At 33.4% G+C, this 101,915-nt stretch overlaps 5 protein-coding genes across 6 annotated transcripts; 2 read left to right on the forward strand and 3 right to left on the reverse strand.

The window, feature by feature from the left end:
• The first annotated feature begins 14,696 nt into the window (after positions 1–14,696).
• On the forward strand, positions 14,697–15,686 carry LOC139489820 (lysophosphatidic acid receptor 3-like). Its single transcript, XM_071276665.1, has one exon. It carries the CDS (start codon positions 14,697–14,699, stop codon positions 15,684–15,686), a length of 990 nt encoding a protein of 329 aa, XP_071132766.1.
• Positions 15,687–46,132: 30,446 nt separating this feature from the next.
• LOC139489821 (cannabinoid receptor type 1A-like) lies at positions 46,133–46,834 on the forward strand. The gene has a single exon (XM_071276666.1). It carries the CDS (start codon positions 46,133–46,135, stop codon positions 46,832–46,834), a length of 702 nt encoding a protein of 233 aa, XP_071132767.1.
• A 4,421-nt stretch (positions 46,835–51,255) lies between these two features.
• On the reverse strand, positions 51,256–53,422 carry LOC139489823 (adenosine receptor A3-like). The gene is made up of 2 exons (XM_071276667.1): positions 52,875–53,422; positions 51,256–52,421 (listed from the first exon to the last, which is right to left on the reverse strand). Exons 1-2 carry the CDS (start codon positions 53,204–53,206, stop codon positions 51,737–51,739), a joined length of 1,017 nt encoding a protein of 338 aa, XP_071132768.1. The 5' UTR covers positions 53,207–53,422; the 3' UTR covers positions 51,256–51,736.
• Positions 53,423–54,629: 1,207 nt separating this feature from the next.
• On the reverse strand, positions 54,630–73,734 carry LOC139487655 (suppressor of tumorigenicity 14 protein homolog). Its single transcript, XM_071272606.1, has 17 exons — positions 73,599–73,734; positions 71,677–71,769; positions 71,131–71,322; positions 70,431–70,559; positions 67,297–67,544; positions 66,501–66,603; positions 66,018–66,143; positions 65,006–65,389; positions 64,253–64,651; positions 62,917–63,098; positions 61,936–62,152; positions 61,449–61,559; positions 60,963–61,155; positions 59,317–59,576; positions 56,350–56,489; positions 55,039–55,126; positions 54,630–54,779 (listed from the first exon to the last, which is right to left on the reverse strand). The coding sequence occupies exons 1-17, from the start codon at positions 73,657–73,659 to the stop codon at positions 54,700–54,702; spliced, it is 3,006 nt and encodes a 1,001-aa protein (XP_071128707.1). The 5' UTR covers positions 73,660–73,734; the 3' UTR covers positions 54,630–54,699.
• Positions 73,735–79,529: 5,795 nt separating this feature from the next.
• Positions 79,530–94,335, reverse strand: LOC139487654 (transmembrane protease serine 7-like). Of its 2 annotated transcripts, XM_071272604.1 has the most exons (17): positions 94,185–94,335; positions 93,512–93,613; positions 92,882–93,079; positions 92,210–92,356; positions 90,866–91,113; positions 90,457–90,556; positions 89,921–90,046; positions 88,720–89,103; positions 87,869–88,249; positions 87,180–87,361; positions 85,088–85,310; positions 84,517–84,627; positions 82,925–83,126; positions 82,238–82,497; positions 81,474–81,613; positions 80,691–80,778; positions 79,530–79,822 (listed from the first exon to the last, which is right to left on the reverse strand). In XM_071272604.1, the coding sequence occupies exons 1-17, from the start codon at positions 94,252–94,254 to the stop codon at positions 79,743–79,745; spliced, it is 3,042 nt and encodes a 1,013-aa protein (XP_071128705.1). In that variant the 5' UTR covers positions 94,255–94,335; the 3' UTR covers positions 79,530–79,742. The 2 variants fall into 2 exon arrangements, with proteins under 2 accessions (XP_071128705.1, XP_071128706.1); XM_071272605.1 differs by lacking the exon at positions 92,882–93,079.
• Positions 94,336–101,915: the final 7,580 nt, after the last annotated feature.

Below are 101,915 nucleotides of genomic sequence, written 5' to 3' on the forward strand. Positions count from 1 at the left end.
CTCCCTTTCAAATTTTATAAATTTTAGATTTTACGTTTCCGAGTTATGGAATGTTATTAAACAATATAGAGTATCTAAAGAGCCTGTGTCACTCACCTTGGTCTATTTGCTGCAGTGCATTTTAAACAAAGGACACTCTTCAACATTAAAGACAAGAATAGAATTCATGACACAATGTGATGGGTTTGTAGATTTTTACTTTACTGAATATTCTTACTGTTCACAGTTATCTCTATCTATAATGAACTTGGTCAAGTAGTTTCAGAAGAAAAGATTTTTGTAAAAGTTAATGAACGACGACAAAAAACGACGAACATCAAGTGATGAGAAAATCTCTCTTGACCCTTTTGGGTCAGTTGAGCTAAATGTATATTTCAATATGATAATAAACTCGCCTTTTCATTATAACTATTTGAATTTAATAACGAGAATTGATATCAAGCGATATCCCATTCTTAAACCTAGTTGGCAACACTCTCCCGCAAATCGTTTGTTCTGGTATTTTGCACACGCAATGTACATCGTCGTAACCTAACGAATAGCCAGTGGAATACCGTAATATCGTCTTATGATGATGTATAAGCAGATCCAATTAACGCAAATTTTCGTATCACTTTTTCATATCACACTCCTTGTAGTGTGATATAAGAAATTTCTATTCATGCAAGAAAATAGATAAGACACAACCATGCATAAGAGAAAGGAACTTTGAAAACGTGGCAGGTGTATCATGCGTCCATGGTGCAGCTGTTTATTATTAAAAAACTTCAGTACTGGGCAGCAAACAAGACATTTAAAAATGCTATGTGGTTAAACACATTCTACTAAAGGAGGCCTGCAATCTATGAATAAAAAATGAAGGAAAAAAACCAAACACAGACACACTTAATCCACCACGTCTCTATTCTAATTGACAAAAACATTTGAATTATATTTTAAACATAATTAATAATGAAATGAATAGCTCATTATTTAGGAATACACAATATTTGTATGTAAGTCTCAATCCAATTTATCTGTGCTTACTTGTATTGTTGACATCACGAGTATATACTGCATATGTAAGTTATAAGATATGACAAACAACAATATATATATATATACAAATGGACGAATGTTCATAACATGTAAGTGTTAGAACTCCATTATCAAACTGAAGAATGCATTGGTTTATGCCTGGAAAAAGTACTTAATTTGAACGTAAATACATTGACACAAATCATTTTAAGCTCTATAGGAAATTTGTATAATCACTCGGAAAAAATGGACACACTCGAAAAAGCCCGGACCGCTTTCGAAAAAAAACCGAACATAAAGAAATGAATTTAGTCTCAAAATGACGTTTTCAATGCAATAACAAAAATATTTGTAAAGTGTCTTTCTAAGGATATATAGATTCCATGTATGCGTTTCCTTCAACATTATCAGTGTTATGTGTACAAAAATGACTTTACACTGTATTTTTGAATGAAAGCATTTTAAAGACTTATTTTTACCTATTTTAACGAAAAATAATGTCGGATTAGTAATATCATTCTATATCAAATACAATCATAGATAATATAACTATGTATATTAAATTCAAGCGTCTATATCCCGTCTTGTTAGAAAGAAAATATGTTTGTTTACATTTCTGTTCATATTCACTCGAAAAAAAAAGTGGACACACTCGAAAAAGCCAATCACTCGAAAAACCACGATCCTAGCCAGACACTTTACCTACCGTGATCACATAGCGTCACAATACGGGAAGCAATGTTAACACTGTACTGTATAATCACGGACATGCAGACAAAGTCATAATCACACCAGCATTATTACAATATGAAAAAAAATACTGAATCTACTGCGTGTTAACCAGGTATGAGAAGGGATTGTTTCAAGAACTTTTTAAAAGCCTTATATGTTATGTAATTAATTAATTTCTCTAGAATACATGTATTGGCACCAACCAACTAATTTAACCCCGCCTTATTCAGTATTTGCCTGTCTCAAGGCAAGTGCCTGTAATTCAGTGGTTGTGTGTTGCTGTATATCACATTTGTTTTTCGTCTATTATTTTGTATATAGATCGGGCTGCTAGTTTTCTTGTTTGAATTGTTTAACATTTGTCATTTCAGGGCTTTTTTAAATGACTCTAGAGTATGGGTTTAGTCATTTATGAATGCTGTACGATGACATATAGTTCCTTTCTTGTGTAATCGTACACCTGCCGGGTTGTTTCATATTTCCTTTCTTGCTTAGTCGTACTTCTGTAGTCGTGCTTCCCATGTATTTAAATAAACACAAACACGTTGATAGGTCTTAGGTTCTTTATTTCATCAGAATTGATGTTAATATTCTAACAAAAAATGACCCTGAAATAATAACAATATAATTCTTATACAATTCAATCAGTAGTAATTATCAATTACTATAAAATCAATATATCTATATGCATAGAAGAAAACTGTAGATTTCCTTTGCCCTTAAAATAATAGTTTTACAAGCTACACAAAACGATATTAGAAGAGGGGATGTAGAACTTCAGACCACATCTTTAAGCTTAAAACTATTATAGATAAATATTTAAATAAGTCAAAAAAACTTTATACTTGTTTTATAGACCTTAAAAAGGCATTTGACTCTGTGATCCACCCTGCCCTTTTATTAAAGCTTGCAAAAGCTGGTATTGGTGGGAAATATCTATCTATTCTACAATCAAGGTATACAAATATTGGATTAAGGGTAAAACTTAACAATGAAAGTATAACCGAAGCCTTTCCTTCAAATATTGGTGTTTTTCAGGGAGACAACCTTAGTCCTAACCTGTTCAATGTATTTATCAATGATATCACCAAGATATTTGATTGCTCCTGTTCACCAGTTTCTATGGGAACTAAATCTATTAACTGTTTGCTATATGCCGATGATTTATTGTTGATGTCAGAAACTAAAGAGGGTCTTCAAAATAGCATGAATAAAGTGTTTGAATATTGTAATGAGTGGGGACTTGGCATCAACTATCGGAAATCAAAAGTACTTATATTCAATAAGGGAAGTAGAATTCCTAAAGTTAATTTCTACATTGGTGAAACAGAAATAGAAATTGTAAAACAATACAAGTATCTTGGTGTTATATTTACTGCAAATGGTAGTTTTAATAATGCGCTAAAGGACCTATACACCCGAGGCCAAAAAGCTTTTTTCAAAATAACTAATGTATTTAAAAATATGTCTTGTGATGCAGAAAATTTTTTGTATGTATTTGACCATACTGTCAAACCTGTACTTGTATATGCATCCGAGATAGTGGGGATGTTTAAACCCTCTTTAGATGATAACTTATTTGAAAAAGTTTATAAATATCTCCCATTGGAGAAACTTAATTTGACTTTATGTAGATATATTTTATCAGTTAATAAAAAGACAAGCAAACTGGCCTTGTATGGTGAATTAGGTCGATATCCAATTTATATTGATATTGTGTCGTCTATGTTAAAATATTGGACTAGACTTGAAAATGATAACACAGGTGATAAACTTTTATCTCATGCACTTGCAGAGAATCTACTCATGATTGAAAATAATCAAAATTGCTGGTTAAGCTCAATAAAAAATATTCTCAAGAAATTTAATATGTTCAACTCTAATGAGTCAGAATTAACTCAATTACATGTTTCTATGAAAAATGGTGATATCCAAAGGATAATAAAATCTACTAAAAGTAAGTTTGAATCTAGATGGTTTCAACAACTTCAAACCAGTGAGAAACTGAGAACATATAGAACTTTCAAAAACATTTTCAAATTTGAAAATTATCTTGTTAATATTTGTAACGAAAATGATAAATATAACATGAGTAGATATAGAACCAGCAATCATAGACTGCAAATTGAATTGGGTAGATATACAATACCAAAAACACCTGTTAATGACAGAACATGTAAGAACTGTTCCTCTTGTGAAGTAGAAGATGAAAAACACATTTTATTAGATTGCCAAAAATATTTTACTATTAGGCAAACCTATATAGACATTTGCTATAATAAGAATAGTTCAAAACTGAACACAGATAACAAATTTATTTGGCTTATGAGTAATGAACATGCCAATGTATGTAGAAATATATCTAGATTTCTAAGTTTGAGTATATTTTACAAAACTGATAGCAAAGCAACAGAAAAATTATCATCTTAGTGTTCTGTCATATATATATATATATATTTATTTGTTGTATGGATATGGTAACTTAATAGAGTATTTACATAAGAACAGGGTTGTCTCCCTTGATATTTATCATACCATATAATATAATATTTCCTTTTTTATGTGTGTATTAGATCTCTTTGTCAGCTATAACTCTTTCTCAATATTTATGTACATATGCATTTATATTGTTCATTTTATGCTCTTTGTGAGTTTTCTTGAATAAATAATTTGAATTTAATGTTACTAGAAATTAAAGTATAAATCATACTTTTACCAGTTTTATGTAGAATTTATATAGTTTATTAAATCTTACAAATAAAACTATATTATCAAGTTTATCTTTATTACTCTATGAGTTATGAATAGTTTACACATAACTTTACTATTTAATCAATCGCACACACCTTTCATAATACGGTCACCTATTCATACAATTATACACTTGTATATCACTCACTCTTGAACATCAAAACTTGAATATTATTGTAATGAATATATTAGTAATAAACTGACTTTATAAAAGAATATGAAAGTCCTAGACTATTTCAATATCAAATTAAAGATATAACAACTTCCAATAGAGCTGAAGAAAATGGCTACCACTTCATATAAATATTTTAGCCAAGTGACCAGAACAAAGAATAGTTATACAAAAGATTCCCGCCTAAATCATACTGACCAATAGAAAAGATATAAACAACAAGAAATGTTCTACCTGAGTAAACTAGCATATTGCAAATTATAATAACTGTAAATAGAATATATCCAGTATATATTTTGATAACATAAAATCTTAAATAACGTTAAACATAAAAATATAGCTCTACCACACTTCTGCCTTATCTTTCTTATTTTTTTTTATCGGAACCAATTTTTTCTCATGTTTTTCTTGTTTGAATTGTTTTACATTTGTCATATCGGGGCCTTTTATAACTGACTATGTGGTATGTGTTAAGACCGTCCTGGGACCTATAGTTCCCTTCATGTTTGGTCGTTCACCTGCCTAGTTGTTACACATCTCCCTTCTTATTTTGTTGTACTCCTGCCTTGTTATTTCTTATATTCTTTTCTTATTTCGGACTCCGCTCTTGTATTCTCATACATCTGCCTGCTTATTTCTACTCTCTATTTTGGTTTATCCATACGGCTCTCAAGTTTTTTCTTATCTTAAACTACGTATTCTTTTATTTTCGTACACCTGCATGGTTGTTTCACATTCTTGTTGATCCGTACAACTGATTAATTGTTTCTTATCACCCTTTATGTTTGTCCATACACATTCCAAATTGTTTATTTTGTCCCTTTGTGTTTGTTCGTATATCTGCCAAATGGTTCCATGTCTGTACAATTGCTTTAGGTTTTGATTCTTTTGTTCCCTCCTTGTTTGTCCATAGTGTTTTCAGTTTTATTTTATCTGCATTCCTTGTTTGTCAGTTCATCTACCATCTTTCTGTCTGTCCGTAAACTTGGCTATTTGTTTCTTATCACCCTTCTTATTGGTCCCTTTTGTTCCTTCCTTGTTTGTCCATAGTGTTTTCAGTTTTATTTTATCTGCATTCCTTGTTTGTCAGTTCATCTACCATCTTTCTGTTTGTCCGTAAACTTGGCTATTTGTTTCTTATCACCCTTCTTATTGGTCCCTTTTGTTCCTTCCTTGTTTGTCCATAGTGTTTTCAGTTTTATTTTATCTGCATTCCTTGTTTGTCAGTTCATCTACCATCTTTCTGTTTGTCCGTAAACTTGGCCTTTTATTTCTGATCACCCTTCTTATTGGTCACACCATTACATAGTGATAATTATATTCCTTATTGTTTGTCTGAGAACCTGTCTTGGTGTTTTTTTTATTTTCTTTATATTGATAGTCTGAAAACTTGCCTTCCTGTTTCTTATCTACATAAGTGATTGTCCGTGAAACTGCCTTTTTGTTACTTATATACCTTCGTGATTATCTCTTCACCAGCCTTGTTATTACTAGTGCATATATCTGTAATCTCTATATACATTTCTTGTTATTTCTAATCTGCCTTATGGTTTGTCTGAACACATGCCTTGTTTTTTTTATAGTTTGTCTGTTCACCTGCATTGTTTCTTATTTCTCTTATTGTTGGTATATATGTACACCTGCATTATATTTTCTTATCTTCCTACTGGTCTGTCTGTACACCTGAATTGTTGTCTCTAATCTTCCTTATGATTTGTCTATACACCTGCATTGTTTCTTATCTCCCTTATGGTTTGTCTGTATACTTGAGTTGTTGAGACTCTAATCACCCTTATGATTTGTCTGTACACATGCATTGTTTCTTATCTCCCTTATGATTTGTCTGTACACATGCATTGTTTCTTATCTCCCTTATGATTTGTCTGTTCATCTGCCATGTTTCCTATCTCCTTTATGATTTGTCTGTACATCTGCATTGTTTATGGTTTGTGTGTGCATTAGCAGTGTTTATTGTCTCCTCCATGGTTTGTCTGTACACCTGCATTTTTTATTATATTTCTTATGGTTTGTCTGTACACCTGCATTGTTTATTATCTTTCTTATGGTTTGTCTGTACACCTGCATTGTTTATTATCTCCTTAATGGTTTGTCTGTACATCTGCATTGCTTCTTATCTTTCTTATGGTTTGTCTGTAAATCTGCATTGTTTCTTATCTTTCTTATGGTTTGTCTGTACACCTGCATTGTTTATTATCTTTCTTATGGTTTGTGTGTGCACCTGTATTGTTTATTATCTCCTTCGTGGGTTGTCTGTACACCTGCATTGTTTATTATCTTTCTTATGGTTTGTCTGTACATCTGCATTGTTTCTTATCTACCTTATGGTTTGTCTGTACATCTGCCTTGTTTCTTATCTACCTTATGGTTTGTCTGTACACCTGCCTTGTTTATTATCTCCTTCATGGTTTGTCTGTACACCTGCCTTGTTTATTATCTCCTTCATGGTTTGTCTGTACACCTGCATTGTTTATTATCTTTCTTACGATTTGTCTGTACATCTGCATTGTTTATTATCTTCTTTATGGTTGGTTTGTACACCAGCATTGTTTATTATCTTCTTTATGATTGGTCTGTACACCTGCATTGTTTATTATCTTTCTTATGGTTTGTCTGTACATCTGCATTGTTTCTTATCTACCTTATGGTTTGTCTGAACACTTGCCTTGTTTATTATCTCCTTCATGGTTTGTCTGTACACCTGCATTGTTTATTATCTTTCTCATGGTTTGTCTGTACATCAGCATTGTTTATTATCTTCTTTATGGTTGGTTTGTACACCTGCATTGTTTATTATCTTTCTTAGGGTTTGTCTGTACATCAGCATTGTTGATTATCTTCTTTATGGTTGGTTTGTACACCAGCATTGTTTATTATCTTCTTTATGATTGGTCTGTACACCTGCATTGTTTATTATCTTTCTTATGGTTTGTCTGTGCATCTGCATTGTTTCTTATCTACCTTATGGTTTGTCTGTACATCAGCATTGTTTATTATCTTCTTTATGATTGGTCTATACACCTGCATTGTTTATTATCTTTCTCATGGTTTGTCTGTACATCTGCATTGTTTCTTATCTTCCTTATGATTTGTCTGTACACCTGCCTTGTTTCTTATCTTCCTTATGATATGTCTGTACACCAGCATTGTTTCTTATCTTCCTTATGGTTTGTCTGTACATCCGCATTGTTTCTTATCTTCCTTATGGTTTTTATATATACCTGCATTGTTAATTATCTCCCTTATGGTTGGTCTGTACATCTGCATTGTTTATTATCCTTCTCATGATTTGTCTTTACACCAGCATTGTTTCTTATCTTCCTAATGGTTTGTCTGTACATCTGCATTGTTTCTTATCTTCTTTATGGTTTGTCTGTACATCTGCATTGTTTATTATCTCCCTTATGGTTTGTCTGTACATCCGCATTGTTTATTATCTTTCTCATGGTTGGTCTGTACATCTGCATTGTTTCTTATCTTCCTTATGGTTTGTCTGTACATCTGCATTGTTTATTATCTTCCTTATGGTTTGTCTATACATGTGCATTGTTTCTTATCTTCCTTATAGTTTGTCTGTACATCTGCATTGTTTATTATCTTTCTCATGGTTTGTCTGTACACCTGCATTGTTTCTTATCTTCTTTGTGGTTTGTCTGTTCATCTGCATTGTTTATTATCTTCCTTATGGTTTGTCTATACATGTGCATTGTTTCTTATCTTTCTTATGGTTTGTCTGTACATCTGCATTGTTTCTTATCTTCTTTATGGTTTGTCTGTACATCTGCATTGTTTATTATCTCCCTTATGGTTTGTCTGTACATCCGCATTGTTTATTATCTTTCTCATGGTTTGTCTGTACACCTGCATTGTTTCTTATCTTCTTTGTGGTTTGTCTGTACATATGCATTGTTTAATATCTTCCTTATGGTTTGTCTATACATGTGCATTGTTTCTTATCTTCCTTATGGTTTGTCTGTACATCTGCATTGTTTATTATCTTTCTCATGGTTTGTCTGTACACCTGCATTGTTTCTTATCTTCTTTGTGGTTTGTCTGTTCATCTGCATTGTTTATTATCTTCCTTATGGTTTGTCTATACATGTGCATTGTTTCTTATCTTCCTTATGGTTTGTCTGTACACCTGCATTGTTTATTATCTTCTTTGTGTTTTGTCTGTACATCTGCATTGTTTATTATCTTCCTTATGGTTTGTCTATACATGTGCATTGTTTCTTATCTTCCTTATGGTTTGTCTGTACATCTGCATTGTTTATTATCTTTCTCATGGTTTGTCTGTACACCTGCATTGTTTCTTATCTTCTTTGTGGTTTGTCTGTTCATCTGCATTGTTTATTATCTTCCTTATGGTTTGTCTATACATGTGCATTGTTTCTTATCTTCTTTGTGGTTTGTCTGTACATCTGCATTGTTTATTATCTTCCTTATTGTTTGTCTATACATGTGCATTGTTTCTTATCTACCTTATGGTTTGTCTGTACACCTGTTTGTTTATTATCTCCTTATGGTTTGTCTGTACACCTGCATTGTTTATTATCTCCCTTATGGTTGGTCTGTACATCTGCATTGTTTGTTATCTTTCTTATGGTTTGTCTGTACATCTGCATTGTTTATTATCTTCCTTATGGTTTGTCTATACATGTGCATTGTTTATTGTCTCATTCATGGTTTGTCTGTACATCTGCATTGTTTATTATCTTTCTCATGGTTTGTCTGTACACCTGCATTGTTTCTTATCTTCTTTGTGGCTTGTCTGTTCATCTGCATTGTTTATTATCTTCCTTATGGTTTGTCTATACATGTGCATTGTTTCTTATCTTCCTTATGGTTTGTCTGTACACCTGCATTGTTTATTATCTCCCTAATGGTTGGTCTGTACATCTGCATTGTTTATTATCTTTCTTATGGTTTGTCTGTACATCTGCATTGTTTATTATCTTTCTCATGGTTTGTCTGTACACCTGCATTGTTTCTTATCTTCTTTGTGCTTTGTCTGTACATCTGCATTGTTTATTATCTTTCTCATGGTTTGTCTGTACACCTGCATTGTTTATTATCTCCCTTATGGTTGGTCTGTACATTTGCATTGTTTCTTATCTTCCTTATGGTTTGTCTGTACATCTGCAGTTTCTTATCTCCTTTATGGTTTGTCTGTACACCTGCCTTGTTTATTATCTTCCTTATGGTTTGTCTGTACATCTGCCTTGTTTATTATCTTCCTTATGGTTTGTCTGTTCATCTGCCTTGTTTATCATCTCCCGTATGGTTTGTCTGTACACCTGCCTTTTTTATTATCTCCCTTCTGGTTTGTCTGTACATCTGCCTTGTTTATTATCTCCCTTATGGTTTGTCTGTACATCAGCATTGTTTATAATCTTCCTTATGATTTGTCTGTATACCTGCATTGTTTATTATCTTTCTAATGATTTGTCTGTACATCCGCATTGTTTATTATCGGTCTTATGGTTTGTCTGTACATCTGCCTTGTTTATTATCTTCCTTATGGTTTGTCTGTATACCTGCATTGTTTATTATCTTACTTATGATTTGTCTGTACACCTGCATTGTTTATTATCTTTCTAATGATTTGTCTGTACACCTGCATTGTTTGTTATCTTTCTAATGATTTGTCTGTACATTTGCATTGTTTATTATCTTTCTTATGGTTTGTCTGTACATCTGCATTATTTCTTGTCTTCCTTATTTTTTTGTTTGTACACCTGTCTTGTGTGTGTGGTTTTTTTTTTTTGCTCGCTCATTACTTGTCTAAACACACGTGAGTGGTACGTGTGTTCGATTCTGGAGTTTGATTTTAAAAAATATTGTATTATAACTTTTGTCTGTTCACGATGTTTTTTATATTGTGTACGGAAGCTTAAAATTTACAAAAGAAAATATTATTCAAAATTGCTGCGCAAAACATTTAGTTTGACCATAGTTTCAATATGAAACACTAACAACTGGTTCTAAAAAATATTTATAATTGAACTATTGACTTTACGTGCTATGATTAATATTACATGACCATAAAGTCTTTATCCTTATATTGTATAATTCTGACGGTATACCGTAAGCATTTATTGTTAAGATTGACGTTAATCTTTTTCATAATTGATTCTAATTATTCTCACGATTATAATGTCTTTACTCTCAAATTTATAGTTATGACGGGATATTTAAAAAATGTATTGTCACACCTCGGCACCAAATATCTTATATTTGATCATTCACCATTTTATAACAACAATTTAGAGTAACTTTAATTAGTGACATGGGTACAATATTATATTAAATGTCAATATTAAAAATGTAGGAGACCCAGTATAAATACAGTTTTGATATAGAAGCAAATGATAATGTGAACTTTATTTTACATAAACTGCTCAGATCGTTTTTGGTGAAATTTAAAGCACAGCCTAATTTCAAGTCGTGTGCTGTATCTACCATGGATAACACCACTATGAATAACACCACCTATTCAGGATTTGACAGGAAATATTTCTTCTCGTTATTTGCATATGAAGGAATCGTGATGATTCCTACCATTTTTGGGAACATACTTTTGATTTATTGCATAAAACGGTTCAAATCACTTCACAGACGTTCCTACATTTTGATTGCCAATCTATCTCTTTCGGATTTACTGTTCGGATTGTTATTTTTACCATACGACATGATTAGCTTTTTTCTGCCAGAGATTCGAGAAAACAAAACAACATGTTTAATACGTATGTTGCTTTTATACGGGATAGGAGGGGCCTCAATTTTTAATTTGCTTGTTATGTCATTGGAACGTTATGTTGCTCTTACATATCCAATTTGGCATTTGACGATGTCTAAGAAATGGTTGATGTCTTCAGTAGTAGCGTCATGGGTGGTAGCCATGCTTTTGTCAGCTTTACCACTTTTCGGCTGGAATTCATGGGACGAAAAAGTTCAGTGTGTATCCAGATGGTATGATCCTATTCCAATAAATTTCCTAACTTTTATGTCTTCAATAAACGCTTTATCGCTCATCGTTTCTAGTATTCTTTTTTTGAAAGTTGTCGTAACAACATACGCAGCACTAAACCAACGATTCGGTAAGGATGATAAATTGGGAACTCAGCCACATTCCTCAATTACTTCAAAAACATCCATCGAGAAAACTAAATTATACGTGCTTATACTAGGACTATTTGTAGTATTCTGGGGGCCTTACTGTATTGTTGTCGTTCTTAAACCTGTTTTGCCATCACATCGTAAACATTTGGACGAAGCTGAAAAGTACAGTAGTTTATTGGCTTTATCCAATTCTGCATTTAACTGGATCATCTACGGACTAAAAAATACACATATAAGAAATGCATTCAAAGTTGCGCTTTGTGGATGTAAAAATGGAAATGATACTGAATCGAGAGGTTCTGAGACCAACCAATATACCCACGAAGAATCAATGTCTAGAAGCAACACCACCATTGAAATAAACTGTGTCGATGTTTCACCATATTTGAAGTGAATTATGTAAAAACAATCTCTAATGTATTTATTTAACTTTGTGTAATGAAGAAAGCCCGTGAATAACACATTATGATAACTAGTTTTCAACTTTAGAAATTTACAAAAACATGCATTGTATTCCATATCAGTACAGGGGTTGTCGTTGGTTCATACCGTCATATTTGTTTTTCGTATATTGTATTGTTATAAATTTGGCTGTTAGTTTTATCGTTTGAAATCTTTCACAATTTATATGTACTGGCTATACGGTATAGTTTTTTTTCTCATTGCCGAAGGCCGTACATTGGTCTTTAAGTGCTTATTATCACTTATTTGTTACTATGGTAGATAGTTGTCCCTTTAGCAGTCATATTACAACACCTCATTTTTATATGTAAAGTTGTAACTTAAAGAATGCTTTCTAATTCTTTTCCTTTTTTAGAATTTCTAGGGATATTAAACATCAGTAGCACACATATAACGGTAACAAAAAGAGGTAGCATTATACAATAACTGTCTTTTGATGAGTTGAATTAGTGATTTTACATTGCTGCTTCTCTCAGTGATATTTTACACCGTCATTATACACGTAAAAGCACACGACATTTCAGCGGTGAATATACTTTTTGAGCAGGTGAATATGCCTTATTTTTTATTTCAAAATCGATTCATTTAGAAAACAAAGTATTATCAATATATAATACATCAATATATAATACAAAATTCTATTTAATGATGATTTTCAAGGAATTATACATGATAACCAACATGTTAAAAACAATTCTATGGACACGGTATAATTTTGATCAGTTTAATAACTATTTCCATAAAAAGACATGTCATATGTTTGTGGTTTAGGTGCTGTTAAAAAAATACTTGAAATATTGTATTTCTTCTCTATTGACAGTTACCTGACCTAGGTCATCTCCCTCTCACCCAGTTAAAGTTTCAGTCTTAATATTTATGTCAGTAAGTTCATGATCTGATTTTGAAATCTAAATAATATTTTTCAAAAGTTCGCGCATTATATCACAGATACATTAAAAATGTTATTTGAGATAATGAATCAACTTTATTGTGCGTCAGTAAAAGGCATAACCAATATGCTTACATTGTAAATATTCAATAAATTCAGACTTTGGAACTTACTTGTCTCAATGGCCATCATATTTACGTATCTTTATCTTTATGTTGTAATGTTTCTAATTAAAAAAAAATAAAAAATTATATTTTATTATTTATTTATTTTTTGAAACTTCATTTTTGTAAAAAATGTTTTTCTTCATTGTTTTTTTTTGTGTGCAAAATTTCATTTATCCCGAAATGAACAAGGATGGGTGTTATTAACACAGGACTAATTAACCAATCAGATTGCATTATGTTTGCTGCATAAGAAAAATGTTGTATACCGGAGAATATATGTACTTAACTTTCAGTTTCATTTAACGTATGTTTATGTTTATAAGCAAATACCCAAGATTTGTTGTCAAATTTGTCAAAATTTCAGTTTTGAGCCATTTTTAACTTTCAATATCAATGACAGTATGTATTCATATCGTTCATTTGTCTGTTCGCAATGAATACTTGTTTTTATGTTTAAGTTGTCATTACAACGTTTTGGCTGTCCAGGTTTTGCCGTTCTCCTTATTGTATTTGAGTTCTCGAAAAGCGTTTCATTCATGAGTATCAAATCAAGGTGATTTTAGACACACGTGTAATTGTAAAGACAAAATGTGCTATGACACATTGTTTCCTAAGATAATATTTCAAGATTTTTTATGATGATACCTTATCATCATCTCTGAAAAAAATGTCCATTGAAAGACATGCTTCATCCTGGTATACTATAGATACAAATTATATAATGTATCATTTCATTGTTACACACATGCTTTTCAAGAACAATATTCCAAGGATTTCATGGCAAACTTAGATTAAGAAATAGAGATTAAGAAATATAACCATGAACAGAACTTCACAGTGAAATAATAAGGGACACTATTTCGCAGTGAAATATTAAAATATACATGTATAGATGCGAATGCATAAGTTCGATGTCTATCCGTCGCAGCTTATTTGTTTTGAATATGTGTCCGGAAGATTATATTTCATTGGGACATATTTCATGTTGGATAATTAGTACTGAAATGTGTATCATATATTTATTTGAACCCCAGCTGTTTGAATCAAACGACCCTTTCTGCTTTTCCAGCTGTTTAAATTATATTGTTCACAACTTGTTCACAAACAATATTATAATTTATAGAATAAATTCAATTAGAAACAAAAGTAAATTAACTTTGAGTGAGGACAAACGATTTTGTTTTGCTCGAGGCATTAAATGTAAATATTACTTTATAATATAGAACAAGAATGCTATTGTGCTTTATCAAGATTAAACAGAATAACAGGCAGCATGTATACATTCAATATTTTGCCTGTGGGTGGGGACTTCACATATGTCCGTCATCATTCGATCCGACTAATTACCAGTTTGTTTACTGTCATCATGAATAATACTGACCAAGCTACATCAGCACAAACATTTGACCTGGCATTATTCATAATTGAAAGCATTATATTGCTACCAACTATATTAGGGAATATTCTACTTATATATTGTGTCAGCAGATACAAAAAACTGCACACTCGAAGTTACATTCTAATTGCAAACTTGGCAGCGTCAGATCTGTTGTTTGGGTTAATATTTCTTCCGTATGATATGTCGGCTTTCGGATTTCCTGAAATTCGCAAAAATAAGCTGACATGCTTATTACGTAATGTGCTATTGTTAACTTTTGTCGGTGCATCAGTTTTCAACTTGCTTGTCATATCATTTGAACGATATTTGGCCATTGCATATCCGTTATGGCATCTAAAGTTATCACGGAGGTGGCTTATTGTAGCGATGGTGTCTTCGTGGTCTCTGTCGACGTTTATTTCTGTGTTGCCACTTTTTGGGTGGAGTTCATGGAATTCATCAAGACGATGCATACATTCTTGGTTCACTATTCTTACTGGAGAGTATAAAACAATATTGTTTTTTACTTATACAACATCTATTTTCATATCGTTCGTTCTCTTTGTTAAAGTTGTGACTAAAGCGCTGAGATTTCTTAACGAAAGCAGTACTACCACAGGGGACATTAACATACGGCGTTTATCAGCTAGAAGATTACGGAGGTCGGTTGAGAAGACTAAACTGTTATTATTAGTACTAGGTTTATTTGTTTTATGTTGGGGACCTTATTGTATGATTGATGTTTTAGACAGTTATATATTCAAAGGAAATCATCAAATTGATTCGGTAAAGCGTTATTCTGGTTTACTGGCGTTATGTAATTCGGGCATTAATTGGATCGTATACGGACTGAAAAACGATAACATCAGACATGCGTTTAAATTGACGTTATGCAAATGGAAAAAGAACTCCACTGGACTACCCATAAACGAGTCATCGATTCAGCAGTTAAGTCAAGTCAGCAGTTTAAGTTTATAGGCCACGATTGAGGTCTTGATTTTATGATTACTAAAACCATTGTATATAAGATAACGCATATTGTTTTGTGGAGAATAAATTTGTAGTACTGGATGATGAATTAACATAACAGACATGAAGAACTGTTTACCTACTAACAACAACGAAATATAATAATTAAATTAAATAAAAACTAGTCTATTATTTTTAAAAACAAACTTTTGTTTATTTCTAAGAAAATCATTATTTAAAAAAATAATATGACAAACATGATATTTATAGTTGTTTTTTTTATGACTTTCACCTATTTAAAGATAAAAGTACGATATTTGATGTGATTAACTACCAGGGTCATTTTAATCTGAGTTGAAGTTGCATCATTCTTAGCAAAAGCTAAATGAAATATTTTGAAATCACTCAATTATAAATAGGAAATTCAGGTATAATAATTTAATTAAAAAAAACAATAATGTAAAATATATATCTATTGCAATACAATGAAGTCTTCCTTTGATATCAGGTTAGTTTTCTTTTATATTTTCATTGTTCGACCGATGAATATATTCTAGCTTGCCTTAAGTTATGAGAACAACATACATTATAATTTTATCTCAATAAAAAATCTATGCTTAGTGGACAATAATTAGTGTCCATTAACAGTTGTCGACATAAATGTAATTAGGCTTTAAAAAGCTGTATGAATTTTATATGAAATATGATTAAATTACTAGTATCAAAAATAAATTAGTCCTAAACCACAAAATACATCAAGTATAAATTTACTAGTATCAAAAATAAATTAGTCCTAAACCATGAAATACTGTTACAGGACGGGGGTGTCCCATAAGTAAAAGTTATTATTATGAGGTTAACCCTGGTTAATATATTCTTGGTAAATTCTAATATAGATCTGTCAACTCTGGTGTCGAGCTACAAACTAAGTAATACTGGTAGCGTAGCTGGCAAAATGGTTAATACTATGGTAGCGTAGCAGGCAAAACAGTTAAGGCACTGGTCTAAATATAGTAGCACAGAAACTCATTAACAATGACTTACTAATTACATGTACAACAGATAACAAGATTAATAAAGCTTCACAATTTATTATATACAAAACATTCAATACTATTCCAAGTATAAATCACATGAAAACCCAACAGAACACTTAATAAAATATACAGAGACCCCCCTTTTCGGTACGTTAATCGTTTGTCAACATCGTAGTAAACGTAGTAAAACATCTAGGTCAATTAAAAACCAATTGTTCAAAGAACAATTGAAGGTCTTTCCACCAATAAGGATCTATTTTGATATGAAAATATTAAAATTCAGTTGAAAATGTCAGTTCCTATGGCTAAATGATATATAAATATGAATTTCAAGCAAAGGTCAAAATCTAGAACGTCCAATTAACCTATGACTTTGACCTCAATTTCAAGGTCATAAACCAAGGATCCCAAATTAAAACACCCTAGGTCTGTATTATGTATGGTTCATGAGTAATATCACTTTACGCATAATTCTAAATATAACAGGGGCAAAAATCCCATTTATTCTCTTCGCACCCTTCCAATCAAAATTTATAAGTTACGACATGTCGCAACTAACAATTTAGTAAAAATAATTTGTTGAAATATTATAAGGTTAATGAAAAAGAGTGAAAATAAGCCAAAATCAAAATTTAGAATTTGACCTTGACCTTTGACCTTGACCTAATTTTCATTTTTTTGGACGAAGGATCTTAAATCAAAAGACCCTAAGCCTTTACTTTATAATGATAATGAGTTATATTACCATACAACTAATATAAGATATAAAAGGGGGAAAAGTCACATCAAATGTTTACGTACCCTTTTAACTAAAATTTACGTGTTACGCCATGTCGTAACACACATTTTGTGAAAATATTTTGTCGATATCTTATAGGATTTCTGAAAAGAAGAGATAACAAGTCAAAATCATATTTTTGAACATGACCTTGACCTTTAACCTTGACCTCATTTTAATTTTTTTGGACCAATGACCTCAAATCGAAAGACTCTAGGCCTCTATCACTAATGGTTTTCCAGTAACAAATTTATTTCATTTATTTCATTACAAAAGGGGAAATAACTCTCATATGGAGTCTTCGTAAAGCTTCGGTGAAAATAAAACGTAACATCCTGAGGATATAACGAGCAATTTGGAAAACCAAATTTGTCGCTTTCTTTTACGGTTGCGGAGGAGATCTGATAACAAGAAAAACAGTGTTTGGGGAGACAACTCTTACAAAGAAAAGTGTTCGGTTAAACAGGGTCAGTTTCAAAAGCGTATAGACTGAATAATATCATATACAAAAAAACTAAGCGACATCTTTTGAAACATTTTTACACCGCAAGAAAAAAATTAGGCGGAAGAAAAAAAAAATAATCAGAACGAATTCAATAGGTCTTTCCACAAGAAAGGTGGAAAGACCTAATTATGGTTTGGTCCATTTATTCAACGGGGATGCATACAATAGCAAGGTACATGCATTGCATCGACTGCGGCACTTTTGGTTTGCCTTGGTAAGTTCCTTGGTATCAGGAGTGACTGCCCTGGTAGCGGGACGCAGTCTCCCTGAAGACTGTTGTGCACTTGCTTTTATATCTCTCTCCCACCAACGTCTCGTGCCCCTATGGAGATGGTGGGCAAATTACGTTATGCTGATTGGATGCTGATCTCAGGTCATTAGGTCACTGACGTCAATAAACATAGTGATGCAAATGGCGGCGATCGGAATGTTGACATTCTGTCGAGTCGGGAAATGGACAAACGGGACTTATCTAAGCTTACTCTTAGCATGTGTGGGCCCCGGTTACAATATATATGCCTAACGCTAATAAAATAACAAGGTAATAAAGCGGGAACGTGTGAAATAAGGGTAAACAAAAGGTGGGAACATCGTTCAGTCAGGGGACCCCCATGGTCAAACAATGAAGACGAACTCTATACTATTACTCCAAGAGACCTTACTAATAATATTTACATACAATAACAATAAAAGTATATACAATGTTCATCAAATGTCTTTGTATACGCGTTGGCTAACAGTAAACGACGAACGCGAGAATAGAGTGTTTACTGAGTAGCCTGAAATAGTCGTACGTACAAACCTACAGCTTATACCCTAAACCGTAACACTACCCCCAACCCAGGATAAGAGTTCGTCCTCGAACTTAAAAATAGGACACCTACCTAATAAATACCTACTTATCAACCTACTAAAAAAAATAAACCGGATCTTCTCTGTGTGGTTGCTGGTAAATTAGTCACAGTAATCATCATTAGTTCTATAGTATCGATCTCTGGTACTGAGATCAAACATTTGTACCATAATTCTGGTATCAATAATATGGTCTTAAACATGGTATAATGTATCTCTGAAATTGAGATACTCTGTATACAAGTATATTTCTGGTTTCAATGTAAAGTGCTTGCTCTACTTGGTGTAAACTTCATGGTATAGTTGGTTCAAATAAATAAGTGGCTAAATAAATGGTACTTTAAATTGTGCATGTCACCCGTCACAAAGACACGTCAGTGAATCACAACAATACCATATAAAAATATTCCACAGGACTTCCATCCGTCACACAGACACGTCGATGAGTCACCGTGAACACTGGTAAACTAAAATTGGTAACATAAATACTGCTTGGTATTCCACAGACATTCCACCCGTCACTTAGACACGTCGGTGAGTCACCGGGACAATACCAAATAAAAATATTCCACAGACCTTCCATCCGTCACACAGACACGTCGATGAGTCACCGTGAACACTGGTAAACTAATATAGGTAAAACAAATACTGTATGATATTCCACAGACATTCCACCCGTCACATAGACACGTCGGTGAGTCACCGGGACAATACCAAATAAAAATATTCCACAGACCTTCCATCCGTCACACAGACACGTCGATGAGTCACCGGGAACACTGGTAAAACAAAATATATAACAAAATACTGCATGGTATTCCACAGACATTCCACCCGTCACTTAGACACGTCGATGAGTCACCAGGACAATACCAAATAAATACATTCCATTGACATCTCATCCGTCACTCAGACACGTCGATGAGTCAATCAGAATATTTCTGTATACTAGTAAATAATACTGTAGTCAATAAAAGGTCCAACCATACAACTCTGTTTATCATACAATGGTCTATAAAAAGGTTATTCATTGGTAACATGAATGCATACATAACACCACCTCAGCAGTTTCAACTGATAGAACAATAAATATTTAACGAGGTGCAACTCTTTATAAAAATACTGAAATATTTAACGAACTCATTTTCCGGTATCAAAAATTACTACTAGTATTACTGGTACAAAACTCACTTTCAGGTATCGAAAATGACTATTACTGGTAAAAATCTCATTTTCATAACAAATATATATATATATAAAAAACATGTTCACATGCTAACATTCATGGTATCTGAATGTAATAAACATTAACGATTAAGTTCTCTTAGGACAGTCTCTAATGGCGTGTCCTTTCTCATTACAGAAATAACAGGTCTGGTTTGCCTTGGTATTTATACAAACAGACGTTTCAAATTTTGGTTGCTGTCTAAACTTTTTCTCTCTAGCCCTAAAAGTTTCACATTTCAGAGCACAGTACAACGCTCCGTCAATTGTTTCTACATTGCTTTGTACAATAGCCAATTCTAAATCATGATCATTTAGTGCTTTTCTAAATGCCCTATAAGTTAAATAGTCTCTGGTATCGAGACTCGCGGATGGGTAAGCCATTCTGACTAGCCTTTTTATATTATCCGCCAGTTCCTGCAATTGTTGACCTGGTTTTCTAACACAAGCATCAATTTGTGACATATATACATCTGTCAGGTTTTCAGGAGCAAACCTTTTGGTTAACAGTTTAACTAAATAACAATATGTTGGGATATTATCTATCTCAATATCAGCTAAAGTCGACAAAGCAGCACCATTCATACATGTAATAAGCTTTAAAACTTTTATATCTTCAGACCAATTATTTAATTTTGCAACAGCCTCAAAATGTAACTTGTACTCAAGCCAGTTAGTGGTCCCATCATATTTTGATGGTTTTGTATACCCAATAGTCTCGATGCATACTGATTCTCGGTTAGACAACTGGTTTGATTCACTACTCCCGCATACTTTATTAGTAACATTAGAACTTGTATTCTCACATGAACAATCATTGGTAACTTTTGGTATTTTATCTAAAACACTCATACACAAATTTGCCACCTGGTCTTCTATTTTCGATATACTGCTTAAAAGTGATTCATAAAGATTTTCAAGCTTTTCTACTTTTTCATTATTCATCTTTAACTGTGTTTCAAATCTATTAAAACGGTCCCCTAGGGTATTCAAATTTCTACTGAACTGGTTCACTATATTTGTATAGACCTCAACCTTCTTATTCATGGTATTTACTACATCATCTGGCCTTGATACACAAGATTTATCACTAACTGGGGTAGATGCACGACTGTAAGGAACAAAATTTTTTCTGAAGGGCTAACGCAACTACTCATGTTAATTGTTTAAATTAAATCTGTTGTACAAGTAAGTCAAAACAGTTCATCAATAAAAAATACTGGTTCAAGTCTCTACTGTCGAGGTGTGGTTTTATACGTATCCCACCGCCGGACACCAAATGTTACAGGACGGGGGTGTCCAATAAGTAAAAGTTATTATTATGAGGTTAACCCTGGTTAATATATTCTTGGTAAATTCTAATATAGATCTGTCAACTCTGGTGTCGAGCTACAAACTAAGTAATACTGGTAGCGTAGCTGGCAAAATGGTTAATACTATGGTAGCGTAGCAGGCAAAACAGTTAAGGCACTGGTCTAAATATAGTAGCACAGAAACTCATTAACAATGACTTACTAATTACATGTACAACAGATAACAAGATTAATAAAGCTTCACAATTTATTATATACAAAACATTCAATACTATTCCAAGTATAAATCACATGAAAACCCAACAGAACACTTAATAAAATATACAGAGACCCCCCTTTTCGGTACGTTAATCGTTTGTCAACATCGTAGTAAACGTAGTAAAACATCTAGGTCAATTATGGTTTGGTCCATTTATTCAACGGGGATGCATACAATAGCAAGGTACATGCATTGCATCGACTGCGGCACTTTTGGTTTGCCTTGGTAAGTTCCTTGGTATCAGGAGTGACTGCCCTGGTAGCGGGACGCAGTCTCCCTGAAGACTGTTGTGCACTTGCTTTTATATCTCTCTCCCACCAACGTCTCGTGCCCCTATGGAGATGGTGGGTAAATTACGTTATGCTGATTTGATGCTGATCTCAGGTCACTGACGTCAATAAACATAGTGATGCAAATGGCGGTGATCGGAATGTTGACATTCTGTCGAGTCGGGAAATGGACAAACGGGACTTATCTAAGCTTACTCTTAGCATGTATGGGCCCCGGTTACAATATATATGCCTAACGCTAATAAAATAACAAGGTAATAAAGCGGGAACGTGTGAAATAAGGGTAAACAAAAGGTGGGAACATCGTTCAGTCAGGGGACCCCCATGGTCAAACAATGAAGACGAACTCTATACTATTACTCCAAGAGACCTTACTAATAATATTTACATACAATAACAATAAAAGTATATACATGTTCATCAAATGTCTTTGTATACGCGTTGGCTAACAGTAAACGACGAACGCGAGAATAGAGTGTTTACTGAGTAGCCTGAAATAGTCGTACGTACAAACCTACAGCTTATACCCTAAACCGTAACACTTCATCAAGTATAACTTCAGACAATAACCATAAAAACCAAGGAGTAAACAAAGACTCACAAAACCAAAGAACATCTTAAGTTTGATTTGTTTCACGTTTTTTTTTTGGTTTTTTTTTTTGGCTTGTTGCTACTCAACTTGTGATCCTTCTTCCTCTCCAACATCTCATGACGAGCACGATTACGATAATCACTATTTCCAAATGTTTTTCTGTTTTGAACTAAAATAATCCCTACTTTCTGTAAATGGGAATAATCTAAAAAAAAATCCTCATTTCAGTTCCAGACACAAACATCCAATGAGGAGGCTATTCTCATAATTTAAACTGCCAGGAAAAATCCTGAAGTAGTCACAAATTTATTACAGCAGGAGGTTGATAAATATCTTTTAAAGGGTCCATTTTCTCAACCCCCTTTTAAAATTATTAAGTAAATATAAGAAGAAGATCTGGTATGTTTGCTAATGAGACAACTCTCCACAAGAGACCAAATGACGAAATAATAAACAACTATAGGTCATCGAACGGTATTCAACAATAAGTACAACTCATTAGTTTGTATTAGCAGATCACATATGAAACTAAAATGACATTAAGATGATATCTGAAATTTTATGATGGAAATGATTGTCCTCATCTCCAACTCAGTTCTCTGACATAATTGTTGAAATTGTTATTATTTTTTGATGTGTAAAAGTCAATGAACGTGAAAAAAGTAGTTGCGTATCTCATAAAACCAGCACACCTGTTGAAATGGGTAGTATCGAATTCATAACAGTGTGGCTATGGACATTGATTGGCGCACTTTAATATCCCATTGACTGGGACAGATTAGGTGAACGTTCGTCTATAACGCCCATTGCTCACGACGTCCTTAATATAAACATTTAAACCGTGGGGTCACCAAAGGTTCTCAACGCCTATATAAAATAATTCGAAATACTAATCAGGAATTTGTGTTTTGATTTATATTGATTAATTAAACGTCCTTTAATTGTGTTTTTGTTATGTTTCGACAATCAATTTTCATAATAAGATATCGCAAAGCCATGTTCTTTCAGAAAAAAGATTGACTTACTGAATGCATGTATTGATTGATTATCTTTTTCGGATTTAACAATTGCGATTGTCGAGTTATGTAATCTTTCAACTTTTATCTGGTCTAATTTTATTTTAGAACGAATGCATAATCCACTTTCAAAAGTTGTGCAAATACGAAACATAAAGACAAAATATACTTCTGCCCTGTCTTTTTCGTACTTGAAAGTTATTGGATAGTAAGAAAGCTATTTGGATTAAACCTTGTGAAATTTGCATGCATTTACGTTATTGTATTGGCAAAATGTATCATTTGGTGTATATAGGAAACTTAAACCGTTCTGCTATACTGCTACTATACTTGTGAAAAACACTTGGCAACAGAAACGCATTCATCTTATCTATATAAAAAAATCGACCCAATTTACATAGAAATGGACGTCTTCGTGCATTTGTGATCGCAAATAAAATATGTTCCGGACCTTATGAGTATTTGGACCATACGTGTATGGTTGGACCATATTAGTATACCCTTATGGTCATGATATATGCGTATGGTCCAAATACTCATATGGTCCGGAACACATACATGATATTCTGTGCGTTGTCGGTCGTCTATTAATTTTTTTCTTTTGTTGATGGATTTGACGTCTTTCTGTGAGTGATTATTTGTTCATGACTTAAAACTTACTTGCAAATAATTTAAAAACAAGACTTGATTTATAAAAATGTCCTAACAAACCATGATTTTTTTTTAAACATACATCACATCCATTGCAAAAGGCTAAAATTCGCCAGGTCTTTAATTTCAACTAAGTGAGTTGACTAAATTAATGTTGCGGACCATTTTCCAATTTCCATGCGGTATCCCTATTTTTTTTTCTCGCTCACCTTTTATGTTTGCTTTTTTCATCCCAAGACCTCTTGGAGCTTTCATTCTATAAAGTGTGTATTTTGCTAATGGTCGAAGGCCATAGGGGACCTATAGCTTGATAACGCCTGTTGGTCCCTGGAAAGAATGTGTCTGATTGTCTATCACACTTCATATTCTTATTTAAACATGCAGTTATATCTATGATAATAATGAAAATTGAATTGTCATTGAGACGAAAAACCCAACCAAAGAGCAAAAAAAAAAGAAAAAAAAAAGCCCAAGGCAACATGTAGATCTTTCGTATCAATGGAATTGCTATAAATATATTTATTTCAGGTTAATAGTATTAGGCCATACTCAAGTTATAAAATAGATCTTGTCGTCAACTTTTGCAACCAGCTTCTATGTTTCTATAATGCACTGTTCATCTTTTTTGGGCTTCTACTTTTCCATTGGACAGACAATTTTGTTTTCGACTGTTTTAAAAAGATGCATTTTTTTTTTACAAAATCATACAAGTAAGGAGTCTCTGGCCTTTGGTAGTGTTGTATGTTAATTAATTAATGTTTGTTTATTTATTTGTTTAGGAAATAAGTATGACGTACATTTTCACTGAACTAGGACACTTTTTATAATAGTTTTTCGATATCGCTCGGGCAAAAATAATCACGAATATAATGCCTACCCATGTTAAAACTACAATAAAGTATAGTTTGCATCAATTATTTCTTGAACCTACCATTTTTTTTTGTCTGTGTTGGATTTGTGTGGCATTGAAAAAAACGGGTATCATCATCATACTTTATTTCCTCCTATAGGAGATTGACATAAGACAAAATACAAATATTATGTACAATTAGAAAAGTTTTGAAATCACATAATTAGAAATGTCAATAACTTAATATTTTGAATGGAAAAGTATTTACAGTCTACAGTATTTTAGGAAGGAAAATCCCTCGTTAAGGACTTCCAAACGATGTTCCGGTATTAAAATGTCACAGAGATCTTCATGGTTGCCAAGCAAAAGATCTGAGAAGCTCTCATCCGATTTTGAAACCGTTGTGTACATGAAATTGAAACTAGTTAATTCAGTTAATCTGTTATAAAGTGAAAGTCTCTGTGATTGAAGTTCTGTGCACATGCATATTTGGTGGTTCAGTATATCTAGAACAAGGTGTCCACACAGTTTGCAATTTCCGCTAGTAGGAGGAGTAGTCCAGAGTTTAGCTATGTGTTTCGCGGTTAAAAGTCTGCCACTAATTTTTGCATATTGCCACAGGAAATCATAGTTATTGTTTTCAGATAATCTTAAGAATTTGACGAAATCGTTGTCCCTGCGCATTCGCTCTTCCTTTTGAAGTCTTTCAATTGGGTTAACAGCACTACTGACAATGTTTTTCCACTGAAACTTGGTTGGAAATGTGCCTGTGAACATATAGTTTGTCAAATATTTCAAAAGGGAAAACTTAGTTAAAATGCTAATCACATCTGGGATGAATCCATATTGTTTTCTACATGTATCTCCGAAAAACTGGTATAGTCTGTAGATGAAAATTTGTTTTGTAAGAGATTCCGCCTTCATTTCACATAGTTTACATAGGAACATCAGTTTCCGTTTTTCAACTAGTACTGGTAGTCTCTCGAGGTTGATCATCGATTCGCACATATCTGACCGTGTTCGTCTAGGAAGGCCTTGAATATGTTTCACAATGAAATGTTGGAAAGTTTCAAGAGACGTTATGTCTTTCATTTTTAACCCATTCCAAAGCTCACATCCGTACAGTACCGTAGGTATTACGATTTTATTGTAGAGGCTACACACAGTTAAGGGATTTAGCAAACAAGTTCCAGTACCGGCTATAGCAAAATACGCATTTCGGCCCTTCCTACATGAAAGCTGAATATCTGAGCTTGGCGATAAGTCAACCGTTCTTAATATTCCAAGGTGCCTTGTCTCGGTTAAAATGTTAACATCATTATCTCCAAGATTAAATACGTGTTTTAATTCATTTTTGTAGCATAAAATGACAGATTTTAGCGGATTAAACTCAAATCTCCATCTAAGTGAGTAATCGTAAGCACAATTTAACAAAATTTGGAGTCTTTGTGGTGATGTACCGATGCACACTACGTCGTCAGCAAATGATGGATTACTTGTATGAATATTTGAAATATTTGCAGTTCCAACTAATTCTAATTCATTTAATAGATCATTAATGTACACCAAGTAAAGGAAGGTCGATAGTACACCACCTTGTCTGACGCCTTGTTGGACTTTGAAGGGAACTGATACGTGTTCATTGACGTAAACGGCACTGGTTATATCGCTATAACAATCGGAAATAACTTGTAGATCTTTACTATTTATACCAAGACGGAATAGTTTGTATATTAGGCCACTATGCCACACTGTATCAAATGCGCGGGAACTGTCCAAAAACGCTACGAACAATTTGCAGCCTAATTCTAAGAGGTAATAAATAGTTTCTTGGAAGTTGAAGGAGGCAGTTATACAGCTTAGTCCATTTAGAAAACCTTGTTGTTGTAAATTTGGGAATAAATCTTTCTCCAAAGAGGTTACTAGTCGCTTCTTTAATACAGTTTTGAACAGCTTGTAAAGTATTGGCAATAGCGATATTGGACGATAGTTTTCGGGCGCTAGTTTGCACTTTCCATTACCTTTATACAATGGGATTAATAAACCATGCTTCCAACACAAGGGAATACGACCCAAACGAATCACTGCATTAAAAATACGGAGGATAACTGTTTGTAGTTTACTTCCACTGTATCTAACATGTTCGTTTTGTAGCTTGTCATAGCCTGGTGCCTTTTGTAGCTTGAGGTTTCTAATCGCTGTTTCGATTTCAACTATGTTTATTTCCCCTCCTGGGAGGAGGCCATTATATTTTGCACATGACTCGAGTGTGCGATCTACAAATTCAGTCACATAGGCCTTGAAATCACTATCAAATTTAGCGTTTTCGCTTGGAGTATACACGCCTGCATAAAAGTCAGCAAATGCATTGGAAATATCTTCAGGAGATTTACACTGTCGGTTATCATGTAGTATTTCTGAAATTTGGTTGGTTTTACGGCATTTCCGACGGGATATTAAGCGCCAAAAGAGTCTAACATCACACTCGGCTGCTTCGTCGATTTCACGGTAAGTATTATCCATATAGGCGTTATATGCAAAACGTTGACGATTACGAAATTCGTTTTTCGCAGATTTGTATTCAACATAGGAAGGAAAGGACTTCCCTCGGGGTCTACCATGATTAATCCATGTCCTGCGAGCTAAGCGTTCAGCTTTGTGTGCTTGTTTTACTTGATCTGACCAGTACGGCTTAGTGTTGGGATTAAAGCTACCTGACGGTATTGTTATGTTTGCACATTCTTTCAGTTTATCTGTAAGTTTGCTAGCTAGTGTATCTAAATCTAGAAATGTGCTTAATGGCATATCCAAAAGATCAACTGCTATTTCATTTGTAAGTTCGTTGTAGGCATGCAAACTACTATCAGATGCTTTGCGCCACGACGGCCAAACAGTATTACCTCCATTTGACGAATTAGCAACACACGGTATACTCAGTTGTAAGAAAACAGGTAGGTGGTCTGAAGTAAGACTCAATGTTCCTTCAGGAATATTTTCGCAAAAAGTTACGTCATTAGCCAATTCCTCGCTGACGAGGAAATAATCCAGTACAGTACGAGTCGGAATGAACGTGAATGATGAAGGATCACAAAGACTGCTAGCATTAATCGGAACTATGTTATTCCTTAATATGAAATCTGAAAATATGATGGATTTGTTCACATTAGTTCGATCAAGGTCGGTTACTCTGCAACTAGTATTGAAATCACCAGCTACAATTACGGGACCAAATTTTGCATAGTTGTTGACATAATCTTCAACAATGTTCAGTTCATATTTGTAATTTTGCATGTTACTGTCTGCTGGTAAGTAGACCGAGAAAACAAATATAGAGTAGTTTTCGTTACACTGTATTTCAATTCCTAATAATCTTTCAGAGACCGGACAGTTAATTGGTTTTATGTTGAATTTCAATGTTTTCTTGTACATAATTGCAACGCCACCCTTTCCACATTTACAGGTTTCAATGTTTATATTTGTATCTGCTATACCTATACTGTGGTAATTAGTGTCTAATGTGTTGAGGAATTTTAGCGAGTGGTTAAATAACTTGTGTTCTGATAATACGGCAATGTCACAATTTGTATACCTAAAAAGTTCTGTTAGACAAACTGTTGATGACATGATACCGCGTACATTCCAAGTCACTAGAGAAAGCATGATTGTAGTTATTAAATATCCAAAATGTACATGAATGTAGCTAAGAGCCATCTTGATAGTGATGTGTTTCAGTTGATTGCTCATTGTTAAGCCGATCGTTCCATGCACGATTATTATACCAAGGTCGACAGATTATGTTGTTGGGCCAAAACTCACTGTTTTGAAGTAACGGTTTAGATTCCATCGTAACGTTTATTCTACCAGAAATTCTGCCTTTACGTGGTTTGAATAGTATGACGTGCGTAATACTAACTCCACGTTGTTTCGCATAGCTCAATAGGCCCTCCTTACTTGAGGAAGGATCAATGTTTGTGATGTAAAATCTGGACGTTCGTTTTCGGCTTACACCTGTAAAGTTATCATTTTCTGGTTTGGGATCATTTTGGACCCCGTTAATCCGTACCAGGATTTGAAAGGCAGGTTTTATTGCTTTGGCAAAATTGGTAACTACGTTGTCAGCGTTTTTGTTTATGCCTCCTAGAAGTTTGTCTCTATATGAATCGCATTTTAGGTTCGAGTCAGTTGCAATTTCCTTTGCACAAATTGGCGTAATTGAACCGGCATTATTATCCGTTTCAACCATTTTCGTTGGGCGTTTTCCACAATGTTCTAGAAAATCTACAGAGTCGTAGGCGCCAGGTATTATAGGATCGGATTGCTGCGGGTCGATCTGATACATCATACGATCTTTTTCGGTTGTAATCATTGAATCGATTGACATATTTGACACAGTGGATTTATTCGTATTAACGGGACGCATAGGTGTAGACATGTGCTCACTCGTACCTATTGTTGACGGTTGTTTGTTTACTAATATTTTGGGGTTCAATACGGGTTGACCTTTTCTGAGTGTTTTTTGTAACTTATTGTGTATTTCACTAATGTTTATATAATCATTGTATTATGATGTTTTTGTGTCTTGCCTGACAAGGGCCCATGATTGGAAAAATAAAATAATGTCTAATGTCTAATGTAACGATGTAATTGCGATACGATTTTGTTTTATTTCCGATTGTATTTCTTTCATTTTACTACTGTGTGCCATAAAATTGAACTCGCCCACGTCAGATGCTAACCAGCTCATGGTCTTGATTTCCGATTCAAATTTCACAACTTTTGGGGTAATTTCAGCTTTTAATAACTCAAATTGACGTTTGTTGTCGTCAATAACATTTTCAAGTTCATCAATTTTTGCTCTTAATTTCTTTTCTATCCCGTCTTTACTTTTTAATATATTGTCTAACCCATTTACTCTTTCAATTAGCAACTGCAATGTACTGTTAATATCAACCTGATTAACGGGGTTATTCTCACAAATGGTATCATTTTGCAAATTATCACTTGTCGAATTAACCGATCTACTGAAAACAGAGTCAATCTCTGAGGCGTCACCTTCCGTAAACATTTGCAGAATATAACAATCCTTGGCGTATTTTTGTATGCTATTAGATTTATTCGTAGTTTTTCTATTGCAAAGTTTCCCTTTTGGACACCCATCTATCTCACCCGCCCGGGATAGCAGAATATTTCGGTACCAAGTTACTAGTGATTCGTTGCCTTTTAAAGTATGCACAATCATGTCAATGTATTTTTCTTTGGGAAGGCCATCTAAAACCTTATCTAAGTACATTATAGTTTGCTGCGATGGAATGTATGAGTCTTGACTGAATGGAATACACTCTTGCGAATTTGACAGGCTAATGTTGTAGTGAATCTCAGAGGTGCTCCTACTCTCAGGAGAAATATATATACTTAGCCGGAAGTGAGATCGTGCAATTCGGGGCTTCCTGTTCTAACCCATGGTCTATGTCTGAGGTGTGTTACACAGCTCCTACAAGAAGTCTAGATATTATAGAAGCTACGCTAATCTGACAGTTATTGTTGGTAAGTTATTAGCAAGCCCACACAAACACTTCACTGGTGTCAGATGTAAAAGTCATTGACACAGGTGGAAAATAGTCTTTTCAACGCGAAACGCGTCGTGTTGAAATTTTGATTTTCGCGGGTCAAATTTGTCAATTGAACCGTGTTATCCCTGTGAATTAAACATTCACGCATTATTTCCACACCATTACCAATAAAACTTTGAACCATTGAATTGAATATACTCACTTCACTTGAATAAAGGTGAAAACAAACAAAATATAAACCGTATGAACTGAATTTCAGTTTGTACACGAAAAGGGAGACAATTATAAAAACAAAACCAGTTGTTACACGAAAAGGGAGACAATTATCAAAACAAAAACAAAAACCAGTTGTTACACGAAAAGGGAGACAATTATAAAAACAAAACATCAAAAGATTGAAATTCTTTTGGCAAATTTTTATTTAATCTGAGTCAGTAGTACTGGCCAATTATCAAAATTCAAAAATATGATTATTGAGACAGTAGTGCTGTCCTAATGTATGTTATTTGTTTAATTTAAACTAATAAAAGTATTAGAAATAGACATAATTGAGCAATTGGCAGATACTATTACAGTGTGTATATTTTTCTTTGGGGCATATAATAAAAGTATACCGCATTATATATTCAGTTTGTGTGATATACATGTTAGTAATTGAATATATATAAATTATTATTACAAAGCAAGAAAGATATTGGTTTGATGCTATAGATATTCAGAATAGTTATATTAGTCTAATTGTTGTACATTGAAATAAAGACTTACTATTTTTTCTACACATATAATTGAAATAAAGATTTATTATTTTTTTTATACACATATACTTGGTTATTATATTTATATTTGCTGTGTTTTTTGGTGTTATTTTTGTTGTAATTTTTTCAAACTATAGATATATATATATATATTTATGGATAATCATATTGATTAAAGTAAATTTTTTGATTGAGCATACTTGAGATAAAACATTAGAATATAAACTGAAATCTAGAAAAATACATACATAAATTTACATGATCGTGTCAGCAGTGCTGGCCGTGTTAAAATTAATTTAGGGGTATTGAGTGAGTCAGCGGTGCTGGCCGTATTTAAAACGTATCATTGAGTGAGTCAGCTGTGCTGGCCGTATTTAAAACGTATCTTAAAATTTATTTGATATAGAAGTAATTATTGTGTATTAAATAAAAGTGAAGATGTCGACAATTAACATCAATACTGCGACAAAAGAAGAGTTAATGGGAATTAGAGACATAGGGGAGGCCAGAGCCAATTTAATTATAAAAGCAAGAAAAATTAAAGGCGCCTTGACATTAGAAGATCTAAAGATGATAGAAGGTGTACCAAACACGATTTGGGACCCATTGATAAGGAATGGCACAGTTGAAGTTAGTCCAGAGGAAGAAACTCCAGAAAAGCAACCAACAGCACAAGGTGACACTTCTGCATTAATAGAACAGTATAAGACAAAGTTGTTAATTGCAGAACAAGACAAAGTTCATTCAAAAAGGGAATATACGAAAGAACTTGAAGATTTAAAAGTAACTTTTGAGAAGCAACTATGGCGTAAGTCAGCAGAGATAGAGGAATGCCTTGCTGAACTCCAACAAACAAAAGATAATTTTCAAAGAGAAGTGGAGAAGGATCAACTGGAAAGGGAAAAAAGTCAAAAAGAGTTGAGTTTTGAAAATACACAAATTAAACAAGAAATGAGTGAGTTACAACATCAGTATGAGAGTACTATGGCAGAAAAAGAAGGTGGTTTTTCAGAACAAATGGAGAGCATGCAACGGGAACGTCAAACATTAATGGATAAAGTCATGGAACAGGCTCAAGAGATGGATAAAGAAAGAGAAAGGAGCAAGGAGCAATATAAGCAGATGAAACAAAGGGATGCAGAATATGGCAGGAAATTAACTGCATTAGAAGAGCAATTACAGCATTTTAAAACATCACGACTTATTTCTGAAAAGCTAGCTCCAGGAGATATATTTAGGGGTAAAGTAACTGAGATGTCAGCTAGTTCCTGGTATAGTGATTCTGCAAAGCTTAAATCCAGACAAACATTTAGCCCAGATAAACTTGGAGACTCAAAAGAAGAGGTTAATAACAATGGGAAAACTCCAACATCAGGGAAGGGAAAAGATGACTCGAGCTGTAAGGATGTTAAATCCAATCAACGTTCTGGACCAACACCACCAAAGCTAGCCATTTTTGATGGGAAATCAGAATGGAAGCCGTATTTCATGCAATTTAACCATATAGCCAGGAAGTATGAATGGTCTAATGAACAAAAATTAGATCGTCTAATTGAATGCCTCAGAGATAAGGCTCTGAAATTTGTGAGTACTCGCCAAGAGACCGTTCAAAAGGACTATGACGTGTTAGTTCAAAAGTTGAGTCAAAGATTTGGGAATAAAGATTTACCTCACACCATTAGGCGTCAATTGCAAGAGGTAAGGCAGTTTGTGGATGAGTCGATAGAGGAGTTTGCCGAAAGGATACAGGAACTAGCAACAGATGGTTATCTAAATACACCAGAGAATGTAGTTGATACTATAGCCGTTGACGCTTTTTTGAAGGGGTGTACGGACAAAAAAGCAGCGCTATTTGCCATGGAGAAAGACCCAAATACAATGGACCAAGCGTTACAATATGTTAAGAGCTCCATTCACAACCAAAAGATTTTATTAGGGTATAGAAAGCCAGAGGTAAAAAGGGTTCAGTTTTATGATGACTCAGATGAAGAAAGTACAGAATGTTTAGTACGTCAAGTCAAAACGGCAAATAATTCTAGTATGCAAGACTTACAGAAAAAGTATGAGACTATGGAAACAAGAATGGCAACTACAGAACAACATATCTGGACCATTAAATCAGACATCAAGAAGATTATCAACTCAATCAGTCCCAAAACCACTGCTGATCGCCAAAGGTCGCCTTCACCAAGAGGACGAAGTCCAACCAGAGATATACGGGATATACAATGCTATACGTGTAGGGAAATGGGCCATTACAGTACACAGTGTCCAAAGAAAAGTTGGTCGCCAATGAGACGCAACAGATCACCATCTCCAAATAATAATCTTAGAGAGGGGACTTTAAACGAGCAAGGACTGAAGATGTAGGTCGCTCATCAGTCCAAAAACCTCAAATAGGCCAATTATCTCCCTTTAGAGAATTGAAACCAGAGGTATTCGGGAAAAAAACAGGTTACAATTAGTGACAGCAGTGCTGTTCATTGTAACTTGACAGACTTTAATAGTGGCCTTAGAGAATTAAAACCAGAGGTATTGGGAAAAAACAGGTTACAATTAGTGACAGCAGTGCTGTTCATTGTAACTTGACAGACTTCAATAGTGGCCAAAAAGAAGATACAAAGAATGGTATTGATAATCCTCAATTACGTGAGGTTCAACTGTATCCAAGTGATCGAAATCCAGAATCCAATACTCTTGTGTTAGGTATTTCAATTAATGAGGTAACTGTAAACGCAGTAATTGATACAGCTGCCCAGGTCACACTTATGAGTGAAGAATTTGCAAAGAAACTTAAGCCTCCGGTAATTTTTAAAGGCTCGCTAATGTTGAAAGGTGCTGGAAAAGACAATAGCATTACAGCAAGGTACACAGAATGTGTTACAGTTAAGGTAGGGAAGACTGATACCAAGTGGAAAATTATAGTAGCTAAAATCAATGATCAAGTGATACTAGGATTAGACTTTCTTAAACATCTTGATGCCGTGATAGATTTGACTGACTTGTCAATAACAATTAGAGGTGAAAAACATTTTATTAATGAAGTTAAATCAGAAAACAGTAGTTTTAAAATTTGCCGCATAACGTTGGAAGAGACTCTTATTGTTCCACCTAATTCAACTGTCAGACTACCAGTAAGATTGGCAGAGGAATTTAAAAATGAAGTGGCTATTCAACCAAGTAAGTCTTTGAATGGGCTGATTATGCCAAATATTTTGACCAAAGCTGATTCAAGAGTACCTATTATCCTAAACAATTTGACAGATAAGTCCATAAGTCTGAAGAAAAATCGCTTCATTGGTACAGCAATGGAAATTTGTGGGGTGATAGATGAGGAAAGGTGTGATTATGAGGACAGAGCATCAGTAAGGTCAGTTAACACAGTGGAGAGGGAACTTAGAGACTTAAGAAATGAATGGGATGAAATGTATTCCAATTTTCCTGTACAATTAAAACCTTTATTAGATTCGTCAAAGGAAAATTTAGATTTAAGCGAAAATCTGAGATTGGCGTCACTATTGCTGGACTTTAAAGATACCTTCTCAAAACATGATCTCGACATTGGACATTATACCAAGGTTAAGCATAGGATCGACACTGGAAACTCAGCTCCTGTAAGAGAAAGAATGAGACGAACACCACTAGGGTTAGAAGAAGAAGAAGAAAAGCATCTCAAAGATTTATTAAATAGAGGAGTCATACAGCCATCATCATCAGAATGGAGTGCAGCCCCAGTACTAGTTCGCAAGAAGGATGGGAAGATCAGGTACTGTATTGATTACAGGAAATTAAACTCTATTACTCGAAAAGACGCATTTCCGATTCCAAGAATAGAGACCTGTATCGACACTTTGAGAGGTAGTAAATTTATGTCCTGTCTAGACATGGCATCAGGATATTATCAGGCTGAGATACACGAGGACGATAGACACAAGACAGCATTCATAACTAAATATGGACTTTTCGAACACATAAGACTCAGTTTTGGATTATGTAACAGTCCTGCATTCTTTCAGCGGATGATAGAGTTAATTTTGACAGGTTTGACATGGAAAATATGTCTAGCATACATTGATGATGTTATTGTTCTGGGTGAAGATTTTGAAGATCATCTTGTAAATTTAAGAACTGTACTAGAAAGATTCAGGGAAAATAATTTGAAATTAAAGCCACAAAAATGCAAATTTTTCCAAAAAGAAGTTATTTTCTTGGGTAAACTGGTAAATGAGAAAGGAATAGCTGTTAATCCCTCTAGTAGAGAAGTTATATTGAATTGGCCGGTTCCTCTGACGAAGAAAGCTGTTGAATCTTTCCTTGGATTTACCAACTATCATAGGGAGCATATTAAAAGATTTGCCACCCTTGCTGAGCCTTTGTATGCTCTGACAAAGAAGAAAGTAATTTTTCAATGGGAAAAGCAACACCAGATAGCTTTTGAATCATTACAACAGGCACTTGTCAACTCAGTTACATTAGCATATCCAGATCCAAAGGAAAAGTTCATTCTAGATACCGATGCCTCCCACACCACCATTGGAGCAGAATTATTACAAGTAATTGGTGGAAAAGAGTATGTAATATGTTATGCAAGTAGGGTATTGGCACCAGCCCAAAGGAAATATTGTACCACTAGGAAAGAACTGTTAGCGATTGTAGTATTTACCAGACAATTCAGGAATTATTTATTAGGCCAACAATTCATCATAAGGACAGATCATAACAGTTTGACATGGCTACTAAGGTTTATAATGATCGAAGGACAACTAGCCAGATGGTTAGAGGAATTGTCTCAATATGACATGGTAATACAACATAGAGCAGGGAAACTACACACCAATGCAGATGGACTATCAAGGAGACCAGATGATTTAGATTCTTGTAATTGTTATTATGCTGGTGCAGATATAGAATTGCTACCTTGCGGTGGTTGCTCATATTGTACTCGAGCACAAAAAGTCTGGAGTTCGTTTGAAGATGATGTCGATTATGTAGTTCCATTGTCTGTAAGGAGTGTTTCAGAGCAAGGAAAAGATTTGGACGAAACCAATTTAGATAGTTTAGTGAATTGTAATTGGATAAGCGAGTCTGAAATTACCAATATGGGAGCTGAACAAAGGAAAGATCAGGAACTTAACAGATTGATAGTATGGTTAGAGGATAAAAAAGAACCAGAGGAGCATGAATTATATTTATGTAGCCCTTCTATTAAACATTTATGGAATTGTAAACATCAATTAGTACTTAAGGATGGTATATTATGCTATAAATGGTTAGATCCAGTTCATTCAAGATTGTTATTAGTTGTTCCAAGATCTTTAAGACACAAAATCTTAGAGAATTGTCATGATGCTAAACTATCAGGGCATTTTGGACAGGCAAAAACTATTGAAAGATTAAAACAGAATTACATTTGGTATGGGTTAAGGGAAGACGCGAGAAATTATGTGAAGTCTTGCCATACTTGTAATGTCAACAAAAAAGCCAACGTCAAACCAAAGGGACCTCTAGGTCAATTTCACGCAGGAATTCCTATGGAAAAATTGCATATGGACATTCTAGGACCACTACACGAGAGTTCTTCTGCTAACAAATATGTATTAGTGTTAGTAGATCAATTCACAAAATGGATGGAAATGTTTCCATTACCTAATCAAAACACAATTACTGTGGCTAAAACATTACTAGACGGTTTCATTTCAAGATTGGGATGTCCAGTCCAAATTCACACCGATCAAGGGAAAAATTTTGACGGTCATTTGTTTCATGATATTTGCAGACTGTTACAAATCGTCAAAACTAGGACCACTCCATATAGACCATGTTCTAACGGACAAGTTGAGCGATTTAATCGAACCATTTTACAAGCCATCAGATGTTATTTGAAGGGAAAACAGAAATATTGGGACCTTCATTTACAAACCATTTCTGGTGCTATACGATCAACTGTGAATAGACAGACAGGGTTTACACCTAACATGATGATGTTAGGTCGGGAAGTACTACATCCAATCAATTTACTAACAGGAACTTGTTCTGTCAATTTTGAAGCCAAGGAAACCGTTCATCATGTAATTGACCTAAAAAATACTCTCCAGGAAGCTCATAAGTTTGCGCGCGAAAAATTACAGGCAGCTCAGCTTCGTCAGAAAAGAACTTACGATATAAAATTGTATCATAAAACTTACGAAGTAGGTGATATTGTTTTCAAGTTGGATTCAACATCAAAAGTAGGTCAGAGCAAGAAACTCAGGGCTCCCTGGCAGGGACCCTATGTAGTAACCAGAGTATTGTCCCCTGTGTTGTATGAAATTACAGGTAGAAAGAAAGAGATGGTAATACATCATGATAGGATAAAACAATGTGACGACGAAATTGTCCCATTTTGGATAAAGAGACTTCGAAACCGTTTGTTTGGTCAGTGTGTTCCAGAGGGGAATATGGATTCAAGAAAAGAAGAAAACGAGTTGCCTGATGGTCGGTCAGATGTTTTATTTTCACTTCCATATTCAAACTGTGACAGCAGTGCTGTCCAATTGAATAGGAATGATGAAAGTAGTGGCAATAGTGACAGCAGTGCTGTTCTCTTGTCTCCTGATAAGAATACTTTAAAAGTACCTGGATTGGAGTTAGACAGTGAGAATGATATTAATCATGGTAGTTGTGCTGATCCATTGGATTTGGCTAACATGAGTAATGGCAATAGTGACAGCAGTGCTGTTCTCTTGTCTCCTGATAAGAATACTTTAAAAGTACCTGATAAAACTGAAATATCAGATAGAGTAAAAAGAAAGAGGTTTCTGCCAAGCTATTTGTCAGATTATGTGGTGGATGTAGTTAGCGAGGAGTTTTGAGTGATGATGTTCGTCACAAATGTTTTTAAATATTTTTGTATAGTATGTTAAAGTATGTAATGTTTTTCCTATTTTTTTTTTTATTTTTATTTTTATGAATACACATAAAGGTAATAGTATTTGCTCATTTTCAAAGCCATATAAAAAAAAAAATAATTAAGTAACAATAAATAATTAGTAGGTTCATTCAGTATTTTCTAGACTGGTATAATGAGTGAGGAAGAATTGGATTATGAGGAGGAGGCGAACCAGGACCACTTAACAGAACCTAAAAGGCAGATAGCTATCAGAGGTGAGGCTACAAATGTCCGCTTGAGACACAGGGAGTGTGATATTTGCTTTCACACATTTACCAACCCAAGAAGACACACCATTCAAACTCATCTACCATGGTATGTGGCGCCAGAGACTGCCTGTTGGATTTGTGGTACTCAGGAACAGACAGCCAATTTCCTGAACAAGCACATAACTCGCTGTCATCCCACAAATGCCATTGATGCTACCTTTAAGAACAGAGAAGTGATGTACGCTGAGCTAATGAACGGTCTTCTACGAGAGTTAGCACGTTCATTAGGCACTTCCTACCCAGTAGGCCTTGAAGAGAAACTGAATGCCATAATGAGAATTAGGACACAATTGCCGCCTACAGAATTCCATATTTCTGAAGTTAAACTCGTGGATTCTTTCTTGAAATTGAATTGTATGGAACCTGCTGCTGATTACAAAATTCCTGCCACTCCACTAATGGAAATCTATCATATTCTTCACTGGAAAATTCTCAAAAATCTCATTGGTTATTTGAATTCAGACGAACAACTTTGGCTTTTAAAATTTGAGGAAAGAAAGAACAAAGACGGACTTCAAATTGGACAGTTGAGCACAAAGTTATCCGGACCACTACCCATCATAGACTCTCACTTCCATCTAGACCAACTATGTAGGCAGATGGGTAGTGGAGCTTTCCAGGATCTGGATGACCTTGGCTCCCAAAGCATTTATAAGACAGAACTAAAATATGCCATTGCTAACTTTGTTTTTCCGTCAGCTTGGCCAAACTCAGCACAGCGCAGCGAATTCAGGAAAGATAACCGTTTAAGATTCACCTTTGGCATTCATCCTAAAATTATAAGCTCATCATCAACTTCATCTCTGGAACATAATTGGACTGATCTTCAAAATTTATTAAAATCAACAAAAACAGTGGCAGTAGGAGAGATTGGTTTAGATGATTCTACCAACCCTTCAAGGAGAGATTTCAACCGACAAATTACATATTTTAGAAAGCAACTGTATTTGGCAGCAGCATTGAATTTAACTATCGTTATACACTCAAGAGGAAAACCATCACTGCATGAACATGTTTTGGCCATTTTAAGTGAAATATGCAAACCGGACCAATTAATTCATTGGCATTGTTTCACATGTTCCACTCAACTGTACTCAGCAGCCGTCAGTCAATTCTCTAACATTGTTTTTGGCATTACCCCATTTATTTTGAAGGACCGATACTCCAATATTGTAGAAATTGTGAAAACTTTTGGCATTACACGTTTAGTTTTGGAATCAGATGCTCCATATATCCCACTACATTCTCACACCATTGGAAATCCTTACTCCGTTCATGCAGTTGCACTTAAAATATCTGAACTTTTACAACAACCCATTGAAGATGTTTTCAAAATTACTACCGAAAATTCAAAGAAAATCTATAAATTACAGTGAGATATAAATACTTGTGACTTCTTATATATATGTACATATTTTTTATGTGGACCTATAGTAATATTACTTCTTTAAAAGGATTTAAAGAATGTTTAAATGATGGACATTTATATGTATATATGTAATTAAATTCCTTGGTGGAAGGAATGAGATAGGAGGATGAAGAATCAGGAGTAATTTATGTTATGCGGAATTCTAGTGTGTGACAGCTGTGCTGTCCATCTAGGATTTTGTGTAAGGATAGGAGGATAAAGAATCAGGAGTAATTTATGTTATGCGGAATTCTAGTGTGTGACAGCTGTGCTGTCCATCTAGGATTTTGTGTAAGAATAGGATCATCAAGAATCGGAGTAATTTATGTAATGCAGAATTCTAGTGTGCGACAGCTGTGCTGTTCACCTAAAGTTTTGTGTAAGGAAGGAGATCGGAATGGTGAAGGAACGTTCACAACCACACCTGTCATTCCGACAAGTCATTAACATTTAATAACATTGAATTATATTTTTAATATTTGGAAATTCGCAATAACGTGTTATGTATATCAAGACATGGATAAAAATGAAAATTCTGCGGATAGGAACATTACTGCAATTGCCTTCACAATCCCGAGAATGATCAACAAAAAGAAGATGACAGGGAGGAGTGTAGTGAATCTCAGAGGTGCTCCTACTCTCAGGAGAAATATATATACTTAGCCGGAAGTGAGATCGTGCAATTCGGGGCTTCCTGTTCTAACCCATGGTCTATGTCTGAGGTGTGTTACACAGCTCCTACAAGAAGTCTAGATATTATAGAAGCTACGCTAATCTGACAGTTATTGTTGGTAAGTTATTAGCAAGCCCACACAAACACTTCAATGTCATTGTTTACATTTTGGGACTCGAACCATTGGTCACATTGAGATGAGTTTAATACATCAATTGCATCAGTTTTTTGTAATGTTCCGTTTGTTTTACCATCATAACTACTATTGAGCCTTACTGACACTAATTCTGTAAATGTTGGACTTATTGAATCGTCATTAGAATTGTTATTCTGACCACTGTCCGGAGGACGACCACAACACGTCGCCATCTTGTTTGATTGTCATTTAAAGGACAGACAATTTTGTTTTCGACTGTTTTAAAAAGATGCATTTTTTTTTTACAAAATCATACAAGTAAGGAGTCTCTGGCCTTTGGTAGTGTTGTATGTTAATTAATTAATGTTTGTTTATTTATTTGTTTAGGAAATAAGTATGACGTACATTTTCACTGAACTAGGACACTTTTTATAATAGTTTTTCGATATCGCTCGGGCAAAAATAATCACGAATATAATGCCTACCCATGTTAAAACTACAATAAAGTATAGTTTGCATCAATTATTTCTTGAACCTACCATTTTTTTTTGTCTGTGTTGGATTTGTGTGGCATTGAAAAAAACGGGTATAAACTACACAGTGCAGCTTCCAACAAGAATACAAGATTTATTGATTTTCAAAATGCGACCAAAATTAAAAATTTGCTCGCAGCGGAAAAAATTCAACAGTTTGATTTTTATTGAAATAAAATAATTGTTATGATTTACACACCGTTACTTTTTCCAATATAAATATTCGAACTATTTTGTTTGTTGTTTCATTTATAAATTTACATCATTTTTAAAAAGACCACGCGTCTTCGATATTTAGAAGACTATAAAAGCGATGTTCATTATCTTTCTTCTGCTGTAAGTTTAATTTAGTTATTTTGTGTCATAATTGCCATCTCGTATGTTTTAAATTTGAATAAAAAAGATTCAGGTTGTCTTATACGTCAATGATACACACAAAAAAAAACGATAACAAATAAAATAAGGTGCCACATTCATTCTCCATGAAAAGAATACATCACATGGATGTAATTTTTGTAAGAAAAATACCAATTTCGTAAGAAGTTGTGTGTTGGACTTGAAGAGCCAAGGCAAACTGACAAATATCTGAATGAACGAATCGATTTATGGTATATATATATAAAAAAAAGCCCACATGGTTAGCATTGAATAAATAGAAGGCCACTCTTAAATGATCACAACGTAGAAGTTTTTGTTCTCTTAATCAATAAGATATTTTCTGAAATAACGCGGGTCCCTATTAACTTAAAAGTTTTTTTTTTTTTTTTTTACCATGAATAAACTTTTTTTTTTTTTATTATTATTTATTGATATCAGCTCTGGACATTAATATTCTTAAAAGTGAAACTGTTGTAAGTGATGGTATAACAATTATTTAAAATAAATTCCTTAAATGATTTGTAAAAAGAAAGTTTCATTTTATGTATCAAAATTTGTAACAAATGATTATTTAAATCCCCACTTGAAGGCCTCCGATAGACTGAGTGAGCATAAAATCATCGCCCACGACAAACAAGTTAAAGGTAAACTTTTCAGTACAATTACTAATAAACGTTTTACTGTCGACCACACTGTTATGAATTTCGTTCTATTACTTTTTAAGACTGAAACTAAAACCAGCACTATGTTGACACAGGGAACATAAATATACAAGAAAGTAACACTAGATGCGAACTTAACCTGCACTAGGATGACACAGGGAACTTAAACTTTCAAAACATTAACACTGTGAACTAAAACCTGCACTTTGATGACACAGGGAACATAAACTTTCAAGACATTAACACAGCGAAATAAAACCTGCACTATGATGACACAGGGAACTTAAACTTTCAAGACATTAACACTGCGAACTAAAACCTGCAATATGGTGACACAGGGAACTAAAAGTTTTAAGATATTAATACTTCAATATCATAATACTTTAAGTCATATGAAACGAGTGACTGGTGAAAATAATGTTTATCCAATTCTTGAACCAATTTATAATAAACTTAGTCTTCTGTGCACAATTTTATCATTTTTTACGCAAACATATCGTGTAATCGTCATTTTTTCTCATGTCTGTTATGATGTGAAAATATGGCAGCTCATTAATTGTCGTGTTTTGAAGCCGTAGTTTACCGATTGTACCTTATAGTATACAATCAAAAGAGAAGCATGAACATTGAGCACGTGTATAACACGAACAATCAGATAATAGTTTTTTTTAATGCCAGATCCATGTGTATTGCGATCATTGGATTTTCAAGAGAAGAGTCACGCTAATGTCACTGGCATACAGAAAATATGTCGGCGAACTGCTTCCTGTAAGGCAGCAATTAAAAATAGTAAACTTCTTCTAAATGTGGACAAACTAAAGAATTTTCTTCAGACAAAAGTATATGTACATGAGTTTATTAATGAAAACTATCCATTTTGTTATAAATAACATATGCATCATTTCTTTTAATTTGAGGTTTCATATGACTTTAATGACAGTTTTGGCATGTTGGTGTTTTATGGGACAATTCTGGAGTAGTTGATGTTATATGAAACAATTCTGGAGTATTTAATGTTCTTTGTGACAGTTCGGGAGTAGTAGGTGTTTTATGGGAAAGTTTCGGCATGTTGGTGTATTATGGGAAAGTTTCGGCATGTTAGTGTTTTATTGGACAATTCTGGAGTAGTTGCAGTTTTATGATATAGTTCTGGAGAAGTTGGTGTTAAATGAGACAATTCTGGAGAAGTTGGTGTTTACTGAGACAATTCTGAAATATTCGGTGTTTTGTGAGACAGTTCTGATGTAGTTGGTGTTTTATCAGACAGTTCTAGAGTAGTTCGTATTTTATGAGACAGGTCTGGGGTATATATGTGTTTAACATTCGCAAGGCGGATAAAGAACTAAATATTATTTTAACACTACTAATACAGGAGTGTGCTTCTAACGCAGAAACTGCTCCAACAAAGTTATGAGGAGGACAGATAAAAAATTACACTCCGTAAATTTTACGGGCACCATTACGATGTATCTTTGTCCAAACTAGCTAGGGACATTTTTACCACGTGTTAGATTGTGGTTTGTCATTACGTCGTCTGATATTTTTATTACCGAACGTGACTTATTCCCGAGTGTGACAGTTTTGCTGAGTGTGAATTCGCAGTCACGGTACTTTTCCATCCCAAATTCATGTATTAAGTCTTGATGTTATATTTGTTATTGTCATCGGATTTTGTCAAATGTCTTAACGTTTGTAGTTGTAAATATTATTTTTTTCTGTTGAATTCGTGTGTTATGGTAAAGATAATTAAGCATTTAGTTTATTTATTAGACTTTGGTTGGGATCAACGAAATTTACACGATATATTTGGTTTACAGTTTGATTCAGAAGAAACACCGACATAGCTAGATAATATAATTAATTATCGAACTACTGCCACAATTTGACATTAATTAGTCATTTTCACTGTTCTTAATTAATGTTATATAAAGCATACAAATCTAATCTTGAATTCCATCCGAATTCTTTCTTAATTTTGGGAACTCGTTTTAGAAATTCAAATGTGACGTCAGTTTGTGCATTGCACTGGCTGGGCTGTGGTTAACACGGTTGTGTATTTTTGTAATGTATCCGTTTTTATTCCGTAGCTAGTCACCACTTCAGTTTTATCATGTATATCTATTATATAGTTATTTTATAAGATTTACTGTTTGCAAAAGTATGAATTATTCTAAATAATAAGGATGTTCTTGTCCCAGGTGGATACCCCTGTCCGTTTTGGTCACCTTTTTTTTTGGAACTTTTTGTCCTCCATGCTCTTCAACTTTGTACTTGTTTTGGCTTTCAAACTTTTTTCATCTGAGCGTCACTGTTTAGTCTTGTGTGGACGAAACCCACGTCTGGCGTATAATTTTTTTAACCTGGTACCTTTTGTTCGTGTGTTTCTATATCCTATTTTTTCTACCATTTATTTTTATTGTAGTCCTGTCATGTAATGTTGTCATTCTAATGTTGTAATTAACATTGCCATTAAAGCAGGAGGTTTGGCATGCCACAAGACCAGGTTCAACCCACCATTTTTTTTCTTAAAATACCCCGTACCAAGTCGGGAAATTGGCCATTGTTATATTATAGTTCGTTTCTTGTGTGTTACATTTTAATGTTATGTTTCTTGTGTCGTAGTTCTCTTATATTTGATGCGTTTCCCTCAGTTTTAGTTTGTAACACGAATTTGTTTTTCTCTATCGATTTATGGATTTCGAACAGCGGTATACATGGTATACTACTGTAGCCTTTATCTACTACATGTGTGCAACATTGGAAAAGCGGATAGAAAAACAATTATTACTCTAACACTGTTACTATGTGTGTCCTACATTGGCAAAACGATATAGACCTAAATATTACTCTATTACTATAACTATATGTGTTCAACATTGGAAAAGCGGATAAAGAATTAAATATTACATTAGCACTTTACTATATTTGTTCAACATTGGCCTGTATGTGTGGAATCTACATGTATGTCTTGTCACCTTTATCTAATATATGGCAATATGCTTCCTCCATAAATGTAATTCATAAAAAGGAAATCAATAGGGTGCTAGCTTACATTATCCCCACTGTTTTAGTAACGGATTTTACATCAACTAATGAAAACATGGTCACATTGTATAAGCCAGTTACATGTATAAAAAAATGTGGAAATGTAGTATGTCAAATGAAACAAATATTCACCACACACTACTGAGATGTCGCATACCGTTAAATTAACTATTATATGCCCTGGCGTGACAAAATGTAAAATAGTTCAAATGAGGAACCCAACGGCCTTACTTATGCTAAAACAATAAGAATATCATTAGTTTTTACTATTTTAACTTTGTGCGCAATATTCAAAAACACCCCGAGAAATAGCTTGTGATGTTTATATAATGAAATATATTTGCAGCTGTTTCCACTGACAGTGATTATAAGTTATAATTGGAATTATCAAAATAAAATGAATATCAAAAAGGAACTGTCAATTGATGCCTTGATATAAACACCTAGGAACTATGAACGAAACAGACAGGGACAGTTTTGACAAAACTTACTTATCCACAGCGTTTATAACGGAGTGTATAATAATATTACCAACGGTGTTTGGAAATCTTCTTCTCATTTATTGTATTAAAAGGTACCGTGCTCTTCATACACGGAGTTACATTTTAATTGCTAACTTGGCAGTGTCCGATCTTTTGTTTGGGTTAGTATTTCTCCCATTGGATATGTTATCTGTAGCTTTTGGAGAAATCCGGGAGAATAAAATTGCATGTTTATTTCGAAACGCGCTAATGTTGGATTTTATCGGAGCATCAACTTTCATTTTGCTCATTATTTCGATAGAACGCTTTATTGCTGTAACTTATCCCTTGTGGCATCTTAAACTATCGAGGACATTAGTTTTTGGAGCAATCGGAATGGCATGGACTCTTTCGACGGTAATTTCGATTTTACCACTACTTGGTTGGAATTCTTGGAATAATTCTAAAAAATGTAAAGATAAGTGGCAGGATAGCTTAACTAAAAGTTATAAAACTTTGATAGTAGTTATTTACGTAACGACGATTTGTATATGCATTTGCCTCTTTATCAAAGTCGTTGTTACTACATTTGCCTTTCTTAACAATCAAATGAATAACTCTGGAAACATTCTAAGATATTCTACTCGAACTGTGAGAACGTCAGTTGAAAAAACCAAACTTTTGATATTAGTGTTAGGAGTGTTTGTGCTATGCTGGGGACCGTACTGCATAATAGTTATATTGAATACGTTCATAATAAGTGAAAATCAACAAACTCTATTGGCAGAGATGTATTGTGGTTTGTTGGCATTCTGTAATTCAGCTCTCAATTGGATTATATACGGACTGAAAAATAGGAACATCAGACATGCTTTTAAAAGGACATTATGTAAAAGGAGAAACCGTCCAACTGAATGTTCTATGGACCAATCATCAAGTCAATTTAGACACGTTAGCAGCATAAGTTTGTAAATTTATTTATATTCAATTGTATACCACATATGCATGATGTTTATTCAACATACGCTAGTATAGCATTGACAAAATGTTAGACAAAATTGAATAAAATTTTGTGACATAAACTTTCTGCACGATTGTTGGAAAATATACAATGCATATTCTAAATGAGAAGAGACAACATGTTTCATCATTTATTGGGTGATCATTTACAAAATACGCATTTTAGACTGGCATGATCAGGATGCAAGAAATAGTATAAGTAAGATATTACTACGTTCTTCAACTTTTTTAATTTAATGGCAAATAACTGAATATCACCTGTCAGTGAACAAATAGTGTTTAACAATGCATAAATAGCAATTTCAATAGTTCAATATTATTATCATAATGGTCTTCCAGGATCCACAAAATTTTCGGTTCTGTCATTTAATTTTTTTTTATCCCCCCTCTCTATGTAGGAATCCAATTGTAGCTTTTCTACGACATCACACACAGTTTCTTTGCAATGGATGCTAAGATATTTTGGATGTCATTGCTCCGGACAATTTGATGCATCACCTTAATTAGTTCCCGATTCCATAAAAACACTCAAACATACACACAACACTTGCAAAGATCGGAAAGGTTAATGTACCAAACTAATGTTTATTCAAAACAAAATGTTACTAATTAACACTATAATTGTCATAGTGTGAAATATTATCATTTGATTTATCACCAAACATTTGCCGTTAGACTTTTAATATGATATGGACTCCGCTTGCCCGCGGCAATAAACACTATGGTCAATAGCAGATATATAGGGAAAACTATTTGGCTTTAATTTTTTTTTAAACAGAATAATAAAGTACTAACACAACATATAACTTTTTTATCCAGGTTTGTATCTTAAAAAGTGTTAAATTTAGAAAATGTTAATATTGTCGCCTATGGCAGAATAAATAGTACCGTTTTCCCTATAATTGTATATATAATTTTATGTATACAATATAGAAGAGAAACACAATATTTAAAGTAAATAATGGTCGCATTGTTTATGGAGGATTTTTTTCTCTAACGAGAAATTGTCAGAAATGTGTTGTTTTAGTTGTTGGTAATGGCCGATATTAAAAGTGTTATTGAGCGTTTTGTGTACTTGATGTGCATTACGGAATGGATTATACTCTTGCCAGCAGTACTTGGTAATAGTGTTCTTATTTACAGTATTCTAAAATACAAAAATTTTCATACAAGAATTTATTTTTTAATTGCCAATTTAGCCGTTTCTGACCTACTACTATGATATAGCATTCTGGAACTATAAACCAATGCGCACCGATAAATTAACACGCTTCTTGAGAAATGTGTTGAAGCAGGAATTTGTAGGCGCGCCGATCTTCTACTTGTTTATTCTCTCACTTGAACGATATGCTGCTATTGTTTATCCCTTATGGCATATGCAGCTGTCTAACAAATGGCTGTTAAAATCTATTGCTGTTTCGTGGGTTTTATCTACCATTTTGGCTACATTACCTATAGTTTGGTGGAATACATCTGCACAATGTTCTCTGTGACGGGCAGACATTTTACCACCTATACTTAACAAAATATGTATTATTATCTACATGGTATCCATTATTATGTCAGCTATTTTATTTATAAAAGTAGTAATCACGACATTTAGAATTCTAGATGAAAGAAAGCGAGGAGAAAATAATAACGATAGCCTACATTTCTCCATACAGAGACTTACGAGATCAGTTTAAAAGACTAAAATCCTAATCTTGATCTTAGGTCTTTTTGTTCTTTGTTGGACTCCATATGGAATAATTATCATTTTAGAGGATCTCAATCCCAATATAAACAACGATCTATTACAGGCAAAAATGTATTGTGGACTACTTGCACTTCTTAGTTCTGCATTTAACTGGATTATTTACGGACTTAAAAATAGAAATATACGGAGAACATTCCAACTGATATTATGTCGTCAGGGTTGTAAATCTAAAACCATAGAGATACGTTATCGATAACAATGGTATATATAAGACAGTAAGGTCAAGAACAAATATTCCTAAAGGGAAATGTAGTCAACTTGTCAAAAATAAAAGGAGATGTGGTATATATAGATTACTGCATTTGCAAGAGCCCAATTGATGAAGAAGAGATGTGACTATTTACAATGTAAATCTATGTATATATATATATGTGTTTAAATTATATGTATAATTGTGACGTGGTGCTTTGCAGTGTATGTGCTTTAAATTTCTATTTTTTATATATATTTACAAGTCGGTCTGTAGTGTTGCACAATTAGTGTCTGGTGAAATATCTATCCAACAAACTCAACAAATATGTTATCGATAAAAAAAAAGTACAGTATTTTGGTGATATCATATTCGGTGTATTTATTGTGGGAATCAGTGTGGTTCTTCACAAAGTAAGATTTTTCATCAAGTTACCAAAAACAATGAATTTTTATCTAAAATTCCATTTTTTGTAGAAAAAGATATGTTAAACGAAACGATGCAGGCTACCTTGTCGCTTTAGTCGATGTAGTTGATCTTGATCATAAAACGGATGGTACTAAATGTACATTTAGTTGTGGTCTGTATATACCGTGTTTATTCATGACCTAGACATGCATATTTTATTTACGGTCTATGTATACACTTTTCTGTATGCTCTAGATTTAGTTTAGAATATGGCAGTTGTTATCAAACAGTCCGTTCCTATGTATGTTGGCGTTTGTTTTTGTTGCGGTTCAGTGTTTCTGTTATTCCGTTGTTTTCCTCTTATAGTTGATGTGTTTCCCTGGGGTTTGGTTTGTGACCCGGTTTTGTTTTCGCTTAATCGATTTACGACTATTTTACAGCGGTATACTACTGTTGCCTTTATTTACAAACAAATCGGGATAACGTAAACAATAACCGGGATAACAAACAAACAAATCTAAATACTAAATCAAGAAACAGAACAAATAAATCGTGATAACAGAAATATATAAGATTGAAGTGTGTTCCTTTATGGCTTCCGTCAGATTTTTATTCTAATTCATTAATCAAGTTATAATATGTTTGATTTTCAACACTCTGTGTATTCGCCGAGTTAATTGTAATCAAATAATCATATCCCCTATACTTTGGTTTGGCTTAATTAAGGGGGCTCGCGGGTCTAAATAAATATTTTTTATTTAATATAGGATTTCGCTATATTTTTCTGTAAATGAACTTCATCTTATACTTAATAGAATTATATATGTACTTGATTAAATGGTTATTGTACTCGTAACAGTTACTTGCAAACACATTTATTCCTTCAAATATTTATTCCTTTCAAACAAACAAAAACCAAAAATACAAAATATTGCAAACAAACAGAAAAATTGTAATATCATTGATTTTAACCAAAAGACTGAGCGGACATGCACAAATAATAATTACTATTTGTTTTTACAACACGTAATTTTAATCAGACACTTGTGCGTTTGTTTTTTCTACAATGGCTAGAGGTATAGGGGAGGGTTGCGATCTCCAAAAACATGTTTAACCCCGCGGCATTTTTGCGCCTATCCCAAGTCAGGAGTATCTGGCCTATGTTAGTCTTGTATGATTTTTAGTTTTAGTTTCTTGTGTATAATTCGGAGTTTAGTATGACGTCCATTATCACTGAACTTGTATACATATTTGTTATAGGGCCAGCTGAAGGACGCCTCCGAGTGCAGGAGTTTCTCGCTGCATTGAAGACCCATTGGTGGCCTTCGGCTGTTGTCTGCTCTATGGTCGGGTTGTTATCTCTTTGACACATTCCCAATTTCCATTCTCAATTTTACTATACCTTGAAAGGCATCATGTCTTTACTTGTATTTTGTCGGCATATTAGATATAATTATAATGAAGACATTCAAGGAATAAAACAATCAGGACAAAGCAGAGTTCATATCCATACCGTAAATAATTATATTTTCGCTACATCATGATCAAGATTGACAATTAATTTGTTAATTCTGAGTAGTTTATGAAAAAAAAACATAAAAATTTACACACACACACGTTTGATATCTGACACATCGAATGTTAGATAGTTATGAGTATGTATACTTATATCGATATGTCATAGGTTTTTCTGATTTCTTTTCTTAAAACTGAATGAAATTAACATCATTGTAAATTCAAGTTGACACATATTATAAATTGCCGAACTTATATTCGAAAAAGTGGGCTTACTTTGTTATAAAATTAAGAATGGAAATGGGGGATGTGTCAGAGACAACAAACCGACCGAAGGGTAGAAAACAGCCAACTGCCATCAATGGGTATTCAACACAGCGAGAAAACCTCGCACCCGAAAGCTTGCATCCGCTGGCCCTTAAACAAAACAATTTATATACAACCAAATATCATTATGTTACATATATTGTACATAAATGTATAACTGTTTGTGAGACATTGTTCCTATCAATTATTCAATAATCGTAGTATGTCTGATGTACAGTAGTTTTCGTCTGTTATGTAGTTCATACGTGTTTCTCGTTTGTCGTTTTTATATAGATTAGACCGTTGGTTTTCCCGTTTGAATGGTTTTACACTAGTAATGTTGAAGCCCTTTAAAGCTTGCTGCTCGGTGTGAGCCAAGGCTCCAAGCATATATGTTGAAGGCCGTACCTTGACCTATAATGGCTTACTTTTATAAATTGTCACTTGGATGGAGAGTTGTCTCATTTGCACTCATACCACATCTTCCAATATCTATTGAGAAAAAAATTGAATGTTTAATTTGAATCATTTTTACTACAGATAAATAATCATATTTACCTACTTACAAACAAGCATATATACATACATGATATCAATAATAACTTAGCTATTCAGTTTAACACTTCTTAAACCTAAAGTGGCAGCAAAACAACTAGCTTTGAGTTTACTGTTTAAAAACTTATATGTAAGACGATTCCTGATTCGATGATGCATTGGTGGACGTAGATTCATAACTTCTACTCATAGACAATTGTCCAGGAAATCGACGACAAAGCGTACGTCTGAATGCGTTTCTCATTGTTTTATTCTTTATTCCGTAAATAATCCAATTTAAACCACAGTTCGCTTTGCCGAGAAGCAATAAATATTTTTCAACTCTTTCTAAGTTATCATTAGGAGCTATGAAATACGTTTGTAAAATTACTAAGACACAATACGGACTCCAACACAATGCAAACACTCCAAGAACCACGATCATAATCTTGGTCTTCACAATGTTTTTGGTAAACTTAGATGTTGACCTCAAATAATTAACATCATTAGATTTGAAACCAACCTCTGAATGTAAATGCTTGAACACTTTTTTGGCTACTAATATATACAATGCAATAGCAATTAGTATAAGTAGTATGTAAAAAGTTAGAATCAAGGTGGTATATCCTGGAGAATGGACAAACTTTGACGTGCAAGGTGTGTCCAATTCCCACGTATTCCAACCGAAAAACGGCAATATTCCTAAAATAATTGTTATTGACCAACCAATGGCACAGTAGCGCTTAAGTCTTCCGGTTGTAAAGGAAGTATGGTATTTCAGCGGGCGTAAAACTGAGAAATATCTATCCATTGATATTGTGACGGGATTGCTTCCCTTAGAACATTTGGTAGATACTTAGTCAGCCGTAAGCGGTTGAGCTAAGGAAGTACTTCTTTAGCTCAGTCGGTTAGCGCGCTGCCTTGTAACACAGAGGTCCCGGGTTCGAGTCCCGGTGGAGACAAGCAATTTTGTAATGAAATTCGTGCTCTCCGGTTACATTGGCGCCCAACTAAAAAACCCACGATAGTTAGAGAGGAATTCTAGCTAGGGTATGTTTGTGTGAGAGTCATAATGGTATGATGACTCTTGAGGTGGGGGAAGTGTGACGGGATTGCTTCCCTTAGAACATTTGGTAGATACTTAGTCAGCCGTAAGCGGTTGAGCTAAGGAAGTACTTCTTTAGCTCAGTCGGTTAGCGCGCTGCCTTGTAACACAGAGGTCCCGGGTTCGAGTCCCGGTGGAGACAAGCAATTTTGTAATGAAATTCGTGCTCTCCGGTTACAATATCATAAAGAGGTTCATCTCGGACGCACCGATAAAGGTTGTAAAAAGAGAATGTTTGAAAATGCACAAATACTTTCGACGATCTAAGCTTGGAATAAATATGGCTGCCATTTCATATGGAAATAAAATTGATCCAATCAGTAAGTCTGCTAAAGCCAAATTTGCTATTAAGCCATAAATCTTTCTTTTTAGGTTCGGATATGTCAAAACACAGTATAGAATTAAGCTGTTTCCAAATATGGTTGGAAGCATAAGAAGAGCGTCGAGAATAAATACAACATGTTTGTAATGACTGTCCGAGAAATACGCATTTACCGTGGTGTTGTTCATTACGGCTAATAAAATAAGTATGCCACAAAAAGCCGGACAAAGCCAATAAAAATGACCTTTTCAAAAATTAAGCATTATGTCCCCCGGTCATCAGATATATTGTTCATATATTCCATCTGTTGTTTATGCATGTAAACATTTGGATAAGCCCGCTCACGGTTGGTAAATTTGAAATTTAAAACAAAATCAAAATTAATTTATGTGGTAAAACGAGAGACAAACGAATTACTTATACTAATCAATATCCAGAACATTGCAGCAGAGTGTTTCGACTTCATAATTTGTAATACACATGTTTGTAAAAACTAGTTTGCTTATAAGCTATATAAATTTTTGATTTTTTTTTTTTATCTTTAATCGGTTTTCATATACGGAACCTGATATCATCTTTCTTAGGCATATACAACCTGAAACCCACTTAGCAGGTGGTTACCTCGGTACCAAAAATTCCCTTAGCAGTGGCATTGACCTAGTGGATGTTAAAACGCATCAATCGATGTTCAAGTCTGGTAAATCCATGAAGAATCGAAAATAATTCGTTCTGGGTTTGCCTTCATCAGAAATGCTCATACTCAAAAATATAAATTAACACCCCTTGTATATATCTAGCGGGAATACCAACTGTTTGTTAAAATACCAATCCACCAAAGCAACAAATATGTTTTCTATCAAAAATCCAGCGTTATTATAATTATTATCTCCAGTTCTGATCAAATTCAGATTTTTCACGACCAATTAATATGACGATTTATGTTTTTATATCCGGAGGGACGAACGGACGGACAGGGATACATAACTATCTTACCTCCTATACATTTCTAGACATAAAAGCGTCTACGTTGAGACCGTGTATATTCCATATTAGGTTAGTAGGGAGGCGGGGCTTATTTCAATACACGGTTAATAGTGGAGTTACGACTTTGGCACTGTTTAATTATTTAAAAGTACTGAAAGTTCTGTTTAATATTGTTATATCAAGGTTGTTGACAAAAAATAGTTATTGTTTACATTAGTTTTTTTTAGAGCAGACCAATTGAAGAAGGTTCTTAAAATTGAACACTTAAACACTTTAAATATAGAAATGAGAAGATGTGTTATAATAGCAAATGAGACAACTCTAGTCTAAGTTCAACAAACGAAGATAGTCGGTAAGATAAATTCGTTACATAGTGTGCTAGTGACCCAATTATAGGATATATACGGGGTTAGTAAATTCCATTTTGGGTTCGAGCTTCGCTTTCATCTCATATGGAATTTACTGACCCCGTATATATCATATTAGGTCACTAACACACTATGTAACTAATAAAATGCCACCCTGACATTTTATCGCGGGGGCATAATAAGATTTAAAACAATTTAAACATATTCCTTTATAAAATGCCGATCGTGATTTCGTATTTTGACCGCAAAGATTCATCTGTGAAGTATAATAATTCTTTATTCAACAACTATAATAATTTACAAAACTGAATAATAGTGTAAAAGTATTTTTATGAATATTCTGCAATTTTCTGGTGTATCCACGAGATATAGTTGCTAACTTTTGTATATACTCCTGGAGAATTGGGATCTGAAATTGATACAAAAATAGGTCTTACAAGAAAAATACAAGATACACTTGAAATATGATATATTACTCAAAACAAAACTAAGCATTATTTAATTTCATAATAAGGAAAATACTAATTTAAAAAAAAAATCCTTGTGGGCTTGGTTTTTGATTTTAATGTAAAATATTGTTTAATGCAAATGAATTGTTGAGAATACGTCTCCAGGAACGATATTAGTACATGGCTTTGGATTTAAATGTATGTAAAATAGATACTTACCACCACAACCAATACCAAAAGATGTAACACCAGAAAGTTCCCATTTACCATCACTGTCTTTGCATACCAATGGTCCGCCGCTGTCACCCTGAAAGCAGTGACCTTGTTTTAAATTGTTATTTTTTTCAGAAAGAATTTCTGTATTTGTGTGGTATATAATTTCTGAAACATGATAACGTCGAAGAGCATCGTTGTCCGAATGGTTTTCGTATTTAAACTATTTTCATTGACCACTTGCCTGTCAATATTGAAGTTATGAGTTTTAATTAGTTTAAACATATTTTATTTGCTCAAAGCGAAAAAGGATCAGACACAAGTAAAACATACTTATAAAGTCTTCTCCACAATACAATATATATAACAATACAAATTGAACGTGAGCATACATCATATAATATAAGCAACATAAATATAACTTATCTATACTGAAAAAAGTAGAGGGAATGAGGAAAGAACGACAGAGATTAGGTTGATGATGATAATGATGATGATGTGTGTTTTACCTATGTTGATACTATACTACGAGGAATCGTTTTGATCTCTTTATAAAATTGAATACTTGTTTAACAATTTGCACATTTTGATCATAGGAAAGAGTGTCTCTTCCAAAAACCAGTAGTGTTAAGTCCAAATCGCAGCCTTCGGGAAGCCAGCTGAGACCATTAAACAGAATAGCCCTTTCATTTAGATAGAAAGGACAATCAAAGAAAAAATGGTGCATGTCCTCAATATCTAAACCACATTTACATGTTGGATCAGATATAATGTTAGCTCTAAACAAGTCACAATTCAAGAACGATGCCGAACATCTAAATTGGGTTAATATTATGTTCAATTTTCTTGGAGTTATGAGTTCAAGTACTGTTCGTGACGAGGCGTGTCCGACGCAGAGCAGATCTTTAGTTTTTTTGACAAGCAATAACCTGCCGACTGCTTCTACTAATAAAGAGTGGCTGTCATGATTAGCAATGACAGTAGAAAGTGGCGTTGAACACAAACAAACCAACACTTTTGCTACTGTGAACAATTCATTAAAAATTTGACGTCCATTTCAACATTGTCGAATACTATGAATGACAGTAAAACAGTCCTAAAAGGAAGAATGGAAATGGGGAATATGTCAAAGAGACAACAACTCGACCAAAGAGCAGACAACAGCCTTAAACTGCATGTAGAATATCGACATGTTAGTATCTATGCAAAAATTTAGGCTAAGAAAAAAAGTCACAGTGTCAGAAGAAAAAAAACGTTACGCGGCAAGATTTGTAATACTGAATTTGATTCTTAAAAAGGCAGACGACAAAATCTTACATTACAGGCATCATTCCCGCCTATTCCAGCACAAAACATATTTTCTGTAATTTGTCCATGTAAATTTGATGTTTCATTGCAACTGTATAGATCGTCAATTGGCACGGCTGCTTGCTTCAATACAAAAGGACAACACGTGCCTGAAATAAACATAGATAAAGGCAGATGTGGTGTGAGTGCCAATGAGACAACTCTCCATCCAAATAACAATTTAAATCAAAGTACTGAAGTACTGAACATCGGATGACCGCAGGTTCTTGTGGATGGTCAAAAGCACATGTCACAGAAACAGATCACATCTCTATACCTGAAACTTGAGATAATTTACAGAGATATTTTTTTCTGATACAAGTTCGTGCTTGGATAATGAATAAATGACAGGAAATTCAACCTCACCGTAATAACTATTATATATTGTAGTGCAAGAAATCAGTATACCTTGGACTATTATACTTGTATAATAATAGTCGTAGAGAATACACTTGTTGTTGTTATATATATTATTAATATTACGATTGCATGTATGTACCGATTATCAGGTTGTCTGCATGTTGATATCGTAAAATATCAGCTGCGAGACATAATATTAAGCTTTTTGTCGAGTAAGCGCAGCGAACGAGATCAAAAAGCCTTCATATTATGTCGAGCAGCTGATATTTTACAATATTAATATGCCGATAACCTGATAATCGATTTATCGGGCTGCATTTGCGTCTTTTGGAAGTATTGTCTAGGTTTCACCAGCAACAGGAAGTTGACTTGATAAGTTCGGGTCAAACTTATCAACGTCGGTTCAAACATTATGGCGTCGCTGATATGTCCGGGTCAAAGTTATAAAAGGCCAGGTCAACGTATTTGACGTCACAAAGCCGTGATATGGAGTTTTATTAAGAGCTGAGCAGATTGATATAGACAGTTGGACGACCGATAAATATCATTTTCATCTATTTGTATATATGATAATTCTATTCTACTATTATTATAGTGCAGTGCAAGTGCATGGTGGACACTCTTCTGTAAAAAAAATCAAAGCCTTAAAGCCGGCTGTAAAAGCAATTGCTGCCATGTTAATGGTTTGGGACACTTTTATTTTTCATCTACATATATAAGAATTAAACCTGACAGGACATGGTTGTCTATTGAAAAGCAAGAAGGTTTTGACTTTATATCAATAAAAGACTTAAGCAGGAAATCATTTTTAATATGTTTTATATTTCACAAGGAGACAACAAGTTTACCAGGCTAAAGTTGGGGGTAATTATTGATTATCCCCTGGTAGTGTTTGTAACTGGTCAATAATTACTTTTATTTATTTAATTTTAACAATTTTCATTATTAATTTAAATTAACCATTCAGTTAAAACATTTCACCTTTTGAGACACTAAAGTTGAAAAATGGGACAGAAATAAAATAACTTACAAGACATAAACATGTAAAAAATAAATATATATTTCAGCTTACTAAAAATATTTTCATAGTGTTACTTTGACATCATTTCTTAAAACTAAGTCCCACACATAATTGTTCATTTGATATGTGTCATCCTCATGCGGTACGAGAAGTTTTCATGTCGCTAAATAGTCTTCTTGTCGCTTAATTTATTCTTCTTGTCCGTTCTTGACGCTTCTTGTCGCTAAAAGTTCTTCTTGTCGTTATTAGTGAGACCGCTATTTTTAGATTACAGGTGGTCATTTACACTACACGTATAACCTGTGTAGTGATTTTTATTTTACGATAAATTTATGAATGAACGATAATTTTATGAATGAACAAGAGCACCTGACCTCTTTCTGAAACACCAATTAAACATATAAAATCGTATTTATTAAGATATAATTCAGTCAAATTTTCACCACTAAATCAACAACTGAAATGATTCCATATTTTGTTGAAACATCGTACAACCGGAGAAACAGAAATCGCAGGTATGAAAATGCACTTTTTTCACTGGTGTTGAAAACCCAAAACTAATTTGACTAGAATTTATGAATGACGGAAATTTCAGCGATAACAATACATCGGAGTGACCTCAAGGTCATCCTCTGTAAAAAGTAAACCATTATAGGTTAAAGTACGGCCTTCAACACGGAGCCTTGGCTCACACCGAACAACAAGCTATAAAGGGCCCCAAAATTACTAGTATAAACACTTTGTTACAACAACCCATAACAGCAAAGTTTGGTCACTTGTATATTATTAATATAGTGTGTAACATTTAAAAAATACTTCATACACAAACAGCTAGTAACAATGAGTGTATGTCATCCTCCCATTTCACAATATTACTTAGAGAACACTCCTTTTACAGATAAGCAATTGACAGATAAGAACAAATATTTTGCAAAATTTTATCACAAACATCAACATATGATCTAAGTAAAAGGAATTTACTTGTCAATGTCATTTCACCATTACCGTTGTATTGTAATGTCATTGACAAACCCATTTTGGCTTTTTATGTTGTTGGCTACTGCCGTCTTGGTGAATACTCTATATGTTCTTGTGTTCATATATATTCATTTTATAAGAGTTTCCCTCCTTCTAGACACGAGTAATTGAAAGCTTAAATTGCCGATTTAGTATCGTTTAACTTGGATGTGTGTGATTTTTTCTGAACGGATCTTTATGCCATGTCCTATTATTCGTCCGATCGAGATAAGAACATAGATATGATTGCCTTTAAAAGTTAAAACCTTAGTGTTTCTGTTAGTTAAAAGTTACTTCTTAAAGGAATAAACATATAATGTAAGAAAGGTATGTCCAAGGGCGGATCAAGTCATTTTCAAAAGGATGAGGGTTTCCTAACCCAGGATAACAAGGAGGTGGGTTCCAACCATATGTCTCCATTCAAATACATTGGTCGGCCAAAAAGGGGGGTCCAACCTGTGGAACCCTCCCCTGGATTCGCTGCTGATTTAATTAATTATTTATGAAGAATTTTGATATGACAAGAATAATCTATATACCTAAAACTTCTCCAAATCCTGTCACATAACAGAGAGTTCCTGGTTTGAACATAACTTGTGGAAGACATACAGTATCTATCTTATCATTCAGGGTTAGTGGTTTCTGCAGCTGAACTAAAGCTATGTCATTGTTAGTACTAACAGTCTCAAAATGTTCATGTACAATAATGGTCTTAACTGCCGCTTGTACCGCACCAGGGTCGTCTTTGTACATGTGATGCTCTCCAAGATTTGCCGTCCAGTGTTTTGTTGATCGATAACTAGACAAAATCAAACGGAACAATTAGATATTTTGTTCGTACAATGACAATGTACATGTATATACTTTTGCAATACATTCTATTCAAAATCAAATGAGAAAATTAAAAGACAGCATTTATGTTGGTTTGACGTATATTCTATATTTCCTAGTAGAATAACGACCTCTATATTTCCAAGATGAATAATAGCCTCTATATTTCTTATTGGAATAACGACCTGAAATTGTTGTTCAATGATGCTTTTCGAAATAGTATAAGATATAACTGGGGGAAGCCTATGATATAAATCAAACAAAACGACGATAAGAAATAAAATATGATGGCGCATAAAAAGTTGATTTTACATTTTTATTTGCATTTGAAAGAAGCATTACGTCCTACAAAAAGCGATCGGTCCTGTTGTACGAACTCATCAAAAACATTGATAATGCTAACATTCGACATACATTTTCCTTTAACTTAACTTCCGGTAACGAGCGTGTCCGATGGTTACCGGTATTAATCATCTCTTTATATACTCACGGTAAGCGATATCTGTTGTTTAATATTTATCAAAACTGGTGTATGCATATGCAAAACATGCCCGGTGTTTATCATTAACGCAACTCATATTTCACACACCGTAATCATATTCGATATCAATTATTTACCAAAACTCACTGTAATGTACGCATGGAATTTATATCCCAATTACACCTTATGTAAGAATCCGGAGTTTTGATTGGTTAATAGCCTGTGTATTTTTCACCAATTTACTGTTATCAAATGAATATCGTTCATTTTTAACGCCGCCGGGGTATTTGCTAAAAGGATATGCCTTTTTTACCCTCTTTGCCGAAGCTCTTGTTTAACGCACCATAACCGCTTGTTATTATTTTTCGAAGCTCTTGTTGTTCGCACAGAAATCATATAAGATTGTTATTATTATCGAAGCTCTTATTGTACACATGGAAGTCATATCTGATGGTTATTATTTATCGAAACTTTTGTTGTTTGCACCGAAATCATATTTCTTTTAACGTTCTTCATTATTATTCTTACATGGCCTTTGTTAGTCTTGTATGATTTTTAATTAAAGTTTCTTGTGTATAATTCGGAGTTTAGTATGACGTCCAATATCACTGATCTAGTATACGTTTAGGGGCCACCTGAAGGACTCCTCCTGGTGCGGGAGTTTCTTGCTGCATTGAAGACCTATTCGTGGCCTTCGGCTGTTGTCTGCTCTGTGGTCGGATTGTTGTTTCTTTGACACATTCCCCATTTCCAATCTCAATTTTAACTTTACAAAATAAATTTTATCAATGTGCTTGTTTTCGTGTGGTTTTCCATTGACTAAAATACAACAAAGTAAGAATTTAAACTTAGAAGTATAAAAAAATCACCAACTGTTCAAAACAGTGTGACGCTGTAACTATCCATTCGGGGTGAATCAAAGTTCCACCACATAAATGATCACCGTCATGTTTTAAAGAAACCTGCCACGGCCAGCTTCCTGGCTTGGCTTCTTGTCCTCCAAATATTCTGTGATCTACATTTGCTGCTTGAATAGATGGCTTTCCACAATTTTTATCATACAAACCTGTTAAAAGAAACATGGCGAACTACAATTGCAATGTTGCGGAATAAATGTCACATACAACAGATAATCAGACTTCTAAACAACATTGCGGACAATACAAGCATCGTCAACACCACAATAAAGAGATCCAATTTTGAAAAATGTTTACTTTCAGAGGGTGGGATATTGCAACTAAAGTAGTTCAAAAGACAAATCATTCAGTGTCGCAGTTTATGTCAGCACCTAACTTTAAACTATTAAAGTAATTAAAATTTGGGGAAAAAAAACAACTTTAAACAATTTTGCGTACTTACTGCAAACTATTTCATCTGTTCCGTCGCTACATTCAGATACGTTATTACAAACCAATGAAGAATCGATGCAGCTACCATTTCCACATCTGAACTCTGATGGTAGGCAAGATGCTGTGAATAATTAAAATCACAAATAACAGATAACCCTACAATGTTTTACCAGTAATCAGACAAAATTTTGTATTAAATATTCTTGTTCATTTTTCCTTCTTTTGTGCTATCTTTTTTTTAATTGAAGAAAGTTAACATTTTTTTTTCTTTCAATCATTCTCAATAACCTTTCTTTTGCAGTATGTTATTCCTTCTCGAGGTCTTTCCGTAAAATTAAATTGCAGTAACTTTGAAGAATATTTTTCTCGATCGCAACACAGAATTTAATCTTGAATGAAACTGAATGCAATTAGCGTATTGTCATCAAATGAAGCAGTAAGTTTACCCATTGAGTAAAAAATATAAAAGACACAATATGTTTTGTTTGTAAACTTACGAACAGGATCACGAAAATCATATGTTATATTAAATCCTAATCTAGTATCACTTTCGTCGCTATAGAACACCATCAACAGTAGGTTACTGGAAGAGGTCAATCTGTTTGGATATGCCGGTCCGCATAATGTCTGAATCAAGGTGTCAACGTCATTTTTCCTGTCATAAATTGACAGTGAATCAAACTGACAATCCCGTTCACTTTCTACGTCAAAATCCTGTAAAAAATATAACCGAACAGATAAGTCAGGTCAAATGTGTGTATTCAAATATCAAACTATTTTACATCCAAAACACTATAGGGAATGTTACTTACGATACATGATCCTACACCATTTTTATATATAACGCCGCTGTTGATTGAATGACGTCTGCCGTCAATCCTGTGATTGACGATCATTGTCTTTTGCAAAAATGCCGCGTAATCGAATCGAGATTCCAGTATATAACAAATGTTGATATTTTAAGTATTTTTGGTATTGCTATGAATAAATAATGGCAAAAGTTGTATACCGCTGTTCGAAATTCCAAAAGTCGAATAAGAAAAAACAAACAAATTTGGGTTACAAACTAAAGCTGAAGGAAACACATCAAATATAAGAGGTTGAACCCAATATTTTGGCATGCCAAACCTACTGGTAGATGTAATGTGTTTGTAAAGTTGGTCGCTGGTGGAGAGTTGTATAATTGGCAATCATATCACATTTATCATTTTTAATATTGATAGATTTTTATAATATTTACAAATTGAAGTTTGAAATATGACAATTAGTAGTACCACTTTACTTTGACCAGAGTAAATGATTCATGATAAATAAGAAACAAAATACAAATATAGTTTGATTGCATCATTCTCGCCCCCATCTATGTATCAAAACTATTTTACGGTTCTTTTTACTTTGTTGACTTCTTGTTACCTTCAAATCACATTAATTCGTATAATAACTTGTATATAATTAGACGAAGTAAAATCATCACTCACATTAAAAATAAGTGAAATAACTTTTCCCACTGGCGCCTCAATGAACCATGAACAGTTAATGTTTGTCGGATATTTCCTTCCGAGTTCATAACCAGGCGATAATATTTCTCCCTGAGAATCATTTTTTGATATAACAGTACCATTTCGACATAGCTTTTCCACTATATTACCGTTATCAACTTCTGTAAAATAAAAACTTCTTCTGTAAAATAAAAACAATGTACAATGTCCATTTGAAATTTGTTATTAAAATCAGCAAAACCGCACAGATTAGTTTTTTTCATTCATATTTTTATAAACATTTGTTAACGTGTTTATCGAAATTTCCTCTCTCATATAATATCCATGAACAACATGGGAAATTAAACGTAGATAGGCCGGTTTCAGTTGTGCATTCTCTTTAGACGAGGCATCGGATTTAACGTCCCGATTCTGATCGGACGCGGCTGAGTACTTATACATCATGCACATCCAAACGGACACCGTACTTCGACTAGGTGTTAACTGTCAGTTGGGAGAAGACAAAAGTTAAAGTATTCCCATTTCCCAGTCACCCTTTTGAATACTACTTATTTTAAGAGATTTTAACTTTAAACCATACGAATTGGTACGGATATTTCGTTGTATATATTATCAAGTAAATTTCCTATCAGTAAAGAAATAAGGAGATTAAGTACACAAGTACATTCGATGTTTGATGTGATCGGATTGATAATTTAGTCTTAAATGCATGCTTTTTTATTGGTTGTTAGTGGCTTTGAACTAACTGTTATTTAACTGCAAGTACTCTCAAATATGTACCTAGTGTCTTTTTGTTGTTGGGATGTACAAGTACCCGGCCACGTCCACTTGTATTTTTGTCATCTGATGAGTTCAGCCTTTTTCAACTGATTTTTATAGTTCGTTCTTATGTTGTATTGTTATACCACTGTCCCAGGTTGGGGGAGGGTTGGGATACCTCTAACATCTTTAACCCCGCCACATTATGTATGTATGTGCCAGTCCCAAGTCAGGGGCCTGTAATTCAGTGGTTGTCGTTTGTTTATGTGTTACCGTTTTGTTTTTCGTTCCTTTCTTTGTATACATAAAAAAGTCCGTTGGTTTTCTCGTTTGAATTGTTTTACATTGTCATTTCGGGGCCTTTTATAGCTGACTATGCGGTATGGGCTTTGCTCATTGTTGAAGGCCGTACGATGACCTATAGTTGTTAATTTGTGTGTCATTTTGGTCTCTTGTGGAGAGTTGTCTCATTTGCAATCATACCACATCTTCTTTTTTATATATGTATATACAAAAATAATCCTGTTCATTAATGAAAGAAAGCAATTATATGTACCTGTTTTGTTTTCAATGGTATAAGTAATATTGAATCCCGATCCCGATTTGTTATCGTCGCTCACAAATGATAGCACAACCGAGTTAGTCTTTGATAAAACATCATCAGGGAACATCTGTCCACAAAGAGTAGTGAGAACATCCCCGGATGGAGAAGTTCCATCTGTTATTGTCAAAGCATCATACAAACAATTCTGACTAAATTCTACGTCAAAATATGTAAAATGAAGCCTTATTAAGTATCCACTTGGGGCAAATATTCTCCATAAGCAAAGAAGTCTAGGATAGTAGTTGCCGAAACCATAGTTTGGTGATGTAATAAAATCAGGTTCTGTATAATATATATCATGGTCACACAGGATCTTTGGAGCAGGTAGCGTGGGTATAGGCGTAGGCATTTCTGTAGGAAGAAAATAATAAATCTTATGTATTACGTTTTGCATACATATTTTAATTCCCTTTTTTAATCAACATGTGATGATTCAATCATCTCCAGAAAAAAAGTTCACCACCAATTTAAATATTTGGAATACTTTCAGTAGTTTCTGCTTCATACATTTGTACATTTATTTGAATGCCACCTTGGATTCTCTTTTCCCAAAGTAATTGAAATAATAGATACATGAATATTTTCGCCATTAGAGATATAAAGAAATATTTTCAGTTATTTCACAGAGTACACAATTACCACAAATGAGAGGGGTTTAATACAACAAATAACTATTTATTTAAGTAGGTGAGGGCTATTACTTACCAACTGCAGAAAACTGCAAAGAAAGTCCACTGGTTCCATTGACAGGGTCTAACTGGTAAATAACCTTAGCTATATGATATGAAGTTACTATATCCAATGGAATTGTCTGTCCACAGTATGGTCCGTACGGAATCCTTAAATTTGGTCCGTCCATTATAACGATAGAGTCATGTGAACAATATCTGTCTTCATTTAGATTGAAATCAGTAAACCGGAAGCGGATACTATAACCTTTTGGTGCCTCTATAAACCATACACATTGGGAGTCAAAGGTTTGATTAAGTTCTGACGTATCAATGTAATGTGTAGTTTCGTTGTCGATGGTAAACACTTGATTACAAACAAGTTTTTCCAATTGATTTGATCCGCTATTGTTTTTAGTTGCTGGAAAAATTGAAATGAGCATTCAATTATACCCATAAAACAAATTCTTTATCACAGTCACATTGCAAAATCTAATGTATTGCGAAATCCAATGTATTGCAATGGCAATTGAAAACGTAGACACAATTCTGCTGTACCCGACAAGAAAAACTTATTGTGTTTAATGGAATCCTTTTGTCTCTTTTGCATCTCCCATCCAGTTTACCGGTTATAATACGTGATTATATATATAGACAAAACACTTTAAATACCTAAACTAACAAACTTAAACAAGGTCTTTTTTCTTCTTTCTTATTAAAAACACTTGTGTTTCCTTTACTTTAATCGTCCTTTCATTCTGTGCGATCCTCTTTCTGATATTTCTAGAATGTGTATGCTGGTTGTTGATGGATTGGATTGCGGTCTCATTGGTGTATCACCCTTAAATCGGTTTGTTGATCTGTTCTTCTGTTAATTGTTAATAATAAGTTTTTGTTTTTTTTTGTTTACTCAAATTCCCATTCTCATTTTTATCTCATCAATATATAGTTATAGGAAGATGTGGTATGAGTCCAATTAGACAACTCTCCATCCAAGTCACAATTTATAAATTTATAATTTACAATTAAAGATTATCGTCTGTACATACCATTCACTGCTGACCAGTGCATTGAAAATCCCTCGGACCTGGTCATATTAATGGTCTTAAAAACAATCTGTATATGGTTTCTTTCTATTGTCATATCAACTGGAGGCTGTCTACCACAATATTTACCTACAATTGTACACAACACAATACACAGCTAACTAAATAAACATTACATTTAATGATAGGCAGTATTTTTATATGGAGAGATCACATCAGAATATATTTGCATCTAAAACGATGCAGAATATACTAAGGGGATAATAAAACTCAGAATTTGGTGAAAACCAGACAATACCTTGGCTAAAAGAAAAAAGACGAAAAACAATAACAGTCTGGCACACCATATAGAAAAAAAATCCGCAATAAGAACCACAACAAAAGAGCCGACGAGGTTCTCATATATTTCGGAAGGATACGCAAATTCTGCTGTACTAATGGTACTCGTTGTGTTACTGTAATTACAACAAAACATATTAAACCTACCTAGAGCTTCTCCATTATCCTGATATACTGCAACAAATTTATCTGTGCAGTTGTCCAGAAATGCTTTAATGCGGAATCGTTGTAGGAAATGAATTTTGATAAACTGCAATGAAAAGATAAAAAAAAAGTATTGTTCATGTATAGTTTACTTCAAATTAAATTTTGTTTTTATATTTTTAAAAAGAATAAGTAGGGACTTAAACTGAATAATATTGTGCATCATTTTCATCATTAGAAATCATTGAAGTTATTAAAACATACAGATACTCATAGGGTTCAATTCGAATGAGATTTATAATTTCTTCCTGAACATGCATGAAATATTTGCTACTGGACGCTAAGCAACCAGCAATTAATCAATCATTCATAAAGAGTGAGATTTGAAGATCACCTGATATCAACTCCAGGTTTTTTTTATTCCAAAGTGGCATTATATACGACTTTTAAGATAATTACATGCACTATCTTATCATATTAAATTGATACGATTAAGATTTGCGATAAACCCAAGAACACAAATTAAGCAAAATACCAATCATCACAACGAACAACACATTTTAGATTTTAAGTAGTTCCATTTTTAGTGAAAACTAACTTGGTTTCCAAAAAACTATAGCTGCCATATATTGACCGACATTGGCTGAAGACGTAATATTGAGACAGAAAAAAATATGTCCATGCACTTGCTTTTTAAATATAACTGTCATCATTCTATTAAACTGTATTGTATTCTATCCCATGCAGTCTTTTTGTTTCGTATAGTGAGTATATAAACGTTTGTGAATGATATACCCACCATGTCATCTGGAACACTAATGTCCCATATACAGGTCCTGTTATTAGGGAAGTCGAATGGATTATATCTTCCTCTGATATCACCCTTAGTTCCCGTCCTATATTTTAACCCTCCACAACCGGACAAAGTATTTTCACAGCCTTTCTCGTCACTGTTGTCACCACAGTCATCGTTATAATCACAGCGCCACTTAGCGGGAATACAACCTCCATTGCCACATCTGAACTCTGAACTGCTACATTCTACCTCTACAAAAATGATTTGATACATTTAACCTATTGTCAAACACATTCAAAGTAAGTAGATATAAGAAGATGTGTTATGAGTGCCAACGAGAAAACTATCCACGCAAGTCACAATTGTAAAAGTAAACCATTATAGGTCAAAGTATGGTTTTCAAATCGGAGCCTTAGGTTTCATCGCACAGCAAGCTATAAAGGGTACGTACATTTACGTTGCTGTCTGACATGCTACTCTGAATAGGATATGAAGTCTAGTTAAGAAAATCATTCTAGTTTGTGTGTAAAAACCAAATTAAAAGTCTAGAAAGTTTGACCAATAATGCAGACAACATTCTTTCGCTTACAATTCAAATTTAGAAGCAGTCTTACATAAAATAAACACATACTTCAAGTCTAAACCTCCTGATTGCACTTGTGCTAGTTCCCAATTCACATATAATCCTGCTGGCCACGTTATTACCGGTGACCTCAACATTGTTAATAACACTTCTCTACGAAATGTGTTATCGAAAGGTCCGAAATATCGTGAGCCTAAATTCATCAATTGGAAATACAACTTTAAAATTTTGATGGATTCAGTTGGGGATTATGCCAGGCAATGGGCTAAGCGCGAGAAGGAAGACGTAGACACTCTTTCCGAATGGATAAAGGCAGTGAGGTCGTTGATACAAATCAGAATTAAGAAACTGAATGGGTCTATCAATGCCCATGCTAAGTCAATCTTTAAAGACCCAAATGTTGCAAAACACCTATCCTACCTCCATGAAAAATATGTTGTTGTTACCGCAGATAAAGCCCCAAACAACATCGTTTTTGTGTGTAAAACTCATTACATTAACTGCTTGATAAACGAATTAGGTATTGGCAATTCACTTGGAAACTCAACATATACCCTCACGACACTTACCAAAGAGGAAATCCTGGATAATCATAGGTCTGTTCTGTGTTCCTTTGGAATTTCAACCAAAGATGAAGAACTAGATCTGCCATCACTGTATTGGATACCCAAACTACATAAGTGTCCTTACAAACAACGGTATATTACTGGGTCTTCCAAGTGCTCCACGAAATCTCTTTCTAAGTTATTAACATCTATTTTATCAGCAATCAAAGACGGGCTTCAAAGTTATTGTGAAACTGCCTATTCTAAAGGAGGCGTGAATCAGATGTGGATACTGAAAAATTCCAAAGATCTTTTAGAGTACATACAATCTAACTTTCTTTCATCTTGTAACAGTATTAAAACATTTGACTTTTCTACTCTTTACACCAGTATTCCACATTCCAAACTAAAAGACAAATTGAAAGAGTTGGTATTGCTTTGCTTTGTAAAAAAGAATGGCCAACGTAGATACAAGTATCTTGTCTTAGGGAGGGATAAATCTACTTTGTAAAGGATCACTCTGATTCGAACAAAAAATTCTCTGAAACTGATATTATCAAGATGCTTGATTTGTTGATCGACAACATATTTGTTACGTTCGGAGGACGTGTTTTTCAACAGACTGTCGACATTCCAATGGGAACAAACTGTGCCCCTCTACTTGCCGACTTGTTTCTTTATTGTTATGAGGCTGACTTCATGCAGGAACTTCTTAGGAAGAAAGATAAGAAGTTAGCAATATCCTTTAACTCTACTTTTCGCTATATAGATGATGTTCTTTCACTAAATAATTCAAAATTTGGTGACTATGTGGAACGCATATATCAAATCGAGCTAGAGATAAAGGATACTACAGATACAGTTAAGTCGGCTTCATATCTTGACTTACATCTAGAAATTGACAATAAGGGTCGGTTGAAAACAAAACTTTACGACAAAAGAGATGATTTCAGCTTTCCAATTGTGAACTTTCCATTTCTAAGTAGCAACATTCCAGCAGCACCTGCATACGGGGTATATATCTCCCAATTGATGCGATATTCCCGTGCTTGCATTTCCTATCATGATTTTCTTGATAGAAGGTTGCTGCTCACAAGAAAGCTATTAAACCAAGAGATCCAAATGGTGAAGTTGAAATCATCCCTTCGTAAATTTTACGGACGCCATCACGAGTTGGTTGACCGTTATGGAATAACCGTTTCACAAATGATATCGGATATGTTCCTTACGTCGTAACTACAATCCCCTTCCCTTTCATGAATGTGACCTACCGAATTAGACTATTTACCGAATTTGATATCACATAAGCAACACGACGGGTGCCACATGTGGAGCAGGATCTGCTAACCCTTCCGGAGCACCTGAGATCACCCCTAGTTTTTTGGTGGGGTTCGTGTTGTTTATTCTTTAGTTTTCTATGTTGTGTCGTGTGTGCTGTTGTTTGTTTGTCTTTTTAATTTTTAGCCATGGCGTTGTCAGTTTGTTTTAGATTTACGAGTTTGACTGTCCGTTTGGTATCTTTCGTCCCTCTTCTATGCACATTCTTGGTAAATGTTAAAGGTTAAACACTTTCATTTAATTTCCATAGCTTTCAAATAACCTGGTGGATCTCTTGGTAGTTCAATTAAGGTCAAAGGATCGATGACCGGTCGAGCCAACCTTAAGATATGGATATTCAAAGCTAATCCACTATTTACACAGTGTCTTAAGAATGAGTAAAGGTTAGTCGTAACATGGTCAAAATATTATTTTCAGCTAGCACATTAGAATGCTACTACATCATATAACAAGGGAGTGTTCATATACTTGTATATATCATATTTACACTTTTACACCCTAAAATCGCACCGAGACATTGCGCGTTCGTCATTCATAGACTGGCTACAGTATCAGATTGAAAATTTTTGACTTTAATGGACTACATTTATGAATAGAGGGCGAATTCCCATCCAACTGGACTTCTATTCCTCGACTTTTCTCAAATATTTTATCATGAATTTTTTACTTACTTTGCATTATACAGTTCTGTTCGTCTTTCAAGTTTCCACAGTCGTTCTCTCCATCACAAACCCATTGAGGTGAAATACATCTACCATTTAAACAATCAAATAGTTTGCCATCACATGTCGTTGTAACAGCTGAAATCATGTCAACTTTGATTTTTGAAATAACTAGATTTGATTTAACAAAAATTGAATCAATTTTTATCCAAAAGACAATACATCTTAAATATTTTTTTTTTGTCTTGGATTATCATGTCTCACTTGTACATTTTTGAAAAAAATGCTATAAATTTGAAAAAAAATCTCAAGACTTTATTTTAGGCATTCTCCAAGAGTTTTTAATTTTGATGTCTTGCAAAGAAAAAGCCATTATAATATTAGAACCATACAAAAACACGTTTGGCTGTCATATTAAAATTTAAGTAAGGATTGACATATAAATTTTTTAGATAAATTCAGGCGGCAAATTACCCTACTCCTGTCCCTTTTCTTTTTTTATTTACTATCTAATGGTCTTGTGGAATAAAGAATATTTAATCATTTTTAATGCCATTTATCCTATTTATGGAATTAATGTAATGTCTTTTTTTTAAAAACAGAAACAACACTTTTTTTTTAAGTTGTTTAAAGTTCGGTTAATGCATCAATTGTTCTTAAATCAGGATAATTTCCCTCATAAGGTCAAATGCTGATCCTTAAGACTAACCAATAGTATCTTTTGTTTTGAAAGTCATTGATGATATACGCATACGACCCATAGTAGTTGAGGCAAACAACGACACTGTATAATTGGTAGATGGACTCAGAGCAGCAACCGTATAATTTAAATTTGAGACCAATACAGAAATACCAAACGCTGTTTTAGGATGACCTGTTTCTTCAAATCGTATGCGGTAACCTGAAAATTAAATTATACGTGTAATAATATGTTAATTCCTACCTGTAAATCAATAAAATACCGAAACAGTACTACAACTTTTGCGTTTTGATATTTTGCTGTATTTAAAGACCAATATCACACACCTTCCTTTATTCATATTAATGTATATTTGGATTGGTTATTTGAAACAAAAAAACATATAATTTTAATACTTAAAGGTATTTAGGTATTTGTATCCTTCGTCTCTGTTCTCTGATTTAAAGATGTCCCACAGGCAATCATACCCTGTCTTGTATTCAATAACTTGCAAATCAAAAACAATGATAACATTTGATAAGAATTTAGATTCCTTATAATTTTAAGAAACTTTACCGTTCAGGGTTCCATTGACTATATTGGGTGGAGTCCATTCTATTGTTGCTGAAGTGTCTTTAATATTTGTTACCACTAAATCTTTTAATAAACCTGAAAAAGCAATATAAAACATTTTAGTAAAGTGTTTCAAAAATCGGAAACTGTCATATTCAGAAAAGGAATGAAGGTGTTTTACAATCGTTTAAACGAGCTTGTATACCTTTGACTGTATACCCCTTTTTTAAACAACTGAATGTTTTCATGTTCTCATGCATGAAGCGCTCATGTCCTATTTTCGTGAACAGTATTTCAATGCATTTGACCTTTGACTTTGTGTTACAAAGTAACAAACACTGATTTTATTATTATCTGGTACCCTGTGTTTGGGAGTGACACGACCTCCTCTGCATTTTTAAATTTCTAACAATTCATACCAGATTGTAAGATTGTAAACAATACCGGATTCATTTCTTAATTTGAATGAAATATTGGACGTTTGAGAGGGAAAAAAATCGACTAATCATGCATGATAACTTCAGTATGTCTGACTATGCATGTGACGGGTGTTGTGAGCCAAGTCTCATCCGGTTCTATGGACGACAATTATAAGAATTTTGTTTAACATACATGTATACTAGTATACAACAACATTCAATGTATCCCTCTTGAGGTGCTAAAAGATTTTGATTCAAAAAGCGAAGGGTGCTGCTAATGTAGGATTTAATAATGTCCCCAATGGAAAAGTGTCCACCGGACACATTTTCATAGTAAATACTGTCCAAGGGCAATATTTACTTATTTAGATGTGTCCTGGACACAATTTTCTATGAAAATATGTCATCAGGTATGAAAAAGTGTCCATGAACATGGACATTATTCACTACCATAATATTGTCCAGGTGGACATTTTTTCACAGGACATTGTGTACGCAAAGGCATTTTTTTATATGATTAAAGTTTTAAATGATATCAATTACCTTGTTATTACTGAATATATTTTACATGTTTTAACTCTAATTGCAAATTTTTATTAATTGTTACTTTGACATATAGAGCTGTCTCATTGGCCCTAATACCATCCTTATCTTCATATTTATATCTTTTATAATATAATTATATACATGCATAATTCAAACTTAAATAAGTTACAGATGCTGTTCAGTTTTATTTTCCTTGGAGGACACAATTTAATAACATTTACTACAAAAGTTGCTGTAAAATGCTGCCCACTTAGGAGACAGTATTTCATGGCAGTGGACATTATTTATTTTCTATTGCCTTCTTCTCTGACATAATAGATATAGTAAAGTTCTTTAGATTTGATTTTACACTTCCTTCTTATTGTTATTCTTTCATTGTCATTACCATTTGCTGGGAATTTCTAAGAACTTAAATTTCTCTATATTATTCACTTCCATCCATTATTTGTTTGTTTACATTTGTATATTAATCAATTTCTCATCAATCCTTCATATTTTAATTAGAATTCAAGTATAATAAAACTTTTTGATGACCTTTGTATTACTTCCCTTGGAGGACACAATCTAATAGCAACTTCTATGAAAATTTGTCCTGTGGGTGGACACTATTTCATATCTTTTACAGTAAAAATCTGTCCATTTGAGGGACACTATTCCATGGCAATGGACATTATTAAATACCAAAATTCTATGAAAAACTGTCCATGTGGACACTTTTTCACAGGACACTATTATGTCTTACACTTACGTATAAAGAACTATATAATTGTCGTAAGCGTTATTTAACCCTGCTTGCCATCACAATAACACACAAGCACATACATTATTTATTATAAAATATTATCAGAGTTTAGTGTATTACGGACAAAGACTAGTTCATCAAATTACATTTGCAAAGATTTAATTAATAGATTTAAATTGTAAAAGGAAACTGAAATGAGTGCAACCGATTCCAAATACCTGCGTAGACTGTTTGAAACACTAAAACAAGAAGGTTAATGTGTACACCATATCCAACCATTCTTTAATGTATGTGTGTTAGGAATATTGATAAGTAATAATCTACACTGTGTAATATAAGATAAACGCTTCAACTAGGAAGACAAAGTTCTTAAATGACCTGTCGATATTACGTCACCACAATCAGACTTATGTTGTTATATATGAAGTTTTGAAGTAGTGCCTTCAAAGAATGTCGTCATCTTAAACGTCACCATACGTCTATTGTGATCTTTTTTTTTTTGTATCAATTCTATAATTTTGGGTAAGAAACCTATAAAATATTCTTATTTTTTTTAATTCTTTAATTTGTGATATCTTTGTTATAACGTACGAAGACTGGGAACGATTTGGTTTGAGCACTGTCCTTTTGTTGGACCGTTTAGTTACATTTATATGTGTTTAGAATATTGAAAAAAAAACAAATAAAAGGAAACCACTGTCTGAGTATCTAAAAGCAAGATGGAAAATATCATTGCTAAAAAAACCTTATGTTATTTGGTTACCATGTTTTATTTTGACCATATTACCTTATAATCATACTTTCCTACGAATGGTTGTGTGTTTGTAATGGCGCAAAACATTAAGATAATTCTTAATATGTGTATAACGAATCGTTGTGTTATTGTAATTGTAATGGTGCAAAACATTAAGATAATTTTAAACATTTGTATATATATAAAGCCTGGTTGTTGACGTTTACAATCAGTTTATATTGGTACGTAGATAACAAAGAGACGGCCCGTACTGATTGACCTTTTATTTGTACTAGTTGAGACTAAAGGTTACACAGTTAACACAGTTCCGTTTTCCTTTACATGTGCACCTTCTTTCGACTAAAATCACATGAACATTTTAATCGGATGTCGTTGGGTTCTACATTTTTTTCTGCTGTTGAAACTGAGATAAATAAAAAAAAGTGCACAGTACTAAATTGACATTGACTTTTTTCTATTAGTGATGCAATAGAACTTTTAGAATGCAAATGAGAGAAAAAAGAAGGCCATAAAAAAATGGAAAAGAAACTAACCCAGAAATGACAGTTAATGGATACTTATCACAATGATTAAATTTGCTTGAACGTGTGGTCATACCAACACATATAATGAATCAAACTGTTGAAATTCACAAATATTTTAGACATCACCATATATCTGGAACATTACTTAGAGATATGATTGTGTCTGTATGTTAATGAATATGCAATTGAACTAACTTTACATTAAAAATTCTTTACAAACCATTGGTTAAGTAAACGAATCAAGGAACCTTCTAAATAGTCAACAATTTTCATGCATTAGACAACCTGCAGATAAATTATGTTGCCATTGCATATGCCTTTGAGGTATCGAAAGACTTACTTTAAGAAGAAGACATTGCTCCTTAAATGAAAGCTGTATGGCGGAACGATTCGACCAAGTAATGACATCCAGCCACTCCCTAGAGAACATTATGCACTTGGACAGTAACAGAACTTCAACTAAAATAAGATAGCTTCTGCACAAAACATAACTCAAGCGGAGAACAAAGAACTTATGCTAGATTTAATGAAATGAATGTGTGAAAAGAAAATCCTTTCTTAGTCGACTTAACACCGGGTTTGAGCAACACGACGTGTGTCCCACGTTGAGTAAGATCTACTTACCCTTCCGAAGCACTTAAAATCATGGGAAATGGTGTTTGTATTATTGATTTTTTAGTTTTCTATGTTGTGTTATGTATACTGTATTGTATTGGTTTTTTTGTGTTTTGTCAGAGAGTTATTTTCAAATTGTGAGTTTGAATGTCTTTGCCTCTCCCTTTAAGGGAGGGATATGTTGTTATTCTGTGGTTTAAATGTTGTAATGTTCTTTTATATTATTTATTTATGTTTTCCCCCTTCTGGGTGTTCTTATGTTTATTTGAACTGTATTTCAGTTTCGTAATGTTGTCAATTTAGTGGTATTTTTACATGTTTACATCAAAACATTTACTAAATTTTATCATCGGTATAAGGACATCATTGGTAAATATAGCTCAACATGCAGACTTCTTATACGTTCAGGTATTTCACATCCTATTTTTTTTATGGAAATATTCTTTATAAAGCACAAAAATGTCAGTATTCACCTCAGACGCTAACAAAACCTTTATATAGACTTATTAAGAAGGGATATAGTTACGATACTGTTGTCTGGTGATTTAAGATTGCATATTTTGGCGTTAATAGTGGTTCACTTATAGGGTCTTTGCATCGGAACTAAACACATTAATTTAAAAACCAGATGTTGGCATGACACAGGTTATGTTCTTCTCATATATGTTATGATGGTATGATACTAAACCCCTAACGGGAAGAATTGTGCCTGATATTCATATGATGAAGACATAATCTTTCAATCAGTTTAATTGAAGCCTTGAGCTGGCATGTCCGTTAACTGCTAGTAGTCTGTTGTTATTTATGTATTATTGTCATTTTGTTTATTTTCTTTGGTTATATCTTCTGACATCAGACTCGGACTTCTCTTGAACTGAATTTTAATGTGCGTATTGTTATGCGTTTACTTTTCTACATTGGCTAGAGGTATAGGAGGAGGGTAAGATCTCATAAACATGTTTATCCCCGCCGCATTTTTCGCCTGTCCCAAGTCGGGAGCCTCTGGCCTTTGTTACTCTTGTATTATTTTTAATTTTAGTTTCTTGTATACAATTTGGAGTTTAGTATGGCGTTCATTATCACTGAACTAGTATATATATTTGTTAAGGGGCCAGCTGAAGGACGCTTCCGGGTGCGGGAATTTCTCGTTGCATTGAAGACCTGTTGATGACCTTCTGTTGTTGTCTGTTCTATGGTCTGGTTGTTTTCTCTTTGACACATTCCCCATTTCCATTCTCAATTTTATTGCAATATAAGTGGGAGGTTTGGTTAGCATTTCTTTTAATGTCCTGTACCAAGTCAGGAATATGGCAGTTATTAAATAGATGCTCGGTGGCGTTTGTAATGGTATAGTTCAGTGTTTATGTTGTTCCGGTGTTTTTCTCTTATAATTTTTGTATTTCACTAGGTGTTAGTTTGTAATCCAGATTTGTTTTTTTTAGGCTTCATCGATTTATGACAATTGAAAGCGGTATACTACTGTTGACTGTTAAACAGATGAATCCACAACAATGGTTATTTCTCCAACTGTTATGTGAAAAATTTTGACCATGTAGGCAAATTTTGCTTTTATTGAACGTATTCCAACATTGGATTTATTCAAACGAAACTGAGAAACCAATTAGGCAACCACAAAATGTGATAAACTTCTATTTGGTACAAAATGATTCGAGGAAAAGACTTAATTGAATGGTGACTAACTGCTCGATTTATATAGATTTGTATAGAATGCACACATTAGCAAATTATTACAATGATATCACAATATTTATAACTCTTTGAATGATAATTCTCAGTATTGCCCACTTCAGGGAGTATAACCCAGTTTGATATTTTGTCAATCCTGTGGGAGAACGTAATATTTCAACAGAAAACTGGCATTCCTATGGAAACGACCAGTGCTCCTTTTCTTGTCGATTAATCCTCTCTCCTTAAGATACTGTCTAACTTCATTTTGATTCTGGGGAACTTCCATTAATATCTCTTTCATAGATTGCCGAATATATGTTTAGCTTTTACTCAACTGTAACATTATTGAATGCAACTTCTCATCGATTTTGTTCTTGCCGTGAGCAACTCGACGAGTGCCAAATTGGATCTAAAAATGCTTTTCTGCTGGTTTTTGCTTAAGAGTTCATTCGATTTCCTCAGGTTTTATTTGTTACCTTGAATTGTCTTTTCTTAATCAATTTACAAGATTCGAACATCAGCATTCTACTGTTGCATTAATTTAACTGTTGACCTTTTTATGAATATTTCAATTAATTTGAATTAATTTCTTCTTTTGCTTGCTCGTGAAGCGTTTATGCTTTTCATCTCAATTTTCATATTTTCTTATAACTCAACCAAGAGGAAGTAAGGTTGTATTTCATTTACATCCCCCTTAAATTAATCAGGCTATATTCCATCTGTTTTACATGCTTTGTATTATGTTCCTTTTCTGTTTTCTGGGGTTTTTCTTCAAGGCATTACGCCTCGAGATATGTACTGAAAGAGCTCGATCCTTTTGATGGCTTTTAGTAACAGTAATCATCACTCCTCCGATATCTCCTACACTCTTTTCATTGAGCGAATTTTCTAATTATTAGATGTGATCAGTAAACGTGGTTTCTATTTCTGTGATTTTCATGGACAGTTGAAACCGAATTGTTGATTCATCTATCTATGGAAATTTTTGCTTTGCTCTTTTTTATTATCGTTCGTGGAATGTTTCCAGGAAACATTCTTTTTTTTACCAAATTGAGGAGCTGTTATTGTTTTCTCCGTGTGGGATTTTGTGCTTTTAGACATATTATCTGTATGTGAATATAAAACAATGGGCCATAACGATTTCGTCTTAGTGTCGACGTTGTTACCTCAATAACGTGTTCGTGTGTATGCAGATGTTTTTGATATTTCCTGGTTTAAAAAAAAAAATCGTCATTTAATATTAAAGTCCACATGCAATGTTGAAGTTGATAATAGCAATCGTTTTTCAAAATACCAATGGGTTCAACAATAGTTTCTGATCATTTACACAACATCAAGGGCCAACTCATAATTAGGAAACACTTATTGACAGCAATAATGATTGATGGCACTCAATGGTTGGTTGTTCCTCACCAAATAGTTATCAAAGGTACCAGGATTATAATTTCAGACGCGCGTTTCGTCTAGATAAGACTCATCATAAGACAAAGCCAGATTAACTTTCAAATACTTTTAAGTTTTGATATAATAAAAATGAGTTAAAGTAGATATCGAATACACGTCATTTTGACAACACATTACTAGTACTTCAAAGCTTCAAAACTAAATCCAATGTTCCAGAAAATTAAACAACTGCCGTTAAAATGATAATAAATGACCTCCATTTCTTACATCGTAAAAAAATCGATATGTTAGTTTGTTTGAATTCTTACCTTCTTTCCAAATTAAAACATTGTTCGTTGTTGATATAGATATAATGGATATCAATGTATAGTGAATACTTATATATCTTAACTTGACTTACTTGTGGGTGACTTATTGTTTGAACTTAATAATAATAGCATTGACGTCAGACAAGAACAGTTTTCTGCTCTATTTTCGGTCTATTTGATGTGAATAGTTATCAAAGGTACCAGGATTATAATTTAATACGCCAGACGCGCGTTTCGTCTTCACAACATCAGTGACGCTCAGATCAAAATAGTTGTAAAGCCAAACAAGTACAAAGTTGAAGAGAATTGAGGACCCAAAAATTTAAAAAAAAGTTGTGCCAAATACGACTAAGATAATCTATTCCTGGGATAAGAAAATCCTTAGTTTTTCGAAATTTTGTTTCAATTTAACTTTTAAAGGTTTTCTTTTAAGGGAGCTACCATTTGATTTTTATGGGGGGGGGGGGGGGGGGGGGCTAGGATGAAATTTGAAAAAAATAGGCAGGACAGGAGTTTTGAGTTAAAAAAAAGGCAGGATGAGCAACATGGTAAAAAAAAAAGGCAGGATGACAATTTGTGTAAAAAAAGTCAGGATAAACTTCTAAAAAAAAAGTCAGGACCGAATAGAGTAAAAAATAAAAAGGCAGGACAGAGATTTCAACTAAAAAAAAAAGCAGGACAAAATTTTTCATCCTAGCCCCCCCATAAAAATCAAATGGTAGCTCCCTAACTTAACTCTTATTCATAAACTTATCAGTGTTTGCAGGCTGTGTATCACATGCATTGAGCAAAGTGAAATACTCAAATAGTGAAGGGAAAACAAAAATAAAAGAATGCGCTATAGAAGATTTTTTATTTAGATGGAAAGTTTTACAAAAAAAAGTAACAAGAATAATAATAATGTTTGCAACATATCCCTAGACCATGAATATTTATCAATGTTGAGATTTCATGGTGAATATTAAGGAATCCATAAAACAACTAAAGTCTTAATCAAAATAAATGTAAGCGAACAACGGTAAAATGATATATAAATGTTTAAACAAATTTAATAACAACAAAGGTGTATTAAGAATATTCTGCAATTGTCTGTTGTATCCATTTGACATAGTTTCTAACGGAAGTATATACTCCAGGTGTATCTGGAACTGAAATAAAGATAAAGATGCAGTATATAGAATATAAAAAAAATCTTCCAACTGAAACAAGTAACTAGTTGTGTTGCAAAACAAAGAATTTGGATCAATTAACTTTTTTGAACTGAGGAAAAAATATATAAAGTTGACCTATATGGAAGTTTGCTCACAAGGAAGCTATTGAATCAAGAGTTCCAAATGGTGAAGTTGAAATCATCTCTTCGTAAATTTTACGGACGCCATCACGAGTTCATTGACCGTTATGGAATAACCGTTTCACAAATGAAATCGGATATGTTCCTTACGTCGTAACTACAATCCCCTTCCCTTTCATAAATGTGACCTACTGAATTAGACTATTTACCGGATTTGTTATCTCATAAGCAACACGACGGGTGCCACATGTGGAGCAGGATCTGCTTACCCTTACGGAGCACCTGAGATCACCCCTAGTTTTTGGTGGGGTTCGTGTTGTTTATTCTTTAGTTTTCTATGTTGTGTCATGTGTACTACTGTTTGTCTGTTTGTCCTTTTCATTTTTAGCCATGGCGTTGTCAGTTTATTTTCGATTTATGAGTTTGACTGTCCCTCTGGTATCTTTCGTCCCTTTTTTGTAAACAACACAAACAGCAGGTTCGTGTTTCATTTTTTTAGCCATAGATACAAGAAAGGAACAGTTAATTTCTTGTTTCATAAATACCTTGATCAGTTAAAAATATGTTTCATATTATTTCAAAATTCTGTTTAGATATAAAGTTTGCCTTTATCTTTGCTGAGGACAGTAATATATTTGGCCTTATATTTAGCCTGTACATGATATAGTTATTTTTTAAAAGATCTTTCAATTTTTTTATTAAATCATTTCTGTCGTTCTACTTACCACCACATTGAAAACCAAATGATGTTACACCAGAAAGTTCCCATTTACCGTTATCATCTTGGCATACGAGTGGTCCACCACTATCTCCCTGACAAACAATAACAACGCCTTGTCTTTTATTATATTGAAATACTTAACAAAGAAGATCGAAATTCAAAGGACAAATTCAGTTAAAAGAGCATACGTTTCAATTTAAAATTTAAAAAAATGCTGCACAAGAAAACCATTCAGATACAAATCAACGGTTATCTTTTGCTGCCAATGGAGGTCGTCTTCATTACTGTGAAAATGCATTTATAAGTTTACTGAAGGTTTGGAACGTGGCCGTTAGCACAATTGTATTGTTTTAATAAATTTCTTTTCTTATACAAAAAAAATGTACTTTAACACTTTTTTTTATATATATTTAGTTATTGTTATGTCTATGTTTAGTTGTGGTAAGGTTGCTACCAGAGTTTATAGTTGGGTCAATACAGTATCAATTATGCAAGTCTAGCTGCACGTAGTTTGGTGTCTTTTATGATGCAATGAAGGTCATTTTGATAAATTGCAATTTTACCGATAAAAAATAAGATCACAAAAAATACTGAACTCCTAGGAAAATTCAAATGGCAAAATCAAATGATAAAACACATCAAACAAATGGACAACAACTGTCATATTCCTGACTTGGTACAGGCATTTTCAAATGTAGAAAACTTATTTTGTATTATGTGTATTTATTGACATACTTAAACTTGAAGTTGGTGATATCTATAAGTGTATTAACTGGACGAATCTTACTTTGCACGCATCATTTTCGCCATTTCCTGCACAAATCATGTTCTTCGTTATTTGTCCATGAAGGTGTGATGTTTGATTACACTGGTATAAATCGTCAATTTGAACCATAGCTTGCTTCAAAACATCAGGACAGCAAGATTCTAAAAATTAATATATTAGTGTAGAAGTATAGTCTGGTAAAATAGGTAATTCTTAAATATGCATTCGTAATTCGTAAATATGTTATGAATCAAATATGAGGATTTTAGTCAAATCGGTGACCATGTATTTGACAGCTAGTGCCCCTTTAACATAAATTTGCTTATTTTGTTGTGATCCTGTCAAGTTATTAAATCTTGGGAAAGAACGATAAGACCATGAATTGTAAAAGAACTTACGTTACATTTTATATGTAAACGATGAATATTTCATAGAAGTAATTTGTCAACTTGATTATATACGTATTTTGCAATTTTCCAAATTAGGAAATTAAAAAAAATATGAATATTACTCAAAATAAACCTTATGCACTGTGAACTTTGAAGGAAGTATTTCATTACTTTGGGATAACAGTTCATATTCATGTGGATTCACAAGGCATATGATACATGTATAGTAGGATACTTTTACCTTTTCGATGTAACTAGTATCGCTCCTTTTGAAGTTATTACATTAGATTTATGCTTTTACCTGGATTTGTATCTTCTTAAAGGATTTATGAGTTTGAAAAGTGCTATTATTTATAGTTTAAGAAAAACTAGATAAAATTTAATGATAACATTTACCCATTACTTGTCCAAATCCAGTTACATAACATATAGTTCCCGTTTTGACTGTTGACTTTGGAAGACAAACAGTATCTATTATATCATTCAGTGTAAGAAGGTCTTGTAGTCTGACCAAAGCAATGTCATTATCAGTGGTAGACAAATCAAATCCTTCATGTACTATTATTGATTTTACAGGTGCGTGCATTGAACCAATGTCGTTTTTGTTCATGTGATGCAAGCCTAAATGTGCCGTCCAATACTTTGCAGATCTGTCACTATTTAAATAAAAGTTATGAAGACATTACTAAAAGAAAGAAAGGATTTAAATATTCACCAGTACATGCACAGCAAATTTAAAACTAGTAAAGGAACGTCGCTTTTATTGCTAAAGTCAAGCTTAGTCACAATGACATTTGTTATCAGTTTTAAAAAAAATTGACAGCTCTTTTGTCATATTTTCTTTAGATACAAATATTTTTGTTGTTGCAGGTTAAGCTAGGTATAAAACCAGATTTAACCCACCTATTTCTTAGAAAAATACATGTACCGAGTCGGGTTTCATTGGTTTCGTTTGTTGAAACGTTTGATTAATTTTTGGGAATTTACTTAATTTACTTTTGAGTTTGGTATTTTGTGTCTTTTCGAGTCAGAATAAACTCAGAATAATCGAAACAAACTTAAAATAAATTAATTGAAAGAAACCTTTCGATGCCCTCAAAGCAATGCGATGCTGTGACAATCCATTCTGGATGTATCAGACTTCCTCCACACATAGGAACACCCTTATATTGAAGGGAGACCTGCCATGGCCAACTACCAGGTCTAGCTTCTTCTCCACCGACGACTTTGAAACTGACGTTGGATGGTGGAATTGATGGGCTTCCACAAAATATGTGGTCTGAACCTGTTGAAAAACAAAACAAATAACAAAAACCCGTATGGTTATTGATTATAATTTTCCAGAATTTTTTGCAAGATAAAGTAAGAAAATATAATTAAACATCTCAATATATATTTACATATGTATCAAACAAAATCGTTTCGATGAAAATGCGCTCGGTCTTTTAAAATATTCTACCAGATATATAACATAAAAAGAAAAAATAAACTATGTGGTCTACCAAGTAAAGCTACGTAAACATCTTTCAAATCATGTTTTATCAGGTATGTTGTAAAGATATATAGAGCTTATGTGTTTCAACTGCTATGTCACTATAAATTTCCTATTATTTCTTTCTCTCCCTTTTACACCACGTACAACATATAGTTTGATGCTTATGCTGTGTATCAATTTGTTAAAATTACATTATGTCATAGATTAAAGTCATAAAAAGCCTAAAATTAAAAAAATAATGCATATGTTTTTTATAACTCAATGGATAGTTTTCATTATAAAACTTATGTACATATCCATTTTTCTGAAGAAAATTCTTTTAATTTGTTCATATCAAGACGAGGTTTACTTTATTTCAATTGCTTCCTTCCAGGAAGCAATTCCCCGACATATGTTCCGAATGCAATGTGACCTTCGTGTGACCCATCTCGTAAAAATCCGGAGATCGCAATACGCATGGGTGTCATTGAAATAAACTATTATCTGATTGTACATGTTAAACACGTGCTCAATTTCCATGTTTTTTTTTGTTGGTTGTTGACAAACATGTGACAATCGTTAAACTTCGACCTCAAAACACGAACTTTAATTACCTGTCATATTTTCACAACAACACTGACCGATTGTCGATTATACGAAATTTATGCGAAAAAAATGATAAAAGTTTAAGTTTAAGTTTATGATATATACATGCATTGGTTGAAGAATTAGAAGAACATTATTTTTCACCGGTCACTCGTTTATTATGACTTTAATAGGCTTGGAAATGATCGTATCAACTAGAAAATATTTACATGGGTAGGTTAGTCGAAAACATTACATTATAACAAATTGGAACTTAATGATTGAAACGCAGTTCTGTTTCTTTGAATCGAAAGCAAATGTCTTTGAACGTTTGTGACAATTCCACACCGAGAATTTCTTTGGGACCTACTTAAGTTCCAAGTCTTACATGGATGCTACATTTCTAAATATGTAACAAGTTTTATCGATTTTTAAATGCTAATAAATTTATTGAATAATTCCCAAGTATGAGAAGGTTACTGTAAATATATCCCGAAACATTTTTGAATTGTATGTAAAGAATTGAAGAGACCGTTACATTTTACATGTTATATCTAGCCTTTTAATCATAATAAATTATGAAAGTATAATTTAAAATGTTATTTTGCCTTCTTACTACAGACGATTTCATCAGTTCCATCCCTACAATCAGCTATAGTGTTACAAACCAATGAAGAATTGATGCAATCTCCAACGCCACATCGGAACTCGGAAGAAGAACATGGCACTGAAAAATGATATTAACTCTTTATACGATTGCAATACATGTACATGTTCTTACCGTCATGAAAATTCGACACAGAATGACCCGTGTAAAACTGTAGCGATTGTTTCATGTATAATAAAAATTGCTTTCGGATTATTCCTGATGAATCTAAATGCAGTTATTTCTTATGATTCCTTTATGGATATAAAACTCAAAAATATTGTTGCATTGTTATTAAAGAACTATTGGGCGATTTATGATCGACTGTGTTATAGCTTACTATGTTTGCTCCTTGTTGAAGTCCATACAGTATCTTAATGTTGTTAACTTCTACGCCACTTGGTCTCTGGCAGAGATTTGACTCATTGGTGACCATACCATACCTTGTTATTATATCTATATACTTTTCATACTGCTTTATGGTTAACCTTTCATCTTTCATTATGCATATTTATTTAAGGTTATTGAACTGTAAACTTACGAATAGGTTCATGTACATCATAGGTTATGTTGAATCCTGATAATGTTTTAGTACTGTCACTGTAGAATGAAACAATTATCTGGTTACTGGTCGATGTAAGTTTGTTCGGGAAATTCCATCCGCAAATTGTTCTTATTAACGTGTTCATACTGCCGACCCTGTTGAATATTGACAACGAATCGTATGAACAAATGCTGTCTCTTTCGCCTTCAATATGAAAGTCCTGAAAATATTGTTGTGTTCATAATCTTTTTTAAATATCAAATTATGGTTTTTTTCCAACACTAGGTAAGCAGCAACGTTCGTTTTATGGACGATTCTTCCAGGAATCTATAAAATGTGTGTTTATTACCATGCATGGAAATGTACGCATGTCTCCAACGTTTTAATCCCTTAAAAACACACACATACATTTTATAAACTCTTATTCCCTTGGTTTTAATTTTTGACCCAGATTTGTGTTTACCTAATCGATTTATGATGTGGATACTAAAAAATTCCAAAGATATTTTAGAGTACATACAATTTAAGGCTCTTTTATCTTGGAATAGAATTAAGACATTTGACTTTTCTATACTTAAAACAAGTATTCCTCATTCCAAACTAGAAGACAAATTAAAAGAGTTGGTATTGCTATGTTTTCGAAATAAGAATGGGCAACGTAGATACAAGTATCTTTTCGTTGGGAGGGATAAATTCTTCTTTGTAAATAATCACTCTGGTTCAAACAAAAAAATCTTTGACACTGCCATTATCAAGATGTTGGATTTCTTGATTTACAACATATTTGTTACGTTTGGATGACGTGTTTGTCGGCATTCCAAGGGTAACCAATTGTGTCCCTCTTCTTGCAGACTTGTTTCTTTATCATTATAAGGCTGACTTCATACAGAAACTTCTTAAGCAGAAAGATAAGAAGTTATAAATACTTAAAAATTTGGTGACTATGTTGACCGCATCTATCCCATCGAACTAGAGATAAGGGATACAACAGATACAGGTAAGTCTGCCTCATATCTTGACTTACATCTAGAAATTGACAACGAGGGTCGGTTGAAAACAAAACTTTACGACAAAAGAGATGATTTCAGCTTTCAAATTGTGAACTTCACATTTCTATGTGGCAAACTTTCCAGCAGCGCATGCATACGGAGTATATATCTCCCGATTGATACGAGATTCCCGGGCTTGTACGTCCTATCAAGATTTCCATGATAAAGGGTTGCTGATCACAAGGAAGCTATAAAACCAAGCGTTCAGATTTGTAAAGTTAAAATTCCTTCGAAAATTTTACGGACGTCATCACGAGTTGGTTGACCGTTATGAAATACGATTCACAGATGATATCGGATATGTCCCTTATGTCGTTACTACAATCCTCTTTCCTTTTTACGAACATGACCTACCCAAGACTATTTACCGGGTTTGTTATGACATGAGCAATACGCCGTGCCATATGTGGAGTAAGATTTGCTTACCCTTCCGAAGCACCTGAGATCACCCCCAGTTTTGGTGGGGTTCGTATTACTTAGTCTTTAGTTTTTTATGTTGTGTATTGTGTTCTATTATTACTCTGTTTGTCTTTTTTTTTGTCATGGCGTTGTCAGTTTATTTTCGATCTGTGAGTTTGACTGCGTCTTTGGTATCTTTCGCCCCTCTATATCGAATATGCAATGTTCGCAATTTTTTGACAAAATAAGCATGCATTAAACTTTTATATAACACATGCTTCCAATGTTTCTTTGCTGGAACTATTGTTGATTTATAGTCTTTTATACAATCTGTTGATCACAGGTGTATAACACTCCCTTTGGTTTTCAGGATTTTCTTGCTTTGTTGAATATCCTTTGGAGGCCTTCGACTGTTATCTACTCTTTTGTTGTGTGTTTGTCTCTTTGATACATTCCCCATTTCCATTCTCAAATGTATGACCATACCAATGATAATGCATCTCAGATAGCATTTACCATTTATAACAGGTGCTTGTCGTTTTTTAATAAAAAAAAATAATCATTTTTCTTGTTTTTTTTTGTTGAAATTGTAAATATAAATTGATTAATAACATAAAAACTGAATACAAATATTTACTTACATTGAATGTAATTGTGATAACTTTTCCAAGAGGAGCAGCTATAATCCAGGAACAATTTATGTTTACAGGATAATTCTCTTGTAGAACATAACCTGGTGATAATAATTCACCGTGTGTGTTATTATTGAACATCATTGTTCCATTCCTGCACTGTTCCTCGATCGCTTTATTTATAGACATTTCTGAAATAAAAAATTAAACTTGATTATATATTGATTTTGGTGGGGTTCATGTTGCCCAGTCTTTAGTTTTCTATGTTGTGCTTAGTATACTGTTATTATTTTTTGGTTCTTCACTTATTTTGTGATGGCGTTATTTTCGACTTAATTAAGTTTAAATGTCTCTTTGGTATCTTTCATCTCAGACGCAGTGTATTGAAGATATCCAGTTATCAGTGACTTAACACCTATCGTTATGCACTTGAAGCATTTGTTCCGAAGTTCTCAAGAATATAAATGTTGTTGCCCATTCACAGGTCTTAAAAGTAAAATTGAAAAAAAAATCACTCTGATTATATCAACATCAACATCAACTTCATTAATATACATATTGTTCGTATTTAATCATAATTTCCATTCGAGATTTTGTGGATTTGTTTTTTCATTGTTTTTGTTTGTTTTCAGTAAAACATGATATATGTACTTGTAAATGTAACATTTATAGATCGTAATTTTGATGAATAAACATACCTGTCTGGTTTTCTGTAGTGTAAGAAATGTTAAATCCTTTGCCGGACATGGTATGGTCAGTTATAAAAGTCAGCATTATAGTATTCGTTTTCGATAGAATATCCTTTGGCATAGATTGACCGCAGAAAGTATTAATACTGTTATCATTTGTTATTGTAAGTGCATCATACAGACAATCAGATTCATATTCAATGTCAAATTGCAGAAAATGAAGTCGTATTATATATCCATTTGGAGCAAATATCCTCCAAACACAATGAAGTCTCTTGAAGTAGTTTCCATTACCAAAATTTGGTGAAATAATGAAACCTGGATTTTGATAATATATATCGTAGACACAGTCTCCGAAACTAGACTTTGTAGTAGTAGGCTGGGGAATTTCTATGGAAAAAATGAAAAATTAAGAAACAATGTTTTTGAAAATGGTCCGTTGAGAAGTTTTAGCATATATGATATTATATTTTTTTTATATATATTTGCTTTATATCCTATTGATAACTTGTATGCCAAATTTTAACTATGCAATGTTATTCATCCCAACCATAAAATTCAACAGGTTGAAGGCTGTCATTTTCTAAATTCGTTACTCAAATATTCAAAAATGAAACATTTTCACAGCTGATTCTTAGAATTAAATATACATCAAAAATTTACTTTACATTAAAAGATATATTCTTTTGATTTTGCCATTTGATTAGGGACTTTTCGTGTTTAATTTTCCTCGTAGCTGAGTATTTTTATTTTTCAGTAATTTTCAATTGAGTTTCCTTGGGATCTTTTAAATATGGACAGTAAGGGTCATTATCTATTTTGTATGTAAAAACTAATTAATACACTGTTCAAATAATAACCTATAGCAGAAAACTGAAGATGAAATCCACTGGTTCCATTAATAGGATCCAGTTGGTATATTATCTTTGCGAAACGATCAAAAGTATATATATCAGGAGGTATAGTTTGCCCACAAAATGGACCATACCGGTTACTGGAATTCCGTCCGTCCAATATTATTAGAGAATCGCGTGAACACAACATATCCTCGTTCAGGGTAAGATAGATAAACTGGAACAGGATTCTGTAATTAATTGGAGCTTCAATATACCACTGACATTGGTAATCAAACGTTTGACTTAGTTCTGATGTATCAATATGTCCTGATGTTTCATTGTTGATGGTAAATATCTTGTTACACATCAATCTATCTGAATTTGTTGTGGGAATTGTACTTGTTGATACTGAAAGAATTAAGTTTTATATTTTTGTATTAAGAATAAAAACAGTCATTTTTCAAGTTTCACATACTTTTGTAGTATTATACCACTTTTCATGCACAGTCAATGTTTCATATGCAAACAATATTAAAAGGTTGATAACACCGAACCAACCAAGAAAGTCAAGATCAAGAAGATATCACATTTATTATTCCAAAGGCACTCATTTATAACTAACTATTGAATTCAGGCAAATTTTGTGTAGGCTATAACCAATTTAGATCTTTAAGTTCTATGTAGGGTAGTATCTATGATGAGGATTAGACCGACAATCCTATCATGTTTAATTATTTCTTCATTTCATTTTGCTGATGATATTTTGCTGTTTGAAATTTTCTCCATCCACTACACTTTCACAAGAAACGAATTAATGGTAAAAATCGTCTTTACAAAGCAATAAATTTTAAAGGGGTTGCGACTGTGATACAAGTGATATGTTTAGCCGGCTATTAAACCAGGTGCAATCTACCATTTTCTACACAAGAAAATGCCTGTTTCAAGTCAGGATTATGACCGTTGTTATCCATTCATTAGATGAATTTGAGTTTTTGATTTTGCCATTTTATTAGGGACTTTCCATTTTGAATTTTCCTCGGAGTTCAGTAATTCTGTGATTTTACTTTGACTATCGATTTCTGCATATTTGACTTATTAGTAGATATATGTTGCTTATTCACATTTGTACTATATCTACTATAGATTGATTAACCATTTCAGTCATGGTATATTTTGAGTCAATTTTACTTGTTGATAATTTTCAATATATTATATAGATTCATACACATAATAGATGACCAGTGCATAGCAAACCCCTCGTTCTGTGTCATGTTGATGGCCCTGAAGACAATCCGTGTACGACTGTTTTCAATAACCATGTCAGGTGGGCGCTTTCTCCCGCAATATTTCCCTAAAAGATACTACAATTATAACATCGGTATTAAAGAACGACCACGTTCTCTTTTTTTTAAACCTAGTTTCCTTATCACTATTAATTTAAAAAATAAGATTTCAATTTTATCCATGTTAAATATGATTTGTTTTGATAGATGCTGATTTCTTCATTTGCCCTCCATGTTTTCAATAACAGCACTTTGCGACTGGACAAAACAATGATACAGATGTCACAGAAACATTGCACATTTGTGTATGTATGCATTCAAAATGAAAATAACACATCCAGCTGCTGTAACTGATTTGTACCACACCTTTTATAATCCAATTTGGTGCTATATTTTTTTTAATTTTCGTATCCAAAATCTTCCTGAGTATCAATACTTTTTTGTCAGTTGTGAAGGAAACTAGATGTATATACTTTACCTATCTCCTTTCCGTCTTCCTGGAATACTGCAACATATTCATCTGAACAATTTGCAGATGTTTTTATGTTGAATCGTGTATAGAAATGTAGCTTTATGGTCTGTAAGAGTAAGGATATTTCATTATTGCAGCATACAATTTGATTGTATCAGATGAAGTTCGGTTGTTGCAGGTATGAGTTAATGATTTAAATAGTATAATATTTTGTCACATTTATCTAGCGCTGATTCTTTCTAAAATTATAAAAAAAAGATCATCTAACATTTCGGGTATTATCTTTACAGTTGTCAGCAACATAAGCTACTCTATTATTTTGTGTTTCAAAGGCATGTATAAACACATTTATGTGCGTCAAAGCAAAACGTGTTCCTACATAACACAATTCATATTTGCCACAAAATATACCAACCATATGCCCTGGTACAACGATATCCCATATACACGTTCTGTTGTTATCAATATTTGTTGAATCAAATCTCCCCCTTATATCTCCTTCGGTATCCGTCCTATTTCTGAACCCTCCACAGCCGGATAAAACGTCCTCACAGTCATGCTCATCGCTGTTGTCGCCACAATCGTCATTGTTATCACAGCGCCACTTAGCGGGAATACAAGACCCATCATCACATCGGAACTCTGAATTGCCACACTGTGTATCTGTAATGACAAAATTGTGCGTGAATATTAGAAACTCAATGACATGATTACTTGATAGATTTATTTGTATAAACTTAACTTCGAGTTGAAAATGTTTCATACATAGTACGGAACAGAACATATCAACAATAAACTCATTAGGTAAGTTCTGCAAAGATCAAGATGAAGAGCGTAAATGGTAGATCGTTGCTTTAAAATAAGGGTATATCTAAAGGACAACAATGTTGATGTTTACTACTGTTCCCTAAATTTTGAAAGTGTCCACCTAAGGACTTCTTAAAAGAGTTGCTGCAAAAATAATTGAACGTGTGAAGAGCGTAGTACTTTTTCTACATAGGGTTTCAATTTAAATATCCCCACTCCTATAGCAGACGTGTCTGTGTAGTTATACATCCTACATTACCAAACGAACATCTCCTTCATTGGAGCATTACTGCTGTGAGGCTGTCTATTTCTATATTCTTACAAACCTTATTACATTTCATTTTAGTTTTTACAATATTCTCGTATCATACCTATATCAAATGATTTTAATAGTTTGTTCTTATGTTGAACTTTTACACCACTACTAAAGGGTTATTGGGAGGGTTTGACGCTAATGAACTAGTTAAATCCTTCCACAATCTTTATGGTTTGTTCAAAGTCAGGATTCTGTAATTCAGTAGTAGTCGTGTTTCTGTATTTGGTTTTCTTTTCTTATTTTGTATATACATCAGTCCGTTAGTTTTCTCTTTGAACTGTTTTACATTTGTCGTTTGGAGCATTGCATTGCTAAATGTCTATGCCAGTTTGTCTATAAATGATGAGACGGGTTATGCATGTTTGTGAACACTCAAAATCCACCCTTACATCGTACAGGGGTCGTACAGAGGTGTCTCATCATCAAAAGAATTGTCGAAAATTGTTTAAAATGGCTTGAATTGACTCATCATAATGGCACAAAGCACAAACATATTAACATAAAGACAAAAAACATGAGTATCAATCAGTATACATCCAACGGATTTAGCGTAAAGACGTCATAAAGATTCATGAACAAAGCACGACCGTGTGCAATCCAAAAAATATGAACATCGTATATAAATGACTCGCTTACATTTAACTGTACAGTTTTCTTCATCTTGTAAGTTTGCACAATCGTTTTCTCCATCGCAAACCCATTGAAATGAAACACAAACTCCATTTAAACAGTCGAATTCCTCTTTACACGACGTTGAACTGTTTATTACTGGCGATGTTTGGGCTGAAACATAACAGAAGAAGCAAGGATAACTTTAAAATTAAGATTTACATTCAAGTTCTAAACCAACGGTCTCCCTTTACTCTTGCTAGTCTTATTGAATTAATTTGCTTTAACTGCCTTAGCTTGTCTAATTAGAAAATGCATGAAAATTAGACGTCATGATTGAATTTAGTCCAACAAAGTACTAAGATCAAGCGAAAAACATGTCGATTAAATAAAATAACATATGTGTGTTGTATTTTTTATTTTTAATATGTTTGTGTTGTATGTTACATTTGTAATATCCTATATGTGTTGTATATTCTATCTGTGTGTTGAATGCTACATTTTTTGTATCTGTCTAAATTAATCAGTATTCTTCTTTGTATTCTTTTAATAAATATCAAGGGATGAACAAGAATGAAATCAACTCTATAAGATTATACGACAACAACAAAATATTTAAAAAGTATCAAGATTTTTATGAACAAATATTTCAACAGAAAAAGGGGTGTTAAAAATGGAGTAAGTGAAATTGGAACCAACCTATAGAATCCTCAATTTCAGTTTCAAAGTTCAGTGATGATATCAGGAGAAGACTGTTATTAGTAACTCCGTACAAGGATACAGTGTAATTTGTAGATGGACTAAGCGATGTAATTGTAAAAGTTGAAGTTGCAATTGAGACAAAAACCTCCAATATGATCTTGTTTATATCCTTTTGTTCGCATTTTATGTGGTAAGCTAAAATTAACAAGCATGCATGTACATGTATCTAATGACTTTATATTTATCGGTCAGTTATCACATTAATCAAATGTTATTATTACAAAAAGTACCATAATTGTAAATATATTATTATGATGATTATTATTATTTATCAAATTATAATTTTCATAACATATGGCGACATGATATTAAACAAAGAACCTAAAAAAACAAAGCGTGTATTACTATAACACACATTAAACTAGTGGAAATATACCTTTAAATTGCGAAAAAAATGTGTTTTAACAGTTTTTCAATCTTTGATTTACAACAGAAGGATTACTGCATGACGAATGAAAATGAATTCCACTAGCAACTTATAGTTCTTTTTTTTATTATTATTATTATTATTATTATTATTATTATTATTATTATTATTATTATTATTATTATTATTATTATTATTACCATTGACAATTTCATCGATTAGGTTTCCAGTCTGCCAAATTACTGTAGCTGAATTCTCACCCACTTCTGTCACCAGCAAATCATTAAATGGTGCTGCAAAATCTATATGAAAACCAACAATATATATTATGAATATGATATATAACTCGATGTTTTGTTTGTTTAGGACAGAAAACAAAGTAGAAATAGGTGAATTCATATGTAAATGTGATAATTGGTGAACAAAAACATAGATTTTTTAGTAAAAGAGAGGCGTAAAATACCAAAGGACCTGTCAAACTCACAAGTAGAAAATAAACTTGCAAAACTATGGCTGATAACGAAAAATGACTAACAAATAAACAAAAGTACACAAGACACAAATTAGAACACAGTTATTATGTTGTGTCTTTTGTACCATTATTTGTCTCTTTGTCTTTTTATTTTTTAGCCATAGCGTTGTCATTTTATTTTCGATCTATGAGTTTGACTGTCCTTCTGGTATCTTTCCCCCCTCTTTTAGAAAACTTTTGACTGAGCAACACGAACCCCACCAAAAATATTCTATAAAAAAGCAACTAAATCTTATTATATGATAATAAGGATAGCAAACACTTGTTTTCTCATTTAAATTGTAAACAAATATACCTTTAATATGCTGCTGATGAGATCATCAAATAAAGTTAAATATTACCTGCATTGGTTCGATTTAATAAGAAAACAAGAAAAATACACAGACCATTCCTACTATACATGTTCAACATGTGTACTTATAAATCCTTATTTACATATTTCTATGTAGAACAGTGTTTACTATCTACAAATGATAAATACAAATTCTGATAAGTAGGTTGGACATTTCTTAAATCCTGTTCTGAAAGATAACTATTTAAACGGATCAAGGAAATGCTCTAAAATGACCTGTTTATGAAATGTAATGAAACGGACACAATCTGTTAAAAATTAGCACCTATGGATATGTCATTATGCCCTTTGATGGATATTCATTTACTCATTTCAAAGATAATATATGCTTATCGACTTTTTGGTGATTTATCAATTCTTGACGTCATTGGTTTGTAAATATTTTTCATTGACCTGAAAGTTAGGTGCAACAATTTTCTTGTGATTTATTCAGCATATTACATCGTGATATCATGTTCTTTGGTTCAAACAATATTGGAACTATAGACTCTAAGTCGGTAATTTTTACTTAGAATCTTTGTTAATAATAAAAAAGACAAACTGAGTATCAATTATCTTAAATTATGGTTCTCTAGTAGGAAGCTAGAGATCAGGACATACTCCTTTTGATGATTTAGATCAAATTCTGATTCGAGAGTCACTGATGAGTATGCGAAACGCGTGCCCTTGCCTACAAAAATGTAAATACAAATGGAAATATGAATTTGATGTATCAACTCATGGCCAATAATTGATTCATGTTTATGACATAAATCATGCAGCATAGTAATAGTTTTTTATGTGCTGTTGTTCATCTCAAAGTCAAAGCGAGCCTGCACGAGATTCCTACGAAAATCAAAAGATGCCACCTTACTGCAAGTGCAAAACGACCTTAACAAGTTTTTAACATTTGTTTGGTATATATGACAACAATCTGCACTGAAGCACACAAATATAGGGTTATAACAACAAAAATTCCAAACTGTTGTCAAAAACAAGCTCAGTAATCTCGTGCAAAAGAGAGGCAATGACAAACTGAAAAACTGACAACGCCATGGCTAAAAACCCAAAACGCTCAATAGACAAACAACAGTATAGAAAACACAACATAGAAAACTGAAGACTAAGCAACTCGATCATCAAATGAAAACCAGGTTCTCCGGAAGGGTAAGCAGGTCCGCATGTGGCACTCGTTGTGTTGCTCCGGTAATGATGAAAGTACAATCTTATTCGATGATGTCACGTTCGACGAAGAAAGGATGAGATTGATGTAACGACAATTGGAACATTTCAGTCGTCATCTGTAAATAAAGGCAACAGTAGTATACCGCTGTTCAAAACTCATAAATCCAGGGACAAAAAACAAATTCGGGGTAACAAACTAAAACCGAGGGATACGCATTAAATATAAGAGGAGAACAACGACATAACACCGAAACGTAACACACACAGCAACGGACCAAGCATCAGACAAAACACCACGAGAATAACAAATATAACTGACTAAAGTTAAAGTTAAATAAGAAACAGATATTCCATAACATTCAACCAATTTATGATGACGTAAGTAAAATTCAAGAAGGGATGATTTCACCCTAAACATTTGGATCCTACGGTTGAATATCTTCCTTGTGACATTTCACAGAAATCATAATATGAAATGGCAGCTGTTGAATACCATATCAACTGTGAGATTGTAATGTTGCGTTATCGACTTGCAAAATTCATAATTGGGAAGCTAGCATTTCTTTTGTTTTAAAGTTTAGTCTTAACCGACCCTCATTATCAATTTCAAAATATAAGTGAACATTATAACTAGATTTAACCGTATCTGATGTATCCTTTATATTTTGATTTCGATTGGATAGATGCGTTAACAAAAGTGACAAAACTGTATGTAAATTACACAGAAACAATACCACGAAATACATCAAAACAGTTATAAGATAACTTGACATTAACCGCAGCATGACTTGCGCCAGTAATTCGGGCGGCCTGCATTACAGTATCTATGAGCATACTTTCGGTCAAATTTTTGTTTTGTAAATATCAGGCCATTTTTTATTTTTTAATTGCTTTGTATTTTGTCATCTTGGAGCCTTTTAAAGCTGATTCTCCGGTATGGCTTTTGCCCATTATTGAAGGTCGTTAACAAAAACTATTAGTTGCTTAAAGTCATAAGAAACCTCAAATAAAAAAAAAATAATGCATACGTTTTTTTATAACTCAATGGATAGCTTTCATTATAAAACTTTTGTACATATACTTTTTTCTGAAGAAAATTATTTAATTTATTCATATTAAGGAGAAGTTTACTTTATTTTAATTGCTTCCTTCCAGGAAGCAATACCCGACATATTTTCCGTATGCAAAGTGACCTCAGTGTGACCCATCTCGTAAAAATCCGGTGATCACATTACGCATGGATGTCCTTAAAATAAACTATTATCTGAACTTACATGTTAAACACGTGCTCAATTTCTATGCTTTTTTGTTGATTTTTTGTCGATTGTTGACAAACAGGTGACAATCGTTAAACTTCGGCTTCAAAACACGAACTTTAATTACCTGCCATATTTTCACAACAACACTGACCGATTGAAAAGAAAATTAACGATTATACGAAATTTACACGAAAAAAATGATAAATTCGTGCACAGAAGACTAAGTTTATGATGTTTGTATGCATTGGTTCAGTAATTGGAAGAACATTATTTTTCACCGGTCACTCGTTTCTTATGACTTCAATAATGCTTTATTTGGACACTATTTGATTGTTGTCTAATTTGCTATCATTCCAAATCATCGCATTTATACTGACCATAAGTGAAAAAGTGAAGTAGTGTATATGTGAGTAAATGAGCTGTAGAGATCAAGAATCTGAAGCACAGATGTAACTTTAAATGGCTTTCACACAGCAAAAATGAGAAACTTAAGATAATGATATTGATTAAAGCGACAATTCATATCTTTAATTTTTCAACACTTGTTTTTTTTACTGTATTAAGTGATGGCATTTACGTAACGTTTGTGGGAACATACACAGTGTTCTAACATACCTTGATAATCAACGTCCCTGTTTGAACCAATGATTGTGAACTGTCAATCCCCAATTGTGCATCTGCTTAGTAATCACGGATATGCAAATGATGAACTATGATCGTAATTTGCAATTATATTGTTACCTGATTTACATAAATGTCCTTACAAACAACGTAATATTGCGAGGTCTTCCAAGTCCTCCTTAAAACCTCTATCAACAACAATTTTATCAGCAAATCAAAGCCGGGATTCAAATTAATTCTTAAACTGCCTATTCTACAGATGGGGTAAATGATTTGGATATAAAAAATAAAATAAAGATCCGTTAAGAGTACATACAATCTGAGACTATTTCAACTTGCAGGATAATAAAAACATTTGACTGTTCTACCCTTTATACAAGTAATTCCTATTCCAAACTAAAAGACAAATCAAAAGTTGGTCCTTCTTTTTTTAATCGAATAACCAACTTAGATACAAGTATCTTGTGTAAGGAACGGTCGAATCGCACCTTGTAAAACAAATAATTCTAATTCAAACAGAACTTCTTCGAAACTGTCATTATCAGGATGTTTTATTTCTGGATTGTCAACATTTGTGTTACTTATGAAGGTCGTGTTTTTCAACATACAATTGACATTCTCCTAGGAACCAGCTGAGCGTCTCTTCGTGTCAAGCTGTTTCTTTATTTACATAATTCTGAATTCATTAAAAGCTTCTTAGGAATGATAAAATAAATTAGCATTATCTTTTGACTTTACTTTCGGCTAAACGGATGATGTCCTCTCCTCTTAATCAATAATAAAAAAAAATTTGGTGACTATGATTAACGCATCTATTCCATCGAACTTGAAACAAAGGATACATCAGATACAGTTACGTATGTTTCATTTCTTGAATTGCATCTAGAAAATGACAATTAAGGGTCGGTTGAAACAGCACTTTACAACAAACGAAATGATATTTGCTTCTCGATTGTGAACTTTCCATTTCAATTTAGCAACATTACACCAGTGTCTGCACACAGAGTATGTCTTTCAATATGATATCCAAATGCTTGCATTTACTATTGTGATTTTCTTGAGAGAGGGTTACTACTAACAGGTAATTCAATAAACCAAGAGTTATATGAAATGAAATTGAAGATCTCCCTTCGAAAAACTTCGTCCTCCATTACGAGTTGGTTAACCGTTATGGACTATATGTTTCACAGATGACGACGGATATGTTCCAATTGTCGTAACCACAATCCTGTTCTCTTTTCCCCGATTGTGACCTACTGAATAAGACTTATTATCGAAATCGGTTTTTATCAGGAGCTTTAAGATGGGTGCCACAAGTAAAGCAGGATCTGCTTATTCTTGCGGAGCCTTTGAGATTACCCCTTTTTCTGGTTGAGCTCGTGTTGCTCAGTCTTCAGTTTTCTATGCGAGTATGGTTATGTACATTTTTTTACATTTTTTTTTTTTTTAGGAAAGGGGTATACTTTTAATATATTTGTAACGTTCGGAGGACGTGTTTTTCAACAGAGTGTCGGCATCCCAATGGGAACAAACTGTGCCCCTCTACTTGCCGACCTGTTTCTTTATTATTATGAAGCTGACTTCATGCAGGAACTTCTTAGGAAGAATGATAAGAAGTTAGCAATATCCTTTAACTCTACTTTCCACTATATAGATGACGTTCTTTCACTAAACAATTCAAAATTTGGTGACTATGTGGAACGCATCTATCCCATCGAATTGGAGATAAAGGATACTACAGATACAGTTAACTCGGCTTCATATCTTGACTTACATCTAGAAATTGACAATGAGGGTCGATTGAAAACTAAACTTTACGACAAAAGAGATGATTTCAGCTTTCCAATTGTGAACTTTCCATTTCTAAGTAGCAACATTCCAGCAGCACCTGCATACGGGGTATATATCTCCCAATTGATACGTTATTCCCGTGCTTGCATTTCCTATCATGATTTTCTTGATAGAGGGTTACTGCTCACAAGGAAGCTATTAAACCAAGAGTTCCAAATGGTGAAGTTGAAATCATCCCTTCGTAAATTTTACGGACGCCATCACGAGTTGGTTGACCGTTATGGAATAACCGTTTCACAAATGATATCGGATATGTTCCTTACGTCGTAACTACAATCCCCTTCCCTTTCATGAATGTGACCTACCGAATTAGACTATTTACCAGATTTGTAATCACATAAGCAACACGACGGGTGCCACATGTGGAGCAGGATCTGCTTACCCTTCCGGAGCACCTGAGATCACCCCTAGTTTTTGGTGGGGTTGGTGTTGTTTATTCTTTAGTTTTCTATGTTGTGTCATGTGTGCTGTTGTTTTTCTGTTTGTCTTTTTCATTTTTAGCCATGGCGTTGTCAGTTTGTTTTAGATTTATGAGTTTGACTGTCCCTTTGGTATCTTTCGTCCCTCTTTTAATAAATATATGCATCATTTAAGAAAATAAATAAATTGACAAACACAACATAATACTAAGGCTTTTCTACCTTAGAAATAGATTACCATAGCTGTATTTGGAAAATCTTATAGGAGTTTTTGGTCCTTAATGCTCTTCAACTTCGTACTTTTTTAGTCTTTTTAACTTTTTTTATATTCATGCGTCACTGATGAGTTTTTCGAAGACAAAACGCGCGTCTGGCGCAAATACAAAATTCAATTCTTATAACTATGATGAGTTTATTATGGTCAAATTTAAATTGGAAATAAATATTTTGACCTCGTCCAATTTCCCAACGTTCTTCTTAGGTGTTGTTGTTTTACATTTTCGTTGTCAATATCTACGAACATTTGCCTCCTGACTTTGAAATTGATGAAGTTATTTAAATTTGACAAAAATATATGATAACAAATTAAATAGCAAACATTAACTTTCAACTTTTTTTATTATCATATCAAAAATAGAGTAAAACATTATCAGTTATGAGATTCATACAATAAATACAGATCTTAATATTACAAGACATTCTGCTGTAGGTGTTAAATCATAAACCGTGACGCATCTTAATATTACAAGACATTCTGCTGTAGGTGTTAAATCATAAACAGTGACGCATCTTAATATTACAAGACATTCTGCTGTAGGTGTTAAAACATAAACAGTGACGCATCTTAATATTACAAGACATTCTGCTGTAGGTGTTAAATCATAAACAGTGACGCATCTTAATATTACAAGACATTCTGTTGTAGGTGTTAAATCATAAACAGTGACGCATCTTAATATTACAAGACATTCTGCTGTAGGTGTTAAATCATAAACAGTGACCCTACGATTGTATAATACAGATCTTAATATTACAAGACATTCTGCTGTAGGTGTTAAATCATAAACAGTGACGCATCTTAATATTACAAGACATTCTGCTGTAGGTGTTAAATCATAAACAGTGACGCATCTTAATATTACAAGACATTCTGCTGTAGGTGTTAAATCATAAACAGTGACGCATCTTAATATTACAAGACATTCTGCTGTAGGTGTTAAATCATAAACAGTGACGCATCTTAATATTACAAGACATTCTGCTGTAGGTGTTAAATCATAAACAGTGACGCATCTTAATATTACAAGACATTCTGCTGTAGGTGTTAAATCATAAACAGTGACGCATCTTAATATTACAAGACATTCTGCTGTAGGTGTTAAATCATAAACAGTGACGCTACGATTGTACAGTTTTGTTGTTGTGAGTCAGGATTAAACTGTAATATCAATTGCCAGAATAATATATTTAATACTACCAAACGCCATGAATATTGTTTTTACTATAAACCTGAATGTGATTAACTATTAAATGTGTATATGTTACAGTGAATTTGTATAATCAGTGATTATGTAGAATCCCTGAAGTTTTCAGGGATTATGTAGAATTACTGGCCAGTTTACGGATTATATATAATCACTAAAATTTTCAGGGATTATGTAGAATCACTAGAAATAACGACAGGGATTATACATAATAACTGAAATGAAGAAATAGTTTTATTTATAAAGAAAATGAACAAAAGTCAAATTATTTATGCTATGAAATCATATTGAAACAGCAATACACTATATAAACTTAAAGTGTAGACTGCTAAGAGCAAAATATCAAAATGATAATTTGTTTTTTTTCAAAATGTTAAGCACAGTATATTAAAATGTTAAACATAATATATTAAAATAATACGCTTCACATCTGTTTTTACCACATTGACAATATCAAAATTTTAGAAAACATTTTTCTTCACATATCAGATCAGATTTTATGACCTGCCTGAGAATCAAGTGTTCAGTAAAAACATCTGTAAAAAAAGAGAAATTAGCAACCTCGAACTGGTTCGATTAAGATATGTTTTTTTTACCAGGCAATATCCTTTATCAGACTTTTGTTGAACAATTACCATTATGTTTTTTTTTTTAATTTCCTTTCCTTTTTTGCTATGAGAATATACCACCAAATGCTCTTAAACTTTGTTCTAATTGTCAATCCTTAGCTTTTCTATACATTAAATGTGTAAGATTTCTCTGTTTGGATTTCTTGTTCATTTGAACCAGAAACATGTCTCTGTTTGAACAAAAACGAAAAAAACATCTTCCATAATCTTCTTCACCATTTGTTTTACATGTACCACAAATAACATGCTCTGTGGATTTAAGAATAGAACATGGATATCCATTTGAAGCTTGC

The sequence above is a fragment of the Mytilus edulis genome, chromosome 9, assembly GCF_963676685.1.
Source record: "Mytilus edulis chromosome 9, xbMytEdul2.2, whole genome shotgun sequence".
Lineage (NCBI taxonomy): Eukaryota > Metazoa > Mollusca > Bivalvia > Mytilida > Mytilidae > Mytilus > Mytilus edulis.

Coding starts and splice junctions, on each gene's coding strand:
- LOC139489820 (XM_071276665.1), top strand. CDS start 14,697: ATGAATAATACTGACCAAGCTACATCAGCACAAACATTTGACCTGGCA.
- LOC139489823 (XM_071276667.1), bottom strand. CDS start 53,206: ATGAACAACACCACGGTAAATGCGTATTTCTCGGACAGTCATTACAAA. Junction 52,422..52,874: donor ATGAACCTCTTTATGATATT/GTAACCGGAGAG, acceptor TTCTAAGGGAAG/CAATCCCGTCACAATATCAA.
- LOC139487654 (XM_071272604.1), bottom strand. CDS start 94,254: ATGTTGAACATGTATAGTAGGAATGGTCTGTGTATTTTTCTTGTTTTC. Junction 89,104..89,920: donor GCACTGGTCATCTATTATGT/GTATGAATCTAT, acceptor TAATTCTTTCAG/TATCAACAAGTACAATTCCC. Junction 79,823..80,690: donor ATTTGGTTTTCAATGTGGTG/GTAAGTAGAACG, acceptor TCTTTATTTCAG/TTCCAGATACACCTGGAGTA.
- LOC139487655 (XM_071272606.1), bottom strand. CDS start 73,659: ATGGTTGGATATGGTGTACACATTAACCTTCTTGTTTTAGTGTTTCAA. Junction 66,144..66,500: donor GGATAATGGAGAAGCTCTAG/GTAGGTTTAATA, acceptor GTACAATTGTAG/GTAAATATTGTGGTAGACAG. Junction 61,156..61,448: donor AACAGATGAAATAGTTTGCA/GTAAGTACGCAA, acceptor TTCTTTTAACAG/GTTTGTATGATAAAAATTGT.
- LOC139489821 (XM_071276666.1), top strand. CDS start 46,133: ATGTTGGATTTTATCGGAGCATCAACTTTCATTTTGCTCATTATTTCG.